Raw genomic sequence first — 144,179 nt, forward strand, 5'->3', positions numbered from 1 at the left:
ATGGCATTATTGTTTATAAAGTCCATTAGGTCCAATCTGCTATCTAGATTAGCCTGACTCCCTCCCTTTTTCTCATTTTCCTTCAAAGGAGTGTTGAAATCTCCCATAATTATCCAGCTGTCCTCAACAAACCTTCTTCTCAGCCCAGTAAGATATCTCCACATCTCGCTTCAACCAGTCTTTGTGTTAGGAGCATAAACATTAGTTAGGACCCACGTAGTGCAATTCTTAATGTGCTTAAATCTAATACAGGCCAGATTGTTGTCCTGAATTAACACCTCTCCTTCTATATTATTTTTGTTCCAGAAAGTAACAATTCCTCTCGAAGCACCTTCTGAACTACCTCTGCTGACTCCTCCGTTTTTGAAAATATTCAAACTTTCAACTTTATCTTTAACCATCTTAGTTTCTTAAATCAAAAAAATGTCAGGGTTTTTGTCTCTAATCATGTTTCTAACTAAATTATATTTGTGAGGACTATTAAGTCACCTAATATTCCAGGAGATGATTTTCATGGATTTTTAGAAATACCTACCTCAAAGATGGTTCTTTGGGTACCATCTGCTAAATTCCTGCTTGTTTCCAATGATCTTTTTTTGGCATTTGAGTGTCTTCCTAGAGAAGTGTGTTGCGCTCCCACATCACCAAGCCTGCTTCTGGTGTTTCTAGTTAGCGTACTATTTACTGGGTTATTGTTATTCTTTTTTTGTTCTTGTTCCTTCTTTTATCCTCTGCTACTTCTTCATCCTCCTGCTTTGTTTCATTCTTCCCCAGTGCCTTTTTTATGTCCTCTTCATCTCCCCATTTTGGATCTTGTTCCTCCGAATAGGCCAACTTTCCCTTTGCTAGGGTGGATAATGAGATTTTCGATAGCCCTTGGCCCAAAATGGTATCAGGTTGGGCCTCCTGGAACCAGTCTATTTCTTTATCTTGATCTTGAGATTTTGAAACAAGGTTGAAGTTATCTCCTTCCTCTTTATTATCTGTGGGCTGTTTATCTACTTTCTCTACCTCTGTCTTGTCCTCTTTCTGATCCTCTTGTTGAGTGTTGTCTTTTTCTTTATGTATGGAGTCCTTAACACCCTGTTCCAACATCTAAATCTTTAGTTCATTACCCACTTCACTGGTGATTTCTTCCTCCACCCGTCCTATCTGAGACTGCTTCTCCTGATTAGGATCATTGGATTCCCAAGCTTTTAGTGGCTTGTCCACTTTTTTCCAAACCTTTGTTTGGATATAGGGTTTATCCTCTATTGATGGACATTTTTAAGCCCAGTGTCCTACTTTTTTACAATGAAAATAGGTGAAGGGGATTGTTTCATAAACAATATTATGTTTCCACTTCCCCAGTTTTGATTCTATCTCTATTTCCTCTGGCATGTTTGTATCAGGTCCAACTCCAACACAGATCCTAGCATAGATCAGCCTTCTTCTAGAAGTCATGATCTGATCAATAGCGATAAGCTCCCCAAAGGTGTTGGCAATTCTTGCAAAAACGTCTTCCTCCCAGAATTCCATTGGGAGCCCGGGGAGCTTGACCCACACCGGGACTTGGGCCAAAAAATTCTTTCCTTTCGCTACATTAGGGTACCACTTCTAGATGTACATGATGTATTTGCCTATTTCCCAAGACCCACTACATAGAATGTTTCTTCTATCCTCATCACAAGAAAAGGAGAAGGATAGACAGCCTTCGTTCATTGCTACCACATCAACCTGACCTTTCAGGTTCCACTTTCTTTTGACAAATTCACGAACTATTTCTATGTTAGGTCTAGATCCAAAGAAATAACCAATCAAAGTATTTTCCATTCTAGTGATGTTTTGATCAATGATTTGGTCAAGAACAACGATAGAAAACTTTCCCTGAGACACATTCGAGGAGTTTTTAACAGGAGGCGATGAGGACTTACCTTTAGGCTTAACCCCAAACAACGAGGACCACTTACGTGTCTGTCCATTGGGTCCCCCTTTAGGGTCCGTTGATGAAAGAACCTTTTCCGGATGATCTTTACCTTCCACTGTGTTCTCTGAAACAGAAGTCGTTTGCTGTCCTTGGGCTCCTTCCGAGTTGTCGTCTTCTATTTTTGAAGTTTGAACTTGCCCTTTCCCGCTCTCTATTACTAATTGCTCTTCACGTGGTGTTGGTCCTCCCCCTGGGTCCCCCAAATTCACGGGATCATCAGGGTCCTTACCATCTGAACCTCCTCCTTCAGCAGGAATCTATGAATCATCTGTCGCATGTTGTCCCGATGTCGATCCAGAATTCCCGCTCAAATTTGAATTCTGGAACCGCCCGCCTTCCATTGCTTGAACGAGAGAGAGAAAATCTTGAGCCGAGAATTTGTTATAAATTTATCTTTTCAGACATTCTTTTGTGCAGGATCTGCTTCAACAATGGAGTTTCTTTAGGATATGGATACTTTTGTTAGACTCGTCAGCAGCAAGGCTCAAGTCGCTTTTCTTGGAAACATTTCTGACCAGAGACTGCAGATAATGACAAGGCGAAAGAATCCTCTGATTATTGCCGCTATCAAATGGGTGCTTGGCAAGGATTTTATAGATAACGTGGACCAATACCGTGTGAACATAGATATTTGTTCGCATTTTGTCGCTTCGCTACTGGATTCCGGATTGGTTGGGCTATTGACCTCGCAGCTCACCAAGGCACTCTTCTCCCAAGACTATAGCGTGGACCAATACCGTGTGAACACGAATATTTGTCCGTGTTTTGTCACTTCGTTGCTGGATTCTGGATTGGCTGGGCTATTGACCTCACAGCTCACCAAGGCACTCTTCTCCCAAGACTATCTGGGAGGGCTGGAAGATGTGGTGGCATACTACATCCCTTTCAAGGGCCTTCCTCTAGCGTCGGATCTAAGGCGCTTCATTACTTCCGGCGAGGAGGTGACTTGGCACCCGCTTATCGACAGTCTAAGGACAATGACACTATCAGCCCACCATTTTCGAGCAGAGCTCGCTGCGGAGTTCCTCCTCCATGTCCATCTGATAATTCCTACTCCAGATGGTACCGAATGGTACTCCGATTTCCAGGATTACATTTTTCTGCGGGTCTTAACACCACACATTCAACCGAATTTGGTTGTTATTTTCATGGTTGGGGTGCCTGGTGGCGCTTATAACTATGAGTGGTCAAAGGGAGAGGATAATTCAGATGATAGTGGAGACCCTGATTTTCAGATGGAGGATGATGAAGATGGAGAGGGTCTTTGAGAAAATGGCGGCCTATCGTTGAGGGCTTCATCTTGCAACTTTTGTAAAAAGGAAGGCCAAGGGCCTGTCCATGAATTGTATAACAACAAAACACCCAAATATAATGATTTTTCTTTCTCTTGCTTAATTATGGCATATCTTGTGATTTCATTTTGCCTGCTTGGGAATATGATTGGGAATAATTAAATAAATAAGGCACACAAAAGCATTATTTACATTATATACATTTAGAGAGAAACTGCTAGTGAAACGGTTTAAGATGGAACCCTTTGACCGGGATCCGGAGAGAGTCCCCTTGCATATCTTCGAGGTCAAACGAATTGAAAACTTTGCAACTTATGATGTGGAAAGGTCCCTCCCATAATCCATCGAACTTAGCATGTTGATCGGGCTTGGCCGCTCTTTCATTATACTTCAACACAAGGTCATCTTGTTTGAATCCGGGGTCAGAACTCTTTTTTCTATTGAACCACCTCTTGACGGTTCGCTGACGGTTCTGGAGAGACGTGAAAACTGCTTCCCTAGCCTCTTCTAATTCCATAATCTCTGCCAATCTTACGTCCATAAGACCATTTTCTGCTACTTCAATGGACTTGAGTAACTTCAAGACTGGGATTTCCAAGGAAATGGGAAATAGTGTGTCCTTACCATAGACCATCTTGTATGGGGAGTTCTTTAAGACCTGCTTGGGCATTATTTGGTCAGCCCATAACGCGCTCCTCAAGTGGTGGTGTCACTCCCTCTTGTACTCTGAGCCTATCATTTTAATGAGTCTAATAAGATCTTTATTAGTGGACCACTTATGTTCGACCGAGCTCGGGGGATTGATCATCCCTATAAAGTCGAGTCCCCATTGAGCAAAGGGTTCCTCCACCATTATGGGCCTGAGTGGCATTGTCGTCTTTTTACACCTGCTAGTGTAATATTGGCATTCTTTGCACTCCCTCACCAAGGTGTGCACGTCTTTGAACATAGAAGACCAAAAATATCTGGCACGAGTGATCTTGATGATGGTTGTTTGTGCCGAAAAGTGACCTCCTGATGAGCCATAGTGAAACTCCTGTAAGATCTTGCCAACCTGGCATTGGCTCACATAGCGGAGTAGGACTCCATCAAAATTTCTTTTGAAAAGTATGGCATCCACCAAGCGGAAACCGTTGTTCTAAAGCCTATAGAATCTCTTCTTTTCAGGGGGAAGACCTTCGGAGAAGCTCCCCATCTTCATGTAATGTTTTCGGGCCTCCATCTAGCATGTCTCTGATGGCTCAGAGGTAACCATCACAACTCCTTCTGTGGTCATCTTCATTTCTCGGGGTTCGCACTCTTGGGCTATATATTCACACAAACCTTTGCCACGGATTATTTTGGTGAGCCTGACATCAATATCGTACTCCGGGATTTTAGTGATCTATTTTGCCCTTTTCTTGGTGATGTCACCTTCCATGATGTATTCTCGGACCACTGGATGAGCAACATACATTGTAGTATTATTGCAAGTGATGAAGTGCCTAAATTTGTTCAGGCCCTTGACCACGGCCAAAGCTTGTTTTTTAACGAAGTTATATTTTGCCCCGTATTCCTTCAGGGTCTTTGAATGGAAGGCTATAGGGTGCTCACTCCCCTTTTATGCGTCTTTCTGGGTCAGGACCATAGCAATTATATAGTGACTAGAGAAAACATACATTATGAAGTCTTTAGACATATCTGGGTTGGATAACACTGGGGTTGAACAAATAGCCTCTTTGATCTTCTTGAAAGCTTCCTTAGCTTCGAGAGTCCATTTTAAATTCATTTCCTTCTTGAGCATCAAGGTGATAGGCCTTACCATTCCTGCAAAATCAGAAATAAAGCAGCTGACAAAGTTAATCTTTCCTAGGAAATATTGGACCCCCTTTTTATTGATAGGGAGGGGAAGCTCTTTTATTGCTTTAACTCGATTAGGGTCGATGGAGACCCCTTCCTTTGACACTATATGTCCTAGTAGTTTCCCTTGAGGGACTCCGAAGATACATTTTTGGGGGTTTACAGAGATCCCAAATTCTAGACATTTTTGGAACACTAGCTCGAGATGATCAAAATGATCTTCTTTGTGCTTTGAAAACACTTTTAAGTCATCCAAATATATGAGGATGATCTTGTTGATGAGCTCCTTGAAGGCCAAGTCCATAGCTCTTTGAAAAGTTGTGTTGGCATTTGACAAGCCAAAAGGCATTTTTTGATAGGCGAATGTTCCCCATTTGGTTGTGAAGGTCGTCTAGTGTTGATCCTTTGGCTTCACCAAGACTTTATTGTAACCCGAGAAACCATCTAGCATTGAGAACATCTCTGATCCTGCCACCGTGCTTAGTAATTGTTCCATTGATGGCAAAGGGTGGTGAGCTTTTAAAGATGCCTAGTTTAAGTCTTTGAAGTCCACGCAAAGTCGGATGTCTCTGTTATTCTTCCTGACTGGCACCAGGTTGGATACCCAGGTACTGTGCTTGATGGGGTAGATAATTATGGATTCTATCAGCTTTTTCAACTCTTGGGCCATGAGGGATTCGATCTTTGGATTGACCGGTCTCTGCTTTTGTCAGACTGGTTTGGCTCCATCAGTGAGCTCGATGGTGTGTTGAATGATGTTGGGATTGTAACCTTTCAAATATTCATAGGACCACGCCAGTACGCCCATATATTCATCATAATATCGGGTCAATCTTTTTCGGTCCTTTGGAGGAACCTCCTTCCCGACCTTGAGCATTCTTCCACCTCCTACCGGCATTTCGATATAGTCTCCTTTATCTGTTGTAAGCTTTCGCTTATCATTTTTGGCGTCATCATGGTCAAACAAATTTTCCAAGGTGATCAACCCATTAGGAAGCTTGTTGGATCTTAGCTGGATGATTTGATTCCCATAAGCCTCTTTCACCTTAGGTTGCAACAAATCTGCAAACTCCCCTAAGTTTTGAATGAACAGGGCGATATGCTCATCACTTTCGAAGACTTGCCAATGAGTGTCATTATCAGGAATAGCTAGCCGAACAACCACACAGACTGTTTGGGAATTGGCGAGCAGGTCCGCAACAGGGTCAAATTGCGATCCAATGGTGGCCATCCGGTCAGCCGCAACATTTGCTTTTTGAGGAACTCTTTGTATATTGAAAGCATCGAAGCTTTCAATCAAATCCCATGTTCTGTGACAGTAGGACCTCATGCGGACGTGCTTGGCGCTAGAGATTCCTCGAACCTGGTGCACCACCAGCTCAGAATCACCCAAAACTTTCAATTTTTTGATACCCATCCTCTCCGCCAAGCTCAAACCCTGGATCAGTCCTTCATACTCTGCTTCATTATTCGAGCATGCAAATTGTAGACAAAAAGACTTCAGAATCTGTTCACCTGAGGGTGAAGTGAGGCAAATCCCAGCTCCTAAACCTACTTTGCATCTCGCAACATCGAAGTGCAAGGTCCAAAGTGCAGAGGACAACTCCTCTTCGAAAAATGGTTCCTTGATAAATTTCGGGATGACCTGGTTTTCGTCAAAGATGCAGTAAGTACCTAGGCCGGTGGCATGGTAGTTGGAGTATGGATCAGAGTCTATGAATTCATTTAAGAAAATCTCCTGGTCGGGTGGAATATCCCCAGTCACTTCTTCATCCTCCAGGAGCTCTACGGTTTTCCTTTCTTCGTTTGAGATGGAAGTGTGAGTGGGTTCAAAGTTGAGCATGGCCTGATCTGCTACGTGTTCAGCATGAAGGGATTTTGAAAGGATTTTGAGTTTGGCACTACGCTGAGTGCAGAGGATAAGGTGGGACCAATCTAAGGACAAGTAGCCTCCTATTTTGGCGGTAAAATCTCGGGAAAGAGAGAGCCCAAAAACATGCGGATGTCGATGACTACCACTTCTTGGGGCATGGTGACACTAAGACATGCGAATAATGTCACTGGAAGGTTATTGATAAGACCTACGGTCTAGACTTTATTCCTGTCTAACTGCATAATACCCTTATTTAAAGGCTCATATTTGATATTCAAGACCTCAGTGATTTGCTTAGGCATGACGGTGGTGTTGGCGCCAGAATCTATCATAGAATTATGTAAGAGCTTATCCCCGACTATGAGGGTTGGGTAGAAAGGATTTGGTTTGTGCTTACCTTCCATTTGAGACTTGGGAGGCGTGGCTTCATTAGTTAACACGGTTGGAGGGCATGATTTGTTCGTAGAGGGTGGAAACCTTTCTTCGTTGATCTGCAAAGCTTTGGTGGCGTTCTCGCTTGCACTTTTCCCTATGTCGAATAGGGCCTCTTTTAGTCGATTCTTTTGCTCTGGGATACTGAGGAGATCCCATAAGGAGACATTGGCCAGAGCCTTCTTCGGTTGTTCCACCATGTCTACTATTGTTGGCATTGACGCTTTTGGCTCTCTTGGTTTATAGGGGATAAACTCTTTCCTCAGGTACGTGGAAGGAACCGCAGGTTGTTCAGGAACTTTATCTACGAACATTTTTCCTAGGGTGTTTGTGTTTTCCCCAGTGAAACGCCTTTTCGAGCGGAGGTTATAATCTGATTGCATGAGGGGGACCCCTTCCCTTGAGGTAGTTGCGCCATTGGTGAGTATGGCATCCTCGTCCTCCATCCAAGAGAATAGTGTGTGATCTGGAGCTATCCTTGCCTCTTGTTGCATCGACATACCCTGCATTTGGGCAACGAGAGATGTGTTATCCATGTCGGGAGACGCATAGACTGACTCATCTGGTGTCATGCCTAAGCTTCGTTTCTCTGCGATCTTTTGCTGCAAATTCCCTCTTGGAAAATTTTTTAGAGCATGAGCATTTTTGCATGGAAAACACCAAGAGTTAGTGTTGTTTGCTAGATTATTTTGCCCCACTATCAACTCCTTACTGGTTCTGGGGTAAACAGTCTGCAAAGGATTGGGGACCGGGACTATTTGACCGTTTGGTTGGGTGGATTTATCAGCACGGTTGTTTGCATATTGGTTTTGTTGGTACGAGGGTCTATTCCCTTGGAAATTTTGTTCGAAAGGGGGTCTAGCAGGTGAGATCTAGGCCCTTTTTAGATTGACAATCTCATTGGAGAATGTTCTCAACAAACTCTTCATGTCAGTGACTTTCGCGGCCAAAGACGACTGCGGAGGGGCATATGCTTGCTGGGGGCCAGCGTACATATACATGGATTGAGGAGAAGATGTGTTGGGTGCGGCCTCTTCAGAGGCTTGGTTAGACAGCTCGGGAAAGACTGGCATGAGGGGGCACGGCGCGAGCTTCCCTACATCGATCAGGTTATTTTCTACTTGGATCGCTATCTCGAAAGCTTGCGGGAGGGTATTGCCTCCTAGCGACTGGATGATTACTGATATGTCAAAATTAAAGGCCTTTGGGTAAAAGACGAACGCCATATCTGCAAGAGGGCGAGCAGACAGAGGTATGCTTTGTCAGGTCCTCTGGAATCTTAAGTTGAATTCTGTCAATGCTTCCTAAGGGGCTCTCTTTATCGTAATCAACTAGTGCATTAACAATAATCTATCAGCTTTGTCAGAGAACCTCTAAAAGAAGCGGTCACCTAGCTGGTCCCAATCCACTATAGTATTCAGACCCAAGGATATGTACCAATCTAAAGCTCTTCCTTTGAAAGAGGCCACGAGGAATCTCAAGGCTACATGTTACTCGGTGATACCATCGACGGTGCAAACATTGGCTATGTCTTGTAGGTGTTCCCTGAGGGTTTTGTGACATTCCCTAGTAAATTTCGGGACAATTTTTAGTGCAGCAGAGGGAATTGGTCCCCATACAACAGGTGGACTGGGGGGAATAAGAGGGCTTTTGTTATTCCATGTCACAAAGTTTCTAGGAGGAACATGTGTCATTGCTATATGGGTGACTGCGAGGAAGGTAGCTAAGCTCTAGGAAGAAGAGGTTGCAGCCAAATGGACATTTACCAGGGGTGGTAGGAGTAGACTGGTATTTAGGGTTGTTTGACTCCTAGTAACGGGCCTGTGACTCATAAACTAGCTCAGGATTTTCAAAATTCGAGTCCTACCGGACATGCCAGAAAAAGAACTGTTGACTCTAAATTTTACTTTTGAAATGAACAACCTTAAGGGAAATTCAGTGACGGGAAAGCTATTGCGTTGAATTCACTGAATGACCTCTAGATTTAAGAAGTCGACTCTTCCTTGTGATTGGGGGGAAAAGGGGAAGAAGAAACTTAAAGCAAAACGATCTAGACTATTTAGGCAATGCGCCAGAGCATTTTGAGATAAACATAAACAGCATATAAAACCTAGAAACATCTGGTTTTAAAGCCCATTCAACAATCTATATGTCTGAACAGAACCATAGCCAAGACACAACCAAGATTCCTTTTAACATAAAGAAACATACATCATGCATCTACCAGATAACAAGTGCAAAACATAGTTTAATCGGCAAATTATTAGACATATATTTCCAAAGTCATCAGAATTATAAGAATGCATAGAAAAACATTATAGCACACTGAAAACAGACATCGCAAAGGCCGTAGGCACAATTTGATTATCCTTTCCTCAGAAAGCAATAACAGCTAAAAGGCTTAATTGCTATCTAGAATACTTAATTGTTGTTTTTCATAAAAGTTTTGAACCCCTAAAACAGGAAAGAAAACAACATAAATAGAGCTCCTGGCTTGGCTAACAGTTCAAATCATCCGCCATCCTCCCACAACTGCTTTTGAGCAGAAAAAAACCATTGTGGCATCCTACAGGAACACACCCAGCAAAACCGCTTGTGAGGTTGTTGCCTCCACCTTGTCGTATCATCTCCATACCTGCCCAAACAGAAAATATTTTGATGTGAATCACAACCAGAGAGATAGATCACCATGGGCAACACGCGGTAGCTCCGAGGACATCCGAAAAGGAGCGCCTAAACAAAAAAAAGGACGGGCAGCGCAGAGGTGCCATGTGTCCCTATCCTCGCACGATGCAAAGTGGGGTCCAACAAGATGCACAGTCATCAAAACCGAAGCCATTTGGCAAATCCGCGTTTCCCCTAACCTCAAACAGAAAAAGCAGGCCATCAGGAACAACGCCAAAAAGACACCTGGCATGTACGCTGAGCGCAGCTAGGAAGTCGAAAGAAAGGGGTGCCACCCGATTAAAATGTCGCCTACGGACAACCTCAAAATAATGTTGACAGAACTATGAGAACAACAACATTACTAGTATAAATCCCACAACTACCATCATGTCTCAACACTATATTGTTGTGTTTGGCTTCATCTTCACCACTAGAATTGGATGGAACTCCATCGTCCAACTTAAAAAAGTGGATTGCCATGAATCACATCATCATCAAATTCAAACAAAGGATTATCAATAATTTCAAACCATTGTTCTTGGTGATCCAAATTTCTAATTTTTGACTTTGGGCAATGTTGATTTGAACAAAAAGTTTCATGTATGTTGTCAAGCTCTTCAATCGTCCCCCGAATCTCCTGGCCACTCTCTTATTCTTTTGCTCCCAAAATTGTTTAGTAGCAATAAATTGATTTTCTGTTTCTTGTAGGGTCCTTTGAGAAATCTTCAACTTCTTATGAGTTTCTTTGTATAAATTTGTAGCCTCTTCTGCGACCTTAGTAGCCATATCTCTATCATGAATTACATGCAAGAAAGCCGCGTTGATTTCTTCCATATTATTCTTAATTGATCGTAAATTGGCAAGGGAAATGTTAACTTTATTTTGATCTCTTGGTATGTTATGAATTAAATTTTCCACATACCTATGTGTGCTATCCATTGTAGATAAAATTTGTACTTCCTTTTCATTTGATGCAAAGAGGTGTCTTTCCCAATCTTGATCACTCAAGGATGATGAAATGTTGCCATGCTACATGAAGAAATCAGAATTCTTCTCAACCATAGAGTTCTCCCCAATCATATGTGCCTCTTCCTTTCTCTTTGCAACAAGAAGCTACGAATTTGAAACATTAGAGACATTAGGACTTTTCCCTAAATTAGATGCAAGCAAGGGAAAATCCGATTTGCACTCAATAGAATCAACACTTCCAATATTAGTCCTACTATATGAATCATGAGGGGAGGTATAAACAATATTAAAAGAAATTTTATTTTGCCTAGTTAAAGACTTGTTTTGGAAATCAAACCAAAAACCTCTTGTGTCATTGAAATGAAAGGATTACTCACCAACATCTTCATTTATATCCCTTGGTAGTGCATTCACTATTTATGAATATGCATCAACTTCTTGGGCAATCAAGGTTGTTGATTTGACCACATCATTGCTTTCATTTTCAGCTTGTATTGATGCATGAACATTAGAAGAAACATCTTGGAGAATTGGCACACTTTCATCGTTAGGCAAAGTATTCTCTTTGTTGAGACATGGACCAACTAGGACTTGAACCTAGGGCCTTCCATACACTGCTGGAGTGCTCTACCACTGAGCTACTGGCCCCTCTTGGACCAATCCATCGTCGGTCCGGGTGTGGCTTATTTCCAACACCAATACTCTTTGTTCTCTGAATTGAATCTCTCATCTTCTATTTTTTGCTCTTCTCTCGTCAAAATAGGCTTCAATTTTCCATCACAAGAACTAAACACACCTTTGACTAATTCACCTATAGTGAAAACATTTATTTTAACATCCATTAGCATGGATAATAGGGGCTGAGATATAACATCACTCTCATTTATACACAAGACCATGATGGTCTTCATAGCTACAATAACTTATTTGTCATGTCTTCCATTGGTTGTTGTTGAGACATGGACTAGCTAGGACTTGAACCTAGGACCTTCCATCGTTGTTGGAGTGCTCTACCACTGAGCTACTGGCCCCTCTTGGACCAGTCCATCGTCGGTTTGGGCGTGGCTTATTTCCAACACCAACACCCCCCCTTAAGCCACACCTCTCGTGTGCTTGGGGCTCCTAGCCTGGACCTGGCTCTGATACCATGTTGAGACATGGACCAGCTAGGACTCGAACCTAGGCCCTTCCATCGTTGTTGGAGTGCTCTACCACTGAGCTACTGGCCCCTCTTGGACCAGTCCATTGTTGGTCTGGGTGTGGCTTATTTCCAACACCAACAGTTGTGACCAAGAAATGATAAAACATATCATAAATCAAATCATGTAATTCCAAATCTATTAAAAGATTGCTAATTCGAATTCCAGCAAATATTTTTAGTATAGCAATTCTTCTTGAATAATGAACATTTCTGAAATCATCAAGATCTTGATAACTATCTATGATCAAGCGCAATGCCTCCTTCATTGTTTCGTCATCATATGGAACTTGAGGTGCCAAAATCCTCATGATTTCACTCAAACAAGTTGCAATCGTAATTCTTATATCAATCTGAATGGCTCAACCATTTAGACTGACTTAGGAAAGTCACTGTTGGAGCAAGAGTTTTTTCCAATAGAATTGAAAGTGACTGTCCCACAAAGCCTAAATATCCTTCTAATTGATTTAGAGTAATGAAAACATCTTCCGATTTAGTTTGTATACTGAGTTTGATACTAGCATCTCTTAGAGCCTTTGCTAACATTGAAGACATATTCTAATATGTAAAACTTTAAATTTTCTCTCACCATAAGAACCCCAATGGATTATCCCAGATTTATTACCTTTTCACTTTTCAATTTGTCAAATAGTCTCTACCACTATGATAGGCTACCCCCTTTTGCAACCAATTTTTATGCAACTATTCCCATCAAAATAATTTTGTCAAACAGCTTGTTTGCTTAGTGCTACTAATTCACTGAAACTGTTTGGTAGTAATGATTTTTTAATGTATGCATGAATAGTTTCAAAACTCAAGTTTATGTTTGCATTTGAAAATCAGTTTACAATGTTTGGATTAAAGTATTGAAACATATTGCCTCACAGTATATTCAATTTAGAATAGCATTCCACATACATCCAAGACTGGTATCTGGCAGAACAGAGATTTAATTTTCTGTTGTCCAGAATAACATTCAACAAATATTCATTTACTACAGCAAGTTCAAAGAATGTACAGTCCTGACCTGATAATAACAACATGGATGCTCAGAGCTGAAAGATTAATGAATGCGGTGACCAATTGGACTTTAACTGGCATGCTGTATGTGACCAGGTGTAGTTAAGTGTCTAATTATCAAAGGCAAATAACTCGTCCAAGTTGCTGCAGTCATTTATAAAACTGGTTGACAGGTATAATCAACAGATTCAAATAATTGATTAAATATTATTTCCTTCCCAAGTGTTGGCGTCAAACTTCAACATAGTCCAAAATAGATTAGGAGTCTTAATTTGGAATACCCAATGTCCTTACAAGCACAGCATCTTAATTTTTCCTTTTCTGATATGCACGTCCCCCTCAAAAAGTTTATTTTTGAACTGTAGTGACTGCTAGTAAACAGTCCTAAATCAATTTGGACTCTTCAAAAGGCAGATTCTAGCACTACTCCTTATAAAGTTACGATATCCATATCTTTGAGGCTTATAATATAATATTGAGTGTTGGATTGAAAGTAAGCTAGTAACATTAGGAGTCTACTTTTCTTTTTGTCCTCATGCAACCATGTCACCAAGACTCTTGTCCTTTTTCTTTATCTTCTAGTGCACATTTCAAGTATTTCCACAATCCATGTAGCAGTTCAAAATTATTTACAAATCTTCCAGAATTTCCTACACGTAGCAACACAAGGGAAAATATTAATTTCAAATAATCGACCAGAATATAATCTCCGCCAAAACTCATGTAACTTCCTACCAAGGACAAATACACCTCCAAAGAATTTCATTCACTTGTTGTCTTATGCAGCCAGCTTTAGGAAAATCACCCTAAGCTTAATCGGAACCCACCAAATGATATAATATGTTCTCAGAACATAGACTTTATTTGAATCTGCCCTACTGTCTATACATACGAAAATAATTGAAGCCACGAACTTCAGTGCAATATGAACCTTAATACCAAGTCCACGACTTTATAAAAGTGGCATCAGTAATAACATCTTTAGAATATAAACTCATGTCGCCGATATACAGATTTTCACTAGCATATAATATTCAAAATAAAATTTTCTTGATTTCCCAAATAAGCAATAGAACCAAATATTATTATTTCTGAAACAACTTAAATCCTTATAAATTTGTCTTCCGACTTAACAAATTTTGGAATTTCAATTTTTGAAACCCTACAGACTGGGAGGATACCATTGAAATATCCCCTACGTATATTTGCTTCAGATTTTACCAAATGTTCCAAAGTAATTTAAACAAACAGTTTACATGAAAACTAATTTCTATTCATTCAACAAATTATATTGAAAATCATATAATATCATACTGAAATAGAGATTTAAAATTAAATATCAATATCATCATAAAAATAGATAAATCATTACAACCTTCCCCATCGTAGCCTAGCCATAGAACTTACAGAACGATTGGATGCATGGATGCACAGGAAACCTCCCAATCAGAGTTACAGGATGTACAAAAAGATTGGAAATCCACATACCAACAGCAGTCTGATATCTTCAACAAACACCAACCAAAGTAAACCTTTCACCACCATAGCTAGTCTTCTTCAAAAAAGATTTCGTCCTCAAGAAGGTTGATATGAACCAAGTCCAAATCTCCAAAACCTCATAGGGTTACAACCAAGAAATGAATAAACCCAACATGCTCAAACAATCCTCTCAATGCTCTTTTATAACTTTTTGAATGTCCTTTGACCTTCCATTTCTTCTTGCTTTTCATTTTTATTTTTTTATTTTCACGTTTTGAATTAAAGACTACTTTATTTATCATCCTTATGATGTACTTTTTTAAAAGAATAATATTAGATAATTACATGAATAATTTATTAAATAACTAAACATATTTTTAATTATTTAATAATATCTTAAACCAAAAGAAAACATTACAATAGTATTGAAAATACCTTTAAATTACAAACAAAAGTTGTTGAACCTAAATGTCAAAGTTTTGGAAGCTAGGTACAAAATGACATTGAAATGCTTTAAGGGGTGTGTAGCTACCTAGACATGTAACATGCTGAGAGGAGACCTATGAAGCAAATAATAATTTTGGAAGATGACGTCAAGGCTTTCTTTGTAATAATATTCCAATAGTTTTTTCAAATGAGAATTCTATATTATTGTCAAGTAATGGATGAAGAAATGTTTTGTTTAGTCTTTTGATCCTTATAGCTGTCAAGTTAGATATTACCTTTTTGCTTTTAGGTTAGTTTTTCTTATCCCTTTGGTCCATTAAGTTTTCAGTTTTAGTTTTTGTAGTCTAGGCATCATGGTTCAGTTTTAGTTTTTGTAGTCTAGGCATCATGGTTCAGTTGAGCTCTCTTACAAAAGTTGTTATGGTTCAAAGAAGTGTATGTAAGTATTATGGTCTTTCCAAATGTAATAAGATCTTATTTTTACCTTTCTCATAAATGAGCCTCAAGAAAAACACCAATTGAATTTAATTATTTAATTTTATTTTGATTGATGAACTTAATTTTATTTTGGCTAATGTACTCAAATTAATTTTATAGTACATAAAATCCTTAAGCAGCCTAATTTTCATTGATTTTGTTCAGGGTTATATAGGTAAGCTAATTGAGATGCAAGAGTTTTGTGACCATAACTAAAGTACAAACCCATTTGATCATATCTTCATTGTTTGGCACCACATAAATTCAACTATTGCACTGGCTAACAACACGAGTTTAAGTACCTTGTGTGGGGCTTGAGTCTTGGCTGCATAAAATCAAATGTTTCGCAGTTGAACACCACAAATTTTAAAAGGGAATTTGCACATTTCCTCAAGTGGAGCAATTAAATTGAGTCTTGTATCTCATGTTTAATTAGGGAGCAAGATCCTAAAAGATTAGGACAATCCGCTTAGCCCAACAATAGAAATTTAAGAAGGTAGTCTATGATCACCCATATGCAGGGCATTTTCTTAGACATTCTAGCCTATGTATAGATGTAGATTTCATGGTGAAATTTTTTATTTATTTCATTTTAGGCATTAAAAGCAACGTTGTTAATATTAACTTATTATGATAAATCATGCTTAATAATAAATTATACAAGGACAAATGTCGATTTAATTATTTCATATATTATAATTTGTTAAAATTTGTCTATAAGTTCAAGGGGTTGAGCTTAATTCGTTAAAGCATTGAGTTCTCATTGTGGAGATCCAAGTTCAAATCCCAAAAAAGACAATCTAATATAGAATTCTATGTTGAGACTCTTGTCCTTCCATAGTTGGCTTCTGGTGTGGAAAAGGTTTCTAAATAAGTGGATTTCTAAGTTGCAATTCTTGGTCTTCCATAAGTGGTTTCTAGTGTGGTTGCTCAAAAAGAGCTTGTAATAGTTTAGTTATGCTCGCAATAGCTTGTATTGATGCTCATATGATCATATGAGCAGAATATTTGTAAACAATTAGCAATATACAAAACTTGTCTACAATCAAATGAAAATAATGATAGAACTTTAATCAAAATCCCATTCCATAAAATGTATTTACAAGGATCAATCAAGTTTTGTAAATACTCAACAGTAAACATCTACTTTAAAAGAGTAGATTGGGAAAACAAAAGTTCAAAAATTGGTCTTACCTTAAAGTTATTCAAAACCTGTCGCTTAACACCAAACTACTGAAAAAAAATTATCCTGTTGCTTAACACCAAACTACTGAAAAAAATTATCTTATCTATTACTGAAAATTTTCAATTCGTCAGTCCCATTAAACTAGTTTGGTCAATCACAGATAATCAATTTCAAATTGCCAATTTTCTGTTCTTCCATCCCATTAAACTATTTTGGTCATCCACGGATGTTAATCAAATTTCAAATTTTCTATCTTTCATTCTTTCTGCAAGCAAATTAGACATGGATGCACTGACTCTTCAATCTTTAAAGTATAATATTGATGGGATTGAAAAAATAGAGAGCCTGCAGCCAAATCTCGGGATCAATTAACATTTGAGCAGACCTATAATGGAACCCAATTTTCCAACATACCGGACAGCTACAATCAGATCTGAAAACTCGAATGGAATCTTCCACTGATATGAACTTCCGTTACATGAATTATACACTTCTGTCACATGTCCTCTGTACCATCAGAAGTTTGATATATGAATGTATGTTCAGATAGTTCATCTTGAAAGAAAATGGGCAAATTATACATATTTAAGACGGCAACAGTTTAATACTACAGATTTTGGAATGACTAGAAATAATAACTCCACAAAAAATTAAAAAAGAATGGCAAGATAGAAGAACAAGTTATCACTCTAGACTAAAAATGCATAAAGCATATCTATCGCCCTATGGAAGTTGCTATTAAAATTTGACTATTGGCACTCGTAAAAGCTACATCATTAGTTTATCCCCTAAATGTACAAGAAGTTCCAAACCAAGCTAAGTTGATTCTGCTGCTCTCTTTTTGGCAAAGTATTCATTGGCACGGGCCAGGTTTTTAAGTACTGAAGGTTTGACCCACTTCTTCCTCCCTGGCAATGTTATCAAAGTACATCCAACACCTTCCAACTTCTCTTTTGCAGAAGAAGAAAAAGCTCGTGCTTTTATTATCAGTTTTGTGCTTAGCTCTCCATCGCCAAGGATCTGCTATCAGAATGCAAAATCAGAAACCAGATTGTACATTTTTCCTTGCTTAAAAAAGAGGAAATGTATATTAAGTCTAATAGCCTAAATTGTTTCAATTGTTCATAATCTTGCATTTTAAAACATGCAACAGTGCAGCATTTTCCCAGTGGTTTGGATTGCAACTATCAGAATGATATTAAGTCATGGAAAAAATCTCAGAGAAATTTTTTTAAGGACTAAGTATCTGTGTGACCACAATTAGGAACTTAAGTTTATTTTTCTTAATTGGAATGTAAATAACCCTTGAACATCACATAAATAAGCTCTAATATTTCCTGTTTACCATTGTGTCAAACTTCATTTTGTCAAATAAGTAGGCATTTAATTACACCTCTTGCACTACAATTATCAGACATTCAATTTTCTGTATAAGACTCAGAAGAGCCACTTTTAAATTTGGCCTATTCAATTTGATTAAATTGAAAAGGAAGAATTCATGCTAATTCATAAGCCCAGGGCACAATCTAGGATAGAGAAACAAATCCTGCCCACAATAAATATATCAGCTTAAGTTGTATTTTTGGTGCCTACTGTTAAAGTGTATTTTGTTTCTTTCAGGAAGTTTACCAAAATAAATGTTAGATAAATTACTCTCTCCTTGTGAGTTTGGTACTAACTATTATCCTTTATAATTGGAAAAAACTGAAATATTGATGCCCAGTATCATTCTGTTTTGAAATATCCTGGTCTTGGATAATGCTTCAAATCTTATTTGGGTTTTCGTTTTTACTCATTTTTTGTTTCATCGTAATGTAATATTGCAACATGCAAACATGCAGATTGAACATGCAAGATGAACAATATAGATTTTCAATGAAATCAATCAGTGAAATATAGAGAATCTAAATAAGCCAATGGAATTCTTTTGATATAGAAATGTATTGCTGTTTACAAACACAAGCTGCTGTTACAAATCAGAAAATGCCTAATGCCATCAAGAAAGACATACCCTGCAATGCCTCCATGCATAAAATAACAAACCCTCTGAAAATCTGCGAGATAGATTATCGAATCTCCATGAAAACAGATCAATGTTGTGCAACTGTGAATCTTGAGATGAATACACCAAGAGGAATGATCTGGGTTTCCGTCCAAATAGCCAAAACCTCTAGGGTTTTCATCCTAGGGTTTACTGAACCTACAAGCTAAAGCTCTCAAACTCTCAAGGAAAAGTTTCTTTGAAAATAAGAACTCAAGAATGAATCCTCATTGCACTTTTTCCCAGAGTTACCCGGGGACGCGTCCCCGACCTGGAAAAAAACCCCCGTCCCTAAATTGCCCTGTTTTTTGAGGGGACGTCCCCGAAACGAGGGGATGCCTGCCCTAGCTCTGGGGGACGTCGGTACGTCCCGGGGACGGCTGGGGACGGCTGGGACGTCCCCCATTCTAAGGCCCTTAAAAAATATTTAAAAAATTTTAAAAAGTTGTATTTTCAATTTTTTATTTAAATTTTCTAATATAGGCCCCTTATTAATTCAAATTGTTATTAAAAATTAAAAAAATTAAAAGATAACGTTAATTAAATGGGCATTTTGACACAGAGATTAGAAAATCGCCAAACTCGACGAATCAATAGAAAAATAACACCCAACGCCTTTATTAGAAAAATAATAGGGAACGCGCAAGGGGCGATGCCCCTTGACCCCACCTTGGGGGCGCTGCCCCCAAACCCCCGTTGAAAAATATGGGGGGAAACTGCGTCGATAGAAGTAGGGAAAATTTAACCTCCGAGTCTATTGATATGCATATTCACAATGTGAATGAATTGAAATTCTGATTTATGAATGCATAATTGCATATTGTCTATTGGGTATTAACAATGTTGTATGTTCAGAATTTACATTCTAAAATGTTTTCAACTTTTCATAGTATCATACACATGCTATATCCATGTTTTATTGTTTTCATATGAATATGATGTATGTATGCATGCTTTATCCATGTTTTCATATGAACATTTAGAATTTTGAAATTTTCCTATATATTTTAAATTTTTCCTATATTTTATATAGCTGTCCCCTTTGCCGTCCCCTATCGTCCCCAAATTTGGCAAAAAAATTTGCCGTCCCGGAAACGCGTCCCGCCATCCCCTGTCGTCCCCGTCCTGGAAACTCGGGGTAACTTTGTTCTTTCCTCCTTTTATAATATTTTTGTTGGTGTAAATAATTATTCATCTTGGATATTATTACACTTTACTTAAGTTTACTTAGGTACATGCATTTAATAGTAGTTTGGGTATGAGACACTTGGGTGTTTGTGCCACATTGGGATAGTGTGTAGGAGAATTTCCACTTTTTATAGTGTTGATCTTATCTTGTTGTTACATTCCACCTCATATGGAATATTATAATGTTTCTCCTACCTACCCACACCTATTTCCTACCTACCCTTGTTTCTTATTGAGCCACATGTCATGTTTGTGTGTTCACATATCCATATAGCCTCGCCTATATAATCAGGCTCATCTACATTGTTTGTACGGGCAATCAATCAACATCTTGTAATGATCCAGTTGATCATATTTTGCATCTTGATAGAATACAGTTTATTCCTATCATCTATTTTGTCTCTCTTATTTGTGCTTTCCATTGCCTCTAGAGCTGGTCCATGTCTCACATGGCATCAGAGCCATTAGAGTGTCATTGGTTTGTCAATTGAGAGAAATTTGATGCTATTTGGTGTTGTGTATTTTGGAGCTTTCTATTGCAGGTTATTATTGAAGCTTGATGGGTCAAATCTGAGGTCACCATTGGATTGAGGAGGTCCAAGAAAGTCAATTATTCCTTTTGTTTCATCCAAATCGGACTTCGGAGGTCAAATCTAGAGGCATTTGAAGTTTGAAGCTAAGGCGTTAATTTTCCAAAAATTATAATTTTGCAAACAATTTGCAAAAAGTGATATCTTACTCATCCGGACTCCTTTTTTCGAGCAATTTGTTTTGTTTTGGGGTAGAATTGCGTGATCTGTACAATGGTGCAGTAGTTTTCTGTTTTTCGGATACAGTTTTTTCGGAAATCATGAAATCCCGATTTTTACAACTTTGGAGGCTTCATTTGGGCTCATATGGACTCCTTTTCAAGTGTCCTTTTTTTAGAGTGCATAATTTTTTGTCTACTTTCATAATATGCTATTAGTTTGCAGTGATTTTGAGTGGATATTGTACTTTCAGTATTTGGTCATTTTTGGCCTATTTGGTACTTGTATTTTGCTTGGATCTCAGTTTAGATCACTAGCAGTATTTGTTGAAGTCTCTAATATCTCATTTTGAGAAGTTGTAAAGTTGAAATCAGAAGTCCACTTTGCCATTATTTGCAAGTGCCAACATGATCTTTTTATGGGGGGTCAGTTGTTCATTTATATCTCTTGGTGAAATTTCATTCCGAGGCATCGTTATCTGCAGTATTCTACAGGGCTTCTTTGTTGGTGGCATCATTTTCATGTTTCCAAATTTGAATATTTTATCATGATGTATGCTCTTTCTTGAGCAATGTTGTACTCGCACTATCATAAAGTGCCACACCTCTTTGTATCTTGTCATTGTTGACTATTTGATGTAATCCTCTTGTACACTTAGATTAGGAATATCTTGTGAGACTTGGTGCATGGCTCCAGTTGAGACTTAGATTGTACACATTTGTGCATGGCTCCCGTAAGACTTGGATTGTACCAGTATTTTTGCCATTTACGAGTATCCAGATGATGCTCAAAGCAGGTTGTCTCCATGCCTGATCTTCATTTTGTTGCATTAATTGATTCATCGTCATCGACTTGGTCCCTGGTTTTGTCACACTTTGACATTATTGGTGCAGCATTGGCTCTCTTTCTTCCTTATGGGGAGGTATTTTGGTCAACATCATTGGACCATCTTAGCAGGAGATTCAACATTGAGGGAGGGCTCATGGTCTCTTTCTTCTCTCTTATGGGGGGGATATATTTTGTTCTTCTCATTCATCATTGAGAGCATTGTGTGCTTTCTTCATCTCTCTTTTGGGGGGGAGTTTTTTTCCCATTGGGTTTTTCTCTCTTTCCCCGTTTATGGGAGATTGCATTTGCATTTGTACATGGGTACCTAACATGGCCTCGTAGCCGGGACCCATCTTGCATTGCTTAGTTTCATTGTAGACTTTGGTGCATTCCCCTAAGTTGCACTTAAGGGGGGGTGTTGGTGTAAATAATTATTCATCTTGGATATTATTACACTTTACTTAAGTTTACTTAAGTACATGCATTTAATAGTAGTTGGGGTATGAGACACTTGGGTGTTTGTGCCACATTGGGATAGTGTGTATAGGAGAATTTCCACCTTTTATGGTGTTGATCTTATCTTGTTGTTACATTCCACCTCATGTGGAATATTATATTTTTTCTCCTACCTACCCACACTTATTTCCTACCTACCTGTTGTGACGTATTCACACATCGCCCCATTGCAAATGGGGACCCTTGCTTTTTACTTTCTAGGGTTTGTTTTCTAGGTCTTTTAGGGTTTTGTCTGTTAGCCTTTGCAGGATGAGTGTTGTCGAGGGGATCGTTGGATTACAGGCTTTGCTTGAGCCAGGTTGAGTCCACAGGGCCCCAGAATTAGGGTTTCTTTGAGAGTCTTCCTTAGGGCCTGGTTTTTCTCTCGTTGCTAATTATGTCTTGCTTTGTGAGTGGATATCATTCTTGAAGGTCCGAGCTAGGTCGAGTTGGTGAGTGATGAAGTCTGAAATGTCATCCTGATCTTCAAACACCCTAAAATTTGGCTAAGTCTGGAATGTCCTGATCCTGAAATTTGACTGTCTAGAAAACTGAAGAATCCTCCAAAAACTAGATTTTGCAATATAACTCTTGGAGGTCTGAAACCACTCTCAAACATCCTGAAAGTATATATGGAATATAACTTAAAGTATCACTTATACTTAAATGTTATATTCCATAAAATGATCCTGACGGAGAGTCCAAAATGTCAAATTTCGCTCCTGACCCTTCCAAAGGGTCCAAAGCGAATTTCGCTCCTGAACCTTCCAAAGGGTCCAGAGCGAAATTCTCCATAAGACATTCTACTTTGACCAAAACCTACAACTAAAGCATTTCCAGGCTTGAATGAAGGCAAAAGCACTTGTTTGAATGAAGAAATGCAAAAACAATGAAGTCAGGATCATGGCCTAAGGTGAATTTCGCTCTTGACCCTTCCAAAGGGTCCAGAGCGAAATTCTTATTTCCTCTATTTTTCTCCTTAGCTTGACCAAGTTTGTAGACTTTTGAGGCATAATTGAGAAGGTTTGATGCAACTTTGCCTTGGAGAGGAGATTTTAGACCTTGGGATGATAGATTCTAGCCTGGGAGAGGAATTTAGCTCCTGACCCTTCCAAAGGGTCCAGAGCGAAAATCCTTATAACTCTCATTTTCCTTCCTTGTTTTGGATGGGTGTTGGTTTATTAGGCTTTGTGTGTGAGTCTTGATGTGTTCTTGCCTTGAGAAGTGTTTTGAAAAGTGAGGATCTTGTCCAAAAATAGGAATTTTGCTCTGGACCCTTCCAAAGGGTCCAGAGCGAAATTCTTCATAAGCCTCATTTGCTCCCTTGTTTTGAATACCAACCTTGTTCCATGGGCGAATTTGGGAAGGAAATAACATGTCTCTGCCTTTTGAGGTGATGGAACGTAGAAATGTGAAGGATTTTGGCCAAGATTAGGAATTTCGCTCCTGACCCTTCCAAAGAGTCCAGAGCGAAATTCACTATAATTCTCATTTGCTACCTTGAATGGGCTTAAAACCTGGTTCCTCAAGTGGAAAACAATCTATATTTGCCTCCAGGAGAAGATTGAAGTTTGAAAAATGAGCAATTAAAGCCTAAATCAAGATTTTCGCTCCTGACCCTTCCAAAGGGTCCAGAGCGAAAATCAACCTAAGACTCATTTCTGGCCTTATTTGACCAAATTTTGATTTGCAAGGCATTTTGAAAGGAAGAGTAGACATATTTGGACGTTAGAAATGTTTGGAAGCTTTGAAAAAATGAAGGATTCTAGCCAAGAAGGTGAATTTCGCTCCTGACCCTTCCAAAGGGTCCAGAGCGAAATTCCTTGCAAGCCTATTCTTTTGACCTTGTTTTGGCTTAAGACCTTATCCCTTGGGTGAAGGATGATGTTTAGTTACCTCTTGAGGTGATTTTGAGTTGGAAAAAGGAAGAATCAAGCCCAAATCATGATTTTTGCTCCTGACCCTTCCAAAGGGTCCAAAGCGAAAATCCTCCTAGACCTCATTTCCTTCCCTATTTGACCAAATTGTGATGTCCAAAGCATGTTGAAAGGGGAAATAGACATGATCTTGCCTTTGAGAGTGTTTGGAAGTTGTGAAAATGAAGGATTTTAGCCAGGAAAGGAAATTTCGCTCCTGACCCTTCCAAAGGGTCCAAAGCGAAGTTCCTTATAAGCCTACTTTTTAACCTTTCTTGGACATGAAACCTTGTTCCTAGGGCAATGAAGGATGAGATTCTACCTTGCAAAGAAGTTTCAAGTTGAAAGAATGATGATTTTGGGTCAAGAATGAGATTTTCGCTCCTGACCCTTCCAAAGGGTCCAGAGCGAATTTTCTCAAAACCTCTCTTTGCTATCAATTTTTTGCTAGATCAAGTGTGGGCTAAGGTAAATTCAAAGAGAAGTTGCCCCTGAGAGTGACTTTAAGTTGCTAGAAACCATGAAAGATGAAGGAATTGAGCCTAAAAATGATTTTCGCTCCTGACCCTTCCAAAGGGTCCAGAGCGAAAATCCTAAAAACCATCTTTTCTTCCAAAATTTGAGCAAAGTCAAACCTGGACAAGGGTGAGAAAAGTCATTTGGATTGCCTTAGAGTGAATTTTGGTCGCCAAGAATGCAAATTTTGAAGCCAAACGAGAATTTCCCTCCTGACCCTTCCTAAGGGTCCAGAGCGAAATTCTTAAGATCACCCTTTTTCCTTGCAAATCAAGTCAAGATTTTGGTTTTTATGACCTGGAGAGGAGTAAGACAAGGTGTTCTAAGTCTTGGAGGTGATTTGAAGTTGAAAGGATGGTGAAATAGCCCTAAAACAAGATTTCCGCTCTTGACCCTTCCAAAGGGTCCAGAGCGAAAATCCTAAAATCTACCTATTCCTTTCAAATTTATGCTAAGCTATGCCTAGACCAAGGTAAAAGATGCCCTTGTGATTGCCCTTAAGTCGATGGTTGTCTCCAGAAGTGATGATTTAAGGCCAGGAGAGGAAATTCGCTCCTGACCCTTCCAAAGGGTCCAAGGCGAAAATCCTTCAATCACCTATTTTGCCTTGCAAAATCAAAGATAAACTTGGGTTGGATGAGAGAAGAAAAGTGTTTCCTTGCCTTGTGAGGTGGATTGAAGTTGAAATGATGAAAAAAATGAGCTACAAACAAGAAATTCACTCCTGACCCTTCCAAAGGGTCCAGAGCAAAAAACACTAAAACCATCCTTTTCTCCAAATTTTGTGCTAAGTCAAGCCTGGACTAGGGTGAGAAAAGCTATTTGGAATGCCTTGGAAAGATGTTTGACCTTCAAAAATGTGAATTTTGAGCTAAAGTTGGAATTTCGCTCCTAACCCTTCCAAAGGGTCCAGAGCGAAATTCTTATAGGGTCTGTTCCTGGAGAAAATCTTGGGCAAGTTTCATGTTGATATCTTTTCGTTGATGATTTAAGTTGAAAATGCTATGTTGAAATGAATTTATCATGTGTCCTTAATCATCTTTTTGTTTGTCTTGCAGTTAAAAGGCGACCTTCTCCAGTCCGGCATCAACAAGGACGGCCTTCTCCAGCCCAACATCATCAAGGATGGCCTTCTCCAGCCCAGCATCATCAAGGACAACCTCTTCCAATCCAGCATTTGAAGGAAAGGTACACTATCCATCCTGCACATCAAAGACAAACGAGGTTAAAGCAAGGGTCCGTTGAAGAAGCCAATAGTTTTAGAAGAGTTAATTAAAGTTAGCTTCTAAACATCATCAAATTGAACATCAACCAAGTGTCGGACAAGGTGGCATCCCAGTCATCACTCCTCCAGTTGGGTTGGTCCACCTCAACGTGTCCAGATTCAATGTACCTGACTCATGGGAGATGGCACAAACTTCGATGTACCTACCCTGGTTCTCCATTGGTCGAATATTCCAGAGAAGACGTGTTCAAATAATGCAATTATTTCGTTGGCCAGAATTGAGTTTGTTGTAACAAACCCTAATTAGGGTTTCATTGTAAAATCTTGGCCATTGATCTCAAATTGATCTAAGCCATTGAATTGTATTGTGGGCACTATATAAGCCCTGGCTCCTCATTTGTAAAGGCTAATAGTTATTCAGGAGTTAGAAGGTGAATAGTTAGAAATAGTGAATAAGTCAGTTAATAGTATAGCAATTAGAGTAGAATAGAAAGAGAAGGCAAAGATTGTTGCCAAGATGTTGTTGTAATTGTAAAACTTCATTGAAGAAATGGTGAAATCTATGGGTCGATTCAACAATTTGCATGGTCTCTATACTTCTCAAATTTGATTTCATGTTATTAGATGAGTGGAAGAAATGTGTTTGATTGATGGTGAAATTTGTATATCCATACTACTAACAGTTTGTTGATTGCAGACTTGCCTTGTGTAGTCAACTGGAATCATTCAGCTTAAGCCTAACTTCAATTGTCGCTTCTTCATTGATATGCATCAACCTGATGGTGTCTATGCCTGTAGCGATGATCTGAACATCATAAAGCTTTCCTCCAAAGATCGCACTAACCTTGTGGAGATGGTCCTGGGATGTCAAAACAAGACTTAGTTAGAATTTCATCAAAGATCATTCATTGCTCCTACATTCTTAGTGTCAGAAATAGATCCTTTCCTCACCCTCATCCTTTTTTCAAAAAAATCTAGGCTAGTGAAATCCTGTGTTCCAACAATATTCAAAGCAAATCAGACGTTTAGTCATCAAGTGTAAGTCCCCTTGCGATTCCAGCAAAATCACATCATACCACAAAGAGCTTATCCACACGTAGAGATCCTACATAACAAAACCTTGGAGTTACTCCGACTGATCCTTCAGCGAGATCTTCAGCAGTCGGGAACTTTGTTCAAGAGAGGATAAGATATTTCGGTATTTTATTATGTGTTTGCATGTGCATAAAAAACACATCAACACTACCCTTGTTTCTTATTGAGCCACATGTCATGTTTGTGTGCTCACATATCCATATAGCCTTGGCTATATAATTAGGCTCATCTACATTGTTTGTACGGGCAATCAATCAACATCTTGTAATGATCCAGTTGATCATATTTTGCATCTTGATAGAATACAGTTTATTCCTATCATCTATTTTGTCTCTCTTATTTGTGCTTTCCATTGCCTCTAGATCTTGGCAAAATCTCACAATTTTTCCTTTTCGAAAGTAGTACTTATTTTATTTCTCTTTTAAATTACTTTTCCCCTCAAAAGTTACTTTATAATTTGTCATTGACATTATTATAAAGTCACTTTATAAAATAAAGTATGTCCAACTGCTAATTAATTAAATTTAAATAATCTCATAGGACTTAGGACTATTTAACATTTAATTAATTTATTTATTCCTTTAAATAAATCCAATTAGCCTATGGGAATAAAATAGGCTAATAATCTCCTCTAGGTGATCACTCAATGAAAAGGGGACATTACAGTCCTCCCAGCCCACGATTGCTTGTCATCGAGCAATCACATGTATCAAATCTGCATTGAGCTCAAATGTTCCATCCAATACCTGGATCCCATATTAATCTAGGGCCTTGGTATGTCTTCACGTGTATCTTCTTTAAGCTTCCACTGCTCCACTTTGATATAAACATCATTATGCCCAAAGCTATGAAGCAACTCATCATGATCCCAATGAAGTAGGGCACCAAACATGCCAATGCTAGGATCCTAAATCAGCATGCTCTCACACCAACAAAAAGTGGAGGAAGAGATGTCAATTATCATGCCACCAATGCCAAATGTCCATCTAAATCTGAATGAGCTCCCATGGATGTGAAAATTTATCATTACAAGTGCACAATCAATCATTTTAATCCACCATATGCTGCTGGAAATCCCACTCAAAATGATGCAGAAAGTACCTCTAATGACAAAGGATGATGGAATCTCATCACTATACCAGCCTCCAACAAAGAAAGAATGATCTCAATCTTTCCAAATCCTCCAACCAGCTGCTGTCCTAAAAGACCAAACTGAAGTCTTTGTGATCAATAGTGTGAAACAACCATCTATCACCATTGTGAGAACTCTAAACCAACCAACTATCCTTGTGATGTAGAACAGCCCTCTATCCTTGTGATGTAACTCAAAACCCAAAGGTTCAAACATGAAGTGATACTGTCCTCTACATACTCCATGATGTCTTCTTAATTTACCAAATATACTCTCCAAGTGTGATCAAGGAATGATATTGTTATGAAACAAAGGCATAATGTCAAACCTTGCATGCAATGTGGTTCTTCAATTCTTATCACATGTTCTTGCATAACAACGAGACGAATGAAACCATGTAAAGATGGGAGATGGCTGATCATCAACATGAGACAACTTTATTTTGTATCTTCCAAGTTTGCCTTCATAGATGCTATCACAGGTTGCTGTCCCAAGGCATGTGACATACTGGAAACTCATCTCAAGAGCTGTCAGACTTCCCACCTCAAGGCTGCTGTTATAAATCAGACCAGCAACTAAAGTGAAGTCAATGATGTCTGTATACCCATGCATAAGAAAGAAACCCATCTCATACACCTTACCTATCAAGTGAACGTGTCTCCACAAACTCCAATCCAACCCAAAAACTGATGTAGACCCAAACAAATCTGAAAATGCAATGTACAACCATGTAGGATAGCCACATGTCAACCATGAATCTATGAAAATTATGTCACAACCCAACCAATGAACAGTTGCATAAGCATATGAAATAGTTGACAAATCCATAGTTGTATTGTAGTTGTCTCCATTAATACCCAAAGTCAAATCATGAGTGGTTGATCCACTAAACATATCACCCATAAAATCATGATACACCTCAATGAAATTGTCGACATCAACTAAAAACTCAGAATTTTGGGTGTTAGAGAGCTCTTGCTTCTCATCATCCGTGGAGTCGTGTGAATCACAATCTTGTTGAAGATGAAGTTTGGCTTGATGAGTCATCAACTTGGCATTCCTTGCCTTCACCAGCCAACTCTCTTTCATTCTTTTGGACTGATTTAATGTGACTGTTCCAAAGTTTACAGATTCAGTCCTCTCATAGGATGCATTATCACAAATATTATGTCTAACCTTTGCATCTTCTACACCATTAATTGGAGAGTCAATAGCACTTACTTTGTCATGAGTATAAGCAGCTAATTCGTGAGTATAAAGAGATATAGTGCTGCTGTCCTTGATCAGAGATTTAGGACTGATTGTACCTTTTCTTTCAGTACCTTTGAAGTCTTCAATGCTAGAGTACGCTTGAATACACTTGGCAGCCCTATCTTGTAGCATTTCATGTTTTGAAGCTATGTCATCGTCATACTCCATCAAGGCAACATCACAAATTGATTCTTGCCCTTCTTCAACCGCTGGCAAATTGAGTTTCCAACCTTTACCTCATACTTATCTATCCACTCATGAATGTCTACCATGCTACACTTCTTGTCACCACTATCCTTCTTGGATTTGTGCCCATGTGATGTCACAAGATTGTTGTCCCAACTCAAAAAAACAGAACCTTTGCAAGGTGTCTTCATTGCTCTTTCTTGTATCTTTTTTGAGGGAAGATTGTTCCTCCATGAGTGCTGGCCTATGAGGTGTCTCCTGCTCTAGCTGCTAAAGCTGATCTGTTTTTCATTACTAACCAACTCCATTGTGTAGTATGCAAAACAAACCAAACGTTATCAAATTGTAAGATCTTCCTATTAGGTAATCTCTTAGTCTCTATAATCAGCTCTCTAAGACAAAATGCATCATATGATCTTAGCAAATGTTCTTCCATTGTGAATGATGCATGTTTAACCAAAACGAAATCAATAATGTTTCTTTCTATACAAATAGGTATAACACTAGTGGCTGGTCCACCAAGTGTGTGTCCATTATCATCATAGTTTTGAATCTTCAAAGGACTCTCTGAAAGAGGAAACTCATGAACCTCATGATGCAAACTAAATGTCCAAACTGAATCTTCAGAATCATACCTCTTCTCTTGTTCACACACGTCAACATGTTCTTGTTTGCTTACCGCAAGAAGATCTTCCTTTGCACGCTCAACTTGTATACATTCTTCTCTTGGAAGAAATAATGATCTAATGTGTTGGTGTAATTAATTATTCATCTTGGATATTATTACTGTTGGTGTAATTAATTATTCATGTTGGATATTATTACACCTTACTTAAGTTTACTTAGGTACATGCATATCATAGTAGTTTGGGTATGAGACACTTGGGTGTTTGTGCCACATTGGGATAGTGTGTGTAGGAGAATTTCCACCTTTTGTGGTCTTATCTTGTTGTTACATTCCACATTCAGTGGGTGATCCACCTCATGTGGAATATTATATTGTTTCTCCCCTACCACACCTATTTCCTACCTACCCTTGTTTCTCATTGAGCCACATGTCATGTTTGTGTGCTCACATATTCATATAGCCTTGCCTATATAAGCAAGCTCATATTCATTGTATGTAACGATTGATGATCCAGTTGATCGGTATTTTCATCTTGATAGAATACAGTTTATTCTTATCATCTATTTTGTCTCTCTTTTGTACTTTTCATTGAGCTCTTGATCTTGTCAAAATCCCACATGGTATCAGAGCCATTGGGGCTTCATTGATTTGTATTGGAGAGGCGTTTTTGGAGGCTTCAATTTTGGATTTGGGGATCTGGATTTTTTGGGGGCGTCCTACAGTAATTTTGTTGGCAAATATTCTTTTGGGAAAATTTTATTATAAAAAAAAAAAATCAAAAAAATATGTTCGTACAGTACAGATGTCATGCGGGAAGGAGGTGAAGTTTTTTGACGACCAGACGAGCATCAAATTTAAGCCCGTCATTTGCTGACATCAGCACTTTTTACCCCCCTCTCATTTGCATTTTCAGTTTTGCAGTCCAACTTCAAATGGCCATATCTTGCTCATTTTTTGGTGCAATTTTTTTTTTAAGGAGCTAGAACTGCGTGCTCTTCGCAATGGTGGAGGAATTTTCTGATTTTGATGGACGTATTTTTCAGAATTTGCCGATTTTCATGACTGTACCTGTCTAATCCCAGATTTTGCAACTTCAGAGGCTTCGTTTGGGGTCATACGACCTCCTTTTCAGGTGCCATTTTTTTTAAAGTGCATAATTTTTCGTCTACTTTCATAATCTGCCATTAGTTTGCAGTGATTTTAAATAGAAATTGTACTTTTAGTATTTGGTCATTTTTGGCCTATTTGGTACTTGCATTTTGCTTGGATCTCAGTTTAAATCTCTTGCAGTATTTGTTGGAGTCTCTTATAGCCTATTTGAGGCAGTTGTAAGATTGAAATCAGAAGTCCACCTTGCCTTGTTTTGCAAGTGGCCCATTGTATACGCACTAAGTATAAAGTGCCAAATCATCTTTTTGGGGGGTGTTTCTTGATTGAGTAATTTGGGGGGGTGTCTTGTGTGATTGTGCCTCTCTCTATCTTGTGTTTTTTCATTTTGGTGCTATGGGTTCTCCTAAATTTCCACTTTTAACTCCTCATAATTATGCTTCATGGAAGATAAAGGCATGGAGTAAACTAATGGAAAAAGGACTCATTCATTATGTAAATGGAACTATTACAGCACCACCTGATCCTAAGGCTGATCCTAATGCTCAAATTGAATGACTCACTAAAAATGCTATAGCACTTGGAACTCTTAGAAAGTATGTATCAGATGACCTCCTTTTTCACATTGATAAGTGTACTACAATTAAAGAGGCTTGGGATATTTATGACAAATTGTATGGCCAAGTTGATGAGATTAAGGACTAAGAGCTTGGTAGTGAACTCACAACATTGGATCCCAAGGATTTTGATACAATCCAAGATTATGTCACAAAAGCAAATGAGCTAAGAGCAAAGCTAAAGGATTGTGGAATTGACAAAAAGGATGCTCAATTGGTTTATAACTTGTTGGACAAGCTTCCTTCAGAGTATGCAGCCTTTGTATCTAGCTTTCACACCCATAGGTTAGCTCAAGGTTCCTCATACACTTCTCCCTCTTTTGATGCATTAACGGAGATGTTGATACTTGAGCAATCTGAGTTGACCAAGATGGGGATTCTCAAATTTTCAAAGTCACAAGCTTTGGTGGCTAATAAGGGGAATCAAGGCAATCAAGGAAAAGGCAAGAACCAAAAGCAACCTAAGTCCAAACCACAACAAGATGGAGCACACTCATCCTCTCCACAACAAGGTGATTCTACATCCTCACCTAAGAGGAAATTTAAGGACAATCTTTTTTGTGCATATTGCAAGAAGTCGGGGCATGATGAACATCATTGTTACAAGAAGGATATTGATGAGTTGAAGCATCTTCTTGAGAAGAAAAAAATCAACCTACGTTCTAGAATGTCTACTTCGGCTTCCAAAGAAAAGGATAAAGGAAAGGATCACTCTTTTGGAACAGATAAAGGAAAGGGACAAGCTCTTTGTGCTACTACAAGTCATGATTCAGGGAGATGGCTTCTAGATTCAGGGGCTTCTCATCATATGGCATCTTCGCAGTCTATGTTCTCTTCATTTGAGCCTTGCCACATGCCACAGATTTTGATGGGCAATCATACATACATGGATGTGATTGGGAAAGGATCTATTGCCATTGGGGATAACTCCTTCAATGATGTGTTGTGTGTACCCCACTTGACAAACAATCTTCTTTCCATCTATCAAATCACACATGGGGCAACTAGAAAAACTGTGGAGTTCACACCTGATTCCGTTATCATTAGAGACTTGGAGACTAGAGCTATCATTGCGACTGGGGTGGTTGATCATGCATCTCCGTTGTACTCCTTTTCACATTTTGGTCCTATTGATTAGGTTGATTCTTCCTATGTTGATGAGTCAGACTTTGAGAACTTTGGGTACTTGAACTTGGGGATTCTCACATGTGACCCTGTTCTTGAGCCTTGCATTTCATCTCCTCCTATTGATATCACATCACCTATTGCACCTGATGATGCAGCTAGTGCGACAGTTTTGCCTTCTTGTGATTCAGTGCAGCAGGATATTACTTGTCTTCCAGCTTCAGTTCATTGGGATGACTACTTGACAGACATTGCAGGTTGTTTGTGGAGTCCTACATTGCAGATTTGGGAGACATTAGTGATGACATTCATCTTCTCTTTGATAAAGATGATCCTTCTTCATTTGTTGCGAGGGAACACTCTGACCCTCTTGTGCATTCTCTACATGATCATTCTTTAGAGGTTGACATGATTGTGGATACTTTTGTACAGCAGTTGGAGGAGGTCTCTTTATTCTTTGAGGAGACATGTGAGTCTTTCGATATTGTTCTACATTCATCCACTAGATCTTGGAGTGCCTTTTTAAGCAGTGTGGAGCCGTTCACCACCTTTGGAGGGGGTATCTTTCAGCATCGACATGGGGACACTTGAGCAGTTTTCAGAGACTTCATTCATCCTGAGTTTTTTTCCTACATCTTCCCTTCATGATTGGGGAGACTTCATGGATACACCTTTGGTTTTGTTTCTTCCCAAGGGGAGGAATGTTGTTTGACGTTCATGGAGCAGTTTCTTCATACATCATCGAGCTTCTATCATTGGTGCAGATTCTACATTGAGGGGGGGCTACCTAGTCTCTCTTCTTCTTCTCTCATATGGGGGGGACTTTTTCCTCACATTGGGTTTTGTTCCTCACATACTTTTATGAGAGTTCTTTGTATTTAGTTTTCATCTCTCTTTTGGGGGAGGGTTTTTTCCCATTGGGTTTTTCTCTCTTTCCCCGCTTTGTGAGAGATTTCATTGCATTGGTTTGCGTGCATTTGCATTTGTACATGAGTTCCTAACATGGCCTCGTAGCTGAGATCCATCTTGGTGCATTCCCCTAAATTGCTTTTAAGGGGGGGTGTTGGTGTAATTAATTATTCATGTTGGATATTATTACACCTTACTTAAGTTTACTTAGGTACATGCATATCATAGTAGTTTGGGTATGAGACACTTGGGTGTTTGTGCCACATTGGGATAGTGTGTAAGTGAATTTCCACCTTTTGTGGTCTTATCTTGTTGTTACATTCCACATTCAGTGGGTGATCCACCTCGTGGAATGTTATATTGTTTCTCCTACCTACCACACCTATTTCCTACCTACCCTTGTTTCTCATTGAGCCACATGTCATGTTTGTGTGCTCACATATCCATATAACCTTGCCTATATAAGCAGGCTCATTATCATTGTATGTAACGATTGATGATCCAGTTGATCAGTATTTTCATCTTGATAGAATACAGTTTATTCCTATCATCTATTTTGTCTCTCTTTTGTACTTTTCATTGAGCTCTTGATCTTGGCAAAATCTCACAATTACACCTTACTTAAGTTTACTTAGGATAATGCATTTCATAGTAGTTTGGGTATGAGACACTTGGGTGTTTGTGCTACATTGGGATAGTGTGTGTAGGAGAATTTCCACCTTTTGTGGTCTTATCTTCTTGTTACATTCCACCTTCGGTGGGTGATCCACCTCATGTGGAATATTATATTGTTTCTCCTACCTACCACACAAATTTCCTACCTACCCTTGTTTCTCATTGAGCCACATGTCATTTTGTATGCTCACATATCCATATAGCCTTGCCTATATAAGCAGGCTCATATTCATTGTATGTAACGAACGATTGATCGGTCGATGATCCACTTGATCAGTATTTTCTCTTGATAGAATACAGTTTATTCCTATCATCTATTTTGTCTCTCTATTGTACTTTTCATTGATCTCTTGATCTTGGCAAAATCTCACATGGTATCAGAGCCATTAGAGCATCTTTGATTAGTCATTTTGGAGGCTTCAATTTTCGGATTTGGGGATCTGCTATTTTTGGGTGCGTCGTACAGCGATTTGGACATCACGATTGCGTCCGGGAGACTGTTTCCATAAATTTTGACTATAAAGTTGACTTATTTTGTTGTAGGAAAAAATTTCGCCAATTTTGATATAATCATATGGATTTTTTAAAAAGTAAAAAAAATTAGATTTTTTTCTGCAAATATATATTTTTTTCTACATCAAATTTTGCAAGGCGTACGTCAACAAAGACCTTTTCCCACGCCGCCGTTGCTGCTCCTTCCATGCACCTCCTGCCGATAGCCACCGCACGTCCTTCCAACGACCCCTGCAGGTTCCTGCACCATCTCCTCGTCGGGCCTTGTTGCTCCGACCGTCCGTGGGATCTCCCTACCGGCCATCTCCATTCAGCCTTCTTGCCTGCCGATCGTGCTCCGTGCGGCCCGCCCTCGTCACCGGTATCTACTCTGGTCCCGCCACCAAGACCTTCCTGACAACCTGCACCAGCTCCAGGCCATCCACGTGGCCCCCGCTGCACTCACTCCGGCCACCCACGTGGCTCCCTTAGACGCTATCACCCAACCACGCAGGCGTACGGATCGCCACACAGAACCTACTCAGTCCCACCACAACGCCCAGTTGGCAGTCCACGCAACAAGCCTTGTCAACATTTCCATACAGTACGGAACCTTTCGCAGACCACCATGTGGCACTTTCCGTACAACTGGCTAGAAAGGGCGATGATCATACGGCCATCAATTTTAAGCTCTCAGGTTACTGACATCAGCCTACATCAGCATTTTTTGAAAAAAATTTACCCCCCTCTCATTGAGCTTTTCAGTTTTGCAATTCAACTTTGGAAGGGCATATCTTGCTCATTTTTGCTTCTTTTTTTGCGCATTTTTTTTTTAAATGGGCTAGAATTTCGTGCTCTTTGCAGTGGTGGAGGAATTTTCTAATTTTGATGGACGAATTTTTCAGAATTTGTAGATTTTCATGACTGTACCTGTCTAATCCCAGATTTTGCAACTTCAGAAGCTTCGTTTGGGGTCATACGACCTTTTCAGGTGTTGTTTTTTTTAAAGTGCATAATTTTTCGTCTACTTTCATAATCTGCCATTAGTTTGCAGTGATTTTGAGTAGAAATTGTACTTTCAGTATTTGGTCATTTTTGGCCTATTTGGTACTTTCATTTTGCTTGGATCTCAATTTAGATCACTTGCAGTATTTTTGAGGTCTCTTATAGCCTATTTGAGGCAGTTGTAAGATTGAAATCAGAAGTCAACCTTGCCTTGTTTTGCAAGTGGCCCATTGTATACGCACTAAGTATAAAGTGTCAAATCATCATTTTGGAGGGGGTTTCTTGATTGAGTATTTTGGGGGGGTGTCTTGTGTGATTGTGCCTCTCTCTATCTTGTGTTTTTTCATTTTGGTGCTATGGGTTCTCCTAAATTTCCACTTTTAACTCATAATTATGCTTCATGGAAGATTATCGCATGGAGTAAACCATAGTTGGACTACTCGCGACTCGGCTCGACTCGCCAAGCCCCTGAAAAAAAAACTCGGGAAAAACTCGGCAACGTAAAAACACGCTTAATTTTAATAAAAAATGCATTTTTATGCAAAATTTAATGAGAAGATGCATCCAATGAGTCAATAAATGATAACACAAAAGAAACAAGCTGATTCTAGATATAATTAAATGCAAAGTGTCTACAAAATCGCATCCTCGTGAGGAATGCTGATGGCTGGAAGCAAAATAGTAAATAGTTTTTGTAATACCAAAAGTAAATACATCATTACAAATTACAATTACCACTTCCTCTTCCTAGCTCTAGCTAAAACTATTTACTATTCCTCTTCCTCTTCCCAGTGGAGATCTTCCCAGTTCTGAGGGTGAGAAAAGGAGGGGTAGAGAGATAGGTCTCGATCTTGGTGGAGATCTACAAACGCGCAATATTTGAAATTTCATCATTCATACTGATACTTTCAAACTTTCAACTCTAAAATGTATAATACCAAGATTTCTTCAATGCTAATTATGTTGTTATATGGAGCCTAATTAGACTCGTAGATTAAATTTTCACTACTTCCATCAGCGCAATAAACTAATGGAAAAATGACTCATTCATTATGTAAATGGAACTATAACAGCACCACCTGATCCTAAGGCTGATCCTAATGCTCATATTGAATGGCTCACTAAGAATGCTATGGCACTTGGAACTCTCAGAAAGTATGTATTAGATGACCTCATTTTTCACATTGACAAGTGTACTACAATTAAAGAGGCTTGGGATATTTATGAAAAATTGTATGGCCAAGTTGATGAGATTAAGGGCTACAAGCTTGATAGTGAACTCACAACATTGGATCCCAAAGATTTTGATACAATCCAAGATTATGTCACAAAAGCAAATGAGCTAAAACAAAGCTAAAAGATTGTGGAATTGACAAAAAAGATGCTCAATTGTTTTATAACTTGTTGGACAAGCTTCCATCAGAGTATGCAACCTTTGTATCTAGCTTTCACACCCATAGGTTAGCTCAAGGTTCCTCTTACACTTCTCCCTCATTTGATGCATTCACGAATATGTTGTTACTTGAGCAATCTAAGTTGACCAAGATGGGGATTCTCAAATCTTCAAAGTCACAAGCTTTGGTGGTTAATAAAGGGAATCAAAGCAATCAAGGAAAAGGCAAGAACCAAAAGCAACCTAAGCCTAAACAAGATGGAGTGCAATCATCCTCTCCACAACAAGGTGATTCTACATCCTCACCTAAGAAGAAATCATATAAGGACAATCTTTTTTGTGGATATTGCAAGAAGTCGGGACATGATGAACATCATTGTTACAAGAAGGATATTGATGAGTTGAAGAATCTTGAGAAGAACAAAATCAACCTACCTTCTAGAATGTCTACATCAGCTTCTTCTTCCAAAGAAAAAGATAAAGGAAAGGATCACTCTTTTGGGACAGAAAAAGGAAAGGGACAAGCTCTTTGTGCTACTACAAGTCATGATTCAGGGAGATGGCTTCTAGATTCAGGGACTTCTCATCATATGGCATCTTTGCAGTCTATGTTTTCTACTTTTGAGTCTTGCCACATGCCGCAGATTTTGATGGGCAATCATACATACATGGATGTGATTGGGAAAGGATCTATTGCCATTGCAGATAACTCCTTCAATGATGTGTTGTGTGTACCCCACTTGACAAACAATCTTCTTTCCATCTATCAAATCACACATGGGGGCAACTAGGAAAACTGTGGAGTTCACACCTGATTCAGTTATCATTAGAGACTTGGAGACTAGAGCTATCACTGCGACTGGGGTGGTTGATCATGCATCTCGGTTGTACTCATTTTCACATTTTGGTCCTATTAATGAGGATGATTCTTCACATATTCAGATTTTGAGAACTTTGGGTACTTGAACTTAGGGATTCTCACATATGACCCCGTTCTTGAGCCTTCTATTTCATCTCCTATTGATATCACAACACCTATTGCACCTGATGATGCAGCTAGTGCGACAGTTTTGCCTTCTTGTGATTCAGTGCAGCAGGATATTCCATGTCTTCCAGCTTCAATTCATTGGGATGGGTACTTGACAGACATTGTAGGTTTGTTTGTGGAGTCCTACATTGCAGATTTGGGAGACATCATTGATGACATTCATCTTCTCTTTGATGAAGATGATCCTTCTTTGATTGTTGCGAGGGAACACTCTAACCCTCTTGTGCATTCTCTACATGATCATTCTTTTGAGGTTGACATGATTGTGGATACTTTTGTACAGTAGTTGGAGGAGGTCTCTTTATCCTTTGAGGAGACATGTGAGTCTTTGGCTATTGTTCTACATTCTTCTCCACTAGATCTTGGGTTGCCTTTTCCAGCAGTGTGGAGCAATTCACCACCTTTGGAGGGGGTAACCTTCAGCATCGACATGGGGACACTTGAGCATTTTTCAGAGATTCCATTCATCATGAGTTTTTTTCCTACATCTTCCCTTCATGATTGGGGAGACTTCATGGATACACCTTTGGTTTTGTTTCTTCCTAAGGGGAGGAACGTTGTTCGACATTCGTGGAGCAGTTTCTTCATTCATCATTGAGCTTCTACCATTGGTGCAGATTCTACATTGAGGGGGTGCTACCTAGCCTCTCTTCTTCTCTCATATGGGGGGGACTTTTTCCTCACATGGGGTTTTGTTCCTCACATACTTCTATGAGAGTTTTCTTTGTATGGTTTTCATCTCTCTTTTCAGGGGAGGGTTTTCTCTCATTGGGTTTTTCTCTCTTTCTCCGCTTTATGAGAGATTGCATTGGTTTGTGTGCATTTGCATTTGTACATGAGTACCTAACATGGTCTAGCAGTCGGGACCCATCTTGATTTGCTTAGTTGCATTGTAAACTTAAGTGCATTCCCCTAAGTTGCACTTAACGGGGGGTGTTGGTGTAATTAATTATTCATGTTGGATATTATTACACCTTACTTAAGTTTACTTAGGATAATGCATTTCATAATAGTTTGGGTATGAGACACTTGGGTGTTTATGCTACATTGGGATAGTGTGTGTAGGAGAATTTCCACCTTTTGTGGTCTTATCTTGTTGTTACATTCCACCTTCGGTGGGTGATCCACCTCATGTGGAATATTATATTGTTTCTCCTACCTACCACACCTATTTCCTACCTACCCTTGTTTCTCATTGAGCCACATGTCATGTTTGTGTGCTCACATATCCATATAACCTTGCCTATATAAGCAGGCTCATATTCATTGTATGTAATGAACGATTGATTGGTTGATGATCCAGTTGATCAGTATTTTCTCTTGATAGAATACAGTTTATTCCTATCATCTATTTGTCTCTCTATTGTACTTTTCATTGAGCTCTTGATCTTGGCAAAATCTCACATAATGTATGATTCTCTTTGTTTCATTGCGTTATCTAGCTGGTTGCATCATTCCTTGACCTCTTGTAGGTGTTGTCTTGCTTGGGCAGCAAGCACCTTTGCCTTCTTAGCTCTTTGTAAACACCCATCACACATATCTTGTGTCCTTTTAACATCTTCCATGGTATGATGTACAAAGTTAGAACCTTTGTGGCTTGAATTCACAATATAAACTTCATGTTCGACACCTTCAACTTGAGTTCCAGCATTGGAAGACTCAACAATACCATCATCTTTATGTGAGATTGTTGGTGTAAATAATTATTCATCTTGGATATTATTACACTATACTTAAGTTTACTTAGGAGAATGCATCTCATAGTAGTTTGGGTATGAAACACTCGGGTGTTTGTGCCACATTGGGATAGTGTGTGTAGGAGAATTTCCACCTTTTATGGTGTTGATCTTGTTACTACTCTATCATATCCACTTATTGTGGAGTGATAATTCCACCTTCGGTGGGTGATCCACCTCATGTGGAATATTTTATTGTTTCTCCTACCTACCACACCTATTTCCTACCTACCCTTGTTTCTTATTGAGCCACATGTCATGTTTGTGTGCTCACATATCCATATAGCCTTGCCTATATAAGCAAGCTCATCTACATTGTAAAAATAACTATTGAACAACGATTGATGATCCAGTTGATCACATTTTGCATCTTGATAGAATACAGTTTATTCCTATCATCTATTTTGTTCTCTCTTATTTGTGCTTTCCATTGCCTCTAGATCTTGGCAAAATCTCACAGAAATGAATACTACCTCATGATGAAGCAAGTATTTAGAACTGCTATTGCAAAAATCAGAATGCATGTCATACCTTTGTGTCATGTTTTCAATGTTCACAAGCGTCTCTTCATTTCTTGTAGCGTGCTTATTAAATTCCTCATAGAGATTTTTACAAACCTCACTTATGGATGAACCAAGCGATTCTTCTCCATTGAAGATCATTGTTTCCTTGTACAATTTGTCATTGTCTTTAAGTGCCTCCTCTTGATCCAAAGTCTCATATGGTGGAAATGGGCTTGTGAACAAGGTCTCACCTTCTTGAAGAATTCCACATGAGGACTGATCTTTGCCTTCCATACGATTACTTGTAGGCTACAATTCAAAAACAAGTGATTCTTCTTTATTTCCTTGTTCTTGCACATTTAGCTCTTCTTTCCCAATATTTCCTTTGATATCTCTTGATTCTTCTTTCTTTCTTTGCTGCTTATATGAACTCAAATCATCATCATCCTCATCTGGTATACCCATAAATTGTGTGAAGGAAAGGAGGTCATGTATCTCCTTAGGAAGAGTACAATACTTATGGTAGCTGCTCATAATTGCTTCATTTGTTGTCATGGCATGAGGTCTCTTACTTGTACATGTAGATGGAGATGAAACCTTAGAGTGCCTAGAACTCCTTGAAAGTGAATCTTCAAAATGCTGCAAATTCCGAACTATCTTCCATTGTGTTTGAGCAAGGTCTTTCATTATTTTCTATAGGCTAGGTGCCTTTTCTTTCTTTGGTGGAGCAGGAAGGAAGGTGGGTAACAATCTTCCATCTTTAATTATTGCCATGGAACTAATCTTCAGTAACATGCAACCATCTGGGTATCCACCAAATTGATCAAAAGTAACATGCAACCATTTGGGTATCCACCAAACTGACCTGCAACACAAATCCACTAATCAAGATTGCTCAGAAATAACATGCAATGGTAACCCTCGTCATAAACTACTCCTAAACTGACATGCAATCATCTGTGTATTCACCAAATTGTCATGCAATAACATTCGACAAACATGCAACTGCAAAATCTAACATGCACTGCTGAAACCCTAACAGGCTGGCAAGATCACCAGCTCTGTTATCACTGAAATATCTCGATCTTGGATAATGCTTCAAATCTGATTTGGGTTTTTGTCTTTACTCATGTTTTCTTTCATCATAATGTAATATTGCAACGTGCAAACATGCAGATTGAACATGCAAGATGAATAATATAGATTTTCAAGCAAATCAATCAATGAAATATAGAGAATCTAAATAAGGCAATGAAATTCTTTTGATATAGAAATGTATTGCTGTTTACAAACACATGTTGTCGTTACAAATCAGAAAATGCCTAATGCCCTCAGATAACACATACCCTGGAATGCCTCCACGCATAAAATAACAAACCCTCTGAAAATCTACGAGATAGATCATTGAATCTCCATGAAAACTGATCAATGTTGTGCAACTATGAATCTTGAGATGAATTTCACCAAGTGGGATGATCTGGGTTTCCATCCAAATAGCCAAAACCTTTAGGGTTTTCGTACTAGGGTTTATTGAACCTGCAAGCTAAAGCTCTCAAGCTCTCAGGGAAAAGTTTCTTTGAAAATAACAACAAGAATGAATCCTCATTGCACGTTTTCCTCCTTTTATAATACTTTTCCTTTTCGAAAGTAGTACTTTATTTTATTTCTCTTTTAAATTACTTTTCCCCCCAAAAGTGACTTTAATTTATAATTTGTCATTGACATTATTATAAAGTCACTTTATTAAATAAAGTATGTCCAACTGCTAATTAATTAAATTTAAATAATCCCATAGGACTTTAATGTCACTTTATTAAATAAAGTATGTCCAACTGCTAATTAATTAAATTTAAATAATCCCATAGGACTTAGGACTATTTAACATTTAATTAATTAATTTATTTCCTTAAATAAATCAAATTAACCTATGGGGATAAAATAAGCTAATAATCTCCTCTAGGTGATCACTCAGAGAAAAGGGGACATTACATGTTTACTATGAATGAAGTAATCTATGATTTTGTCATAATTATCAGATCACAGCTTCTATGTACCAAATCCTCTTAAGTTTCAAATAAAAAGACAAGCAATATCCACGGCGAAAATATTCCTTGGGTATAGGTATACATTTAGTTTGTATACATATATATAATATTAATATTTAAAATTATATAATTAAAATAGTGATACTCATAATTGCCAAAAAAACAAAATATTTAAATACCCCATAACTTGCAAAAATGAAAATATTTATAAATTCATAGCTCGATGATTTGTCAAATGACATTACATAATGAAAATTACAATCAATATTATATAATCTTCATATAGTTCTTCATCAAATGCATCGAAGTTGACATTTTGTTCAATTTTGCTTGACCACAATTACAATGCCACTTCCACTAGCCATGTACTACACAAGCTGCCTCATCTAAAGAGATTTCTAGTAAGTTGTGCGACATTAATGTCTGAGTCAACACACTCAAAAGTTAGATCCTAATTCCTCTTCAGCCCCTCATTGTAATCAAGTTTCTTGCATGACAAGAGATCCTAGCAATCAGTGGGGATCGACAAGAACTCCAACAAGGTCGAGGGGCAGCACCATTGAAACCACACAAACCTTCATGACGTGCACCATTTTCACAATTTTAACACCTAAGAGAGAAGTTAGGTACACGGACTTTTTTGTTGATAAAAATGCTTTAAAAAATTAACTTTTTTTCTGAATTTATATAGACAGCCTTTGGGTTCCCCAAGGTTCGCCCAAGCTTGGCCTAGGTTACCTCCCAAGCACCCTAGGTTCTCTATGGGTCCTTTTGTGAAATACCCACAGGAAACCTGGGATGTCCGAGTGGAACCCTAGGTGAATTGAGAGAGGAACCAACTCAGGATCCAGACTGAAACAAAACCTGTACAGGTTGGGGGATTAGTGGGGGTTTAGGGTCAAGATGAGTTACATGACAGTGAGCAGATGGTGATGAAAGTGGAGAAATGTGAGCAGCGAGGTAATCCCAACCAACCCTCCATATAGAAAGTTCAAATGGGAGTGCTTTGTATTGTGATTGCACTTTTGAGCAAAATATGCCAAGGAGCCATTCAACAAGCAAAGACCTTTGAGCTAGTTTGCCAAGCAATTGACATAAAAATGTGCATAACTCAGGATAGAATTGACAAAGAGCAAGCAACATTTATGAACTTGAATGGAAGGGCAGCTTTATGAGAATGATGCACACCTATATATTGTTGGTAAAGGGCAAAGATAATCAGATTGTACAATGGAGATGTCACTATACCATCTGCTACTTCCTCCAGGTGTCTAGACTAGTCCATTTTTCTAGACTAGTCCATTTTTCAGATAAATGGAATGGAACCGAGGTGGCAGATTCAACGTCAGCTTCAAACATTGTAACTTATGTGTTTCATTTGTAGGCTAGAGAGAAGACAGATAACGACATTGGAAATTTCTTTTATGCTAATGGTCTTTCATTTCATGTTGCTCAATCTCCTTATTAGAAGGAAGCTATTGCCAAGTTAGGTAAAGTATGTCCATCATATGCGCTTCGTAGTGAGAGCGAATTGAGAACCACAATCGTAGGAAAAATTTATTATAAGATTAACTAACAGGAGGAGGAGATGAAAGCCACATAGATGTCACATGACTAAAACATAATCATGGACAGGTAGACAGACATTAGAAGTTGCCCCTTCATCAATGTCATAGTTACATTAAGGAAGCCCCTTACTTCCTTATTGTAGTTGATTGTTTTGGAAAGCACAATGTTGTGAAGTTCTAAATTTTGAGATGCTATTCAAGAGTTTGGCCCATCCAATGTATTGCAGGCCACTACCAATGCAAAATGTGTGTAGGGTAGACGGGAAATTAGTGAAATTTACTTGCTAACATATCTAACCCTTAATACCATAAACAATGCACTAAAGAACGATAGAAAGTTTGAGAGGGTCAAAAAGGTCATGGCAAATACAATGGAATTACAAATACTCATTTGCAATCACCACACCTCATAGTCACTGTTATTGGTCCTTTTCAAGGAAGAAAATTATCAGATCAGTAGAAGACTAGATTTTGCATCCTAATCCATTTTATTAGAGTGGATGCTTTAGTAGTAGGAGTTTCTGCAACTAATGATCATAACACAAGACTGAAATGTGTGGGGCAGTCCAAGATAGACCTGTGGAAAATTGTGAATGAGGTGGTGACCAGAAATACATTTTGGTCAAGTGAGTTATATAGTTAGCATAAAATGCTGTTTTAATGTTCCATTAATTTGTGTGTGGTATTTATTTATCTGGCTAACCATCCAAGATCTAAAGTAATACAGTATGCTTTACAAAACAGGGAATAGCAAGTTTCTGTGTGTGTTAACTGTGTTATTGAGAAATAGAGTCTGGTACTAATATATTATTATTATTATTCCTATACTCTTAAGACAATATGGCAGAGATATTATTACTTCACGGATGCTGCTCCAAGATCAGAGTCTTTGCTAGACTTATTTGCCTTGTTTGCCATCTCCCCGAGAAATTTCAATCATCGGAAGACTAATGTCACCAGTATTCCATCTTCCATAATATGTGCTTCCGAGGAATTAAGATTTTGTATGTTCTTAACAAACTCTGGAATAACTTAGCTGAAACAACCGAGGTGCTCCTTGATTATTTTGTACAATCTCTATCACATAAAGAATAATACATTACACCATTGTTGTCATTTTATGACACCCTTGGACCATTAGTGAGAACCGATCAAAGATGCGTTCTATGGATCAATAATGCCCCGATTGATCAAGCGCCAAGTCAGAGAATCAGGAAAATGCTTAAGTGTTCTTTCATCGTGAGGTAGACTTCGAGCCTTCTCCCTTCATCCTTGCATCTTGCCTTCAATACCTCAGGCTCCACTAACCCACTCTCCTTCCTTAAAGGATATCGGATTTCAGATTTCGGAGAACTAGTCTAACACTTACTCTTTTGGTAAGCGTTAGACTGTTTCCCCAAACCCTTAAATCTAAAATCCGAAATCCTTTCCTTTGTCAGATTTCGAGGATTTCGGATTTCGGGGAACCAATCTAACCCTTAATCTTTTGGTAAGCATTAGATTGTATCCCCGAACCCCAAAATCCGAAATCCCTTCCTTTGTCAGATTTCAAATTTTGGGGAATTGGTCTAACCCTTACTATTTTGGTAAGCATTAAACTATTTCCCTGAACCCCAAAATTCGAATTCCCTCCCTTTGTTGGATTTCGGATTTCGAGGAACTATTTTAACCCTTACTCTTTTGGTAAGCATTAGACTATTTCCCTGAACACTGAAACCCCTCTCCCGCCTCCCTCTTGTTCCTTCGATCTTTTAGACTTCGGGGATCCTAACTCCTCATCCTTAGCATTGCTTTCTTGAAGACCCAATGCCCAATCTTTGATGACCAACAACACTTCCAGATGGCGTGTTCAACACTCAAATCTCTTAATGCTTCACCAACCCCTACAATTTGTCTATTTCGATTCATGGAGCTACAAGGGCGCATTTAATGTATTTTGCAGGTTGCCATCAAGTGGAGTCCAAGGCCATGCCTATTTATGGTTGCTTGGTGGTTTTCATGTCAAGTTTGCATGCTATGACCGTGGATTGTCAGGCAATCAACCTTCAAGATGGAATTTCCTTCTTGGGATTGCCTTGTCAAGGTATGGTCAGGTTTCTTGCACGCACAATTATGTAAGATCCGGCCACTTCCCTATCTTCTCAGATTAACATTCTCCTATAAACACTAGAGTCAAGGGTTCCCCTCTTTAATTGTTAGTTTCTTCTCTGCAACCAAGTTGCTATAAATAGGTTGTTAGGTCTCATTGTAAAGGGTTCTCTCCCAGCTAGTTCGAGTTATCTTCTGCTCTTTCACTTCTCTTGCATTTATGCAACTGTAAGTTTTGTTGTTGGTGTATGAATGAATTGAAATCATCATTTTTGCCTCTCTTTGACTTGTGCATGTTGTGTATATCTTCTTACCTTCATGATAAGCTATATTTTGTGACTTTCTTTCACATCTATGTTGTGTTAACTTGTTCCTAAGTGTGAATTGTGGAAAATCTTCTTTCGTTTTGACATTCAGTAAACCCTAACCTCCATACATGCTTTTGGTGTCACTTATGCAATTCAAGTTTGTGCATCTCCATGACATTTTGGTTGATTCCTTGTGTTATTTCGGAGCCAGGAGAGAGAGATCTCTTATCTTAGTGTATCACCTCTTTACTTTCTGCATTTTCTTGTCTCTTTTCTCCTACAAGTTGTTAGAGTGAGTTTAGAAGTAGAATTTGAAGTACTGGTTTGGTCCAACACCTGCACTTGGAAAAGGAAGGAAGTCGCCCTTCTCCAAAGATTCAACCCCTTGCGCAAGGTCCCACACTTCAAGGTTGTTTCCATGTTTCACAAGGTTGTTGGGTTGATAGCTCAACAACAATGCAAACTTTTGCGACAACAGTTTCTAGCATGCCAAGTGGGGCCAAGCATTCAAGATGTTTCAAAGGCAAAATCTACTGGTTATGCAATTCCACCTAAAATTTTCAACTTTAATGCTAAGAATGCGGTGTTCCACTTAGCATTTCAGCCTTGAGGAGGTCTTTCTTCAAGTACTTGGCAACTCTACTCGCGAATCCAGTCTCATGTTCATGACTTGTTGCTAATTCCATGCCCAGAATTCAAACAAGGGCATCTTCTAGAGGTAACTTTTAATTTTCGGAGCTTCCATTCTCAAATTCTAGGAGAGGTAGATCTTCATTGTCCCCAGTTAGAAGTGTTGAAGTTATAAGAACTCCATACCCTAGGTCTCATTCTACCCCTCCACTCACAAGACCATTGCAATCTAGGGCTCCCACTACTCATTTCAATAAACCATTGTTTCAAATGGCCAAAAATCAGGTTTTCGTCACCTTTAATGGGGGAAGTACCCTCATATTAGCCCAAAGAAATGATATACCAATGGCTGCATTAAAAAGTATACCCTATTTTACTGATGAAACAGACAGCACTCCCATAGAACACATTCAAAACATTGCAAACATATGTTATGTCCATAATGTCACTCTTGGCCACATCCTTGAAAGGAAAAGCCTTGCAGTGGTATAGAGGGTTGCAGCCTAGCTCCATTCACAATTGGGACGAGTTGGGGGAGAAGTTATGTGAACAATTTGAAGACAAAAGTGATCACCTATCACTTGTTGAACAACTAACTAAAATCAAGAGGGCGCCTCATGAATTCATGGGAGACTTCAACCTCAAATTCCAAAAAAAAAGGGATAGAATCCCTACTCTAGTAAAACCATCTCCCAATCATACCTCCTTCTATTATCTAAGAGCTCTCAATAGTGATGTAGCTATCATGATACAATCAATGGGGGGAATTACTGTACCAAATGCATATTATGTAGCCATAAGGGCAGAAAATTGTTTAACACAAGCTGGGAAGATTGCTCCAAGGCCACAAAATGCCTCTATTCCTAGAAGTTCCTACCCAACAGCCCACATTGGCTCCTATTCCAATTGCATCTACAAGTCAGCCATCCACATCCACTTCATCCTCAAATGAGTTCCATGAGGTCAAGACTCTATTGCAGAACTTTGGCAGTGAGTTGGTGACACTAAAGAGGCAACAAGCTCAGCATAATAGGCCTTATCAAGCACAAAATCAAAATTACCATCAAAATAGACCATCTTTTCAAGGGCAAAACCAATGGAATTATGCAAGGCCCTTAAAATAGGGTGAACCCTACAGCTGCAAGTAACTCAAAGGCAATACTTCCAATGCAAAACAATCTCGCCCAAGAGCATGATTGGCGTCAACCATGCAATCAGCCACACAACCAAATTGCATGCCAAAATGGAGAGTTTGTCCAAGCTCCAGTAGAGCAAAATGAGCCAACCACGTCCAATCAATAATATGATCCAAATCAACCAAGTGGTGGTAATCAAGCTCACATACAAGGAGATTCTACTTCTATCAATTGGCAAGAAGCAGAATTCTATGGTATAAACCAGACAAGTGGTGATGCTATGGCACAATACACAAGGAAAAGAAGGAGAGTGATAGAAGGTGCCACACCTTCAACAGCAACCCAAGCTCCAATGCCCAAAGCAGCTGTCCAAAATACAAACCAGAATACCATTTAGGCAGCAAGAGACAAGGGGAGACTCAGGTCACCCCAATAACAAGGACAAACCTTGTTGTTACAAAGGGGCCTTCAAAATCAGTTGGAATTCCTTCAACATAGTTGACCAAATGAAGAAGGCCAATCTCAATGTCACTATGTGTGAAGCTCTTTCCATCCCATCCCAAAGGGGTCTCCTTAAGGAGGCATTGAAGGACATCAACCAATCAAACGATGAGGCAACAGTCATCATGAAGTTAGTTTCAACCAGTTTGGTACAACCCATGGAGGAAGAAGATTCAAGCAAAATCAGTAAGCCTCCTCCCTTCTATCTCTTGTTAATCATAAAAGATAACTTAGTTCACAATTGCATGATAGATTCAGGAGCTAGCAGCTCAGTCATACCTAAGAAGGTAACTGATCTTCTTGGCATAGAATATGAACTTGTGACTGAAGGGGTTGTCCAACTAGATGGCACCTCTGTGAGGACGGTAGGGGTTGTTAAAAAGTTGAATTTAACCTTGCACACATGCCTTGGTTGCATTGTCTCGCAAGACATATCAGTCATTGACCTACCTATTTTCTTTACCATATGTCTATCTAGAGACTTCACCGCCAAGATAGGTGGATACTTGTCTACATATTGGTCCCACATGTTATTTCGAACAGAGTATGGTACTAATGTTAACATAAAAGAAGAACCCATTGCAAAAAACCACATTGAGCCCTACACACATAGCCCCATAAACATGAATTGCACTTTGTATGAAGAGGGGGCAGAGTGTATTGTCCGTGAGCCTACTACTCTTCTAGAGGAGGTTCCTAATTGCTTACTGGATGAGTGGGGCAATTCTTTTCAGTTTGATCCATTAACTGAAACTAAAGAAAATGGGCTTGGCACCTATTGTATTCATGAGGAGAATACTCCTGTTTGTAACCTCATCAAGAGACAAGAAGATCCGGAGGGGTTATGAAGCATGTTTTTGATGGTTTGAGAAACAAGAATGGTGCGGGTGTTGGTGTAATGTTTGTTTTTCCTGAGCAAGAGAAAAATGTATTCTCTATTAGGCTTCATTTTTGTTGCACCAACAATGTGGCTGAGTATGAAGCTTTGATTCAAGGTGTCCAACTCGTACAAAATAGAAAGATCAAATCTTTGCAAAAATTTGGAGATAGTGAGTTGGTTGTTAATCATATTAGAGCTCAAAGCATAACAAAATAAAAACTTACTCAAATCATACAAACACGGGATTTGGGATTTGATTGAAGGATTTGAGACTTTCAACATCCAAAGCATTCCTAGGATTCAAAATAAACATGTTGATAGACTTGCAGCAGTTGGTGCTCAGTTTGATATACCAGTGCATGAAGCAAACAAGAAGGAACAACACATCATACTTGTTGTGAGGCCTGCTGTCCCAAACAATCAAGCAAATTGGCAGTTATTTGAAAGTGATCAATAGATTATCAATCTCTTGCAAAATGAAGCAGAATTTTCTACTAGAAATCGATCTATGCTACAAGACTAATATGGAGATCAGATCATGCAGCTCAACTCCAACAAGCTACCTAAAGGTCTACTTACCTTGGAAGGCATTTTCAACTCAGACGATCAACTGAAGAACATGAACTTGCCTGCGAAGAAACGTGATTATAAGCCAATTGTTACCAAGGGTAAGTCACTAAATTTGGGAAAGGTATGTTCCTCAACCGGGCAAGTAGCCTTTGTTAAGCTTTTTCAAAAATATGATGACATAGTTGCTTGGACCTATGAAAAATTAGGGGTTTTGACCCTAGCTTAGCCCAGCATACCATAGAACTAGACCCAAACGCAAAACCAATCAGACAAAAACAAAGGCCAATAAACCCCAAAATTGAGCCACTAATGAGGAAGGAGTTGACCAAACTTAGAGAGGCCACTATCATCTTTCCAATCAAACACTCCTCTTGGGTGGCTAACCTTGTCCCTGTAAGAAAGAATGGGGAAATCAAACTATGTGTAGATTTTAGGGACCTCAATAGAGCTTCTCTAAAGAATTATTATCCCCTTCCCTCCAAGGAATAAATTCTACAAAAAGTAAGTGGCTCATAAAGAGTTTCTTTCTTGGATGGGTATTCAAGCTAGAATCAGATTTTGGTACAAGAGTCGGATCAATATAAGACTGCATTTACTACTAAGTGGGGTACCTATGCTTATTGTAAGATGCCTTTTGGGCTAACCAATGCAGGTGCCACCTTTCAAAGAACAATGGACATGGCTTTCAAGGGTGTATTAGCAAAGTTTGTGCTTATGTACCTTGATGATATAATCGTTTATTCAAAGCATGCAATTGATCATTTTGATCATCTTCAGAAGGTGTTTATGAAATGCAGGGAATATGGTGTATCCTTGAACCCAAGGAAATGTGTATTCAAAACTGATCAAGGAATATTGTTGGGACACATTGTATCCAAAGAGGGCTTAGCCATTGACCCAGAACGAGTGGAAGCCATTCTTTCTCTTCCACTCCCCAGTCACAAAAAAAGATTACAAAGTTTCCTTGGTAGGATCAACTTTGTGAGAAGGTTCATTCCCAACCTTGCCACAATGGTAGAACCTCTCACCTCCATGTTGAAGATAAATCTAGCCTCCAGTTGGAACAAGTGAAAGCCAATTTCGAAGAGACCAAGCAAGCAATTGCTCAGGCCCCCACTCTTGTCAACCCTAACTATGAAAAGGATTTTACCCTCTATACCTTCATTGGAGAACCAAGCGTCTCAGTTGTTCTAGCACAGTTGAACAATGATGATTTGGAGCAGCCCATTGCTTTCTTCAGTAAGGGACTTAAGGATTATGAACTCAAGTACAACTATGTAGAGAAGCAAGTCCGCATTGTCATTAGAGCACTGAAGAAATTCAGACATTTTGTCTAACAATAGGATCCAACTCTTAGTTCCACAATCAAGTGTCAAGGATTTCCTTCTAAATAAGGACATTAGCAAGAAGAGGGTTGGGTGGGTAACCAAGTTCATGTAATATAACATTGTTGTGACGTCTTCACACATTGCCCCATTGCAAATGGGGACCCCTACTTTTTGCTTTCTAGGGTTTGTTTTCTTGGTCTTTTAGGTTCTGGGCTATTAGTCTTTGCATTGAAGGGGTCGCCAGGGGGCTCATTAGGATAGCAGGCTCTGCTTGAGTCAGGTGGATCTCCTCAAGAGGTCAGGTCAATTGAGTGATTAGGGGTTATTCAGATCACTCCTAGGGTGTTTTTTGTGTACTATCCGATTGCACTTCAAGTTGCTAAATCAAACCTTGGTTGAATGCATAATGTCCTCCTAGGTCCCATCCCTTACATCAAGGACAGAGCGAATTCGCCTTGAGAAGTCTGGAATGTCATCCTGATCCTCAAATGTCCTGAAATTTGGCTAAGTCTGGAATGTCATCCTCATCTTGAAATTTGACAAAGTCTGGAAAATTGAAGAATCCTCCAAAAACTAGATTTTGCATTATAACTCCTGGAGGTCCGAAACCACTCTCAAACATCCTGACAATATATATGGAATATAACTTAAATATCTTTCTTCTTTCTTATACTTAAATGTTATATTACATATATGAATCCTGGCGAAGAGACTAAAATGTCAAATTTTGCTCCTGACCCTTCCAAAGGGTCCAAAGCGAATTTCAATTTTGCTCTTGACCCTTCCAAAGGGTCCAGAGCGAAATTTCACAAAGGACCTAAGATTTCACCTAAGTCATTGGTTGGTTGGATTGATTTGCAAGGATATGGAAGGAAATGCACCAAAATGTTGAGTCTAAGGCGAAGTCAAGTCAATTTCAAGGTGAATTAAGCCTGGAATAGGAATTTCGCTCCTGACCCTTCCAGAGGGTCCAGAGCGAAATCCTTAAAACCTCTATTTTGCTCCCAATTTTGCATCAAACCTAGCGTTGATTGAGATTAGAGGCATCCTTAGGCATGCATTTGATCAAGTTGTGGTCACGAAATGTGAAGATTTTATCCTAGAATGCAAATTTCACTCCTGGCCCTTCCAAAGGGTCCAGAGCGAAATTCCCAAAATCACCTAATTTGCTCATGATAGAAGCTAAAATATGAATTCCTAGGCCTTGGAAGAGAGAAGACTAGTGCATACTTGCCTTAGGGAGCGATTTGGGGTAAAGAAATGATGCAATTTGGACCTAATCATGAATTTCGCTCCTAACCCTTCTAGAGGGTCCAGAGCGAAATCCTTTGAAACTCCTATTTTTCACCTTGTTTGAGCTAGGCGAAGGACAAATTTTGAGATCATGATGAGAAGAGGTTTGAGGGCAAGGCCTAATATTGTGAAATGGTGAAATGAGGTATAAATTGAGCAAAGTAGCAAATTTCGCTCCTGACCCTTCCAAAGGGTCCTGAGTGAATTTTATTATAGGGCCTGTCCCTGGAGAGGATCTTGAGCGAATTTCATTCTAATGCCTTCTTGTTGATGATTTAAGGTAAGAAATCTTATGTTAAGATAAATATATCATGTCTACTTAATTATCTTTTGGTTTGTTTTGCAGATGGAAGAAAATCAGACGAGGACAAGGATGACCTATTCTAAGCCCATCATCATCAAGGACACTCCAAATATATGGAGGACTACAAGTGTTTGAAGAGTTGCAAGCTATCTCCAAAACCTTCATTTTGCCACACAAAGGAACCACATGATGACAGAGAAGAAGGATCTTACAAGTACTTCAAGTACTTCAAGGCGAAGTATGCTATCAGAGAAAGAAATGACTTGACCATGTGGAGGCCTCATCAAGCACATGGAAGTTAAAGAGGTACATCATTCATCGCATCAAAAGACAAAGGAGGATCAACCAAGACACAAACATTAGACAAGGTGGCATCCTAGTCATTGTTCCTCTAACCAGATTGGTCCACCTCAGTATGTCCAGATTCAATGTACATGACTCACCGGTGACAGCACAAACTTCAAGGCACCTACCTCTGAATTCTATTGGTTCTCACTCCTTGAATGTAATTTTCTCATTGGCTAAGGAAGTTTGCTATAACAAACCCTAATTAGGGTTTTTGTCTTGTAATCCTAGCCAATGATTCTAAGTCAATCAAAGCCGTCAATCTGTAAAGGGCTCTCTATATAAAGCCCTAGCACTTCTTTTGTAGAGGTTAATAGTCAGAGAATAGTTAGGAGTTAGCAAAAGAGAGATAGTCAATAATTAGTAGCTGAATAGTAGATAGCATTTTAGAGTAGAGTAGAAAGAGAAGGCAAAGATTGTTGTCAAGACATTGTTGCAATATTGATTGTCCCAATTTCACCCTCAACAATTGATTTTTCACAAAATGGCTAAAGCCCATGGGGTGCAACTTTGTATTCCCCCATTTGACATTATTTATCAATCTCTCCTTGATCAACATAGGCTATTGGATTTGATTGTAATTTAATGCCTTTTGTTTTATGCCAAAGAACTTTGAATAGCTTTCATATGAGCCACACGTTTGCAACTTTGCATTCTATGCATTTAGGCAAAGTCACTAAAACATTAGGATGCAATATTGATTGTCCCAATTTCACCCTCAACAATTGATGTTTCACTAATCAACGTTAAGTGTCAGACCTTGTCACCATTTAATAGTTATTTTGAAAAGTTTATGAAAAAAAATTAAATACTATAAAGTTGACATGTTTTCAAAGAGAATATAATAATAAAATAGCAACTCAAATACCACCACATGTAATCTAAGGACAATTGTAGTGCACCCATTCTACATGCTCTACAAATGAACATAATAATACTATCTCTTGCTGAATAATCTATGCTGCATGTTATGCACAAGGCCAAACAGTAAAAGGAGATAGGATGCAGCCTAGAGTTTCACCACTACACCCCTGGCTATAGATCTTGTCCCCAACAAATTGCAGTCGTGACCCTTAACAAATCTAAACCAAATTGATAGATAAAAGAGCATCATAGAAAAATAACATAGAAAGGGCCAAATAAATCTAAACCATTGATTTAGACGACACGTCGTGATCCTATGCGGTATGAACTTATGCAAAATAGCAAAAGGTAGCAATAGGCAGCTTTAGAGTTCCCCCATTTGACCCTACATTGTCAATCATTTATTGGTTAACTCAAGCTGTTGGATACAGTTGACTTTTACCAAATTAAAAGCAACATAGTCTAGTGACAATAGTTAGATTTGATCAATTAGTACTTAAAGAACGCATTATTTCTAAGTTAAAGTAAGAACATATGAGAACCCTTGATTTAGAAGACAAACGTGATATAAATATTGGATCCCTTAATATTTAATTGACTAAAAAGCTTGAACAAGGTAATTTTAAAAAAGGAAACATGGCAGCATACAATTAATTGTGGTTAAATGCTAGCCCATGGAAAAACAAGCTACCTTTTTCTAATCATTCATCATTTTGTTGATGTCATTGATCTCAAAAGCAAAATAATCTCCATCCTAGATAATTGTAGAATTCAAAGCTTCAAGAAAAATGTTAATGAAGGGAAAGGATAAACAAGTGGTTAAATGGATAATTTGTGCCACTGATTAATTATCATTAACGGTTTTCACTCCTTTGCAGATTAACAGAATGTTGCATAATGGAATGTAGTGCACACCTTAAATTTAATTAGATCAATGGTCATTAGTACACCCACAAATACATTGTTTGTTACAATATTATCTATAATAGCATGACAAATAAGCATTAAAGGTGAATGAAATTGATGAGTAGTGGATACAAAGTAGAATTGACTTACGAACATGACCATCTTGAAGGATTTTTGAACTGCAAACTATAGACAATGAACTCGTGACTATAACTATGAAATTGAACATGAACACGACTTGTAACATGGCCAATAAACCTAATCTTGATCATCAAACAAGATTTTCATGATATGTGTAGAACCAAAAATGGAAAACCTAGAAATAGAGTAATTGCTTTATAGAAGGAAATTTTGTCTTTTCAGCCAAATCAAGAAGTAGTCAATGTAACAATATATAAATAATTAAAATACTATTTTGGATATGCCCATTTTTCATTTAATAATTTTCATAGGGATTATCAAGAAATTAGTGTCGAAGTAATTAGGACACTTTGTCTAATTATTTATTAATTAGGTCCTTTAATTACTTTTTCACTTAAGCTAAACTTAGGTGCTTTTTGCTTTATTAAATTAGGCCAATAATAGCTTAAGTTATCTCATTCATTATGATTGAGACACTTGACACTAGCTAATTCAATCTTGCTTTAGGGTTTTGCATCTAGGGTTTCATTCATCCTTTTATAAAGATTCATTGCATCTCCAATATTCTTGTGTACAATCAATACAAAATTCTCAAGGTTGTTATTGAACATATTATATTTGCTTGATCTCTTTTGTGTGACAGTTGTTTTGCTTGTAGATGATACTTGGCTCCTGTGGTTGTATCATCAACTTCTACATGGTATCAGAGCTACTTCTTCATTGGGGGGATTCCTATCCTCATTTTCTCTCTCTTATGGGGGGATATTCATTGTACTATTGTGACAAAAGCAATCCTTGGGGGGTCACATTGAGTCCTCCTTTCCTTTTTTCTCTAGTACAGTTATTGTATTTTCTCTTTTTGGAGAGGAGTTTTCTCCCATGAGGTTTTTCTCATTCTTTGTTTGTGAGAGTTGCATCACTTTGCATTGATTTGTACACGAGTACCTGATCATGTTGAAATAGTAGCTAGCTCGGATACCTATCTATTGTCTTTTAATGTTGTCAATGGCAATTAAAATACACATGTATTATCTATTATGTAAATCGAACTTAGGGCTGGACCCAAATACATGTAACTTGTAATTATGTCTTGCTTGGGCAAAACCAATATATAATGTAAATTGTGGATAGGACAGGCCCTATAAATGTAGCTTGTAATTTGGTCTGACCCTAATTGGGCGATGTAACTTGTGGTCCTATATTGAATGTAACTTGTAGATAGGGTAGGCCCAATATGTATTTTGAGCGATTATGTAATTGGGTTGGGCCCAAACTCATGTAGCGTGTGGTAAAGGCAATCAAGCAATAACGTCTTAATAGGTCAAGACCTATTTGGACGATAAACATAATATTATTATTAAATTAACAAGGCAGGCCGACTTGAGACTTGACACCACAAGTCAAGTATATAAGCAAGTCATTTGCACAGCATAATGAATCAATTTATATACAAGGCGAATCATTCTTAAGGCTGTCAACACATGTAATCTGCTCTCCAACATTTGGCGATCTCTCTCTCTGTCTTGTGCGAACTTGCTCCTCATCCATTGTGTGAAGGTTGGTTGTTAGGTGATGCTATCAAGATCTTGCGAAGCTAATGAAGACTTGCCTTGAGCGAATTTGATGCTGATGATAAGGGCTGCAATCTCCATTATCATATAAAGAGGAATTCAGATCTGCTATCTTGTTGGTTGAACAACAATCTGAGATAAGCACACTTGCCTTGTAATTGCCTACATTTGAGATAATACACATTGTACTTTGTGGCTGGGTTTTTCACCTCCAAGAGGGAGGTTTTCCTAGGGTATTGGTGTGTCTTATTTTGTGTTTTTTATTGTTGTTACTGTTCTGTTATAACCTGATTATTTAAAATTACCATCTGATTGCTTAAAATTGACAGATCAAGCCTAGTTGTCGGGACTCATTCATGCATGCATTTTGCATTCATCTATTTGCTCTTTAGCTTATCCCTAAGTTAATCTAAATGGGGTGTTGGAGTAATGAGGACACTTTATCTAATTATTTATTAATTAGGTCCTTTAATCACTTAAGCTAAGCTTAAGTGCCTTTTCCTTTTATTAAATTAGGCTAATAATATGTCATATCCCCTCCCTGATTGTCATATATAACTTAAATGAAGCAATTATTAATTAATATAATATTTATCAATGAATGAATATTTGAAATTAATAAATATTTATTTTTAATTAATTAATATTTATTTATCAATAATAATATTCTTGAAATATTTACATTAATATTAAATTACATAAATTATAAACAAATGTAATAATATCCATCACAGCAGTTGATAAAAATAACCACAGCCAAGATTACAAACTACAAAGTATACGAATGCAAGCTTCATCATAATGCGATGACTAACTAAACTATGATTAAGTCAAAATTAACACGTATTAAAAAGAGGCAACTTTTCTTTAATGAACGATTTTATAAAAAGGACAAAACGGTTCAAAATAAATATACAACGGTTCATATTAAAGAAACATAACTGCTCTTTGAAAGGTCACACGAACGATATAAAAAGAGGTACGATGGAAATTAAAAAAAAGGATATATTATCTGCAGCACCGATCAGAGCAGATCAGAACTGTTATTAAGTAACAAGCAGTAACATCCCTATTCTGGGTGGTATGCATAGGTGATGTGTTTTAATAAAGATTGCTTAATATATGTAGCCCGATAATGTTTGTATGGAGAATTTAATAATAATAATATTAACATAGACTACAACAATATGTACCATAGTAATACTAATATAAAGGCATTCCTACTTAATTTCACATAATGTGGTAGACCAGATCTGACACATGTCATATTTGTCTGCCATCACAACCATTAGGTAGAATAATGATCAGTGTTTTGGTAAATGGCAGTGCTAGTAATTTATATTATAGGAAATATAATTTGATTTATATATATATATATATATATATATATATACAAACAAGGGTTGATCAAACAAATAATATTTTATAAAGAATTACTCTCCAATAAAACATATGGTTTAATACTATCTGAAAATAAATAAATATATATATATATATATATATAGAATTAGTAATTTAAATGAATAAAATAAATCTGAACTATGAGTCAGATTGAATTATCAATTCAATAAATAGAAAAGATTATGTTATCACTGATATGATTCATGTTAAAATAGATTTGTCTCCTACTCAAGTTAGTTTTTAAGTCAAAATGTATAGAAATAGATGAATTATGGTTAAACAGGCCTACTAGGGGACATTACATAATAGCTTAAATTATCTCATTCATTATGATTGTGACACTTGACATCAGCTAGTTTAATCTTTCTTTAGGGTTTTACATCTAGGATTTTCTTTACCCTTTTATAAGGATTCATTCATTGTATCTCCAATATTCTTGTATGCAATCAATACCAAATTCTTTGGTTGTTATTGAGCATATTATATTTGTTTGATCTCTTTTGTGTGACAAGTGTTTTGCTTGCAGATGATTCTTCGCTCCTGTGGTTGTATCATCAACTTCTACAATCAGATGGATTTTTCAATGTTGCATTGGAATTTGATATTGTCTCTATTTGCAAGAATATTATTGGTGGATTGGATCAATTCAAATGGTCAATGCATATCGGAGAATGTGGGTAATGTGTTGATGATACAAAACACCTCTAGGGCCAGGTAGCAAGGTCATTCGGAGCTCGGAAAATTGCCAAAGTTTAATGCAACCTATTTAGACCACGGACTATAGAGGCAATGCTTCAAAATAACACTAAGATGATGATCTCGATAGACCTACACTAGTTGAAACTTTAATAAGCTTATCCCCAAGGAATCCAAAGACTTTTATCTTGGAAATTCAAAAATAAATTTAAGGATTTTTTCTTCAAACTGTAGCCAACTAGAGAAACTTATTATGGTTTTTTCCCTGTTTAGGAATCTCTATACCCCTAGCAAGTTGAAATTGTAAATGGTTGGAAACCATTGTTTTGAAGTTTTATATTTGAATACTACTTTGTTTTGCTTTTATCTTGTTTGTTTGATGGTTTTCCGAATTAAGTTATGATATTCTGATTTCCTATCTATAATTCATTGAAATAAAATTGATCTAAACTAGGTGCTTCATAACATACCTTTAGCATCAATGGTTGTGAGGATTTGTGTTTAGTTTGCACATGGAATATGGTGGTTGTACTTGTTTCTCTTCAGAGTTGATCCTTGGCAGATCGCACCATCTTCTATCTCTGATTTTGTGAAGCCTAGTTCAGCAAGAATTGATTTTGATTGGATTTGTCTACTTTACAAAATTAGACATTGGCATCAAGATAATGCAAGATTATTCTAACCTTTCACTTTTCTCGTAATCTTTTGCATTTTAGACTACGATTCGATTAGTATTTAGTTACTTAGGTTAGTATTTAGATTGATTCAAACTCATGTCATGTATTTGCATTGTCATATTACTTTGGCTGTAAGTCTTTATTGTTGTCAATTTACACATGAACATAATGAGTAAATGTGGTGAGATTGATCTTGGATTATATTTGTTTAGAATTGCAAATCTCATTTGTTAATCAAAGTTTCTTTGGAAATAGGAGTTTGTGTTGTATTTTCCTTACTTTAAGCTCTAGCCCCTTGAATAGAATGGTCATCGTCAACCTTTGGAGAACAATTTGTTCCACTAAATGTCATGTGTGAAAACACATAACACCTCTATAGTAGTAATATAGAGTGTTTTTGGTACTCTATATTACTAAGTTCATGGGTTGTCGAAAACTCATGCCTAATAACCTATGTTACTAATTTGGGTCCAATCTGGCTCAGATTTGGGTCCAAGTTCAATACACAAGAAGGTCATCTAGGGTTCTACACGCATTGTGGATCGCCAAGGTGAACCTACGCCGAATTTGGCATCCAGTTGATCCTATCGTGATGAACCTATCACTTTTGTTGAGTTTGCCACCTTTCACCCTAAAACATGAATTCCAAGATATTTTAAAGACAAAAACAAAGTAATTTCAATTCTTGTGAATGCAAAACAAAAAAATCATTCATCCTTTTTGAAATTTCATTCTTGCTTGTCATTGCACGATTAGAATTGAAGATTGGTCAATGAAGGTTCCAAAATGGTTGGTTTGCTATTCCTACACATGTGCAAGAGCCCATTTGTTGCCAAAGAAATTGTAGAAGAAGCATTTTACCAAAAAGTTGGGTACTTTTCAAGTTTTTAGTTTTTTTCTACATTTCTTTTTTCACAAATGAACTCTATTGTTTTGTCTTAAAATTCCTGTTTTGTTTCCATTCTTCTATGAATCTAAGGCACATGCTTGAATTTTTTTAATGAATCAGATATTATATATATTTTTTGGTTTTCAATGTGTTGTTTATTGAACTTGTTGCTATAGGGATTACAATGTCAACCAATTTTAGCTACATGAGTAAACTCCACTTCAAAAAAAGACCCAAATTCTACTCTCTGAAAATATGTTGATATGGCACAACACTTCTCGATGGTAGGAATTACATTTGGATTTGCAATGGGTGTGGTATTGAGGAAGTCGGGGATGGTGCATTTACATTCTCATGACAGCCATTGAGGAAGTGGGGCCTCAAAAATGTTCAAGTCATAATCAATAATGCCAAAAATTGTATAGCAGTAGATTTATTAGTGGTAGAGCATTATTCACACATTTTTTGGACATTGTACACTCTCTCAATTGTATGCTACAAAACGTTTGCACCAAAAATTGATTGGACCAAATAAGTGCATGTTGACGATGAAGAGATCCAAATATTCATCACCAACCACCACATGTCACAAGGCATATTTAGAGCACTCTCAAAGTTGGAGTTGTTAAAGGTAAGTGAAGCAATGACATTTATTTTAACAAATATGTTTCACTTTGATAAACAAAAATATTTTAATTTTAATTTTAGCAAATTTTGATTTTTTTTATTTTGATTCCAAATAGGTTGTTTAGACCTGTTTTGCCTCCAACACAATTGTCTTGAGATGGCTTGTGAAGGATTGAGAGGCACTTTCTAACATTATCATCAACCAAAATTGGTCCATATGGAAGCAATCTAGCACTAAAAGGGCAGCAAATACTAAACGGATAATTGTAGATAATATTTGGTGGGATCATGATGAATAGCTTCTCGATTTCATCGAGGTCATATTGAATATGATCCATTATACTGACATGGATAGGCATTGTTTGGGAGAATGATTGAGAAAATGAAGACCATCATAAACGAGAAAGAGCAGGATCCTAAAGAAACTTTCTTCAAATAGCTACACACAATTATTAAAGAGAGATGGAAAAAAATGAACACCCCACTACATTTTCTTGCATTTACATTGAGTCCCAAATATTATAGTGTTGAGATCCTTTTTGTCTCGACAAGGATTGCCCCATATAGAGATGTTGAAGTCAACCAAGGGTACAAGGCAACACTTCGTAGACACTTCATTGATCCTAACATGTAAGATGCAATTTGGATTGATTTTATAAGTTTTGTAAGCTCTAATGACTTTAGTATTGATTCTTTTCATGACAAGTTTAAGGTTGATGCTCATAGTTGGTGGTATTTCTATGGCCAATCATTCAAACACCTACAAACTATTGCAATCAAAATTATATTGCAAATCTTATTAAAAAAATATTTTATCTTTTAAGTTTCATTTATAGTTCAATTTTTTTAATTTGATAACTCTTAACTCTCTAATTTTGTCTTAATAAGTTGCTAGTTCATATGCATCTAAGAGAAATTAGAGCACATACTCCTTCATGCACTCAGTAGAGCGCAATATACTACACTCAAAAAAGATAAGGGTATTATGAACTTGGAATCAATATGTTTCTATGGTGGCTCTAAGTAGTTGGTTTCATGCTTTCAGCTTTGCTTTGGTTTCCTATAGTTAGTTTTTGTTTATGGCATTTTTTTGGTGATAGCTGGTTGGTTGTTTTTTCTAGTTTTTTTCTTTGTTGTGGCCTAAGTGCTACTTTTTGTTAGTTTTTTGTATTTTGATTGTTTCAAGGATGAGGATCCCTATTGTCTCCATCTTTTAGCATAGGAAAAAACAATGATGATGATGATGTTACTATTTTATAATATAATGATATTATCAATAATAATTTTCTAATAATGGTGGGGTGTTGCAAATTCTAGGGTTAATTCCTCTCTTCTATAATGTCTTGGGTGGTTATTATTTTCAGTCAGCATAGCATTTTGATGCCCTATTTTTGTTTGTGTAGTATTTTTTTTGGCTCTCACAACATTTTGTTAGTTGGTAATTCAAACCCTTCTCATGTACTGCTTTATATTTTGTTTTGGGGCAAGGACCCCTATGGAACCCTCAATATTATCTAAAAATAATAATTTTATAATAATAATATATGGGTATAATAAATTAGATAATAGTATAATAATGATAATTTCTAATAGATGGATATTCTAACAGACCAAATTTTATTATTGTTGTTTTTGATTAAGGTAAAACAGGTTTTGAAGGGACCCGAAACCCTTTAACAAAAAAGCATAGAGTAGTCCAGACTTAACAAGACATTAAGCCAAAAAGAGACCACAAAAGACCATACTGCCCCATAAGATATACAATAAGCCTCAAAACAGAGAGGGGGCAAACAAAAAGACAGCAAAAACGCTAGCGAAAACAGACCCAACGAAGAGGCAGCAGAGCACCAGCCCTAGTCCAGCAAATTCATTGACTATGCCATCTCCATTTCAATCTCGATCATTGTATTGGTGGTCTTCTTTAACTTCTGGAAATCAGGAGGAGGTCCCACTGCCTTTCTCTTCAAGGTACCTCTCATTCTTTTGCGAAGAGAAGCCTCTAGAATGAAAATTAATGCGTGGTGCCTGTGATGTGTTCTTAACACAACAAGCTCGAAAAACACTCATGGAAAAATCAATCATGGCAAATTAACTTCTCCACTGGTTAGGCTATCCAGCCTTAATAACTCCCTCCACTTCATCGTCCAACCGGTCCCCTTTTTGCCATATAATTTTATCATAAGCTTGAACTCCAAAGTTGGCAAAATAGTCCGCAACTTTATTACCTTCCCTATATATGTGGGAGATGTGCCAACTTTTGAGAGAGTCAGTTATTTTATGGGATAAGCCAATCCAGCTAGTTTTATAAAAAAAAATTAACTCTGTTTTACCTACCCTTGTTTTTCTTGTTTATCAAGCTCTATACACCTCCTCTTGGCCTCACCAACAATTTAGCATAAGCATACTAAAACATTGACTTGGGCTATGGAAACATCATGACTACAACTGTTAGTTTCCTTGACAAAGCTACATTGTTCTTTTTCGTAGCACTAGAAACTTCTTCATACAATAATAATTATAACATATGACAGGGCAACCAAAAGTGTTTTACTTTTAAATTAAATCTGATATGGCTCCAATTAATCTGATATAAAGCTTCAAATCCCCCCTAGTTAGAATTCAAACAAAGTTTCCCTAGCTTATCGAAAAAATGTTCATAGAGGATTGACATATTGTGCCTCAAACCATGGCTAGCTAGCAAATAAACTCAAAGATCAAAAACAAAGTAAGCATGTTACAAACAAATATACTGAAGTATAATGTAATTATGAGAGAAGAATAGATGGAATACTTGCATGATAGATCCTTGCTTGAATTTATAACCAGTTTTCAGCTAATTTATATGACCATACACACCTTCAGTGGAAGTTTTCTCTCCCTTCCAGAAGGATTGATCAAGCCTTTGCTCTTCAAACTCTCTAAAGAAACCTCCTCACCTTCCTTAAAGCCAATAGCTTCTATGTCACTTAAATTTATAGCGATATACTTTGGCAGGCCTGCACCCATACCTGAATAACACAAAATAAATCAGTAAGGTAATGTTAATCAAAATAGAAGTCCAAGAATAAAGGTAGCATGAGACTTGATACATATGCTTTACTTCAGACTCAATCTCAGTTAAATTAAAATATTCTCTTCTGTGTGTTAGGCTAATAATTTCCTTAGTTTATAATAAGTCTTATAAAAAGTTGAATTGTCGGAGTGTTGGAGAAAAGATATCAGTTTGAATTACTCTAAGTTCATTTTTATGTTAATTTTTTTTACCCAAATCATGAAAGCCAAGTCCGGATTCTTTCGAGGTTGATGAAATTTAACAATTATAAAGCTGGCATGCAGAAGTCAACAGCAATTCATACATGAAAAAACTTTCCACAGTGAAACACACACATTCCTTCACTCTCCACATAATTTTTGTACAGGACCATTGTGAAGACCAAATACAAAGTTGTTTGTTAATTTGTATCTTTTAAATATTTCAATTTTTATTGTAGTCAAAACTTATAAAAAGTCCTAAAAAATAGTTTATGGGTCCTGTTTTGATAACTTTTTATGCATTTGTCTATACTTATAGTATATGCCAAGTGCATATATGTAGTCCTGCTGAACTATATATACTGTGTATTTACTAATTTAGTTGCTTTTTGTAATGTCCCCTTTTGTTTGACCTTCAAAAATAATTAAATGATTAAAATTAAGGTGTCGAAAAATAAATAATTATAAGACAACTAATATTAATTATTTAAAAGAGTCATTAAAATAACAAAAACTTCCTTTTCATAGATCTGCCTGCAGACACAAGAAAAGGAATACCATTAGAAAACTCCTTGACGAGGGAAACAGAGAGGTCATGGAGGAGAATGCTATTGGGGAGATTGCAGTCAACCACTTTAAGAATACTTTCAGAGAGGACCTTGGTGGAGGGTCCCCCTCCCTTGAAAATCAACTGTTAAACTGCATCCAATCCAGTATTAGCCCTGAAGATAATGGTCAAATTTTGGCACCAATCTCGGAGGATGAAGTGCATGAGGCAGTGTTTTCCATGGGGGCCTACAAAGCCCCTGGACCTGATGGCTTTCCCCCAGCCTTCTTCCAGGAATTCTGGGACATTATTGCTGATGATATTGTCAAAGCTGCCAAGGATTTCTTCCATTCAGGTAAACTCTTCAAGAAGCTAAATAATACCTACATAGCTCTCATCCCTAAAGTGCAAGACCCACTAACTATTGGGGATTTCAGGCCTATAAGCCTATGCAACACCATCTATAAGATTTTCTCTAAAATCTTGGTTAACAGAATTAAACCCTTTCTTAATAGGATTGTAAGTAACAACCACAAAGGCTTTGTTCCGAGTAGGCAAATCATTGATGCTGTTGTCACAACTCATGAAATCATCCACTCTATGGATAAATGCAAAATGCTGGGTATGGTTCTCAAATTGGATATCTCCAAAGCTTATGACAGGGTCTTTTGGAGATTCCTCTACAATGTGCTAGCACACATTGGCTTCTCGGATAAATTCATTACATTATTAGGCAGTGCATTGAAATGGTCAATTTCTCTGTCTTGGTCAATGGTATTCCCAGAGGATTCTTTGGAGCTATTAAAGGTCCTCAGTAGCAACTTCACAAAACTAATCCACTCTAATAAAATTCTTGGTATTAAGGCTGCTTCCACCCTCCCCCCCCTGTCCTTCAACAATTTGTGGATAATACCATACTATTTGAAAGGGCCTCAATTATTGAAGCTAGAGAATGGAAATCCCGTCTTTCAAAATATGCTGCTGCTTCGGGTCAACACATCAATTATCAAAAGAGCAGTATCTACTTCTCAACACTACTTTGGACCTCCGTAACAAGATTACTCGAATCATGGGCTGCCAAAGTGCGACTCTCCCGGGCAGTTACCTTGGCCTCCCTCTTACTGTCGAGGAGGTGACTCTGAATTTTTGGAATTCCATTCTTGAAAGATTGCAGAAGAAACTGGTGAGGTGGAAAGGAAAGATTCTTAGCAGTGCAAGAAAGCTCCAACTTCTGACAGCCTCCTTACAAGGTATCCCAGTTTACTTCTTATCTCTCTTTAGAATCACTGGATGCATGGCAGAGAAACTTGAGAGAATACAAAAAACCTTCCTATGGACAGGTGTGGAAGATAAAAAACGAATAGCTCTTGTCAACTAGGATACTATTTGTTTACCAAAAAACCCGAGGGGCCTAGGCATTAGAAAAATCTCTATACTCAATAGGGCCCTAATTGCTAAACTGGGATGGTGACTCTCTATTGGCGAAGCTGATTGGAGTCATATCATGAGAGCTAAGTATCTTAATTCCCAAGACTTCCCTTCAATTATTTCGATGAGGGATTTACCATCAGGTTCAAAAGTTTGGAACAACATTCTAAAATGTAAAGGTGTCATCATGGAGAACTTGCAATGGAAAGTGAGTGATGGGAACATCATTAGATTTTGGGAGGATGACTGGTTGGGAGAGGGCCCCCTAAATGCGAATCTAAGCCTAAGAGAGCTTCAATCCCACCGCAAGCGTCACTTTGGCACCTTGGTGAAGGAATGCATCTCTCCCCATTGCAAATGGAGAAACATTGACCTCTACTGCACTAACCTCCCACTATTAGTTCAAAAAGCTATTGAACTTCAAAATGTAATGAACAAAATCAGGATTCCCTTTTTCCCTAGACCGGACAAATTCTTCTGGACACAATGAAATCCTTTCAATCCAGTTTGCCTCCTCTTAGATCGAACGTGGGGTCACCATCAAAGGGATTTCCTTCGAAATTAATGAGGAGGTCATCGCTCAGGCGACTGGACTCTCCACGAAGGGGAGAAAATGGAAGAAAACCAGTAGGGTTACGAATACAGAAAGTCTCAATATGTTCTTCAAGGATGATGAGCACCCATCAAGCTTCATGGTAGATTTTCCAGGGAGGAGCTGCCAAACCCGTGGAATAAGGTATGTCTAATGATTATGAAATATTTCACTCTTGAGGGAAGGTTTAAAGTCTTCTATTACTACCATTTCCCTCTTCTTAACCATTTCTGCAATAATTTAAGAATTGTTTTTCCTTTTTTCCTCCTTCACTCCCTTGAAAATGCTATTCTTGAAGTGGTGGATAATGCCAAATCTCAGGGCAAAAAACCCATCCCTATTCACCAAGGCCTCATTTTTCGGCCTTATCACTTCCACCTTGCTCTCTGCCCACCCCGTCCTATTACTGTGCAGAGTATTGATATTTCACCTACACCCATTGCTAATGCCATGGACTTGTTGGGCCCTAGTCGGAAGAAAGGAACTAAGAGACCTTGCCTCCGCTCACACCAAAGTTAGCTTCCATCCCTTCCTAACAAAACTTCTGACTATATAGCCATAACAAAGAACCCCTCCCCTACTAATTTGGAACCGGCCAAAACCAAGAAAGCTAAAGTCATTCTGCATGAGGTGGACTCGGAGGAGGACTAGGTGGATGAGACTAGCACCCCAAGGCGTTCCAATAGGCTCGCCTCAAGACAACGACCATGGGGAGGGAAAGGTGTTGTTAACAATTCGGACTCTGAAGCAAATGAGGAGAAAAATATTGAAGACATTGTTAAAGAATGCCAAAAAGTCCTTGCCAACAATGTGGAGACTAAAGGGGATGAGGATTCCGACACTGATAATAGTTCTACCCGTGTCTTGGATTCAGTCAAAGAGGGTGTAATGTCCCCTAAATAGTAACACTTTAATTTAACGCAAATTTGGCCAAATCTATAAATAAGTAATTGGGTTTTATAGGCGTACCTTTGTATATTGTTTTCCTGCAACAAAATTAGAGAGCATATATGAAATAATACTTAAACTAAAATATGAATTATATCAAATGATATCCAATCTGCTATATTAATGACTGTTAGAAGTATATTTGTTGAATATGATCAGATTATTATATAAAGTCAGTTTGTAAGTCAATTACTAATCAATTCCTTTGGTCCATTAGTTGGACGGGGTGTCCAAGAAACCATCCCTCCTAGGCCCAAGGCCAAAATACCATATCCCCCTTGGTTCCATATGGTAGGTGTTAGGTATCCATCATGGAGTGGCGTACCCAACAAGGTGTTCTATCGTTGTTCCCCCTCATCACAACCACGTCTCTTAAGCCCAAGAGCAAATGCTTCACCCCTCTTGGCTCCATGTGACAGGTGTTAGGCATCCACTATGGAGTGGCGTACTTAAGAGAGTCCCTCATTTACAATGAACCATTTATTATATTTATTCAATTAATCACATTATGATAATCCATTATATCTGATATAAATGTCACATTCTATTATATTACATTAGTGCCTTGTATTGTGTTATCATCCATATTTTTTGTTAGTATCTTTGTATCAGTATTAACCATTTATTACAATTATTCCATTATACTGAATTTATTATTCCTTCTATTATTCGCATCATATGGAGTTACAGCATTACAATATTTTGTGCAGCCTGAATTTAATTGTATTGTGTATTCCAGAATTAATGTGCAGATATATATTTATACGTCCAGTCTGACACTATTATCATTTTAATATTATTTATCTAATTTGTCTCTCAAATTAATATCATATTAATGCCTTCTATTTGATTAACACTATACACAACAATTACCATTAATGATATATCAAAAAGATTTAATATAATTATAATTTGTTGACTGCTATACTTTAATATTCTAACAAAAATTGGTCTTCTACATACCTGTTGCTGCCTGCTCCTATTTTCCTATTCTGGCAGACCTGAAGATTCTTCCTGTGCTCCTTTCTTACCTTACTGGCAGACTTAGATCAATACTCCTTGTTTATTCCCTCCTCTCATTTCCTTCCTGGCAATTTCTATGTATATTCCTTGCTGGCAGACTTTATAATTTCCTCTATGTATTATGAATATTTATGAAATTAAGTATGACGCCAACAACCAAGATGCTACTGCCTGTAACTTAGTAATAGTTCTGATCTGATCCAATCCATGGTGATGTTCCTGGATGCTTTGAATCCTTTCATTTATATCTCTCAATGTGAGGGAGAGGCCACACCTCTTCATCATGCATGCCCTTTGGCAAGGGACACACCCTTTCACCATTAGCATCTTTTTGAAAGAGTGTGACCCTTCATTATTTCTGCCCTTTGAAAGGGACATAACCTTTCATAATCAGGTCTGCACTTCTTATTTAAATCAGATGTGCACTTCTCATTTCCCAATTATCCCCCTCTCAAATGAGGTTCTCTTCTCCCTTTTATATCTCATTGTTGAGGGAGTCACAACTTTTCCTTCCACGTCTTTTGACCATTCATTAACTTAATTAAATTTTAATTAATTATATTTAATTCTATTCTTTTATATTTTAATTTAATCTCTAATCTTTAAATTTTATTATTATTATTTATTATTAAATTCTATTTCAAAGTGGGGACATTACAGAGGGACCACTTGACTTGACACAGGAGATGATGCTGGACGAGGTGGATGATGCAGCCAAAAATCCGGAAGGGATCTGTCACCAAGATAGGGGAGGGACCTATTCTAAATGTGGGCAGTTAGATGCAGAGCTTGTCAAGATCAATGAGAGGATGGACGACATTGAAAGAAAAATGGGCTCTGTCTCAAGATTCGGGCTCAAGGTTATGCATAGCTCTGCAACTACTCTCTATCTACTTCAACAAAACATGGCTGGTCAAACGGAGAAGGACAAAGAAACCCACAGGAAACTTTATAAGTTCCTGATTGAGGGCTGGTCAAATGTCTTTCAGCAGGCTGGTTGCAGAATCAACAAGAACTGTTAGGGCTTGTCCCTGTTTTAATTTTAGCTTTTACCTTTTTGGGCTGAGACCTTTTTTACTATTATATTTACTGATATTTTATTCGTGTTTTTATGACTGTTATCCCGAAGCTATCAGGTTACATTACAGTTTATTTTCTTGCTGTTAGTTTAGCTTTACTGGTTGCCAGCGATTAATATGCTGTTAATGTGCTGTCACTAGTGTTTTGGTTTCTGCTGTCAGGCTTTGTATCTTGGGCCAGCACCCAGTTTTTGCTGCTTTTAATATCAAAAACAAAAACTTCCTCAACTATTTTAATAAGTGACCTTATATTATGGAAATTTAGAAACAAGTCACTTTATTAAAATGGATTAAAATTATATTCTTTTCGGAAAGTTCCAGGAAAGATTATAAAAGGAGGAATGAGGGAGTCATTTAGATATGTTTGGTTTGTTATTTTCTCTTGAAAAGCTTCTGGCTTTCAGTTCAAGAAACCTAAGGATGGAAACCCTTGGGATTTCTCGAGAATTGGACGAAAACCCAATTCCATTAACACGTGGATTCATTTCGGGATTCACATTTGAGCTTCATTGTAAAATTGGTGAAGTCTTCTTGAAAGTCCAATTATTGAGGTATCAAAGAGTTATTTAATATTGTGAAAATCTGATTTGGTGAGAACTTTTTCTTACTGGAGAACAAACTATTGGTTGGGTAAAATAAAGTATTATTATTTGGAGACTTATTATCTATTCAAAGGTGGGCGACTTGCATTTGATTAAATAAGGGCGATTAAATCTAAAGGAGCTTGCATAGTGAGTTATTTAAAGACATCAGGTCAAATGTATTAATAAATCTAGAGATAATGATTTCAGCCACCAGCTTGTTAAATATTTCAGAAACGTAGAATATTAATATCTGCTGTGGTGTCAACTTTGTGAAATTATATTGAGTGTTGAAGTTGAATGTATTGAAAGCTAAGCCTTAAATTTAAGTGATTGAGGTGATGTTGTATTTGCTATCTTCTGAATCTTAGCCAATAGTGAAGAGGGCATAAGGTTGTGTGGTCTTTCCTCTGTTATATAATGTGGTTGCCGGACACATGTATATTTAGCATGAGGTTTATTACTGAAGGAGGACGTATTGGTAGCTGCCAGCCTTAGAAGAAGGATCGTGGGAAGAAAAAGTGTGTTTGGGTGTTTGTTTGCTCCTGTTTGGGGCATTGATTTTCTCAAGAGGGACGTGTTGTGAGGTATTCACACATCGCCCCATTGCGAATGGGGACCCCCACTTTTTTTCTGCTTTCTAGGATAGTGTTAGAGTCCTTAGCTATTAGCCTTTGCATTGATGAGATATAGATGGTCGAGGGCCCGGGAGTCAGGAGGATAGCTCTTCATTTGGGGGTGAAATGAGGTCAAAATAAACATAAAGAGAAAGAGGTCTAATGGAGGAACTCTTCAAGATCAAGCCCAATCAAGCAATGCAAGGAAACATCAATTGGGTCAAGTACGTAGGCAACTTCATGTGCCCTTCACTCTTAGAAAATTTCACTCTTATTGCCTCAAGTTGAAGGTGAAATCACAAGCAAGGTGAATTTTGAGGTCTTATAGTATATAGAGGCATGAACTAAAGCATAAAGTGATAAGGTTCAACTCAAAAATGCATTTTCAAGCTACTTCAAGTGCTCCTCTTGAGGAGCAAAATTCACTTCAAGTGCCCTTAGTTGAGAGCAAAATTGTTCCTAAAACGCACCATGAGTCTAGTTTCAACAAGCTTGAATGAATGGAATGAAGGAGAATGAGCAAGAAAAAACTAAGTGTCAAGTTTCAATCCACTTCAGGTGCATGAGTTTTGGAGCTCACTTCATGTGCATCCACTTTCGAGCAGACTTCACTTCATGTGCATTCACTTTGGAGAGGACTTCACTTCATATGCATTCATTGTGGAGCGGACTTCGCTTCATGTGCATCACCTTTGGAGCAAATTCGCCTTAGAAGCCTTGTTTGAGTGCGAATTGAAGCGTTTGAGTTATCATGAGTGAAGACAGTGAACATGATTTTAATTTGAAAGGAACTTCAAGTGCTCCTCTTGAGGAGCGAATTTCACTTCATGTGCTCTTTGAGAAGAGTGAATTTTCCTTTCAGGCCTTCATGAGGTGAAGTTTGACATGTTTCCATGAATGAATGAATAGAAAACCCAAGATTTGAATCAATGAAGCAATAAAAAGATTGAGAACAAGTTCAATTTTGACTTCAAACTCACTTCATGTGCACTCAAATTGGAGCAAACTTCATGTGCAAGGCAATAGGAGCGAACTTCATGTGCAAGGTAATTGGAGCCAACTTCATGTGCATGAACCTTGGAGCGAATTTGCTTCATTCACCCAAGATAAGATGCAAAACTGCCAATAGATCATTCCCTTGAGCTGATTTGATGTCTTAACATGCTTAGAAGAGAACAATTTTGAATTTGAGATGAAGAGCAAGTTAGAGGGTTACTTCATGTGCACCCATCTTGGAGCGAACTTCATGTGCACTCATCTTGGAGCGAACTTCATGTGCTCCACTCTCAGAGCGAAATTCCTATAGATGCCTTCCCTAAGGTTAATTTGTCATGTTTTCATCAATAAATGGTTGAAAGACTCAATGTTAGAACCCATAGAATGAAGGGAAAGGAGTGAAAGCGAGTTCAATGATGAGTTTGAAGATCACTTCATGTGCATCAAGGTGAGAGCGAACTTCAAGTGCTCCTTCCTTGGAGCGAAATCTACTTCAAGTGCTCCTCTCTAGGAGCGAAAAAACACTTCAATTGCTCCTTCATGAGAGCAAATTCTCTCTAAATCCTCTTATCAAACCTGCAAACCACATAGAATTAGAAATTATATCAGATTTGGAGGTTATATAGAAGGTATATGTCATGTGTGTTTGATGCTCATTTGTTTTGTTTTACAGGAGATGAAGAAAGAAAACAAGGGGATTACGGTGGAGGAGGATTGAAACAAGTCTCTCAGTGAACAAATTTCTACATACAAGGAAGATATCTTCAAGGGAACCTCATAAACAAGCACAAGAAGGTATTACACAAGAAGCATTCACTTACACAAGGACATGATCTACAACACCAACAACATGAAAGGAGTCACATAGAAGGAATTCCAAAGCAGAGAAGTAGTTGTGCCATCAAGAGTTCGTTCCAAGGCAGCATCAATACTTCCAAACTAAGATCTATACCTTGCAACTCCATGATTGAAGTATTCAAGAGGGTAGTTTCAAAAGAGTTAATCAAAATTAGAAGATCATCATCATCACCGCTGAAGCTGGATAATGTTGAGTATCAAGAAATATTCCTTCATGATAATCTACCAAGTCTACAAGTACAAGTTGAAGTGGCATCCTAGTCATCATCCCAGTCACTACTCCACCAATCAGAGAAGTTCCACATCAGCATGTCTAGATGCAATGTACCTAACTCGTCCATGATGGCACAAACTCTAAGACACCTACCCCTATTATCTATTGATCGTTGTTGACTTTAGGTAATCAGATGTTAATCTAGTTACCTAAGTTATAAACAGATTGAGAAAAAGCAGAAATAACAATAAGAACACAACACAAGACACAAGTACCCTGGGAAAACCTCCCTCTTGGAGGAAAAACCCAGCATGAAAGATTCAGATCAGATTCTTAATTATGAGCAGATTACATGAGTCAGATTACTTATCTGATTCGGTTGCCAATTTAGGGCAGACTGAACCTAGCATATGCAGTTGCAGTGTGTCTTCAGGGAAAGCAGAATATCGACATCAATTGAAGAGGGAGATCACTTAAGTATAGCGCATCACCTTGCCCAGCAAGTTGTCCAATGAATTCGCTCTCTAAGATGCCTGATTCGCTGACTGTTCTTCCATAAGACTGATCGCACTTGATGAAGATGTATGTTGTGTAGAATGAATCTTGTTTATATACAAGATTCATGTTCAAGTCTTCTAAGTCGGCCTTAACTAATTTCCTTTATTTTACATATTCACTTTGCACTTTGGCACCCAATTTGGGGCCTACATAACTTGCAACTTGTGACACGTTTCCTGTTTGAGGCCCAACCCTATGAAATGCTTAACCACACGTTTCATTTAGGCCCAGCCCTATAAACATAAATTGCTTAACCACACGTTACATTTAGGTGTGTGTGTTTCACACATTTCATGTGGAGGAATACATAATGTGTTGCGTGGGAACATTTATGGGTCCACACATTTAGGAAATGGTCCTGTCATAATACAAGATATGGTTATTGGGCCCAGCCCATTACATGACTAATTCAAACACCACATAGAAGAATGGGTCCAGCCCTATTACTTAAGTTGAATTCTAATGTTGCCTTTAGCAATCAGAATTCAACTTTTATTTTTTCTACCTAGTTACAAAAACCAACAATCGTGTCGAAGTGTTGTAATTATTTCATTGGCCAAAATTGAGTTTGTTGTAACAAACCCAAATTAGGGTTTTCATTGTAAAATCTCAGCCATTGATCTCAAATTGATCTGAGCCATTGAATTGTATTGAGAGCATTATAAAAGGCTCAAGCTCTTCATTTGTAAAGGTTAATAGTTAGTAATAGAAGAATAGATAGTTTTAGAAGAATAGAATGATGAATAGCAATTAGAGTAGAAGTTAGATTAGGAGAAGGCAAAGATTGTTGCCAAACCTCGTTGTAAAGAACAATTGATTTCATTGAAATTAAGGTGAATTTGATTTGTTGCTTCAACAACTTGCATGGTCTTTACTTCTCAATTTATTTTCATGTTGATTAGATTGGATAGAGGAAATTGTCGAATGCATTTATGTGGAATCCGTTTAGTCCATACCACTAGCCTCTTGCTGATTGTAAATGTGCTTTGCGTGGTCAATTGGAATGATATGAGCTTAACTTCAAATTGTTATGCATCCATTGTTTATGCATTAACTTGAATGGTGAACAATGTTTGATAGTAATGATTTGAACATCTTTGAAATGTCCTTAGAAGATTGCACTGAGCTTGTGTCAAATTGTTCAAGTTGATGGTGAGACCTCGCCCAATAGGATTCCATCGAATCATTCACCCATTTTTTTGCGTTCTTAGGATTAGAATAGTGTAAGAACCTTAAAAGGTCCTCAACTGAAACAACTGACGTTTAACTAAACCTGTTGCGTTTCAAGTGTGTTCTTTGCCAATTTGTAGCAGCAAATATAATTTTCACAAACTTAAGCACAAAAAGCAACTATAGGGAAACGCTAGAAATCAATTCTAATTCAGTAATAAACTGATCAAACCCTTATTACATGATTTCAACCTTTATTTACCCTCAATACATAAACAGACAATAAAAGATAGGAACTGGAAAATACCAAGAATAGTTGGAAACCCTTATTTCTTCCTTGCTGGTCATACACAGTCCATTATGACAGCATGCTATAACTCACTCCAGACTGACCCAAACAGCTTGCATGGTAGCTCAATGGATGACTCTAGGCTAGGCGCACCTTCTCCTTATTTTGTTTATTTTTTTGGATCCTTCCAACATGCAAATCGCAGCCCCTTAGGTGATTGGCGCTACTCCCTAGGCAGCCGTACAGCCACTGATAAACAATCTCTCATGGATGCCTCTGTTTCCCTCTTGTTGCTGCAGCCTAATACTGGAGAAAAGGCGGCGCCTCTCTGATTAATAAGCACAAACTCGGCTCCTGAATGAAACCAACTGTAAGAGCAAGATCAACTGATATTTCACAGCCTCTGATGCTGTTGTACAAGAATCCCACGTTTTCCTGTACCGATACCTCTCATCACTGCAGAAGAATCTTCTGCTGAAACCCTTGGCCAAAAACTCCTCTCAGAGCTCCAAACAAAAATATCAAAACTTAGCATAATGAAAAGAAGACCTAAAATCTTCTTTAATCTTCTCCATTTAGGGTTGGCGCGATTCCCAAGAAAGGTGCGATTTGGCCTTTAATGATGTTTTAACTTTTATTATTTATTTTTTACTATTGAAGTGTCAAAAAATAAATCATCTTCCATTTAATATAAAAACTGGCCCCATCTGATGAGAAATAAACCCTCACTTAAGTTATAACTTGAAGTGACTTTTAAAACATTAAAACATTAAAGTTCGGCATTTAATATTTAATTAAAAATAATTAAATATTAATATCTCTCTAAGTATTCATCAGAAATGCCTGCCATCTGAACTGGAGACTGCCAACCCATAATCTGTCCTTGCCCAACCTACTGGCTATAAATAGCAGGACTGCTAAAAATAGAAAGTATCTCAAACGGAGTCCTGGAGACCTCAAACGAAGACCAGACCTGGAGTGCTTGCTCTGAAGGTAGTGAATCAAACTCTGGAGGACCCTCTACCCAACCTCATCAGCCTACGATGGTCAGTGATAGGCTAATCTACTCAGCTGACAGAAGTCAACTAGAAGGGGACATCACAGTCCGCCCCTCCCGAAATTGCTTGTCCTCAAGCAATCTCAACTCCAGATGCTGTAAAATCTCCTCGCTCTCCCAAGTAGCATCCTCTACCGGCAAATCCTTCCATTTCACCAGGTATTCTGTGATAGTTCGTCTCCTAAAATTCCTTTCCCTGGACTCAATGATAGCCTCAAGTACGAGTATCAACTTTCCCTCATCATCCAGGGGTGATAAGACCGTGGAAAGAACAATACGGTGTCCTAACGCCTTTTTGAGACGTGACACATGAAACACATTGTGTACTCTGCTATCTGTCGGTAAATCCAACTCATAAGCCACCTCACCTATACGCCTGGTTACTCTGAAAGGGCCATAATATCAAGGCTTGAACTTCTCTGCTCCACTCCTCCTGAGAGTAGACTGTCGATAAGGCTCCAACATCAAATACACCATGTCTCCTACCTCAAATGACCTCTCTGTCCTCTTCTGATCAGCATATTGTTTTTGCTGATTTTGTGCCTTGGCTATATTTTCCTTAAGAGTCTTCACAATGTCCTGACTCTCCTGTATCATGTCTCCTGCACTAGGCACCCTACTGTCACTCAGCAATAAGTCAATGAAACTGGGAGGTTCATACCCGTACAGTGCTGTAAATGGAGTCATCTGGATGGACATGTGGTGAGTGGTATTGTAACAGTACTCACAGAGGTAAATCCACTTCACCCACGCCTTTTGCTGCCCTGAAATATAGTTCCTGAGGTATCCCTCCATCCATTTGTTAACTATCTCAGTCTGGCCATCAATTTGAGGGTGGTAACTAGTGCTCGGTGTAAGATCGGTCCCACAGAGTCTGAAAAGCTCCTGCCAAAAGTGGCTCAAAAACCGCATGTCCCTATCACTGACAATAGTCTGAGGCAACCCATGTAATCTGAATACCTCTCTGAAGAATAACTCTGCTACCTGAATAACTGAATAAGTGGTGGTGATCGGATAGAAGTGAGCATACTTCGTCAAACGATCCACAACCACAAATATGCAATCACGTCCCTGCGCTCTCGGTAAACCTATGATGAAATCCATAGACAAACATTCCCACTTCCTGTCAGGAATTGGAAGTGGCTGAAGTAAACCAGCAGGGTATGTATGCTCCTGTTTATTCTGCTAACAAACAGGGCACTCTCTAACATACTGTAGAACATCCGCCTTGAGCCCTTTCCATGTGAAGCGCTCACGCACCTGTCTGTAGGTTTTGAAAAAACCGGGATGTCCTGCTATCGGTTCATCATGACAGAACCGCAGCACCCTACTCCTCAACTCCGATCCTAGGATCAAGTACACTCTCCCCTTGTAAATGATCAATTCATTTACAACTATATACCTGCTGTCCACTATTGACCCCTCTATCACACCTGCAGCCCAGCTATCTTTGGCGTACTCTGCCACTATAATATGCCGCCAATCCTCTGCTATCTAGACCATAGAATTCAGGTGGGGACGACGTGACAAGGCATCTGCAACTACATTCTGTGTGCCTTTGATATAGGAAATATCAAAGTTGTAAGCCTGAAGTTTGCTGACCCACTTTTGATGCCTGTCATTTAAGTCACGCTGCCCAAGGAAATGTCTCAAACTATTGTGGTCAGTCTTAATGCAGAACTTGCTGCCCACTAAGTACTATCTAAACTTGGCCAGTGCATGCATTATGGCCAACATTTCCTTATCATAAATGATGTAAATTCTCTCAGGTCCACGGAGTTTCCTACTCTCATAAGCAATAGGGTGCTTGTCCTGCATAAGCACCGCCCCAATGCCCTCACCAGAGGCATCACATTGTAACTCAAATGACTTCAAGAAGTCAGGTGTAGCAAGTACTGGACATGAAGTCATGAGCTCCTTGAACCTCTCAAAACACTCCTGGGCCTCAAGAGTCCATAAGAAGGCACCCTTTTTCATCAAGTCTGTCAAAGGTGCCGCATGGCGCGAATAACCGTTAACAAAACGGCGGTAGAAAACACATAGGCCCAAGAACCCACGCAACTGAATGAGGTTCACTAGAGTAGGCCAATCTACAATAGCACAGATCTTCTCGGGATCCATCTGCACTCCCTTTGCACTGATAATATGGCCCAAGTACAATAACTCAGTCATTCCAAGGTCACATTTGGATTCCTTGGCATACAAGGACTCCTTGTTCAAAATGCTCAAAACTGTATCTAGGTGACTGAGGTGCTCCTCCCAAGTACGACTGTAAACCAGTATATCATCAAAGAACACCAATACTGATTTCCTCAACTGATGTCTGAAGACTTTGTTCATTGTGGACTGGAAAGTAGCAGGAGCATTGGTTAGCCCAAATGGCATAACCACAAACTCAAAATGTCCATAATGACAACGAAAAGCAGTCTTCTCAATATCTTGCTCACAAACACTGATCTGGTGATAGCCTGATCTCAAATCAATCTTTGAAAAATAACAGGCCCCATGTAATTCATCTATGAGCTCATCAATACGCGGAATGGGATATCTGTTTTTTATCGTCCACTTATTAAGGACCTTGTAATCAATACACATCCGCAATGTGCCATCCTTCTTCACCAAAACAACTGAAGAAGCAAAGGGAGACTTACTAGGCCGAATATGTTCCATGGCCAGAAGCTCCTGTATGGTTTTCTCTATTTCATCTTTCAGGCGCTTCAGATGTCTATATGGAGTAATCATCACTGGGTTCGCTCCCTCCTCTAGCTCAATGATGTGCTCAAAACCCCTATCTGGTGGCCTCCCTGATGGTATGTCACTGAAAACCTTGCTATGTTTGGTTCTTAGTATCTGAATGTCAGGATGATATTCAACTTTTTGAGCATCCTGCTGTATGGGCATGATCATACACTCTGCTGCCCACTCAGTCTGATCATGGCGTACAAGCCTCTCCATCCGCCTGAGTGTAATCATTCTGAAATTGTTGTCCTTAATCGCTTTCAGCACATGTGTTTTCTCATCAATGGTGAAAGACATCTCCATCTCCTGCAAGTCAAGTGTAAACTTGCCTAGTTCATGCAACCACTTCATTCCAAAGACCAAATTTGTGTCTCCCATCTGAACCACATAGAAATCAGTCTTGAATTCATAATTGTTTACACGTAATGGGAGTTGTGTAATCATCCTATTACACTTTAAAGTGTAACCATCTGCCACCCTCACACGAATGCCCTCAAACTCCTCTGTTTGGATTCCTCTCTTCTCCACCAACCTGGCATCAATAAAGTTATGTGTGGCTCTGGTATCCAGCAGTGTAATAACTTTCTGACCAGCAAGTACTCCTCTCATTCTAAATGACCCTTTCTGCTGAATACTCGTGAGAAGTGCCTCCTTAAGGTGCTCATCACCTTCTGCATCCATTTTGTCAAGTCTCGGAGGTTCCTGTGTGTCATCTTCAGCCTCTAGATTCTCATAACCAGCAGGTTGACCTTCATGATCAGATTCAGAATCTTCATAATATGCCCACATTACTCTGTTTGCCCTGCCCTTAGGCCTCAAAGGACAGTCATGGTTGGCATCATATGGACCTTTGCAATAAAAATAGAGTTTCTTTTGCCTTAAATCGTTAAGTGTCTCCCGATCTAAGGGAGGGGCTGCTGGCTTTGGCTTGTAATCATTTCTAAAGTCTGATTTTTCTTTCCCTTTGCTGAAATTCCTATTATCTTTGAAAGATGTTGACCCTTTTGTCCCAAATTTATTTTGAGTGGCTGTCACATCCATACTCCGTGCCTTTTTAATGGCGAGTAGAAATGTTGGGGGATCAAATGCCTTTACCTAGCCTCTCAAAGGCTCTGTGAGTCCCTCTATAAACAAAACTACTAATCACTGATTTGACATGTTATTACTTATTTACCATGCATGATAGCTTCAAAAACTCTGAAACATACACCTCCAAGTTCCCTATTTGTTTCAGCTGTGCCAACTCCCGGAAGTATGACTCAGGGTCTTTCTTATCAAACCTCTCTACTAACAAATCAGCGAACTCCTGGTAGGTGGTAATCTCATCATGTTGGAGAGTGATGAGTCCATTATGCCACCACTCATGTGCAGTACCATCCAAGTGTAAGGTTGCAAACTTAATTGCATCCCTTTCAATCATGGGTCTCAGTGTGAAGTATGTATCCAGTTTATGGATCCAAGATCTAGCTATAACTGCACCGCTGCCATCATAATAAGGTAGAGTGAGCTTGCTTGTGGCAAACTCAAGATCTCTATGTTGGAAACGAGGCCTCCTCTCTTGCCTGTTTCTCTCTACCTCTCGTTTTTGCCTCATGAATTGATCAAAATTCAGATTCTGCCTCACATCAGGTGGAAGAAGACTCCACTCATCATGTACCGTCATAACATTATCAACAAAGACAGGCTCTGCCTCAGCTCTAGCAACATCCTCAGGTTCTTCTACCAAGAAATTAGGCCTTGAAGGCCTGTCAACTGTGTGTGTAGCTACCCTGTGAGGTCTAGGAATATTGGCTACACTCCTATTGTCCTCTGGTTCTTGATTGTTTCGGTTTGGAGGATTCGTACGCTCCATCATGGTGGTGAGTGCCTATAAAGCCTGAGCAACCTGTTGCTGCCCCGTAGCCATAGTCCTAAAAAAATCTCGTCTCCTCATCCTCAACTCTGTGACCTCTGGTTGGGCTGCCTGTATGCCTTTCACCCATGGTATCTGACTGCCTATTAAGACTCTGTTCTCCTTCACGAAAGGCTCTGCTGCGTGTGTAATACCTGTGTGAACCCGTTTCCTGCGACTGCATGTAATTGCTAAACCCTTAGGATGGCAGGATTTAGCTTTGATACCACTGTAAGAACCTTAAAAGGTCCTCAACTGAGACAACTGATGTTTAACTGAACCTGTTGCGTTTCAAGTGTGTGTTCTTTGCCAATTTGTAGCAGCAAATATAATTTTCACAAACTTAAGCACAAAAAGCAACTATAGGGAAACGCTAGAAATCAATTCTAATTCAGTAATAAACTGATCAAACCCTTATTACATGTATTCAACCTTTATTTACCCTCAATACATAAATAGACAATAAAAGATAGGAACTGGAAAATACCAAGAATTGTTGGAAACCCTTATTTCTTCCTTGCTGGTCATACACAGTCCATTATGACAGCATGCTATAACTCACTCCAGACTGACCCAAACAGCTTGCATGGTAGCTCAATGGATAACTCTAGGCTAGGCGCACCTTCTCCTTATTTTGTTTATTTTTTTGGATCCTTCCAACATGCAAATCGCAGCCCCTTAGGTGATTGGCTCTACTCCCCAAGCAGCCCTACAGCCACTGATAAACAATCTCTCATGGATGCCTCTATTTCCCTCTTACTGCTGCAGCCTAATACTGGAGAAAAGGCGGCGCCTCTCTGATTAATAAGCACAAACTCGGCTCCTGAATGAAACCAACTGTAAGAGCAAGATCAACTGATATTTCACAGCCTCTGATGCTGTTGTACAAGAATCCCACGTTTTCCTGTACCGATACCTCTCATCACTGCAGAAGAATCTTCTGCTGAAACCCTTGGCCAAAAACTCCTCTCAGAGCTCCAAACAAAAATATCAAAACTTAGCATAATGAAAAGACGACCTAAAATCTTCTTTAATCTTCTCCATTTAGGGTTGGCACGATTCCCAAGAAAGGTGCGATTTGGCCTTTAATGATGTTTTAACTTTTATTATTTATTTTTTACTATTGAAGTGTCAAAAAATAAATCATCTTCCATTTAATATAAAAACTGGCCCCATCTGATGAGAAATAGACCCTCACTTAAGTTATAACTTGAAGTGACTTTTAAAACATTAAAACATTAAAACATTAAAGTTCGCCATTTAATATTTAAATAAAAATAATTAAATATTAATATCTCTCTAAGTATTTATCAGAAATGCCTGTCGTCTGAACTGGAGACTGCCAACCCATAATCTGTCCTTGCCCAACCTATTGGCTATAAATAGCAGGACTGCTAAAAATAGAAAGTATCTCAAACGGAGTCCTAGAGACCTCAAACGAAGACCAGACCTGGAGTGCTTGCTCTAAAGGTGGTGAATCAAACTCTGGAGGACCCTCTACCAACCTCATCAGCCTACAAGGGTCAGTGATAGGCTAATCTACTCAGCTGACAGAAGTCAACTAGAAGGGGACATCACAAATAGGCTTCCTAAACCCTTTCCATTTGCCCTTTTTTTCAACTCAAGCTAGTTTAGAATAAAAAAAGCATCACAAGATTGCAACATCAAATGATCAAGTTCCAGCGATTCAAGCATTCGACAATTCAAGGTAAGTCCCCTTTGTGATTCCAACATAATCAAATCATACCAACGAGCTTATCCACACGTCGTGACCTGACATACCAAAACCTTGGAGTTGTCTTAAGTGATCCTTAAAGCTAATCTTCAGCATTTGAGAAACTTTGTTCAAGAAAGGATAAGATACTTTTGGGTATTTTATTCTGTGTTCGCATGTGCATGAAAAAACACATCAACAGGATGCCATTGGAATTTGTTATTTGGCACGTGAAGAAGTATCTTAAGCTCTATAAACCCTAGCCGTAGTTCCATAATTCTATTGTCATACTTCCTCACCATGTTGAAGACCCTTTGCATTCTAACAATGGTGAAGAATTTGCTTTTTATGCATTTTAAAGAAGTTGAGTTCTTTGAAGACAAGAAGGAATCCAGTATAGATAAAGCTCGATATGGATGGTTGCCTAGGTAGCTTAGGAGTCTGTGGATCTTGGGAGTCATACCCTTACATGGATTTTGAGACAACTTGATGGAGCTTGTGAGTGTCTACGTTACCCGAGGACGCATCCCCGGTTTTTTTTCAGGTGTCCCTGTCCCAAGGATAGGGGACTCCTAGGGGACATCCCCATAAATTCTGCATATTGACAGTGAATTTTGACAATGAATTCTATTAGCAATTTGACTTTGATTCTCAATTTATCACAAATTTGGCATAAGAACTCTGCTAGTTCTTATATGTTAAGGTTCTATAATGTCTATGTGCATGCTTTATCCATGTTTTCATATGAATATTTTAAATTTCCCTATATATTTTAATTTTTCCTATTTTTATATAGCTGTCCCCTAGCCATCCCCAAAATTGGCAAAAAAATCACCGTCCCAGAAACGCATATCCCTGTCCCCTGTCGTCCCCATCCCAGAAACTCGGGGTAACATAGGTGAGTGTAGCTCAGCATGGATTGTTGTCTCATGGTTCAGGTAGCAGTGGTTCAAGAGTTTGTGTAGGTGGTGATCCAGGAACTTGGGAATTCAGCTCAAGAGCTACACCTTTACAAGGGCTCAAGGAAGCTTGATGGAATTCCACCTAGCATATGGACTAGTTTCAAAGTAAAGCTTTTGAAGAATGACGACTTCATGGTTCAAGATGATTTTAGTTTGATATGCTTTATGTTAGTTTGTTTTGTTTAAGTGCAGTAAGCCGTAAGAGGGGGTATTAGAATAATATTAAATGATTATTAGAAGATAAGGCTTACTTTAGAGAGTTTGTTATTTTTAGCATTTAGTGTGAGTTGTGTCATGTTTAACCAGTTGCATGTTTATTTGGTTTCATCCTCCAAACTCTATACAAGGAGATGAACATCATTGTAACCCGTATCGTGATATCTAATAGAATAATAATATTTTGTGTTCTATTGATTTTTACAACAAGCCTAACCCACACAAGTACTCTACAAGGTGCCTCCTCTAATGGAACAAAATTCAAATTCAAGTGATTCAAGTAGTGACCACATGGCCCCAAGAAACAAGGGCAAATCCTAAAGATTGGTTCTTCTTCTTCTCTGTCTGAGAAGGTGGCTACAAAGAAACCTTTACCAAACATGGCTATTTCAATGGAGCCAAGGATTTTAGATCTCCATTCTTTGTCAACCCATTGTTCCAGTTTTCCAGGGGAAGGTCAGGCACTTACGAATTTGCCCACCAACACCAGCTCAAGGAGGTTAAACAGTTTTGCAGATATGGGAGCATGCGAGATTTCAGCCATGGGCACATCATCCCACCTCTGCACCATATGAAGGTCCAACCTATCCTTAACATGCTTGCAGTTTGCTGCAGCATCTAAGATGATCTGTTTTACTACTGCATCCTTATAAGCAGCTGACTGAGGAATGGAGACAGTCTCCTATAAGTAAAATGGGGCCATGGAGGCAAGCACCCTCTCAAAAAGAGAAGGTAAACAGCTGGCTGAGGTCCGAAGATGGCCTCATTAAAGGAAAATTGGTCCATGGTGGCAGGTGCACTCTCAGCAGGTGACAGCAGCCACAACACCATCACCAAAACTTAAAGCAACAAACATCGCACAAATCCAGAATTATATCTAGTCCACAAATATTTCAATAAAAGATAGAAATTATTATTACATTTTTAAATTTCATGCTTTCTTGCCAACGTGTTGTAAAATCAAGTTGCCTATCAATTAAGTGTCAAAGAGTCGATCATTTATTTGTATGACTATACATATATTCTAAAGTCTAATGAGAGGTAAAGGTTAAGTCACTTATGACTTTAAAAATATTTTGTGAATATAATTCTGTAAGTTATAACTTTTGAATCTGCAGGATCCACATCCAGAAAATGTGTATAACATACATAAATTTCAGCATAGGCTAAACAATACTAATGAAGTTTTCATATCTTCTCTCCAAATTCTCCTTTCTTATTATTCTAATTTTTTGAAGCAAAAAAGTTGGTTATTACAGGTATTCGAGCTTTGTATGTTATTTTCATGTCAATCGACATGTCTCTCTTCTTATTTTGACCTCTTTGCTACCGTGTTTTGTTTTTTGCAGGATCAGCCCTTCTTGCATTGTTATACACTCTACTGGGCCTACAGACGTTGCTAGCATCTTATTTTCTTTTAGGATTTGCTTTCTCCTGAGATTCACATGCAATCAGCACTCCCTTCATTGCTATTACATTCAGCTACGTTAATGAGTTTAATGAAGTAAATGGGTATCTTATGGACATCGATGTAAATTAATTCTTTCTTACAACCATAAACAACTTCCATTGTTGATTTTCAATATAAATCTTCATATTATTCTTGCGTTCATTTTGTAACCTGGGACACTTTTTTCAAATGAGTTAGGCAATAGTCTAAAGAGTCGTAGGAATTACATGAATGAGATTGTGATAGATTGTAATTTACCCAAAAAAAAATGAAAAATTTACTGTTTGTGAGAGCACTAAATGTAGCATTTTTTATATGCTTTCCAACACAACAAACAATAGACCAAGCCCTCATTTTGTAGATATGTGAGACTGATTACAAAATATATGTATCATGCCTGTGCACTAGAACATGAGTTGGAGGTCATGTAATTCCGACTCCAAAAAGGAAAGGACTAGAAACGAGAATAAAAATTTTGATATGGAATTTAATCTCCAAATCTCTAATAAAAACAAGGTTGGAGATATCTAATGCTTAGTGTGAATGATTATTTGGCATAATTTTGAAATGTTTGACAAACAAAACATTCACGGACATTGATTGGTCCTCCACAATTTGCTTTGCAGGTTTTGATCATTCTGATAATAGAATAAGTTGGGAATTCCTCCAAACGTGTCTCACAGCTATGAATTAACCATGGTTCTCCATAATGTCTGTTACAGAGTTTGATTACTTGGGGAATCTGTGAAATTAATTTTATCAACAGTATTAACTTGATTCAAAATAAAAGTGAAGTCCACAAGATAGTTTACAACTTTACACCCACAGTACATCATACTTAACAAATAATTACTGTTTCGTGCCAAATAGGCAAGGAACACATCAACAGGCCTATTGTTGAGCATAAGTAAAGGATGTTTACGAGGTACAACCACAAGATCCAGATACAAATTTTATGTTGCTGTCTTGTCCCACTTAAAGATTCTATGTCAGAGAAATATGGCTTGTTAAGTGAAATCTGGCTCGTTAAGATGGATTCTGATTGCTTTGCCATGGCTACTCTTGTAATCTATAACTTCCTCGGTAAAAGAAAATAAAAGAACGAGCAATGAGCAAGAATTGGGTAACAATCAGATCATGATTTTTGTGTAACGGTCACGGAAGGCATTCCTAAGAGTGAATCTCATTCAAATCCTTCTCACCTCAATAAGGCAGTCCTTAACTCTGGTTAGCGAGTAATTACACTGTAAGGTAATGATGGGCCATATTTCAATAACTCATCTTTATAAATCTTAAGAATGTGAATTGTGGGGTACATTACAACATGGCCGATGCTTATAGCTATGTTTAAGAATCTTTAAAATGTGGATTATGGGGCACATTGAGCGTGACCCGCGTTAAAAATATTTAAACTTTGGTTCAAGCTTAACCTCACCCAAGATTTGCCAAGCATAAAAACAAAGAACAGCAAAAAAATTTACAAACCTCCGGCAATGCCCCTCAATTTGGGAAGTCTGCGGTAAAGTGGCATCTGACCCCCCTCAAAACCAGGTCTAACGCCAGGTCCAGACCTTGATTTCTGCCCCCTCATACCAAACCCACAACTGCCCCCTTGCCCTGCCGAATGCCCTCTTCCTTTTCTCTTGTTTTTCCTGCGAGAACCAGGCTGTGGTTTCAAATTGTTCAGACGAAAGCGTTCTGCAATCAGGCAATGAGGGTGAATTGAGGCTAACTGAATATCTGTTTTTTAACAAAATCGTGATAATTACGTATTAAAAATTGAAGACAGCTGATTGAACCAACCTAAAGATTGTGGTTTTTGAGTAGGAACAGCAGCTGCCGCTGCTTGACACACCACCACTCCAATTTGAACAGATTTACTTAAACTTGGTTTTATTTGAGGAAGATACGATGGCTTACACAGAGAGACCCTTCTAATACGGCTTGCATTGCCCTGTGAAAGAAGATGCAAAGTCGTAACATTGAAGACAAACTAGAAACAATGAGCATGGAGAAATGAAGTTGAGGAAGATAATTACCTTGAAAAAGCTCGAATCCAGGGAAATTGTAGGTTTGGTAGAGAAGGGTGAGGCTGCTGTTGCCATTGCCATTGCCATTGATTGGTTGATGAAACAATGATTTGAATTGCCTTTCTATGATGGGTTTAGGGAGCCAAGTGGATAAGGCCGAGTTGGTTCTTTCAGTATGTACTAGTTTACATGGTTTACAGGGCTCTCCATAGTGTTTTGGGGGTTTATGTTATTGGACTCGTGAAATTTGTATTGGAGTTTGTAAGGGAAAATAATGCGTCTCTTGATTTTTAGTATTATTTAGAGTAATTAATGTAAAAAATATAAGGATTAATTGAAACAAGTGCCAAGTAGTGGCGAGTATTTGTCTTATAATATTGATATAATAGAATAATTGTGAATATAAATTTTATATATTAATATAAAAATATAAGAAAATTAATATTAATCATAACTAAATAAATCTAATTAATTATTATAGAATTGATTTAATATTATGATATAAACATTGATATAATATGATAATTATTAACATTAATATTTAAAAATTAAAAAATAATAATTTAGCATTAATAATAAAATAAATAAATCTAATTAATTATTCATTAATTTAATATTTAATAATTAAGAATATATCTCAATAATAAATATAAATAATAAATAATAAATATAATTATATAATAAATTTATTAACATATAATATATATTATATAAATAACAAATATGTATTTCAATTGATTATTAACAAATTAATATTTAGATGAAATTATCAATTATAATTACATAATATTAATAAGAAATATTTTTTAATATAAATATGATTTTTAGTTAAACTATTATTACAATATTTCCATGTTAGTGTTTATAGAGAATAATGAAAAAAAGTTGAAATTTTATAATTTATAATTAATTTTATTTATATAATTTGAATTTTCATAAATATAGAGATAAAAAAAATATTATATTATTTTAAGAAATTTGTGTTGAAAAATTAATTATCCTTCACTATATCAAATAATTAATTTTTTTAAATTTCATAATAATTAATATGTAATGTAGATTATAATTTAATTAACATATTATTTTAATATTTATAACAATTAATAAAAAAAATTTATACAACGAAAGGTAAGGAGGAGTTGCAGCGTAAAAAAATCTTTTGAAAAATCCATCTATAACAAGTAAAACAATATTGTCCAATGGTTGATAAGAAAAATAATTTTTCTACTTTGTAAACTTAAAAAATATGCATTTTAAGAAAAGTAACAAAGTTTAAAAAAAAAAAAAAATACTTGTTTACAATTGGTCTAATTAATTTTTTTTAATAACCATTTAAGCATAGAAAAAAAAAATTCATTACAATAGTATTGCCTAACGGCAAGTACTAATAATAGAATTTTAGATAATGGATATTAAAATATTGAAGCATAAGTTTCAAATTGGGAAAGTAAATGTGATGGATAGGATATTAAGCTTTAGTTAGGGTAGTGATGTATGAATTTGTTGTGGATATTGAAATTTTGATGTTTTTAGTTTGGAAATATATGATATTTGTTGGTATTTTGTTTTTTTTATATGTGAGATTTGTCTTTCTACTTCGACCAAGTATATATTTCAAGTCATCTCTATGCTTACATTGTTATGTGAATCTAATTTAGCATAGCAGATGATTTAGTCCTTAGATTCACCTAATTCACTTTTGTATATTCTATTTTCTACAATAGCAATAATTAGAAAAGCCTTTAAAGAGCTTTCAAATCAATAGGGGGCAAGTTCTCCTAGGTTAACCCCTATAAAAGACTACTTTTGCAATCATGAAAATAATCAACAATAGCAAGTTGCAATTAGCAAATGCTTTTAGGATGAAGGTGCAAATTTAAGGACGCGACTAAACTGGCTCCAAAAAGGGGTTATAAAACTCGTGTTATTGACTTTTCCAAAACAAATTGAAAAATCAAAACCACGGCTAAATCTGTTGATCATGATCAACGATCTGTAATTTTTGAAAAATTTTGTGTTATTGACTTTTCGTGATATTAACGTGTGGTTTTGGAGCCAGTTTAGCCGCAACCCAAATTTAGGTTTGTTTTAGTGCTCCCATATAAAGCTTCTTAGCATGTTCCTTGTTATATACAAATTATATTTTCTTGGTGTTTGATGAAAATAAATGAGTGCAATTTAATACCTTTAAATATAAACACATAGCACTAAATTGCACAAGTGTGTATTTAGTCAACTCGGGCCAAGAATGGAGTGGGTAGAAAGTAGTCAAAAATTAAAATTTTACATCTTAGGGGTTATATTCATATGATAGTCCATCAATCCCATTTCCATGAAAATGACTTGAATCATAGAAATGATAAAATCAAGGTGGATAATAGAATAGAGGTTGGTGAAATAATGGGCATACTAAATGTTAGGTACAAGAATATGCATAAATATGAATATGATGGGGTTAGATATGTGGGAATGTATGTAAATGGATAAATAATAACATGTGTAGTGGTCTAACTTCACACAAGATCATGTTATTGTTAATATATAAATAATTGAACCATTCTCTTTAAATAGACACAAAACTAAATGAGAAACAGCATAGTGATACAAATTTCACCATTACATTTTTGAAGTGTATGTGAATTCTAAAATGATCATATATCTAAAATTTTGTAGTACTCATTAAAACGTGCATGTAAAGTAAATATTCAAAAATAAAAAGATTCCTTGAGTCCATATAAAGTAATAGGCCCCAAAGAATGTCATCTTGGAGGTTCAAACTTCAATATGTATGCTCTATGAGAACCTAGGAAATTGATGAAAAATAAGTAATGAGTAGTTTTTGTCATACAAATGAAGACAAAAATAATCATAATATATAGACAAGATGGAAGCTATAAGGATGTTTCTTGTATTTGTTGCATATAAGAAATTTAAGGTGTATCATATGAATGTCAACTCAATATTCTTGAATAGAGAACTTGAAGACGATGTGTATATTGAACAACTAGATGGGTTTAAGTTGTTAGATGATCTAGATATGGTTTGCAAACTCAAGAAGACTCTCTATGGACTCAAGCAAGATCACAAAGCATGGTATGCAAGGTTTTATAGATACTTATTCCAACATAACTTCAAGAAAGAAATAGCAGATAATAATCTTTATTTCAGTTTGTGATAAGCTTTGATGATCATTGAGTATCTTTGAGTTATTGCCCCTCCTTCAAACTAGATGCATAGAAGTGGTGCATCTCTCTAGGTGAAGAATTGTAGATTATCTTTTATCTCTTGGATTGATGTGGTGGTTGCTCTTAAGGGGAGTATTTAATGTTGTGGTTATCCCTATCAGAGGGAGTGTTGTAGATATCAGAGTCATACCCCAAATAAAGAGAAAGAGTTTCAGTTGTGGAGATATTTTTTGTGACCTTTGCCCTTGATGTCAAAGGGGGAGAGAGATACAGTGAGTGTGGGAGAGAGATATTGTTGGAATGAGTTTATTGTTGATTGGTGGTACAAGTGTTTCCATCGATAACAAAGGGGGAGATTGTTGGAAACTTGTCGTCAAACTTGTTGTCATTGATGCTAACCTAACTAGTGTCGTCATTGATGTTGTTCAGTTGTGTGGATGTTGTAGATGGTCTATAAATGAGTGTTCAGATGTTTCTATGATGTTTGGTGAAGATGTTGAGTTAGTATGAGGTGTTTCTGGAAGGCTAATGTAGTGGAAGTTTCAATATGCAGGAAACCGTATTTAAATGTCTGAATGGAAGAATGCTTTACACTCCTTCAGTTCTTAATGTTGTTGTCTTGTGGTTCTAGATATAAGATCTATGTTATATGGATGTTGCACTATCATGTTTTTAGGTCCTAAGTTGCTCGGATGGGGTAGTTGGTTGCGAGAAATTGTTGATAGTGAGGTTGTTTATCAAGACTAGTTTAAAAAATACTCTACATTGCTCCACTATGGTGATTCAAGTGTTGTGTCTTGGAGGATATGTTCATATGGTGCATGCAGTGTTCTAGTTCATATTTCTAGTGTTAGTTTGTTTGGCAAGTGAAGTTATGTTTTTGTGTGTTCAATATTCTCAACCATGTTGGTCTATGGTTGACTTAGGTGGTGTAACATATTTGGATCATACTTTTTGGTCCATATATGCATTAAAGGTTGAGTTACAATGTTGATATGGGTATCACCATAGCATGTGTAGATCTGCATCAATTATTTTGCATTGGGTGATGCATTTGGGTTGACTGGTTAATGCATTTCATTATTTTTCTAACATTACATTTGATGTCAAATTTGGAGGGAGCGTTACCATGTGCAGTTCATTGGAATTGGCTCGGGAATACGTGTTGTGATGTGTTTGAGTCTCCTTTATCTACACTCTATTTTTTTGGTTCAGGTGGCCAACTTTATGTAATTCATGTACATTTTGTTTGTGGTCAACCTAGTTGATGGTTTCAATGTATAACCTTGTATAAAGGGAGTGCAGATGTGTGATTTGGAGAGTGGATTGTTGTGAATTGGATGTAAATGATATGCAAGCAACGGATGTGCAAATTTCAGTTTGTGATGAGCTTTGATGATCATGTCTTTAGTGCAATAGTGTATTGAGACAATGAATGAATTCAAAGATGTTTGCCATGATTTTATTCGCTTGACACAATGGTTCAAGGACAGTTTCATGATCAAGGGATCTTGTTCATTACAATTCATTATTCCTTGAACCTGTCAAAAGATAGTGAATCCTTTGGCAGCCTATGTAGTTCTTTGTATCTTGTCCTAGAACAATATGTTTTAATAATGCAAGTCCTTTGTAAATTCCCCTAAGGTTGTGTACCTTTCTTTTGCAATTCCAATCATGTGCAGTGAGATACTTGACCTTAAGTCTAAAATATTATAATCAATTATTCATATTGTGAGTATGATTCTCACCTTGATTTTTCCCCCCCTTGGGTTTTCCATACAAATATGATGCTCTTGTGTGTGTTATGTTTTGTGGTTTCATGTTTCATGTTTGCAAAGATAAAATTGTGGTTTGAATTTTAAATAATTATAAGTAAGTTGATTTAAGGTCTAGACCGATTCGCCACCCCCCACCCCCCTCTCAATCCTATGGTGTGTTAAACACTTGAGTCCTCTACTTCATCTAGATACTTAATTAGTAAAATCTTGGGCCTCTTAGCATTCGATCGTTTGAACATTCTCCACACCAATTTTACCCACAAGGCTTTATTTTTCAATACATGTTTTGGAAACCCAACAACACTGTTTGCCCTTGATTAACACACGTTATCCCAAGCTATGAGTGTTATCAAGATAATTTTATCATTTGTTGGTTTAATTATTGGTTTGCCTCAACTAAGATTGGAAAGCAAGATAAAAGGTAAATGGGAATTGCAACAATTATAGCCTTTAACATTGTGATTCTTCTAGCCCATGAAAGCTACCTCCCTCTCCAAGACACCATCTTGTTAAATATCCTTTCTTTCAAATAATTTCAGAGTCTATTCATTATAATTCCTTTGCCTAAAGGATTCCCTAAATAACAAAAAGGTAGCTAGCCATTTTAAAATTCTGGCAATCTAATAACCCTTGTTCCTTTCTCATTGTGGTGAAGAAGAAAAACACTATAATTTTTCCTTACCCCCCCCCCCCCCCAACTTGTCCCGAAGTGTTCAAATACACATATAAAAAAAAAATTAAAATCATTGTCTCTTGTCTCTTAGTTGGTCCAAAAAGTATCACATCATAAATAAATTGTTGGTGAATGATTAGAGTGAGGGAACTAGTGACCTGCACTCCTTGAATGTTTTTTATTCCTTGTTGCACTACTTATAAATCTTTCCAAATCTTCATCCCAATGATGAAGAGTAATGCAAAGCTAGGAAACAAACTAGGTGATAACCTTATCTCACACACAACTACTATGTCCAAACCAAGTTATTGTTTTTGTTCAAGGTGTCAAACAACACACCTACCAAGTTCTCAACTCACACAATAATTTGTGTGACCGGATCCATAAAGGATTAGTATCTTCCGGTACCGGTGGGATGGAAACCTATTGGATTTTTTCTAATGGTGGTCCAACCAACTCAAAAAATCCATTATATTCGGCCGTCAAATGTGTTAGGGGGTACTTGTCTCACAACTGTCATATTTGTCTAGTAGCCCTACCAGTTGAGTTCTCCACACACAACTCAATAAAATTTCAAAGGACAAGAAAAAATAAGGGAATATTAAGATACCCTTTATCAAGTTACACGATTCCCCCAAATTCTTAGACTCTAACCCCAATTTTAGAGGTCTATACCCTTACTGTCCTTACAGACCTAATTAAGCCTAATTTATAAAGCAAGTACCCCTTGTATTACTCCCTTGACTAAACCAAATATTCTTCAAGGTGGGGTAAGATGTCAAACCACCAAATCCAAGGTTTTGGGACTTCATCTCATCTCCTTTGCCTATTGCAAGTGATTTTCACTTCTACAGTTCAGGTGGTCACATAGAGATGCCCGCCTAGGGTCAATTCAATCTCTTCAATCTTGGATCTTCCTTGCAAACCAACACCAAAATATTATGTTACAATTTCCCCTCTAACATTTCCCACAATTTTTTTGGTCCTCTGGTGAAATGTCAGATTAAGGGCATCTTTTCAGTGAAACCTTAGGTGCTAGCAGGGTTTGTGACCAGTCTAGATAGGTTTTGATGGATCTCTACAACCTGATTGTTACAAGACCTCAAAATTGATTCAAATGAAAGGTAAGCAACTTCCCTAAATCATCCAATTGGTTTCAGGCATCCACCAATCCATACAGGTCAGAAATGAACATCAAACACATAGAATCTTAGGAAACTCCATGTTGTATTGCTCGAAAACTCCAAAACATCAGCAATTTCAACAACAACCCTAGAATAGATCCAAGTGGGACTAATATATACTCCCTAATGGTTTCCAACCACTTTTCAAACTTTGGAACTGTTGGAGGATTAGTTACCCCCTTTTACAACATTTTGTAAGGACAACAAAAGTTGTCAACTTGCAACTTTCAAATTTGGCGACTCCAAGGTGCATTCGACCTATTCCAAGGATTGGTCTGATGTTTCTAAGACCAATATTTATTTCCTGACTCATTCCTAGACTCCTACTGACCCACATGGTCATTTGTCCATGGTAGCTTATAAAATACAACCATGACAATGTCTTACATCAATTGGGCCTTATTGACTCACAAACCTATCAACCTACTACATATAATGTCAATGTGACAAGGTCATTATACTTTCACCTCATGGGTGATATTAGACTCTTTAGGCTTCATTTGTGTCTTTGGGTGCTCCTGCACCATACTCCTTGGGTGGTTGAATCTCAAGTCTACTTGAGATGAGTTCCTGCAATGTAGTCCCATGTTTCTTCATCTAGTCTTCATCCATCCATACTGCATCTGCCTTAGGAATTCCTTGCCACTTGACAAGGTATTGTTTGCAGACCTTGTTCCTAGTTTTCTTCACAATCTTGGTGTCCATGATCCTTTCAAGTTTGGGTGGCCCTTGACTTGGAAAGTCTTTCAGGATGTCTGTAACATCTTCCACTAGGAATGTACCATCTTCCTACCCTGTACCTTTGAATGGTGTCAGATTTGCAACATTAAATATTGGGGATATACCTATATTTGACGGCAATTGGATTGCATATGCATTGTTCCCAAATTTCTTGAGTATTTGACAAGGTCCAACCTTCCTCATCATGATCTTTGTGGGTTTCCCTTTTGGCAATCTCTCAATTTTCAGATTTGCCCATACCGTGTCTCCAACTTGAAACTGCACATATCTCTTTCTCCTGTCAGCCTGCTCCTTGTACTTCTATGTACTTCTTTGCAATTTCATTCATGAATCTCCTTTATCCCTTCAACAAATTCTTCTCCACAAACACTGATATGTTCAGTTGAGGGTAGGTTTATCAATTCCAACACACCTCTTGGATTCAACCCATTGACAATTTGGAAAGGGTTTCTTCCTGTACTCCTATTAATGGAGTCATTATGGGCATATTATGCTTGGGAGATGATGGAATCCCACTTTTCACCATGCTTCTTGGTGAGGCACCTTAACAAGTTTCCAAGTGACCTATTGACTACTTTTGTTTGGCCATCTATTTGGGGTTGAACTAAAAGACAAGTTTGTACCCAACTTCCTTCATAAAGTCCTCAAAAAATTCCCTACAAATTTCACATCTCTGTCAGACACAATTTTCAAGGGTAGACCATGTATTCTCACAATCTCATTAAAGAAAAGATTTGCAACATATGTAGCATCACGTGTGCTCTTGCATGGCAAGAAATGTGCCATCCTGCTAAACCTATCAACAACCACAAATACACCATCAAAACCTTTTTGATTTCTTGGCAAACCCATCACAAAGTCCATGCTCACACTTTCCCAAAGTCTTGAAGGAATGGGCAATGGCTGGTATAGTCCTGTGTTTGTTGTTGTCTCCTTGGCCTTTTGACACACCACACATGAATCCACAAATTTTTGACATCTGTTTGCAATTTAGGCCAGTGATAAAATCTTCTCACCAACTCAAGAGTTTTGTCTAGTCCAACTCATTGAACATTTAGGGATGCATAACTGGCATCCTTTGAAAACAAGACCATCTTGAATCTAATAATTAGAATACTCTAAATGATACCTACTACCAAACTCAGTGCATACCTTGTAGATGTCTTTGAAATCTTCATTTACAACATACATACTCTTGAGGGAATCAACTCCCACACTCTCCAACTGGATTTCTGAAATTATTAGTGCCCTTATGCTAAGAGCATCTGCAACTTTGTTTGAGACACCTTTCTTGTGTTTGATTGTAAAGGTGTAGGTCTGAATGGACTCAACCCACTTCATATGTTTATGCTCAATTTCTCCTGAATATTTAGGAAGCTTAGTGCTTGATTATCTATATTCACAACAAACTCTTTGGGAAGCAAATAGTGTCTCCACTTCTTTAGTGCTTGAACTAATGCATATATCTCTAAATCATAGGAATAATATTTCTTTTTTAGCATCATTCAACTTTTCACTAAAAAATGCAATTGGCCTACCTTCCTGGCTGAGTACTACACATATTGCCAAATGACTTGCATCACATTCAATTTGAAAGATTTTGTCAAAATCAGGTAAGGTAAGAACCGGTTGTTGGGATACCTTTTTCTTCAACATTTCAAATGTTTCATCCGCCTCCTTGGTCCATGAAAATTTGCACTTTTGTCCACCCCTGATGGTTTCTAACATGGGAGCACAAATCTGGCTAAAATTCTTAATAAACTTCCTATAAAAGGTAGCAAGGCCATGAAAACTCCTTACATCACCAATTGTTCTAGGAGTTGGTCATGTGAGAATAGCATTCACTTTATCAGCATCCATTTTCAGATTTCCTCTAAAAATCACAAACCCAAGGTAAGTCAGCTCTTCCTACAAAAACACACACTTTCCATGTTTATCATTAGTTTATCTTCATTCAACCTTCTCAAGACCGTATCCAAATGTTTTAGGTGCTCCTCCTTTGTCTTGCTAAACACTAGGATGTCATGTAGATATACTATGACAAACTTACCAATGAACTCCTTCAACGCCTCATTCACGAGTCTCATGAAAGTGCTAGGGGCATTTGACAACCCAAATGGCATCACCCTCCATTCATACAATCCTTAGTTTGTTTTAAAAGCAGTTTTCCACTCATCACCTGCTCTAATCCTTATTTGGTGATAACCACTTTTTAAATCAATCTTGGAATAATATCTTGCACCTCCTAAACAATCAAGCAAATCTTTTATTCTAGGCATAGGGAATCTATACCTGATGGTTATCTTGTTAATGGCCCAGGAATCAGTGCATAATCTCCATGTTCCCTCCTTATTTGGTGCTAAGATAGTTGGGACTACATAAGGGCTCAATCTCTTCCCTATCAAACCTTTATCAAGTAGCTCTTGGATCTGCCTTGTAACTTCCTCATTTTTTGGGGGAGTCATTTTGTAGGTTGGCTTGTTTAGTAAGGTGGCACCGGGAATGAAATCAATGTAATGGATTATCTCCCTTATTGGTGGTAGGGTCCTTGGCAACTCTTCTACAACTACATCCTTTTATTTTCTCAACATTTCCTTCACCTCCTCAGGAACTATCACCCTTTTCTTTTCTACCTTGCCATCTGCAGTGGGCTCTTCTTCTTGCCTTGGTACTGACATCATTGCAAAACAAGGTGTTCCTTCTTCGTTGATTGCCTTGAGGAAATCTTTTCCTTCCATGATCATGATCTTGGCCTCCTTCTCCTTCTGATCCTCACTATTACCAGGTAGGGGCATCAACTCAATCATCTTTTCATCTTTGGTGATGGAGTAGGTGTTCTTGTGTCCATCATGATGGGCCTTGAGGTCATATTTCCATGGCCTCCCAAAAAGAAGATGACAGCCATCCATCTCAACAATATCAATCAAAATTTTGTCTTTGTGTGCTCCTATCTGAAATTCAACCCATGATTGCTCCTCTACCAAGGTTTGTTTTCCCCTAGTAAGCCAAGAAACTTTATATGGAAATAGATGAGGAATTCTTCTCAATTTTAGTTTATCTACCATTTCTAAGGATACTAAATTTTTAGTTGAACCTGAATCTATTATAACCTTACATAAATTACCTCCTTCTTTGCATGTGGTCCGGAAGAGTGTCTTCCTTTATGGAGGTTTAGTATTTCTTGGTACCTTCAACAATGTTCTCCTCATCATCAAGGCTTCTCCTCTCTCTGGAAGTCCATAGGAATTAGGTGAATTGACACTCTGACAATTAGTGTCTTGAACCAAATGTGTTCTCCACTCTCCTTGGGAGCTTGATCTGGTCTTCTCAGGGCACTTGGCCTTGGTATGACCTACTTGATTGCAGTTGTAGCATCTAAAAGGCTCTGAGCTTCTTCCCCCAAATCTACCTCTATGATTGGGTCTTATTCCTCTGAAACCCCCTCTTGTTTTACCATCTCCATGCTGACTTTCTTGATTAGCATATCCTTGTGGCCTAGGACTCTGTCCTCTACCATTCATATGGCTTTGCCTTTGAAGTTTCTACCCCCTCTACCTCTATTATTCTGATCATTCTTTCTCTTTAGCTTCTCCTTTGCCCTTAGTGCTAGTTGAAAGCACTTGTTTACTATCTATGGTGCTCGTATGTTGATCTCATCTTAGATAATATATTTCAATCCACTAAGATATCTTGCCACTTTCTCTGGTCCCTCCTCGTGGTGTTTGGTCCTTAGACTCAACTTGTGGAACTCCTCGATATATGTACTCACATCAAGGTCTTTTTGTCTCAAACCTTGTAACTTCTTGTAGACTTGGACTTCATAGTCTACTGGGATGAATTACGCCTTCACTTTTACCAACATTCTATCCCATGAGGTTATCATACCTCTCTACCTTCCTTCACCCTCTCACCTTGGAGGTAATTCCACCAAGTGAGTGCTGCTCCTTTCATCTTGGACTTAGCAAAGATAACCTTCTTATTCTCAGGGGTCTTCTTGCATTCAAAATGGTTGTTCAATGCCTCAATCCAATCCATCACTTCTTTTGCATTCATTTTCCCACTAAACATAGGGATGTCGTCTTTACTTGATGAGGACTATCTACCAATGGACTTTAGGACCTCAAAAAATGCTCTCTGATCTACAGGTAACTCAGCTTCCTGCCTTGGGGTTTCTTCTTCTCCCCCCTGTTCTTCTTCTCCATCAGAGTCACATTCACCCTCTTTCCCTTTTCCCTTGTCCTTCTCTAACTCCCTCACTCTGTTTTCAAACATCTCCTCAAACAACTTCTTGATGGCATCTTGAGACATACTCTTAGGAGGCATGTTGCTAGCCTCTCCCTCACTTCCTTCCACAAACATACACCAAAAATCACTTTCCCCGAGTGATCCAACTCGTTATGATACCAATATGATGCAGAGCCAAGCAACAAACTAGGTGATAACCTTCTTGTTAGGATAACTGGTGAACAACTGAGAGTGGGGGGGGGGGGGGTGAATCAGTTGTTAACAGATTATATGAATTAAAGCACTTAAAACCTTATACCGGTATAATTGATTAAGCATTAAAGCATAAATGAAAACCAGAGAATCAATACCATGCAACCATAACACATAACACCATGATTTGTACGTGGAAAACCTCAATGAGGAAAAACCATGGTGGGAAACCCTACCCACAGTTAGATGATACTTTTGCAGCAAGTATATGATTACAATAGGGGCCTGCACATGTAGGAAGGCACATTGCCTAGAGCGGACTTCTCATCACAATGGAGTCTCACTGACTACAAAGATGTCAACCACCTTAAGATGTTTGGACTATAATAGAGAAAGAAGAACTGCTGGTGATAGCATCAAACATGCCAAATTATAATTCAGGTTAAGCTTAATACCGGAGGTCTAAAACCTCTTACATAAACCCAACTCAATCACCTATGATTGACCAAATCCTCTGCACAAATAATTATTACATTATTCGCTCCTTGCCTATCCACTTATATCCACACCTAATCTACAATGATATCTTACATGCATTTATACCAACTCAGGACCTAACCAATTAGGTCGCCCACACAAATGATAATACAATAGATCCATTACATAATCCTGAAATAAAATCATAACACATGTCGGCCTAAGGCCAAACAAATATCATGCAATCAATAAAGCATCCTGGAAGCGCATCAGAGGATCCACCAACATGTTTCATGCAAACTAGTCCATAACCTAGATAGCATCGGACCTAAATTAGATCCACACAAGCCAAATCAATGACACCAATCAGTCAAGGCACAAACACAAACACAATCACCATCAACATCTTGAATCCCTTCTAAAAGTTGCACCAACACCACTTATGCATTACATCAAATATCTTCAATAAAGCTCTGCCGGTGAAACCCTTACCGGACCTATAAAGCAAGCTTACTAGAACATGTAGAAGTTGAGAAAGCCAACTTCACAGACCTCGAAGATCACCTGCATGCAAATAACCTGTCACAGAAAGAAGAGATGGAGACAAACAAGCAAGGGTGCTCTGAAAGCTGAAAAATGTATTCATCCAAAAGAGATAAATTACAATGATGAATCCTTATAAAAGGATATTGTGCAACCCTAAAAGAAACCCTAATAGGTAGACATTTAATAATTAATATAATTATTAAATGTCACAAATGCAAACTAAAGTGAAATCTTAAGAGAGGAATAAAGGTAATTTAATCAACATGATTAAATTAAAACCTTTACTCTAACACCCCCCCTTAAGATGAGCAAAAGTGCAGTTACAAACATGTGCAAGAAAGCAAAGGTAACTACAATGCAAGAAAGTAAACTTGGGTCCCGGCAACAAGGCCTAATCAGGTACCCAATTACAACCAAATCTCTGTAAAGTGGAGAAATAGAGAAAACCTCATGGGAAAAACTCTACTCCAAAAAGAGATGAAAGAAATAAATGCACTAATAACAGAAAGATAGGAGGTGGATAACATGATACCCCCCATAGACAACTTCTATCATATAAGTACATATACAATGGTCTCCATAGGAGAAAAAGAAAGAGACTAGAAGCCCCCCCCATAATGAAGAAACTCCTGTCGCACATATGGATGCGTGAGGTAGAATCCAGAAAGAGATCTTGAAGCGGCATATAATATTCCTCCCCTTGGGAAGAAATGGATCCAAAGGACGAAGATGAAGAAACCCTGTGAAGAGAGAAGAATCAATCTGTCTCAAGATGTGTGCCATAATAGGATGCTGAAGAATCCCTCTGTCTGAACTGAAACAAAAGATGTCAAATCCAAACTGAACTGAAGACTCAAAAACTGCAACCTCTGAATGCACAGATGATGGTGGGCTAATAGCTGGAATATGGCTATCAACAAAGAGGAGCTGAAAATCCTCAAAGTAATCCTCCAAGTCTGCAATATAGGACTCTACAAACAAAGATGAAATGCCTGCAAGATAAGAATCCCAAGTAGCCATGTCTGAAAGATGTGTGATGTCCTGCTTAGCTGAATCAATAGGAGCCAAAGAAGAGGCAATATCAAACTGATCAGGAACAAAAAGAGATGATGTTGATACATGTATAATCTCAGTCTGAAGAGTAGGAACTATGAGACAATCCTCTGATTCATCGGAATATGTAAGGGTGTCTAAATATTGAAGTTCCTTTAAAGTATCATGATCAAAAGGTGTGTTATCTCTCCAACCAATGGGTACAAGACAATCTGAAGCAGGATCCTTTGGGAATGGAGAAAGACTGGGGTCTCCATAGATCTCCCAAAGACGTGTCCAAAGTGAGTGAGGACAATCAATGCCCGATATAGCCCACACAGTGTCAGAATCAACACTAGACAAAATAACTCCTACTATGTGATTTCTAATGATATCCCAAGCTAGTTTTCCCTCTAAAGTTGCTGGTTCAGGTATGAGATCATACAAATAAGGCAAAATATTAAGCCACCTACAGTGTGTAAGTATGCCCTTTGCCCATGACTCATAATTACCCCGTTCTAGAAATACAACTGAAGGGTGAGTAGAAAAACCCATGATAACTCTTCAAATTAACAAATCTGAGACTAAATGACTTTAATACTGATAAAGCGGATCAAATGAAGCCATCCCACGCAAACAAATCATTTCCAAGTCTGAAACGTCCAAGTAAATTGACAGATGTGTGAAAACACAAAGTACTGAATAAAATGTACCTGGTGTAGATTCTAGAAAAATAAATGATATATCTGGAAAGAGCACAGAACCACCTTTCCGACACCTATTCGCTTTCGAAAAACGGAGTCCGTATGCAAAAGATATGGCTCCTGGAGTGCAAAAAACTTGTTCTGACTTCGACTGGCAAAAAACACTACAAAACGGAAAAATCAGAAAAAAAGATCTGCATCTTTTAGATCGGGCTCGGAACCAGCTTTCCAACGCCTATTTTCATTCGAAAATCCGAGCTAAAATGCCCGAGTTATACCCGATTTAGTAAAACTGCTCCAAAAAAGCCCAAATAGGCCCTTTAAGCCCTCAAGGGCTTAAAAAAAATAAGCCCCTGGTCCTCTGGGCGACCAGGGGCGGGCGCAGGGGGTGGCGGCGCGGGGGCGGCGCTGCTGGCGGCGGGCGGCGATTTCGGGCGGTGGGCGGCGCGCAGGTGGCGCGGTCTCGGCGGGCGGCGGCTGAGCGCGGGGCTGCGCGTGGGCGGGTTACCGCCAGCGGCGGTGGCTGCCGGGTGGCCGCTGGGCTGGGCAGTGGCTGCACCCAAAAAAATTTTTAAAACTGCGTTTTTTTGATTTTTTTGATTTTATTTTTTCGCCTCGGTTTTCGTGCCCTAGGGCCGTACGGCCTTGGGGCCAAAAAAAATTTGCCCCCTGGAGCAACTGTGTCCAAATCAGACGAATTTTATATGGAAATAGGGGTTTTTGGGCGCTACGAGCTCAACGGTGAGGTCCGTTTGGGCTCAAAGTGCACCGAAAAAAAAATACCCCTATTCCAAAATAAAAAACAGAAGACACACAGATCTGATGCAACCAAAACCGGAAAATCAGATCTAACCCTCGTAGCTCCAAATTCTTCAGAAGACAAACAGGAAGCAGCAGGTCTGGAGCTCTGATACCATGTAGAAGTTGAGAAAGCCAACTTCACAGACCTCGAAGATCACCTGCATGCAAATAACCTGTCACAGAAAGAAGAGATGGAGACAAACAAGCAAGGGTGCTCTGAAAGCTGAAAAATGTATTCATCCAAAAGAGATAAATTACAATGATGAATCCTTATAAAAGGATATTGTGCAACCCTAAAAGAAACCCTAATAGGTAGACATTTAATAATTAATATAATTATTAAATGTCACAAATGCAAACTAAAGTGAAATCTTAAGAGAGGAATAAAGGTAATTTAATCAACATGATTAAATTAAAACCTTTACTCTAATAGAACATAAGATAGCATTCGATCATCAAGTCAATACCAACTGACTGAAACATACTTCAAAAGCATATGAACCATCCATACAAACATATTCCATCAACCAGATCATACCGGTGACAATCAACTGATTATCTTCCCAATCCAAACCATCTACCGGAAGCCGGTAAATAACCATAATAGCAAGTGTTGAAATCAATGACAAAACATCAATGCAACACATAATCAATTCCATCATATAGCTAACAATCTCCCCCTTTGGCATTGATGGCAACACTAGATGTGAAAAACATCCAAGTTCCAAGAAAATGCCAAACAAGTCTCCCCCAATGGAAGACCGCGAACAATCTCCCATGAAATGATATAGCAATGAAGTTCTGAACCAAAATTGAAACAAAAGGACCAAATACTGCCAAACTCCCCCTAAGGAGTGCAATCAATGGTTTTTCACACATATTCATCCCCCTTTGACAACAATGCCAAAGAATCAAACATAATAAATAGCTCTAAAACTCAAGGCTGACTACTCTCCCTTAGTAGTAGCATTGATTCATCAATCTGGAGCAAAAGGTAGCTCTGATAATGCATACTAGACTAATGCACAATTGCATCAATTAAGTTCCTACCGGAGGGGTAGAAACCCCCAATCTGTCTCTCAAAATACTCAAATGATTCCTGAGATAAAGGTTTAGTGAAGATGTCTACTATCTGCTCTTTAGTGTTCACATAAATCAATTTGACTTCTTTTGCTTCACCTTTTCTTTCAAAAAGTTATACTTGATTGATATGTGCTTAGTCTTGGAGTGAAATACCTAATTCTTTGATATGTCAATAGCTATAGAGTTATCACAATGGATAACTACCGGATCATTACAACTCACTTGTATATCCTTCAACATCTGCTTCATCCACAAAACTTGAGTACAATCGGTTGTGGCTGCAACATATTCAACTTCGACCGTAAAAAAAGAAATGCATGGTTGCTTCTTGCTGATCCATGAAACCAACTTCTTCCCAAGGAAGAATGCTCCACCGGATGTGCTCTTCCGGTCATCAACATCACCTGCCCAATCTGCATCTGTATATGCACATAAAGTAAAGTCATCATCTTTAGGGTACCATAAACCATATTCAGTTGTTCCTTGCAAATACCAGAATATCCTTTTTATTGCACTTTCATGATTTTCTCTTGGATTAGTTTGAAATCTTGATACAATACTGACTGCATTCATTATATCCAGTCTAGTCTGAGTTAAATATAGCAAACCACCAATCATGGATCTATATCTTGTAGAGTTTACTGAAGGGGCTACATCTTTAATTGACAATTTTTCACTTGTAATCATTGGAGTACTAACTGGTTTAGAATTTTCCATACCAAATTTCTTCAACAATTCCCTTAGATACTTAGTTTGATAGATAAAGATACCTTTGTCAGCTTGAGTAATCTACAAACCTAGAAAAAATCTTATTTCTCTAGTCATAGACATTTCAAATTCACTCTGCATATTATCAGAAAATTCCACACACAATTTTTCTTCACCTCCAAAAATGATATCATCAACAAATACTTCAATAATTAGAATATCATCATTAGTGATCTTATAATATAGGTTACTGTTAGCAATACCCTTTATAAAATCAAGATTCAAAATATGCTTATCCAACCTTGCATACTAAGCTCTGGGAGCCTGTTTTAGTCCATATAGGGCTTTCCTTAGTCTGTAAACCATATTTTTGTCATATGTCAGTAAAAATCCATTTGGTTGCTCAATAAAGACTTCCTCTTCAAGTTCTCCATTCAAAAATGCACACTTAACATCCATTTGATAGACCTTGTAGTTCTTATAGGTTGCATAAGCAAGAAATAGTCTAACAACTTCAACTCTAGCTACCGATGCAAAAGTCTCACCATAATAAATTCCTTCCTTCTGAGAATATCCTTTGCAGACCAATCTAGCCTTGTTTCTTACAACTTGTCCATCCTCATTTAGTTTGTTTCTAAAACCCATTTAGTTCCAATAACATTCTTATTTTTAGGTTGGGGAGCTAAAGTCCAAGTATTTTTCTTTTCTATCTGATCTAATTCATCTTCCATAGCTTTCATCCTGCATTCATCTTTACAAGCTTCAACTATTGATGTCGGTTCAATCTAAGAAATGAAACATACCTCTTGATTTTTCAATCTTCTCCTTGTCATAACTCCCATGTTTTTGTCTCCAATGATCTAATTTTCAGAATGATTTAGCCTTACATACCTTGGTGTTTTCTGATTTTCAGGTTCTTTGTGCTTCACTTTAGTTACAGTTGAGTTTTATGATGATGTCAGGGTAACTGGTTCAATATTTTGTTTCGGTACAGGCACTACCGGTTCAGTTATGATCATTTCCACTGTCAGCTCATTGTCTAAGATTTAGCTTGGTCTTTGTACTTCTCATCCACTTTCACATTAGCGCTCTCCACAATTCTTTGCAATCTTTTTTTTATAACATCTACATGCTTTTCTTTTAGTTGAATAACCAAGAAATATTCCTTCATCACATCTAGGGTCAAACTTTCCAATGGAATCATCTCTTTTGATATAACCCTCACTTCAAAAGATTATGAAATATTTAAGAGTGGGAGAATGACCAAACCATAATTCATAAGGTGTCTTACCGGTATCTCATTTGATATGAACTCTATTGAATGTATAAATTGTTGTACTTACTGCTTCTCTCCAGTAGATATGAGGCAAATTAGCTTCCATCATCATGCTTTTGGCTGCATCCAAAATGGTTATGTTCTTTCTTTCTACAATGTCATTTTGCTGAGGTGTCCGGGGTGTAGATAATTATCTCCTAATGCCATTTTTCTCATAGTAACTGTTGAATTCATCGGATGTTAATTCACCACCTTGATCTGATCTCAGACACTTTATTTTCATTCTTGTCTTTGTCTCAACCATATCTTTAAGGATCTTGAATTTCTCAAAGGCTTCAAATTTCTCCCTTAGAAAAGCAACCCACATCATTCTAGAATAGTCATCAATGATTAACATGAAATATCTATCACCTTGAAAGCTTCTTGTATTAGCAGGACCACATAGGTCAGTATGAATCAAATCAAGAGCATCATTAGATTTATCAGGTATTCTCTTAAAAGAAGTTCTGATTTGCTTACCCATTTGACATTCTTTACATACCAGATTATGAGGCTTCACAATCTTAGGTAAATCTCTAACTGCCTTAGTTGAACTGATATTTACAATGCAATCAAAATTTACATGATACAACCTTTTATGCCATAGCCAACTTTCATCAATATGTGTAATCAAACATGTCTTTTCACCGGAGTTCAAATTAGAATGTTACCTTTTGTCTGTGTACCGGTCGCAATCTCCAGACTTGATTTACTAATGATTTTTCACTTTTCATCTTTGAATTGTAATTGAAATCCTTTTTATACCAACTGTCATACACTAAAAATATCATGCTTCAAACCTTCAACATAATATCCATTATCAGTGTTATGCTTACCATCCAATGAAATGGTTCCTCTTCCTTTGATCATGCATGCCTTGTTATTACCAAATCTGACTTGACCACCATCAAATTCTTGTAGGGTTAGAAAATTTCCTTTGTCACCAGTCATATGACGAGAACATCGACTGTCTATTACCCATTCATCTATGTCTTCAACTTTTTCTGCAAGGGCCTTTTCCTCATTCTTGATAACTGGTTTCGGATCATCTTCCTTCATAGCATAAAATATCCAGTCTTTTCCATTGATGGATCCACTAGCTGAATCTCCTACGGGTTCTTCTTTTGAGTCATCAGTTACTCCTTCCTCATCATCATCATAGCATGATTTGTTTTTGTATTTCCTTCTCTTATGCTTGATCTGATATTCAGGGTTAGGCTTAATAGATCTTCTTGCTCTTTCTTCCAATTTTGAATTTCTTTCAGGACATCTAGATGCAAAATGACCTATCTTATTACATGCAAAATATTTGAAAAGGATATTTTCCTTCATACTTACTTCCTGACAGACTGCTTGGTATCCTTCTAGCAAATAGGGCTTCAAGTTGCTCAAGCTCTTCATCTTCTTTCCTGATCTCTTCCAATTCCTTTGCATACAAAACTTTCCAATCTTGCTTGCCGGTTGATGATGTAGATACCATAAATGCAGTACCAACCTTTGTAGCTCCAGGAGGACCAAATTCTTCAAGCTCAAAAGTATATATCTTCCCAACAAGAGTATCTTTATTGACAGAATAATTAGGCATGGTTCTTAGCTCATTAATTTTAGTTACCTTCATCTTATATGTCGGTGGCAAAACCCTTAACACTTTTGAAACAATCTCTTCCTCACTCAAAGATGCACCATAGCACTGAATTCCCAATATAATTTCATTAACCCTTTCCATGAATGCATAAATTCTTTCATCTTCTTCCATCTTCAAACTTTCATATCTTACTCGGTAACATTCAAGTTTTGCAATTTTAACAGTAAGATCACCTTCATTCAGAGTCTCCAACTTATCCCACATAGCTTTTGCTGATGATTTGTCTAATAGTCCCATGATTTGCTGATCTGATAAGGCGCTTAAGAGGGCTTCTCTAGCTCTGCAATCATTCTCAATGTTCTTATCCAAGTATGTTGGTGCAGGGAGGCTAGATGCCGGATTATGAGGAGTGTAACCATTCTGAATTATTTCCCAAATTTCCTTCCCAATGCATCTTAAATGAGTCTCCATCCAAATCTTCCATACTCCATAATTTTTTCCATCAAGCCTAGGGTTGTCCTTCTGGAAAACATGAGTTGAACTATTAGTTGCCATAGGATCTTCATCAAGCAGTTAAGCTTCTGCAAAAAGAGGACCGGGCTCTAATACCAATTGTTAGGATAGCTAGTGAACAAATGAGATGGGGGGTTGAATCAGTTGTTAACAGATTATGTGAATTAAAGCACTTAAAACCTTATACCAGTATAATTGATTAAGCATTAAAGCATAAATGAAAACCATAGAATCAATACCATGCAACCATAACACATAACACCATGATTTGTACGTGGAAAACCTCAATGAGGAAAAACCATGGTGGGAAACCCTACCCACAGTCATATGATACTTCTGCATCAAGTATATGATTACAATAGGGGCCTGCATATGTAGGAAGGCACACTGCCTAGAGCACACTTCTAATCACAATGGAGTCTCACTAACTACAGAGATGTCAACCACCTTAAGATGTTTGGACTACAATCCAAGAAGAAGAACTATCAGTGATAGCATCAAACATGTCAGATTACAGTTCCAGTTAAGCTCAATACTGGAGGTCTAAAACCTCTTACATAAACCCAACTCGATCAACTATGATCAACCAAATCCTCTGCACAAATGATTATTACATTATTCGCTCCTTGCCTATCCACTTATATCCACACCTGATCTACAATGAGATCTTACATACATTTATACCAACTCGGTGCCTAACCAATTAGGTCGGTCACACAAATGATAATACAATAGATCCATTACATAATCCTGAAATAAAATCATAACACATGTCGGCCTAAGGCCAAACAAATATCATCCAATCAATAAAGAATCCTGGAAGCGCATCAGAGGATCCACCAACATGTTTCATGCAAACTGGTCCGTAACCTAGATAGTACCAGACCTAAATTAGATCCACACAAGCCAAAGCAATGACACCAATCAGTCAAGGCACGAACACAATCACCATCAGCATCTTGAATCCCTTCTAGAAGCTGCACCAACACCACTTATGCATTACATCAAAGATCTTCAATAAAGCTCTGTCAGTGAAACACTTACCAGACCAATAAAGCAAGCTTACTAGAACATAAGATAGCTTCCGATCATCAAGTCAATACCAACTGACTGAAACATACTTCAGAAGCATATGAACCATCCATACAAACATATTCCGTCAACCAGATTATACCGGTGACAATCAACTAATTATCTTCCCAATCCAATCCATCTACTGGAAGCTGGTAAACAACCTTAACAACAGGTATTGACATAAATGACAAAACATCAATTTAACACATATTCAATTCCATCATATGTCCAACACTTCTCTCACCCACAACCACTATGTTCAAACCAAGTTGTTTTGTTTGTTCAAGGTGTCAAAAAACACACCTACCATTTTCTCAACTCACACAACAATTTGTGTGACCAGATCCATAAAGGATTAGTATCTTCTGGTACCGGTGGGATGGAAACACTCAACCCTTGTGTAAATGGTAGACAATCTTCCAGTATTGGTGGGATGGAAACCTATTGGATTTTGTCTAATGGTGGTCCAACCAACTCAAAACATCCATTAGATCTAGCTATCAAATGTGCTAGGGGGTATTTGTCTCACAACTGTCCTATTTGTCTAGTAGCCATACTGATTGACTAGTAGCCCTACTGGTTGAGTTCTCCACACACAACTTAATAAATTTTTAAAGGACAAGAAAAACTAAGGGAAGCTTCAGATACCCTTTATCAAGTTACACAATTCCCCCAAAGGCTTAGACTCTAAACCCAATTTTAGAGGTCTATACCCTTACTGTCCTTACAGACCTAATTAAGCCAATTAGGCCTAATTAATAAATAAAGTGCCCCTTGTATTAGTCCCCTGACTAAAACAACTCTTCTACAAGGTGGGGTAAGATGTCAAACCACCAAATCCAAGGTTTTAGGACTTGATCTTGTTGGTGCCCAAAAATGGGTTTACACTGACTCAAAGGCAGAGACCAAGTTGTTTTCTCCTAAAAATATCTATGGAAAGCCACTTCCAAGTGTTTAATATTCTTCAGAATTAGACCAACAATGACAAGGATGCGAGATCCTTCTGCGCTTTAGGCTCTGTAGAACCAGGGAGGGTGATCCCCATGCTTATTTGTGATTTTACACCACACTTACAAATCATGCATGAAACAAAGCAGATAATCTCATATAAAGACTCAACAATAAGGGAAAATGCTCAGGAATGGCAAATTCCTCAGTGATCCTACCCCCACTTGGAGTGTGAGATGACTAATACACATGACAACATTCATATAAAATGAAAATATTCTGATATTCAACAAGTTATAGCAAATCAGTGGTGATTTCGAACAGTAAATAAATATCCAGGCGTTCACTTAACTATGATCAGTGCCTTATTCCATTGGGTACATGAATTCATATTGCATTAGACTATACTTCTGACAGAATTTATCTAACAACATATAACCAGACATAATATTGCTTTGCAATACATCGTATTTGTAATCCCCACCCAAAACTACTTATCAAAATCCATGTAAAGATCCATATCACTCTGCAATTTCATTCAAGCATTTAATTGACCTATCAGACCAAAGCATGAACAAAAAATTAGATACACCACAATAGTGCAATGTATGATAAAATCCTTGATAATATGCATTCAAAACATGATAGAACAATACATTGGAGAGAAGTGGGTTTGAATCATATATTTATTCATCAATTTTGTTGTCTCTGTAAGAACACAATCCATACATAACTCCTTCAAGAACTTGCAAATTTTATAGACACAAGACTCTTTCTATTTTTGCTCTATAAAATGACCTTTTTACAATCCTTTTGTTTCACCTAGACTTTTCTATTTGGAAATAGAATTTTGGAATGCTTAAGGGACCAAAATTCCAAACCCCATCTCATAGCCCTAAATTACCTTTTATAAAAAAAAAGGGAGCAAACAAGCTTCAAGCTAGAGGAGACACCTATAATCTTAGAATGACTATACATAACTACATTCTGTTATACCAAATAATCATCCTCAAAATTTCTTATACTAGATCAAAATATGCAGTCGTCTTCTTCAAAACTCATGATGAAAATTACCCCCATCCTGTCGTACGGGTTCCAAAATATCTGCCACTAAAAAACAAAAATAGTTATGCAAACTGTTCACAACTTTCTATTCTTCATTCAAATACATGCCACTCCACGCACTATAATCTTCGTTGGATGGCCAATTGAAATTCATTACTTCATTAGCTTTTTCCCTATATGAAATATACTTAACGACTACTTGGTTTGCCTCTCTTTCAAAAGTTTCAAAAAATATTTCTGTAGCAATTATTTTATCCATACTATCTTCCAGCATATCCATATTTATCCCATCACAAATCATTTCTACCTGGGTTTTGATGACCCTCTCTGCCTCTTCCTTGCAAAATTGCAAAGGCTTAACTACCCCTTCTCTATCTTCAATATCTGGCAAAAGAATTTGTTCTAATTCACTAAAACTCTTCATTAATTCCCTTACTTTTCTTTCCATATTTTCTAGCAAAATTTGGGCTTCCTACATGGATTTCACCAACAAATATGTTGGTTGGAGTGCATGTGGTTTCTCAGCATAAAATTTAGAGGCCATAGACATCATTCTAAGCTCATTTCCCCTTTGTAACCACTTTGCAAACAGGGGAATTCCTACTTCTTTATCATCATTAAACTTTTGAATAGCATAAAAAAGTAAAGAATATAAGGTATGAATATTGTTTAACCTATTTTCAATTTTCTCATTCAAATGAGTTAGCACAGAGCTAACTATATGCTTATGTTGCTCGACTGATTGTTTTTCTGATTCTTTCAATTTACTTTCTAATTCAACAATCTTCTCCAAAAGCTGAGACTCATTTGGTTCAATTGATCTTGTAGTATCAGGCTCCTCATCATCATCATATGGGACTAATACCATGCCAGGGATATTAGTACTTATATTTAATTGAGCTGCTTCTCCTCCTTGGACCATAGGTGGCGACCTGGATGTTGATGGCTCGGATGGTCCTGTAAGTGCAGGATAGGAAACATTTATCTGTCCTTTCTCAAGGAGTTGCACTCTCATTTGCAACTCTACACACCTTTTTTGAGATGCATTATAATCATTAAAAAGATTCTAAAACTTCTTCATCAACTCAACCTTCTCTAAAGCTTCCTTTTTTGCACTCTCATGTGCCAGCCTTGCAACATCAACATTTAACTTTGTAGCCTCTACACTTGATGTGTCAACTTCTCTGTTTATAATTAAGCTTCTCCTCAAGTTGGGGTTTAAATCATAGATGTCAGGCTTCCTAGGTCCTTCCTCTAATGCCCATATGGCCAAGGTTGCATAATCATCTGCAAAGTTTGATCCTCTTAATGCTAACCCTTCTTCATCTTCCTTTGATTTCCCAATTGCATCAAATGCCACTGCATCTACTATATCCCATTCGGGAAATATCAAGACTCCAGCCCGACTTACAGTTTTCTTGCCCTCATCAGTAGTGATTTCCTTGAACTCTTTCTTCATTTCATTCTTTACTTCCTCTTGGATTTCTCAGTCTGATCTATCTAGCCTTTGGGCCTTCCTCTCAGTAATCCTTTCTTTGTATTCCTCAACCTTTGTCTTCCATACTAACTGCAAAAAGGCTGGGGTTCTTACAAAAGCATCATCCTCAAGGAAATTGTCACATGCCTCCTTTCTTGCATCTTTGAAGGCTTTACCCTAGATATCCAAGGGAGTAAGATCCAACTCCAAATTAGGAGGCAATAGAGGAATATCAATCTGCATTTCTGCACTTGTTGCAACAAACCTGTCTTCCTCCACCTGTTCCTCATCTTGCCTTACTGGTGAAAAAGATATAGTTGAAGGTGAAGGACTTCTGTCAGAATCTTCAAGATCAATTATCCTGAATCTTTGAAGAGGCTTAGTTTATATCTTGGGGAAAGGCTCTGAACTCATCATCTTCTTACCCTTTCTTCTTATCAATCTCTCGCTATCATTGCTACTATCCTCTTCCTCACTCGTTTCTTTTCTAACTCTTTTGTGAGGAAATTCCTGAATAGGCCTCCCTGCTATCACACCACTTGCTCTTTGGGATACAGGAGGTTGTGAGCTTGATTGTTGCCGGCCATGAACTTCTTCAAGTCTGGCTAGATTCTCTCTTAAGACCTTCATCAATTCATCAAAAAATTTCATAATAAATTCAATCTTGGCATGAAATGGGGAAAACTCCTTTAATGGATCATATTTTGGATTCATCTGCTGAATAGCAGCCCATAATTTTCTAAAAATTATCCACTTCTCTTTTCTCCATTCCTGCATCATGGGGTCAAATTCATTCTCGATTAAGTCCTCATAAAAATTATGCACATGGGGCAATATAGCTCCTTTGATTCTTCTTCTAAAATTGTTGTAAAAACCTACAGGGTCACTGTTTCTAGCTATACTTACCCCCAAATGATATGGAGCAAAGAATTTGTCGAAATGTTCATGTCCTCCCTTTATAATCAGAAAGTAAGGGATAATGGTGTAATTTGAGAAGAATGTCCCTTTTCCTTTTCCTTTTAACTCTTTATCCTGAATACATCCAATTTGCCACATCACCTCAACAAAACCCATTCTTAGAGGAACATTGAGGGTAGTACATGAGGTTGTCCAGAAAAACCATACATTCTGATTACAGTACTTATAGAGTACGGGATAAAATCCCCCTAATTATGTTCAATCCTGGCAAGAGGCACCCTCTCCTTGGTCTCACAAAATCATGCAATTCCTTAGGAATCCTTGGAGGATTCACTGTCAACCTTTCTCTTAATCTAGAAGCAAAGTTGCTATCAAACCTTATATAGCTAGCCTCTTGTCTATCCCATGACATGTCTATGCTCCATAGCTGTATTGGAATCTCCTGGTTATCTATTGTCCTTTTGAGGTTCATGATACCCTCAAAATAATTTTCATTCCTTCAAAGGAACATATGCATGAGTAAAGAATACCAAGAGAACTTAACACTAGCAACTTTATTCTTAATGTCTAATAACCCCTCATGAATCTTTTCCTCAAGATAAGGGGCAAAGTCAAAAACTACTGTAAAGTTTGGATGTTGTATTTGCATAGCCATATACATAAAATCAAGTGACATCATTGTAATGCGACTAAAACCCAATATTTAGTATAAAGAAAAGAAAGTACTTTGGAAATAGGGAGCGAAAGCACCAATTGGGAATGGCTCCTCTGAGCTAGGGCCGATATGGTATGTTTTACTTCCCGCTCTTGCTAAATGCATTGGAAGGAAATTCTTTCTAATGAATTCCTTCATCTTGTAATAATCTACCTTTTGTTCATTTAAATCTACTAGTACCAGGCTAGGGGATGGTTCATACAAGTCAAAAATCTCTTGAAATTCCTCCCTTCTGATGGTTAATAGAATCTCTCCATCATTTCCCCTGATAACCCTTGAAACTGGGTCATATCTATCTGCAACAACCTTGAGTAAATCGACATCCATAAAAACACCCGGTACTACCAACTTACCCAAATCACACTACCAAGGACTGGATAATGGGGAATTTAATTTCCTTTGCCCATACCAAAATTTGAAAATCTCTAACCCAGTTGTTGGTATATTAGCATCCACCAAGCGAAATGCTTTGTCAGTTAACCCTTTCCCTAGGGTTTTTCCATCCACAAACCTTTGCCCCTGCTGCTTATCATTTGTAGAGGGCTTTAACTGGTCCAAGAAATCATCATAAAGATTTCTTTTCATATAATCAACTTGCCCTGAATGTTTCTGTGAGGGAGCCATCTTCTGCAACTAGGGATTTATACTATATTACCAAATTTGGGAAGGAAAACTGGGGCTAGTATAAGATTTTTAAATTACCAGAGTAATTAAAACAAATTTCACTATTTTCTGTCTTAGTATCTTAACCCTAGAACAAATTGAATTCTCTTCTTGCAACCTCACACACAATTTGAAATATCAGTTTGTTTCAAGAACATATGGAGAGCTTAGATAAACTTACTGCTTTTAAGTTTTGCTAGAGATGACAATTCTGTGTCGTAGAGAGTCGATTCAATCTCCTTCAACAGCAAGAAATTCTTCAGGATTGCTATGAAATCTTTTGTGAATGAAAAACCTTTTTAAGAGTCTTTTAATTGTTGCCTGGGCAAGAACGCAAATGTCTCATCTGCCATTAATATTTGTGTGAGTAAAACAATGACTCATAACTCTGTAATTAAAAATTTTGAAAATGAGTCGTCGATCATCCTCCAAGTTGGCCAATCCAATGATCATCTCTTGTCGACTCAACAGTTGACTTTTCATCTGTATCAACGACCCCACAAAATTGAGACTAATCAACACCACCTCATCTTTCTGTCAAGCTCTGTGAGTGGTCCCACTGTAGGTCTTGATGGCCAACTCGAGACACGTGGCATCATTCCGTGATGTTGTGGTCCGTAACCACCTTGCAACTTTCATTGCGAGAACACGAGGGCTATTTGATTTGTTCAAACTTTACTGTCTAGCATACTGCCCGTTGACTCTTCCTGAACTTAAAAATAGAGCACCTTTTACCTCAGGATAAACCATCTCCATTCATTCTGAGCACATGCAAATTGATGGGACTGTTAGTAACTTGACCTTTACCTCCTCTGAACCGGTAACACAATTCTTTCAACCGGTTACAATGCTAACTTTGTTGGTTTCCGTTGATAATGCGCGGCTCAATCTTGTGATGCCATGGTCATTAAAATCCTCGCATCTTTGATCACGGGGGAGCTCTAGCTATTAGATCCATCATGTCTTTAGCAAATGGTCGGAGTATTTAGGACTTTTTGGACTTAGGAAAATACAAGTGCGGACACAAATATTTTTAAAAATGAAAAACAGTTATAATAAATTCCATGCGGATGACTTAGGAATATCATATTTCATGAACTGGTTAATCACCACTTAATACTTAGGAAATGAAAGTGGAACCCTCCACCTTAAGTGAGAAAAGGTAACGATGGCATATAAAAGGGACCGAAGACTTACTTTCAAACCAAGACTTAATCATAAAAGACATAACCCCTATAGCCCTAAACCCTGATAACTTGACGAAGGACAAAAATAAAACCAGGATGACCAGATTTTGCAAGACATAATTTTAGGTCCTATCAGTGGCTCTAGTTGGGGACGTTCATTTCACATGAATGAGATGAGAAACCAAGATCTTTGGGTGAAGCAAACCAATTACAGAAAAGACCAAAAGGAAATTACCTGGACAGGGTAACCTCAGCTAAAAGGAGACTAAACTAATATATACAAAGTCTAACTAATGCTCATGGAAAATAACTACTTTCAAGAAAAGTAGAGATTCAAGAACTGTCCATGAACAGGCAATTCAAGAGTATCACCATGTATATCCTAGAGAATATAAGAATCTTCTCCCTATTTGCTTTGAATTAGATATGGGCCCTGCCAAATGGCATCAAACTTGCCATGTTTTCCTTTATCTTCTATTCTGGCATTCCACATTAGAACCAAATCATTAACCTGAAAAATCCTTGCAATTGTTCTTTTGTCATACAGGTTCAGGTTTTTAACTTGCATCTATAACTTTGTATTTCTAGTACTTGCTTCTCTTCTAGCTTCGTCTAATTCCATTAAAGCCTCAATTCTCAATTGCATATCATCATCTATATCATTGTTATAAGTTTGGACAAATTTATACATCTCCATTAGATTATTTTGGGGTAACCTTGCACGTATACCATACACCAAATCACAAGGTGCACATCCATTTGCTTTCTTGATTGTTACCCGGTTTGCCCAAACAACTAATCTCAACTTTGAATCCCAAGCCTTTTTATTCTTTTCTAGGATTCGTTTAATAATCTTTATCAAACTTTTGTTACTGGATTCAACTTGCCCATTTCCCTGTGGGTGGTAAGGTGATGAATAAGAAATCTGGATACCATATTTATTGCAGAAGTCTTCATATTCTTCTGACCTGAAACTCATTGCATTATTAGAGACTATCCTCTCTGGATATCCAAACCTGGTTAATATATTATCTGTAAGGAAATCAATTACCACCTTACTTGTTGCTTTTTTAGTGGGTACAACTTCAACCCACTTAGTGAAATAATTAGCAGCCACTAAAATCCAAGAATGACCACTACTTGATTTGCATGCTATTTCTCCAATGAAATCTATACCCCACTGCTAAAATGGAGCTTTCACATTTATAGGTCTTAATGGCAAATTTCCTGAAATTTTTTTAATTTTCCTAAAAATCTTTGGCATGGGTCACATTTCTTGACTAGTTGATTTGCATCTTTGAAAATTGTCGACCACTAGAACCCAACTCTTGATACTTTGTGTGCATTTGTTTTAGCCATATAATTCCCTCCAAAAACTCCACTATGTAGTTCAGACAACAACTTTTGAGCTTGATCCTAGTCCACACATTTTAACATGACGCCATCACTGTTCCTCCACCAGAGCTTCTCATTTACAATGGCATATTTAATAACATGTAATTTTAATGTCCTCCTTTTATTATCAGTCATGTCTTCAGGACATTTCATCCTCTGCAAATACTATATAATATCATAATACCATTTGCAACCATCCATATCACAGATACAAGACCTGTGCTCTTCTTCCACGTTATTTATTTTATTGGCATCCAAATTACTCTAGGCCATTAACTTTTCCAATCCTAATCCTCTCACTAATTTAGTGATTTGGATATCAATATTAAATTCCTGGATCTTGTTTATCCATCGACATCTTCTTCCCGACACTTCCTGTTGTGTGAAATTATCTTTAATTACAACACTAGGCACATATGCAACTAATGTTGCTCCCATCAAGTAACTCCTAAAAGCTTTAATAGCCTTCACTAGTGCATAAGATTGCTTTTCATTTAAATCATACTTCAATTCTGCAGCTTGCAAAGATTTACTAAAAAATGCTATAGGATGTTTGAAACCTTCTAAATTCTTTTGCAACAATACAACAACAACAGTATGAATTGATGCAAATGAAAATATCTGCATAGGTTTGCCATAATCAGGTGTTTTAAGAATAGGTGCATCTTTAATAGCCTATTTAATCTCTTGGAATGCCTTGACTGGCTCCTCATTCCATTCTATTTTTGCACCTTTCTTTAACATTTTGGATATAGTTCTACAAATTTAAGCAAAATTCATGACAAACCTCCTTAAAAAATTTATCTACCCAAATAAAGATTGGATACCTTTCACTATTTTGGGCTGAGGGACTTTGTCTATCGCTATCACCCTCTCTGGGTCAATTCTCACACTATCTTTTGAAACAATATGACCCAACAACTTACCTTCAGTTACCCCAAAAGCACATTTTTTTGGGTTTAAAGATATCCCATATTCAATAGCTCTATTAATTTTTTTTTCAAGGTGACCATAGTGATCACTTTCCTTCTTGGAATAAGCTATTAAATCATCTTGATATACCACTAAGATTACATTTATAATATGAGAAAATGCAACATCTGTGGCTCTTTGAAATGTTGCTCTTGCATTTGTTAAACCAAAAGGCATTCTTATATAAACATAGGTTCCCCAAGGTGTAGTAAATATTGTTTTGTATGACTCTTTAACCATCACTTGGTTATAACCTGAAAAAATCCATCCATCATGGATAAAAGCTCACAACCTGTTATCCTTTGTAACATTGCTTCCATATTTGGCAATGGATAATTGTCTTTTAATGAAGATATATTCAGATTTCTAAAATCAACACGTACTCTGATATCTCTATTCTTTTTTCTAATAGGCACCAAGTTAGACACCCATGATGAATGTCTGATAGGTCTTATAGTCCTAGCATCTCTTAGCTTGAATAGCTCCTCTTGCATTTTAGGTGCTAATGTTGGATTAATAGACCTCTGTTTTTGCCTAAAAGGCTTGGCATTTTCTTTCAAAGGAATCTCATGCTAAAATAAATATTCCCTGTAAGCCTTCAAATCATCATACGACCAAACAAAAACATGCTTGTATTTTCTCAATAAATCAATTAACATTTTTCTGACCCTGGATGACATTTTCTTTCCAACATATACCTTTCTTGGAGCTTCTTTTGTCCCAAGGTTAACTTCTTCTAAATCTTCAGGGCGCGGGGCAGTAGTAACAACCTTAGCTTTATCTTGAATATCAAACATCCTCTCTAAAACTACCAAACCTTTGGGAATTTTATTTGTCTTCAATTGAATCACTTCCTTCCCAAAGACTATTTCCTTATCATCCTCTATTTGCACAAAAGCACTGAAATCAATCTCCTGATTTTCATATTCATCTACACAATGTAGAAATCTTAAAATATCATCATCATCATTAAAAACTTGCCAGTTTTCAATTTTATCAGGGACTGAAGGCCTTGTTTAAATCTCAATATTTGAGATTCTAGCAAAACTGATGTCCTCTAGACTTAAAGCTATATTTACCAGGAGATCAGCCATTCTGTTATGACTTCTCTCTTTCCATTCAATACCAAATGCATCAAAGTTCTCAATTTGGTCTCATAAAACATTTCTATACTGTTTCAGCCTTTTGTTTTTTGATGCATATTTAGATCTAATTTGGGATACGACTAACTTAGAGTCTCCAACCACCTTGAGATTCTTTATCCCATGTTTTTTAGATAGCTTTAGACCAAGAAACACCGCTTCATATTCTACTACATTATTTGTACATGCAAAGGACAAAGTAAAAGAAAACTTAAAAGTTTCTCCATGGGGTGACATGAATAACACACCTGCTCCTGAGCCCTCCTTAGAACTGGCTCCATCAAAATACATGGTCCACAAATCATCATCTCCTGATGATTTTTCTACTTCTTCGTCCAATAATGCAGGTTGTTCCCTTTTCTTCAGTGGAGAGTCTTCAACCTTGAATGCATTTATCTCTGTGTCTACAAAACAAGTTATATCTTCATCAAATTGTACTGTATGTACCATCATATATGGTACCCTGGATTCTCTTTTGACCTTTAGATTTTTACCATCAATGCAAAAAGTAGCATAAGATAGGTCACATTGCAAACTTCCACCCATAGAGGCACTCCATTTCCTTGATAATAGCATCCCATAATGAGGTGGAATATCCACAACTAAGACACTCATAATTAATTCTTTCTTAGGGAAAGCAACAAGTTTATAAGGTAGTGCCTTTATACTTCCTATCACAGGCATTTCTCTTGAATCCATAGCACAACATCTTCCACGAGGAGTATCTACCTTTAAACCCATGGACTGCATTATCCTTATTGGCATGACATTATTGGAGGCCCCATATCGATCATACAATTCTTCAAGACTTCTCCATTTATAATAACACTTAGAAAGAATGGATCTACATTGCCAGGGCTCTCCCCTACTGTATCTTCAAGGTAAATTTGGGGAATCTCAGAAACCATTCCCTCTAACTCTTTATCCTTTGTTTCATTTCTAATCAATCATTCCTTTATATTGTGGGATATATTCTTATTTTCAATTTCAACAGAATGGGAAATACCTTTGACCCAAGCCATGGTTTTTTCCCTATGCTCTCCAATTCTTAACATCTCTTGCAAAGGAACCTTAACTATAATATGAGAAAGCAACCGAAGCATATCCACAAGTGTGTAATTTGGTAATTCAAGTGACATACCTGATTGTTCTTCATAATTCTTGGGTATGTTGCCTTCAATATTTTGTGTCTTCTATGAATCTCCTCCAACAGGCGAAGCAGACTCTTCAACTATCTTTGCTTTCATCTTAAGTGGATTTTTTTTTTCAATAGGTTTTACAACCTCTGCTTTTTTAGCCACTCCTTTCTCTTGACCTCCTTAATTTTGATTGCTTCTTTCACTGATTTATCCTCCTTGACCTCTTTTCCTTTATTTTTCAATTATTTGACAAATAAACCCGAAGGATTGCCTTGGTCTTCACCTACAACCCTATTTCTCAATTGATAATTGATTTTTACTTGAGCTACCATAGCAGCTATTATTTTAGCAATCTCTTAATTTGAGGGTCTTCTCAAGGACACAAAATGCTCACCTCATTCATCATTGCACATTTGGCCATCAATAGATAATTCCTCATTAGAAAAAACCTGTTGATGATATGTTTCATTTATTTGCATTTGATTATCTATATCAAAGTCTCGAGTCTCAATATTAGAAGAATATTTTGCTTCTCCAAGGCAGGAAGAAATCATAAGATAGTCAACATTGTCACCTTCAAAGGTTTCTTCCTCTTCTTCATGTGTCTCATCCTTAGCAGAAATAAGTTTTGTTACAGCATAATATTCAGGTGAATGAGGTGATTGACAAGCAATGCACTAAGGAGCATCATCCACCATGTTCACTGTATGTTTTTGTAATGGGTCAGGGGTTTGTTGTTGGAAAGGCTTTCCATCCTTCTGATTTGTATTGTAAGGGTAATCTTGCAATCTTAGTGGTCTATTAAATTTATTGAATTGTGGGTTTTCTAGTACAAAACTCTTGTCATTTTTTGCCACAGTCAATTTCAAGTCCTCCAAGGTATTAAGTACCTTGTCTCATCTTTCTTCTTCTTTAGGTTTTGTACCTAAAGACTTTTCAATTTTATCTTTGGTGCTTTAAAAAAATCTAGGATCCTCTCTTCTTCTGAGTTTACCTAAAGCTCTTCTATTTCCTTCCACATTTATAACTATTCTAAATGCATCTCTCAGAGTTTGAGGATCCTTGTCTCTAACTATATATGCCATTTTCGTATCAAATGCATTCATATATGTAGTTAGATAAACATTATCATCCAACCTTAACACTGGAAATAACTTATGCATAGCTTTCTGAAATCTGATATTGAAATCAGACACATCTTCATTCAATGACTTCTTGATGTTATTGAACTTGTTTAACATGAAACTCGGGTTTGTTTTGTCACCATACTACTCCTTGAAAAACCTCTCAAATTCCTCCCAGGAACTAATACTTGCAGTTGGCAATCCCCTATACCAATCCCTGGCATCCTCTGTCAGAGATTGTACAAATAATTTCATAACCACATCTTCATGCTCCACCTCATAATCATTCAACTTATCAGTGAATGCCCTTAGGTGTTCCTCACCAGTTATAGCATTATTACCCACGAATTTGCTAAAATTATCCCTTAAGTCATTTGGGATAATATTGGGATATCCTGGGATCCCATCAAAATGTAATTGCCTATACCTCTCTAGATGGATAGGTCTTCTTTGAAATTGCCCTGTTGCAGCTCGTCCTGCAACACTTGTTATAGTATTAGTTGCAATAGCATTTGTTCTAATGTTAACCCCTACAGTTGTGTTAAAATATTTAGGACATTGGGGACGACTATTATTTTGAGTAGTTACCTGACTTTTTTGTCCAACAAGCGGAATCCCAATGTTCTGAGTACTTTGGTCATTTTGAGATGGAACACTCATAATGACATTTGGTGTTGCACCAGAAATAGCCTGAGTTTTAGATGGACCAATGACAAATGAAGTACTGTTCAAAGTTGACAACTTAAGGAAATCAATTTTCCTTTTTATCTCTGCATTTGAGGCTTCCATTTCAACTCTCTTCAACTCTTTTGCAAGAGTTTCATTTTATATCCTGGTTGTTTCTAGCTCAAGGTCAATTTGGGATAACTTTAGGCTTAAATCTAGGATAGTCAAAGACTTCCTATTAGGCTTAAATCTGGGATAGTTGAAGACTTCCTATCATCTATCTTAATAGTAGAAACTTTTTGTTTTCCCTTATCCAAGTCTATTTTAGGAACCTGAATACTTGGCTGGCTAAGATCAGCTAACCTTTGGTTATCCATATTATTTTTAGCCTTTTCCCTTATGACATTTTCAGATTTCTTGTCTACAATCTCTCTTAAAACAGGGCCCTCAATACTAGGCTTATCATTTTCTTGCGCCAAGGCTATGAGTGTTGCTAACTGTCTTATCAGACCGTCTCTTTCTATCACAACTCTAATAACCTCAGATTCATTTTCCTTTTCTCTCTTACTTCTGAGATCTACCTGTTCTTGGAGTTCTCTTCTCAATGTATCTATATCTCCAAAAACTTCTTCTGGATCTGGCAAAGTTATTTCAGATCCAGAAGTGTCATCTATGTAAGGAAGTAAAGTAGCGGAAACAACTTCCTACACTAACCTTGAGAGGAGGGTAATGTAAAACTTTTTCAGATTGTTACAACAGTTACAGAAAAATAGAAATAGATATAATATCAATCATACCACAACACAATGATTTACGTGGGGAAAACCCTTTCGGGAGAAAAACCCCACACTCCAAAAGCAGCTCAATATTTTATTCAGCAATCAAAAACAGATTACAACATACTTGTAGAGCAAGCTCTTCGCAGGAGTACCACTAATCAGAGATTCAGAGGCAACTCAATAGCCATAGGACTCTTACACACAACCTCTATCTCACACACCTCATAAATAGGAGATACAATACAAGAAACCGTCAAACGGTATTACAAAACCATGGGCTAAAACCACCCAATAAGGTGTAGCCGACCTTATCTCCCTTCTATGACATGTTAAAGCACACATCAACACGTGTCGCTCCCTTTTACAGCTCATTTATGTATCCGATACAAATTATTTTTCCTATTTCAGGAGTACAAACTTCCGGAGGCCATAACTTGAGAACCGGGTGTCCGATTGACGAACCGTTTGAAGCGCCGGAAAGCTCGCGAAGTGCTCTATCACCTCGTAACCCACTTTGCCAGTTACGGCCACTTTTCAGGGCGTTTCGGAGCCTCTAAAGTCCCCAAAATTAAGTTTAAACATTTTATTGCACCCCTCCAAGACGAAAACTTTAATATCTTCAAAACTAGCTGTGACCTTGCGACGCAACTTTACCGGAATGCTTATCTAGCCAACCAGAAGCTTCAGGGAGAGTTTCGCACCATTTTGTGCTCAAATGAAAACTTACTATAAATAGTAACCTCACATAAATGCAAGGTTGAGACACCATTTTTCTCAACAAATCTCCCACTTGTCGAACACCTTGCATGAGCGGAAGGGAATGTCAACACAATGAATCAATTGCTAGGGGCCATAAGGCCCATAGACTCTGAACACCATCTGAACTTCTCTGTGCTCACAGCCTTAGTTAAAGCATCTGCAACATTCATCAAAGTTTCCACCTTAACCAGCTTCACCCTACCATCTTCGACCATATCTCTAACAAAATGATACTGAACATCAATATGTTTGGTCCGGGCATAAAATGTCGGGTTCTTAGCTAGGCTAATTGCACTCTGACTGTCACAGTAAATTGTCACTGTACCTTGTTTTATTCCAATAGCCGAACACAGTCTCTTAAGCCAAATGGCCTCTTTACAAGCATGAGTAGCTGCCATATACTCTGCTTCAGTAGTGGATAAAGCAACCACAACCTGTCGCTTACTCATCCAACTAATTGCACCACCAAATAAAGTAAACACATAAGCACTGGTGGATCTTCTGCTATCAATATCACCTGCCCAATCTGAATCCACATAACCATGGATATCAAGGGAAGTCATGTCTCCAACTAAATTACCATGATAACACAAAGAATACTCTGAAGTACCCTTCAAATATCTGAAGACTCTTTTGACTGCATCCCAATGAACTCTACCAGGATTAGACATATATCTAGAAAGTACTCCCACTGCTTGGGCAATGTCTGGTCTAGTACAGACCATAGCATACATCAAGCTTCCAATCGCACTCTGGTAAGGCACTCTGCTCATGTCTTCCATCTCCAATGGGGATGTAGGACAATCTGAAACAGATAGTTTCATTCCAACTGTAAAAGGAACACTCAATGGTCTACAATTCTGCATGTTGAACCTCTGTAACACTGAATTCACATACTTACTTTGGCCTAGCCATAGCTTTCTGTTCACCCTATCTCTTCTAATTTCCATCCCAAGAATGTGCTTTGCTGCACCATGATCTTTCATTTCAAATTTAGCAGCGAGCTGAGACTTCAGTTCTGAAATCATACCTTTCCCTTTACCAATGAATAACATATCATCAACATACAATGCAATGAATAAGAAATGATCACCATCAGATTTATAATAAACACAGTGATCTGATTTAGAACGTTCAAATCCCAAACTCAACACATATGTATCAAATTTCTGGTACCACATCCTAAGACTTTGTTTGAGGCCATACAAAGATTTCTTCAATTTACAGACCAAATTACTTTTGCCTTTCACCACATAGTGCTCCGGCTGTGTCATATAAATATCTTCTTCCAAATCACCATGAAGGAAAGCAGTTTTCACATCCATTTGCTCAACCTCTAAATCATAAGCAGTAGCAATAGAAAGCAAAAATCTAATGGACGTCATTTTTGCAACAGGAGAAAATATCTCACCGTAATCAACACCCTCAACCTGAGAGTAGCCTTTTGCAACCAACCTTGCTTTATACTTCTCAATGCTTCCATCTGAACCAATCTTTTTCTTGAACACCCATTTACAACCAACAGGTTTTCGTCCTTCAGGCAATGGTACAAGATCCCATGTATCATTCTTTTTCAAAGCTGCCATTTCTTCCTCCATAGCAATCTTCCAGGATTCTGCATCATTCATACCTAATGCCTCTTCTACAGATTTCGGTTCATCCACACTAGTATTCAGAGCAAAAATACATCTCCAATCATCAGGTGAATACCTTTCAGGTGGTTGTCTATGTCTTGTAGACCTTCGAACAAGCTGAGTTGGAGGTTCTTCCTCCTCTTCTGAAGATTCAGAGCTAGACGAGCTCTCCTCAAATTCTTGCCTATCTAGGGGTCTCAATTCAATTCTTTCAGGTGTAGAAGGAAGTTGAATCACATCTTCTTTTTTAGTCTGTTCTGGCTGCAATGTAACAGAAGGAGACTTAATTTCTCTAAAAATAACACTTCTAATGTGAATTACCTTTTGTGCAACAGGGTCCCAAAGCTTGTATCCTTTCACACCATAACTATACCCGATGAAGATACATTTCACAGCCTTGTTCTCCAACTTTGTTCGCTTCTCCTTTGGCACATGTGCATATGCCTCGCAACCAAAAACTCTAAGATGTCTCAATGAAGGCTTGTGACCTGACCATGCTTCCATAGGCGTTTTATCAACAAGAGCTGATGTAGGAGACCTGTTAATCAGGTAGCAAGCAGTGGCAACAGCTTCAGCCCAAAACTTTTGTTCGAGACCAGCACCACTCAACATACTCCTAGCCTTCTCCATCAGTGTCCTGTTCATTCTTTCTGCAACTCCATTCTGCTGTGGAGAATACGGAGTTGTCTTCTGCCTGTTAATTCCACAGTCTTTACAGAATCTATCAAAATCATTAGAGCAAAACTCACCGCCATTATCAGTTCTCAAACATTTTATTTTCTTTCCAGTCTGCAACTCAACCATTGCTTTAAATTCTTTAAAACGACTAAAAACTTCAGACTTACTCTTTAGAAAATAAACCCATGTCCTTCTACTAAAATCATCAATAAATGAAACATAATATGTGGATTTTCCAATCGAAGAGACATCTACTGGACCAAACACATCAGAATGGATAAGATCCAAAACACCACAAGTTTTATGAGAACTTGAGTAAAACTGAACGCGGTTTTGTTTTCCATAAATGCAATGCTCACAGAAATCAAAGTCAAGGTTACAGTCATTCAAACCTTCAACAAGGTTTTTATTTTTCAAGGTCCTTAGACCCTTTTCTCCAATGTGGCCAAGTCTCTGGTGCCATAACATAGTCTTCTCTGCAGGTAACTTTGCTTCAGACGAAAGAGCACCCTTAGGTACCCAAAAACCATTTCCATCTGCTGAAGGTGAAACCTTCAAATCTTCCAGTGAAGTATCCGCAGATTTACTTTTTTACAGAAGTGCTATTACACTCAACAGTGTATGCTTCAAGCTTATACAAAGTGCCAAACCTGACACCTCTAGCAACTACCATAGCACCCTTAATCATCTTACATCCTACTTCAGAAAAGACTACCTGCACACCCGCATCTATCAGTTTGCTCACAGATAACAAGTTTCGTTTTAATCCAGGGATATGCAGCACACCATTAATCCTTTTTATTCTACCATCAGAAAACTTGATTCTAACTTTACCTCGACCAACAATGTCTAGATGTGAATCATCACCCAAGTACACCTTACCTCCATTAAATCCTTCATATTCAGAAAACCAATCTCTATTGGAAGTCATATGAAAAGATGCACCTGAGTCAATTAGCCAGGCATCATTACCTGCATGAGTCGCCAAAGCCGCAATAAATGCATCGCCATCTTCCTTGTCGGACTCAGAATCAGAATCGAAATTTTTCTTTTTCTTCTTCTTTTCTTCTTTGCAGTCCTTACGAATGTGACCCGGTTTACCGCAATTCCAGCAAATGACTTTGGACTTTCCAGGAGATTTCGATCTCCCTTTGGATTTGGACTTGCCACGCTTCTCATTCTTCTTGCCTTTCTCTTTAGGTCTTCCACGAACGGTTAGGGCTTCCTTTGAACTGATGGATACCTTCCTTCGCATCTCTTCACCGAGTAGGGCACCCACCACATCTTCAGATTTCAAAACAACAGAAGCACTACCGATAGCCATAACAAGAGAATCCCACGAATCAAGCAAAGAACAAAGCAAGATCTGACATTTCTCCTCCTCGTCCATCTTAACACCGACGGATACTAATTGAGCCACCAACATATTGAATGCTTCCAGGTGGTCTGCAATTCGTCCACCCTCTTCCATCTTCAAGGAATACAATTTCTTTCTTAAGAAAATTTGATTTAATAAAGATTTCACTTGATACATCTCACCAAGCTTAGTCCATAGCTTCTTTGCAGAGTTTTCTTCATGGACATTGATTAGAACAGAGTCTGCCAGGCACAGTCTAATTAGACCCTTGGCTTTTCGGTCCATAACATCATACTGAGCTGTCGTAGTAGGATCTGAGGGCCTTTGGACATTCGCATCAATAGCATCCCAAAGATCTCGATCTATTAGCAGATCTTCCATCTTCAGCTTCCACATCTCAAAATTACTTCCATTAAATTTCTCCACCTCTATTCTCCCTGACGAACTTGCCATCTGAATATTCCTGCAACAAGATCAAAAAGTGTCTTCTGCACAAGCTCCCACTTAAATCTGGATTAGTTCAAAAAAACCCAACTGCCCACAATTGAAACCAAAGGTGATCAGGCTCTGATACCACTTGTAAGGAAGTAAAGTAGCGGAAACAACTTCCTACACTAACCTTGAGAGGAGGGTAATGCAAAACTTTTTCAGATTGTTACAACAGTTACAGAAAAATAGAAATAGATATAATAGCAATCATACCACAACACAATGATTTACGTGGGGAAAACCCTTTCGGGAGAAAAACCCCACACTCCAAAAGCAGCTCAATATTTTATTCAGCAATCAAAAACAGATTACAACATACTTGCAGAGCAAGCTCTTCGCAGGAGTACCACTAATCAGAGATTCAGAGGCAACTCAATAGCCATAGGACTCTTACACACAACCTCTATCTCACACACCTCATAAATAGGAGATACAATACAAGAAACCGTCAAACGGTATTACAAAACCATGGGCTAAAACCACCCAATAAGGTGTAGCCGACCTTATCTCCCTTCTATGACATGTTAAAGCACACATCAACACGTGTCGCTCCTTTTTACAGCTCATTTATGTATCCGATACAAATTATTTTTCCTATTTCAGGAGTACAAACTTCCGGAGGCCATAACTTGAGAACCGGGTGTCCGATTGACGAACCGTTTGAAGCGCCGAAAAGCTCGCGAAGTGCTCTATCACCTCACCACTTTTCAGGGCGTTTCGGAGCCTCTAAAGTCCCCAAAATTAAGTTTAAACATTTTATTGCACCCCTCCAAGATGAAAACTTTAATATCTTCAAAACTAGCTGTGACCTTGCGACGCAACTTTACCGGAATGCTTATCTAGCCAACCAAAAGCTTCAGGGAGAGTTTCACACCATTTCGTGCTCAAATGAAAACTTACTATAAATAGTAACCTCACATAAATGCAAGGTTGAGACACCATTTTTCCCAACAATCTACATCAATCAAGTTCACATCATTTTGTTCTTGAACTGATTCGTAGCTACAAGAAAAAATTGTTATGAGACTTGGAGGGGGAGGTACATCAATAGAATTCTCGCTTTGATGACTTCTACTTCTACTCCAACCTCTTGCCTTCTCTGAATGTTGAACTTGAGTGCATTCTTTCCTTTGTGGTTGCATTTATTCTTGTATAGGTGTATCAAATAAAGAATTGAAAAATCCTAAACTATCTGATTCAGAACTTTTGGAAGATCATGCATGAACCTTAGGAACAGAGTTTAACTGTGACTTACTTGCATTCTTATGCTTGGGCTTCCATGATGAAGGAGCGGTGCTTGTATCTGCATTTCTTCTTGTTCCCTGTCTCTGCGGAGCTCCCTGAAGCTCTTCCAACTTTTCTTCAGGATGCAGCCTCATGTAACCTCTAGTGTTCTTTTCTTTACTCATAGTAGAAAATTCCTTCAAATATTTGTTAGAATTATTCAAAGATATAGGCATTGGCGTAAAAACCTCAGAGTCGCCACCCAAGCTACTTTGGGATATCAAAAAATATACTGCTTGATAATTCTTGAAAAAAATCTATGAACATTGTTCATAAACTGGAATATCTTCTTGATTGCAGTAGCCTTCATCTTGTAAGTTGGTGGTAGGGCTCTCAAAACTTTAGAAACTATTTCATCTTCACTCGGAGATCCTCCACAACATTGAATTCCCATGGCAGTCTCATTTACTCTTTCCATAAATGTAGCAATTCTTTCATTATCTTCCATCTTCAAGTTCTCATATCTTACTCGGTAACCATCAAGTTTAGCAATTTTGACTATAGGGTCGCCTTCATTCAGAGTTTTCAATTTATCCCACATAACCTTTGTAGATAATTTATCAATCAATCCCATGATTTTCTTATCAGTGAGGACACACAGGAGGGCTTCTCTAGCTCTGCAATCATTTTCAATATTTTTGTCCGAGTCTGCAGGAGCAAGATTGCCAGATGTCGGATCATAAGGTGTATGTCCTTTCTTAGTGATCTCCCAAATATCATTGCCAAGACATCTAAGATGAGTCTCCATTCAGATTTTCCATATCCCATAGTTTGTTCCATCAAGCTTAGGGATTTCTCTTCTAAAAATAGTTGTCGGTGGATTTGAAGTATTAGTTGCCATAGGATCTACCTCAAGTGGTTAAGCTTCTGCAAAAGAGGACCAAAGCTCTGATACCAATTGTTAGAATAACCGGTGGAAAATTGAGAGGGTGGGGTGAATCAGTTGTCAACATATTATATTAATCAAACCACTTTATGACCTTTAACCGGAGCACATAAACATTGAATACCAGAATAGTAGAAACAGATACTGGTAAGAAATAAAACTTAAGAATGAAGCAGAGAATTAACACAATGCAACCATACCACATACCACCATGATTTGTACATGGAAAACACGATAAAGGGAAAAACCATGGTGGGAAGCCTACCCACAGTCAGATAATACTTGTGCAGAAAGTATGTGATACAATAAGGGGCCTGCACATGCAGGAAGGCACACTGCCTAGAGTGTATTGCTCATTACAAAGGAGTCTCACTAACTGTAGAGAGGTTATAACCATCTCAATATAATTGGACAACAATCCATAAGAATGAACTGCTAGTGATAGCATCTACCATGTCTGATTACAATCCTGATTAAGCTCAATACCAGAGGCCTTTGACCTCTTACATAAACCCAATTCGATCACCTATGATCGACCAAATCTCCTTCGCATATAATTTTTCATTCCATGACCATGACCATGATCTATAATGAGATCTTACATAAATTTATACAAACCCTAAGGCCTAAACCAATTAGGTCGGCCACCTAAAAGATATTACAATAAGATCATTACATACATCCATATTACAATGATATTCCATGTCGGCTTTAGACTAAAACAACATTAAGCAATCCATAAATTATCCTGGTAATGTGTAGAGAACACGTTACATGATACTGGTCCATAACCTAGATAGGTACTAGACCTAATTTGAGTCCACCACGCCAAAGTGATGTCTCCAATTAGTCGAGGCATGATCAAGGATCACCTTTGAATCCTGAATTCCATTTAGAAGTCGCACCAACACCACTTATGCATCTTGTCAAAGATTCTCAGTAAAAGCTCTATCGGTAAAACCTTAAACCCTTACCGGTATAGGCTTACAAGAGTGTATGATAGCATCCGATCATCAAGTCAATACCATCTGACCAAAACATACTATAGAAACATCAAACCAAACATATTCCATTGATCCAAACATGTCAATAGTATCCAACTGATAGTTCGTTCTGCCGGTAACACTAGTTCTTCTACCAGTAACCAAAATCTATTAGTTGGTAACCAATCATAAGAGCTAGTGTTGACATTAATGCAACACATAATAAATTCCTTCATATTGCCAATAAGGATCAATTTGGTTTGAAATTCTAAGAGCAAGGTTTGGCGAGATGGTTGCTAGTCACCCACCAAGCTGGGGGTGCTTAAGATTAATACTGATGGTTCTTCTAGAGGTAATCTTGGGCATACTAGGATTGGTGGGATTGGTAGGGATTTCTTTGGAGTGGTATGATTCCTATTTTCTGTGTATAAAGGGTGGCACACTAATAATCCTATGGAATCCTCTGCTATTCTTTTTTCTTTGGAGAAGGGGTGTGCTCTTGGGTGAGTTGGGGAATTGGAATATTGAGGACTGGGGCCTCTTTTCTTTAGAGTATTCATGTATGTTAGAGGAGCTTGTTATGAAAGACATGAGCATTTTATTAGGAATTGAGTCTTGATTGGTGTTTTATGGGTTTTGAGCCAGTGGGATCTTCTTGCTTTGTAATGCATTCTTGATTAATAAATTTTTACCCCCTTTTAAAAAAAACAAAAAAAACATGCCAATGAAAGGAAAATAACATCTTACTAGAGAACTACAAAGAGCACATTTTGTGGAAGGTGTTTGATATAATAATTTGCTAAATCAAATGGAAGGAAACAAGGACATTAGTGTTTTTTACTACTACACATGTCAATTTATTCTAATATTTAGTTATGAGTCATAGGATGTTGATTTTAGGGAAAAAGAAGTGACCATTTGCATGATTAGTTATTGTATGCAGGAAAAGCGTGTCGATAGAACTCAGTATGTGGAAAAATGAACTCTAAGGAGCTTTGCTCACACACCCACAGGACTTCTTGGTGCAAGCTACGGAGTCATGAAGTATGGCTTAGCTTCCCAAGGTTGGTTCCATGGTTCTCTATCTCACAAGGTCCCTCAACCCAATTTCTTTGCTCTCAGATCCTTGAGCAAAGTGGTTTAGGGATGACAAATTCAAGAACGAGGGATGCTTTGGTTTATTTTAAGATAAAATGCATCCTAAGTTATACATGATCCTATAAATGCAATAAACTAGTTATAAGATGACAAGATTAGTAACAAGACTATCCTAGCATGCTATATTAGTCTATGATTAAGCTAAATGATAAGGAAAATACTCTAAACATGCATATTTAGATTAATTCCTATTTAAAAGAGAGGCTAAATGATGAGCGCAAATGATATATTAAAGCTTGCATGGATTTGGGTATAAGCATGATGCTAAAGACTTGGATCCTTGAAAAATGGAGGGATGAGAGCTCTATTTATAGCAAAAATAGGGCAATGGATGGCCAGGATTGAAAGATTTAATCAAGGGTTGAGTTTGAAAGTTGGGAATCCATGTTTGCAATTGTCACCAATGAAATGGTGACAAATGTCAACATAAGACTAGGTTGAGAAGAGAGGTAGGAAGCATTAAATGCTTGAGAAGACCTCATGGTTATCTTAGGGGGTAAGGGTTATGGTTAAGTTAGGATTACCCATTGAATAAAGGTTTTACCCAAAGGATAAACTTTTGTGCAAAAGATTAAGGATAACCATGGTCAAAGAAATAAATGCTTGATGAGACCCTTGGGTTACATGGAGGTTGAGTTTAGGGAAATTCTTTAATCATGCTAGAGGGTTGAGTTAACCATTAATGGTTTAGGAGACTTTCAAAGTTAAGTGGTTGAAGCCTTTAAGGGTTTTCAAAGACTTTGAGGGTTTGAGAAGTGACTTCCCTTTGTTTAGGGATGTGACAAAGTTTATGAAATGGGTTAGGTTAATTTAGAATTGATTAGAAGAGTCTAGAAGGGGTTAGGAATAGGGTTTAGGAAGCAAGTGGGAGATGTAGGATTTTGCAAGTGGATGAAGGGATAATAGGATTTAATTGAATAAAATGAATTTAATTCAATTTGGTTGCAATTTTGGGAAATCAAATAAATTAGATTTATTCAATTTAGGATAAACTATTTAATTAAATTTGAATTTAATTAAAAGTGGATAGAAGGGATTTAATTGAATAAAATGATTTATTCATTAAATGTCAAAAGAGGCCTAGTGAAAATTGAGTAATTTACTTAATTTAAATAGAGGAATGTGGGTGATTCAATTAAATTGGATTTAATTAAATAGAGAAATGAACATAAAATATTCATTTAGGAATATGGTCATTTCTATACGTCTACATTTTGCCCCTCTTTGAAGTGATGTGTGTGCACATGTTAATTTAAAGAAAATGATGTGTTATCATGATTTATGATCAAATTAAAATTTTATGTTGTTTTGAGATATGCCATGCCCCAGTTTTGATAATTGATGTTGATAATGCCCCCTCGGGAGATGAATAAAAAATTTGGAAAAATTTGATGTGATTTGATAATTGTGTTTGCTTTGCAAAATTTTGGCTATGTGGAATGCTTGAATTGATTCATCTCCCGATAATTGATGTGTGCGAGGGTATGAGGAAGACCACGAGTGAATTACATGCTCAATCCCCTAACCCTAATTTTATTTCACCCTATTAAAGGGGAAAAGTGCATTGTTTTGTTTCATTTGTGCTTGTTGGCTTCAGAGAAAGAGACTTTTGGAGAGAAGACAAAATGCCTATTCCATATTCTACGCATCGATTCGAGCGCGTTCGGAGGTATCGAAGGCTTGCCGCATATGGACCACCGGTAAGTCAACCTTTTTGACCCCTTTTTGATTTTTTTATTTAGTCATTTTGGGTACTTTTTTGGAATTTTGCACGCGGGTTTAATGTTTTAGCGCATCTAGGTCGTCGATCAACGCATACGAAAAATTTCATAGTGCATAAGGTTGTTGATTTAGGTTGCGTCCGAAAAACGTAGGGTAGCACATAGGTTTGCTAGGTTAGCACTTAGGTTTGCTAGGTTAGTGCATAAATTCATATTAGCGCATTAGGGACACAAGGTAGCACTGAAACTGAAATAGGTAGCGCATCAAGTAAACCTAGCGCATAGGGTAGACAGGGAGTCGTATGGGTAGGGGTACGTAGCACATAGGTTAGAACTAGCGCATAGGGTTAGATAGGTAGCGCAACCGCAGGATAGGTTAGTGCATAAGATAGGTTTAGCGCTTAGGGTAGCTTAGATAGCGTATTGAAAGAAATAGGTAGTGCATAGAGTTAATCTAGCGCATGTGGTAGATAGGATAGCGCATGGAGAAAACAGGTTAGTGCATCGAGTCAATTTAGCACGTAGCCAAATTTAGTTAGCGCATGCAGTTGGTTTTGTGAGAAAAGATGAGTTATGAGTGAGGAAAATTGATAGGATAAGGTCAGTTTTGCTGGGATAGGTGTAAAATGTTTCGTTTCTGTGTTTGTTGTCATTGTTTTTATTTTTTGTCCAATATAAGTGCTGATATAACTTGGTTTTATTTGCGATTTTTCAAGTTATTCATAGATATCGATGTGGATTTGGTATAAACTTGATTTGATGTGCATCGCTTCAAGTTAATATATGTGGAGCCTAATTTGTGTTACAAGCTGATATGATTGTGGAACTTGAGTTGTTTTACAAGTTGATATGGGTTGGAAACTTGAGTTGTGTTACAAGTTGATGTGAAATGGGGACTTGAGTTGTGTTACAAGTTTGATATGGTTTTTGAAAACTTGAGTTGTGTTACAAGTTGATATGGATAGATATGATGTGATTTTGATTTTGATATCTATGTTTTGATGAGGAACTGATATTGAACTTGTTTTGTTGTTTTGACAAGAGCGATTGGGAGTGGTTCAGTCGCGCGAACGGTTCCCAAGACCATGGGCATTGATACCATGGTTGGCACAAGCTGATTTGGACATTATTGAGAGATGCGACCTGTCTTCCCTATTGGATATGCCTTGGTTCACTGTGAACTAGGGTTTACTTACAACGCTTGCAGAGAGATGGCACAGTGATATGAACACCTTCCATTTTGCCACAAGGGAGATGACAGTGACCCCTGAGGATTGCTACTGGATCCTGCGCATACCTATAGTAGGGGCACTACTACCTTATGAGCTGTTAGAGGAGGGTGGGACAGAGGCACTTCGTCGGATTTTTCACGATGATATAGTGTGTGGGTATGAGATTCCTGTTGGAATTTTTGATGATTCCTGTTGTGATTGTCATTGATGGACACACACTTGCATTAAGATCCTCTTTATATGTGTGAGTTAGAGCACAACCGGTATTTGTTCCAACTAGTATGTTGTATTATAGTCTTTAGACTATTGATGTTTTGCAGAATGTGTTTACCGGTCTGAAGCGACATGTCGACCCCAAGTAGTTTGTGGATACCAAGCGGTACGAGGGATTAAAGTGGCATAACACATTTTTACTAGTCTTCATCTTGACAAATCGACAACCGGTATTTTGTATGAACTGGTAATACTTTGTGATGAGTTACCAACCGACATTTTGTGATGAGTTACCATCCATTGATCGTTTGATGGTGCCGACTCTCTGGCGGTGCTTTTTGTGTCGTATTACCAGATATGTCCAGATGCATTGAACCTAGGAAATTGTATTGTAATCCTATTGGACCTACATGAAATCAGATTCCTTTATAAGGACATCATGTCTAGGGTTCTAAGGTTGTTGTTGTTGAGGTTGATGTTGTTACTAGGGTTCAAGGTAGTTGAAGAGTTAGAGAGAGTATGAATGTGTAGAAGACTAAAGTAATGCTGTAATGCATTAAGATTGAGCTATCAAGGATCTAACCAAGCAATCTATGCTATTTGCTAGATCACTCACTTGTTGATTACTCACATCTTGGACAAGTCTGTAGCCCTTAACTGGGTAGGCCCAAAAGCCTCTGATAAATCCTCTAACAAGGTGGTTCACATCCGTGGATTTAAAATCCTCTAGCAAGGAAGTCTTTAATCGGACTTATCTCCTAACAAAGATTGAGATTCCTAACAGGATCTGTTCTGGTGAAGAACGTTGTAAGACCTTAACCGGTCTGACCTCAACCGGTCTGGTTTCTATTCTGTAGATAGTTACTTGTGAGTTCCATCTCATCGTGGTTTTTTCCATTTGGGTTTCCACGTCAAAATCTCTTGTGTTATGGTGTTTATGCTTCTGTGGGTGAATGCATTATTAGCTATTTGGTTTTTATGTTTGTTAATCGGTTTGTCTGCTAAATTGTTTTACCGGTTTACTATCAGTCTTGCAAAGTGTTTAAGTGCAAAGAGTTTTGGCATACTAATTCACTCCCCCCTCTTAGTATTCATCAATTGGTATCAGAGCCTACCTTTCTATAAGTTTAACCACTTGGAAAGAGATATGGGGGAATACACCTTAAGGGAACTTACTCAACGACTCACTTAGTCTGAGAAAGCCTATGATGATCTTATGGTCAAATACAAGGCATCTCAAGCAAAAAGGAGAGAACATGCAGAAAAACTGATGGAGCTATCTGAAAATAGTTCTGCAGATGAAGCAAACATGGAAGCCCTAATTGTAGAAGTAAACAAGTTGAATAAATCAAATTCCAACTTGAGAAAAGAGTTGGAAGGACTGACTATTCGGATATGTCAAGACCTTGAGAACCGGAGAAAAGCTGAAGACTTAGTGAAAGAAAGAGATGAGTGCCCTAAATGTTCAACTCTATGCAAGCAAGGTGGAAAAGGAAGACATGCAAGGAGAACTGAACACTGCCATCTTTGAGAATGAAAACCTGTTGGAAACAAATGCTGCTATTTCCAAAGAACTCTCAGAGTCAAAGGAAATACTTGCTAAGTTCAACAAAAGTATTGTCAAGCTAGAGCAAAAGCTTGAATCTGCCAAACCGGTCAAGAATACCAATGGACTTGGTTATTCCGGTCATGAGGAAGAAGAGACCTCTGGTACAAATGCTAGAGCATCAAAGAAACAACCAACATCAAAGGATAAAGGTAAGCAAAAGTTTAAACATGTTTGCTTTAACTGTCTTAAAGAAGGACATACTGCAAATTTGTGTAGGAGTAAGGTTTATAACAATTTTCCTTATTTCCTAAATGATAAGCCTAGATCCTATAGATTCAATGGTAACTATTATGCATGCAACAAGTATGGGCATAGAGCATTTGAATGCAGGTCTGTCATGAATGACATTGGAAGATATCCTCAGAGGACCTAAGGAGTTGGTCCTGAACCTTTTGTGAACCGGAATCACAACCGGTTTAATATCTTCAATCATCAGCCAAGAAGCGGTGGCTATCAAGCAGCAATCGGATGGAGAACAAATTGTATGATCTATCATGGTCATGGTCACACTGCTGCAACATGCAGAAGGAAGAATGGAAACATGAACAATGGACCTTGCAGAGCACCTGGATTGGTCTGCTATCACTGCAACAAACTAGATCACATTGCCAGAGTCTGTAGATCAAGAAAGGACATATTTGATAATATACCAGTCACTCCGAAAGGAGACATTGATGTTGACACCATTCAAGCGGATATGAACAAAACCTGGAAGAAGAAACCAACGGTGTTACAAGAGGAACCAGTTTCTGCACCTAGTGTGGAAATCATGGAACCGACAAACTAAGCCTCAGAAAAGCTTAGGGGGAGAAAACAACAAAATGTTTCAAACCCCCGGTTTACACCGGTAAAAGACCTTAACCGATTTGTGATACCTGTCGCTTGGCAGAAGACTAGAAATGGTAAAAAGGCAAATTAGGGTTTACGCCCTAATAGAGGAGCATTAATGGCGGCAGGTGAGAGATATGTTTAAAGGCATTTTTCAAATCATTTCTCACTATCTGTTTTCGAGTGAAGAAAAGTTTTTCAAAGAGCAGAGCGACGAAAAGGGGATTTGAGCTGAGATCTTGAGAAATTGACAAACCACGAAGGAGATTCAAATTTAAACTACAAACGGTCAAGTGGAGAACATAAAGTAGTGATTCAGCAACCGATGAAGTGTGGAGTGAAGGAGAATCGAAAAGCCCTAAATTCACGTGTTTTAAAAAGGGTATTTCTCGAAGTTCTTAAAGTTTCTATCATGGCTTCCACATCTCATACCAGTTCTAGTGTATCCATTGAGTCTGAAAGTTTTATTCAACGAAAGTCCAAGTATAATTCTCTATCACAAGTTCTAGCTGGTGTGATAGTAGAAAAGGGAATTTCTGACTACATAGACTGCAAGATTGAAGACCTAGGGTCTCTAGCTATCCACTCCCAGTTAGGTTTGTTTTGTGGCAAGGATAAGAAAATCAAACCGGAGTATAATATTTTAGAGAAGAAGAAACTCCACAATGTTGTCTACCTCCTAGAAGATTTTACAGAAGATCACATAAGGATCATTTTGAGCAGAGTCCATGGTGACAAGATGTACCTGGAGCAGACGCATGATATCACGCCGCAGGCAATTCATGCAGTCACCGGTTTCTGCAACACAGGGGAATGGTTAGCCCTAAGGACAATAAGAAAAACTGAAATGACAAGGCTCATCAGTTCAGTGAGGGACTCACGAGGCATGACAGTCAACTCCATCAAGGATGATCTGGTTAAGTATGCCTGCATGGTGATAGGCTACCAGACATTCTTTGCTAGCAGAATTAACTCTGTATCTGCTGCAGCAGTAAATGTCGCTTACCGGATGATTAAGGAGGATGCATCATTTGACCTATGCACCGGTATGCAGAGGCAACTCCTTTCAAATCTAAAGTTGATCAAACAGGATAATGCACAAAGGTTTAAGTTTGAACAACTACTGGTCGGGTTGTTCTTTTACTTTCAAGGATACTTTCTAGGAGTAGGAGATGTCCAGTGGTCTCCTGACCAACTGGTAACCAAGAAAATCAAGGAGAGCATTCAAGCAATTGGAACCGGTTACCTTGATGTTCTGAATAATTATTTTGATGAGTTCAGACAAAAAATGAGCCAAAGGATGAGGATCTCTAGTGATATCGTCAAGAAATATGAAGATGACATCTGTTTCACCATTTAGGTGGACAAATGCATAATGGAGGCTGTTGAGCCTAGAATGGAAGAAGTGGAGCCAATGCGATATGAGGTGATGTACAATATGCTGGAAGGGTATGCCTCTACCCTTATTGCCTCACCTCTTGATCCTAAGGCAAAGAGGACCGAAACCTATATGGAAAGGGTTACACCGGTCGAGGAACCCTCTGCTAAGAAAGGAAAAGAACCTACAGTAAAGAAGGCAAAGGCAGTGCCTGCAGCATCAACACCAGTTACTACTGCAACTCCAAAAGTGACCAAGCAGTCACCAGCCAAAAAGAAACCAGAAGTAGCACCGGTTAAAGTCTTCGAGAGGAAAAGGAAGACAAAGAGAAATACACCGGACTTTGAAGAGACTGTGTCTGAGGAGCAGCCAAAGAAGGCGAGATAGACAAGAAAGAAAACAAAGAATGAACCGACATCATCTGCACCGGTAAATATTGATATCTCCTCATATAAACCTTTGACACATTGTCAAAGAACAATAAAGAATATTAGGAGAAAATTACTACATGATTTAGTAGATAACTATGATGATTTTAGTGATGAGGAGAAAGAAGAAGTGCTACAGGAGATTATTGTTTATTTGTGTACAAATGACTAGTCACCATCAGAGATTAAATCTCTGACATCGGATTCTTTGTATAAGGCATTAGATAATAAATGGTGCATTGCCATAGAAAAGGAACAGGAAATTAAGGAGAAAGTTTTTGCTCAGTACTTTCCCGACCTGTCAAATTCTAAATTATTTGATGTTATTGACCAAAATAAAGGACTCTTCTTCACTAGAAGAAGAAGACTCTGGCTGTTAGAAGGAAGAGTTGATGATGTCGAAAAGGACACTCATCAGTATATGGTAACTGCTGTCCAGACTCACAAAGCACATCTAGCCAACCGACAAGCTGAGAAAGAACTGGTTATATCCAAACTGGAGGAAGCATTTGATGATGAAAGAAATCTGGTTGTTGAACCAATCGACACCATTGATGTTGATGCTTTGGATGTTACCCAGGAGATACCATCTAAGGCAACAGGATAGGAGCATCAGGCTAAATAGGAGAAGAAAGCCGAGGATAGACAAGAAGCGACGAAGGAAGAGGCCGAGCAATGGAAAAAGGAAGAAGAAGAGAAGCGGAAAAATGATGAAGAGGAGAAGAAGCAGAAAGAAGAAGAAGAAAATAAGAAAAAAGATGAAGAGGAGAAGAAGTAGAAAGAAGAAGAAAAGAATAAAAAGGATGAAGAGGAGAAAAAGAAGAAAGATGAAGAGGAGAAGAAGAAGAAAGAAGAAGAAGAAAAGAAGAAAAATGATGAAGAGGAGAAAAAGAAGAAAGATGAAGAGGAGAAGAAGAAGAAGGAAGTAGAGAAGAAAAAGAAGGAAGAAGAAGATAAGGAACAGGAGAAGAAAAAGGAAGCAGAAAAGAAAAAGGCTGAGGAAGACAAGGAAGTAGAGAAGAGGAGAGAAGCAGAAAAGAAGAAAGCGGAAGAGGACAAGGTAGGAGAAGCGGCGAAGAGCACCCAGATGGAGACTCTGAAGGCAACCGGGAGTGAAGCTAAACCAGCTGATCTCACCAGTCCTATAGATCTCCAGTTTGCAAGTGAAACGGAGCTAATGCAGAGCATCAGGGTAGCTCAAGAGTGCCTTGAAATCATTCGATGGAAGAAGGAGTAGGATGTAATACCTGATACAAATCTTCCAAACACCGATTCATCACTAGCTAGACTTAAGCTCCTATGCATAGTAGTAGATGATCAGGTGCAGAGCCCTGAAGAGGCAGCAGAGGCTAATGTCAAGAATGAGCATTAAAAAGCTCTTAATATAGCTCTAGTGAAGAAGTTGAATGAGCTTCAGACTGAACTGAAGAAAGAACAAAAGGATATAAGGGATGCTCTAGATGAGGGGAATTTGCTACTTAGCAAAATCTGTCAACCCCATCCGTTCTATGATGATGTGCTAGCTCAGAAGAAAAAGATTCAAATAGGCTTACAGTCCTACATGAGCACATTCAAGACGCCTTATGATTCCTTTGCAACTTATGGGCAAACCGTTCACCAGTTTCACATCTAGTCAGCCAAAATTGAGCAAGAGATCAACACACGATCTAGAGATTTGCAGGAGCTACAACTGGTTCTACTCCCACGTCTGTAAATTCTTCAAAAGTGTTATCTGAACCTGGATGCCTTGACAGTTACACAGGAGATGAGCACAGTTGATGCCATGGAAGAACATGTATCCCAAATGCAAATAGAGAAAGAAGTAGCCACCTCCCTACTTGAGTCGTGGTCTCTATCGATGAAATAATTCTTGCAGGACTATAAATATGTTTTTGACAAGTATTATTCCTTGTTGTCATAAACTTTTATTATTTTAATATCAAATGGAAACAGGGTTGTTCAGCGATACTTTGTCATTGTTGGCAAAGGGGGAGAAGTACTCTATCTATTTTGGAGAAGTATAGGGGAGAAGAATCTGGATTTAAAATTTTGCTATATGCTTTGATATCTCAATGTTTATGCTCTATATGCAAAATTGTTAAACATCGTATTGTTAAAGGGATAGTGTATATGCTTAGGGGGAGCAATTTTGCTAATGGCATGTTTTTGTTGTAAAACACTTAGATGTCAAAATTTTATTTTCCTAAGTTTTGCCATCAATGCTAAAGGGGGAGATTGTTGGCATTTTTGATGATTCATGTTGTGATTGTCATTGATGGACACACACTTGCATTAAGATCCTCTTTATATGTGTGAGTTAGAGCACAACCAGTATTTGTTCCAACCAGTATGTTGTATTATAGTCTTTAGACTATTGATGTTTTGCAGAATGTGTTTACCGGTTTGAAGCGGCATGTCGACCCCAAGCAGTTCGTGGATACCAAGCGGTACGAGGGATTAAAGCGACATAACACATTTTTACTAGTTTTCATCTTGACAAACCGGCAACCGGTATTTTGTATGAACCGGTAATACTCTGTGATGAGTTACCAATCGGCATTTTGTGATGAGTTACCATCCATCGATTGTTTGATGGTGCCGACTCTCTGGCGGTGCTTTTTGTGTTGTGTTACCAGATATGTCCAGATGCATTGAACCTAGGAAATTGTATTGTAATCCTATTGGACCTACATGAAATCAGATTCCTTTATAAGGACATCATGTCTAGGGTTCTAAGGTTGTTGTTGTTGAGGTTGATGTTGTTACTAGGGTTCAAGGTAGCTGAAGAGTTAGAGAGAGTATGAATGTGTAGAAGACCGAAGTAATGCTGTAATGCATTAAGATTGAGCTATCAAGGATCTAACCAAGCAATCTATGCTATTTGCTAGATCACTCACTTGTTGATTACTCACATTTTGGACAAGTCTGTAGCCCTTAACCAGGTAGGCCCAAAAGCCTCTGGTAAATCCTCTAACAAGGTGGTTCACATCTGTGGATCTAAAATCCTCTAGCAAGGTAGTCTTTAATCAGACTTATCTCCTAATAGAGATTGAGATTCCTAATAGGATCTGTTCTGGTGAAGAACGTTGTAAGACCTTAACCGGTCTGACCTCAACCGGTCTAGTTTCTATTCTGCAGATAGTTACTTGTGAGTTCCATCTCATTGTGGTTTTTCCCATTTGGGTTTCCACGTCAAAATCTCTTGCGTTATGGTGTTTGTGCTTCTGTGGGCGAATGCATTATTAGCTATTTGGTTTTTATGTTTGTTAACCGGTTTGTCTGCTAAATTGTTTTATCAGTTTACTGTCAGTCTTGCAAAGTGTTTAAGTGCAAAGAGTTTTGGCATACTAATTCACCCCCCCTCTTAGTATTCATCAATTTCATGGCAGGAGTTTCTTGATTTGGATTATGCACCTCTTCCATTAGTACTGGCAGGGTTTGTAGGTGGTTTTCTATGTCCCGATTGTAGGTCGAAGGGATTGTCAGTGGGATGGGGACTGGTAGTAGAGGAGATGGTTACATAGGGCCGCAGGTTCGCATGGGGATCAGCTATGCTAGCCCATTTGTATAGGGACTTGCACGAGGTAGTATACCTGGGTTATGACAATTTTTCAACTGGCGTTACACTTCTACAGGTATGGTGCTGGGAGCACATTCCTGCAGCTAGGCCACTGGTGGACAGAGATAGGCTGGTTGGACGTGCCTATGCATATGGATATAGGGGGTTAGTTGTCCAGCGAAAGTTGGGAAAACTGGAGCATTGGAGGAGGGTACTAGATTTTATTGATACGGTCATACGACAACCATATACAGGTTGTGAGGTTTGGGCTAA

The 144,179-nt window shown here is 37.9% G+C and overlaps 1 protein-coding gene and 1 non-coding gene across 2 annotated transcripts; both read right to left on the minus strand.

The window, feature by feature from the left end:
- Positions 1 to 12,196: 12,196 nt before the first annotated feature.
- TRNAA-AGC (transfer RNA alanine (anticodon AGC)) lies at positions 12,197 to 12,267 on the minus strand. Its single transcript has one exon. It is a non-coding gene; the product is annotated as a tRNA-Val (tRNA).
- Positions 12,268 to 17,137: 4,870 nt separating this feature from the next.
- LOC131069135 (large ribosomal subunit protein uL15c) lies at positions 17,138 to 87,938 on the minus strand. The gene is made up of 5 exons (XM_058004474.2): positions 87,694 to 87,938; positions 87,458 to 87,608; positions 87,140 to 87,352; positions 64,330 to 64,481; positions 17,138 to 17,865 (listed from the first exon to the last, which is right to left on the minus strand). Exons 1-5 carry the CDS (start codon positions 87,769 to 87,771, stop codon positions 17,662 to 17,664), a joined length of 798 nt encoding a protein of 265 aa, XP_057860457.2. The 5' UTR covers positions 87,772 to 87,938; the 3' UTR covers positions 17,138 to 17,661.
- Between the last annotated feature and the right edge of the window lie 56,241 nt (positions 87,939 to 144,179).

This window comes from Cryptomeria japonica, chromosome 1, assembly GCF_030272615.1.
Source record: "Cryptomeria japonica chromosome 1, Sugi_1.0, whole genome shotgun sequence".
Classification (NCBI taxonomy): domain Eukaryota; kingdom Viridiplantae; phylum Streptophyta; class Pinopsida; order Cupressales; family Cupressaceae; genus Cryptomeria; species Cryptomeria japonica.

Bases quoted from the DNA above. Each gene is read 5' to 3' on its own strand.
- LOC131069135 (XM_058004474.2), bottom strand. From the start codon at position 87,771: ATGGCAATGGCAATGGCAACAGCAGCCTCACCCTTCTCTACCAAACCT. The intron at 87,353-87,457 runs GTTGGTTCAATC...GCCTGATTGCAG, and splicing joins TCAAAAACCACAATCTTTAG to AACGCTTTCGTCTGAACAAT. The intron at 64,482-87,139 runs GTTTGTAAATTT...TGTGTTATTCAG, and splicing joins ATTGAGGGGCATTGCCGGAG to GTATGGGTGCAGGCCTGCCA.